General features: G+C 59.9%; 6 protein-coding genes and 2 long non-coding RNA genes across 24 annotated transcripts; 3 read left to right on the top strand and 5 right to left on the bottom strand.

Moving 5' to 3' along the window:
• Positions 1-10,267: 10,267 nt before the first annotated feature.
• On the bottom strand, positions 10,268-14,494 carry HES4 (hes family bHLH transcription factor 4). Its single transcript, XM_047728161.1, has 4 exons — positions 13,896-14,494; positions 13,720-13,815; positions 13,526-13,613; positions 10,268-13,416 (listed from the first exon to the last, which is right to left on the bottom strand). Exons 1-4 carry the CDS (start codon positions 14,001-14,003, stop codon positions 13,031-13,033), a joined length of 678 nt encoding a protein of 225 aa, XP_047584117.1. The 5' UTR covers positions 14,004-14,494; the 3' UTR covers positions 10,268-13,030.
• A 10,790-nt stretch (positions 14,495-25,284) lies between these two features.
• On the top strand, positions 25,285-26,436 carry ISG15 (ISG15 ubiquitin like modifier). Its single transcript, XM_047728129.1, has 2 exons — positions 25,285-25,414; positions 25,875-26,436. The coding sequence occupies exons 1-2, from the start codon at positions 25,412-25,414 to the stop codon at positions 26,397-26,399; spliced, it is 528 nt and encodes a 175-aa protein (XP_047584085.1). The 5' UTR covers positions 25,285-25,411; the 3' UTR covers positions 26,400-26,436.
• Positions 26,437-28,559: 2,123 nt separating this feature from the next.
• AGRN (agrin) lies at positions 28,560-61,693 on the top strand. Of its 8 annotated transcripts, XM_047724706.1 has the most exons (39): positions 28,560-28,874; positions 30,990-31,251; positions 43,302-43,349; positions 46,976-47,191; positions 47,373-47,597; positions 47,675-47,899; positions 48,091-48,297; positions 49,384-49,602; positions 49,684-49,878; positions 49,963-50,163; positions 50,246-50,394; positions 50,478-50,583; positions 51,305-51,421; positions 51,504-51,668; positions 51,846-51,989; positions 52,094-52,218; positions 52,295-52,400; positions 52,498-52,830; positions 52,912-53,049; positions 53,492-53,619; positions 53,754-53,868; positions 53,951-54,070; positions 54,182-54,538; positions 54,749-54,941; positions 55,102-55,317; positions 55,774-56,003; positions 56,090-56,224; positions 56,439-56,535; positions 56,646-56,810; positions 56,929-57,040; positions 57,255-57,266; positions 57,517-57,633; positions 57,804-57,996; positions 58,084-58,171; positions 58,401-58,424; positions 59,010-59,042; positions 59,284-59,508; positions 59,960-60,063; positions 60,426-61,693. In XM_047724706.1, the coding sequence occupies exons 1-39, from the start codon at positions 28,668-28,670 to the stop codon at positions 60,581-60,583; spliced, it is 6,210 nt and encodes a 2,069-aa protein (XP_047580662.1). In that variant the 5' UTR covers positions 28,560-28,667; the 3' UTR covers positions 60,584-61,693. The 8 variants fall into 8 exon arrangements, with proteins under 8 accessions (XP_047580662.1, XP_047580666.1, XP_047580663.1 ...); XM_047724710.1 differs by lacking the exon at positions 51,305-51,421; XM_047724707.1 differs by lacking the exon at positions 57,255-57,266 and having other exon boundaries at positions 28,561-28,874.
• Positions 61,694-68,019: 6,326 nt separating this feature from the next.
• LOC125097434 (tyrosine-protein phosphatase non-receptor type 11-like) lies at positions 68,020-76,688 on the top strand. The gene is given in 18 exon segments (XM_047724963.1): positions 68,020-68,081; positions 69,879-70,318; positions 70,321-70,339; positions 71,609-71,806; positions 72,559-72,745; positions 72,825-72,855; positions 72,858-72,943; positions 73,141-73,254; positions 73,408-73,504; positions 73,759-73,838; positions 74,223-74,381; positions 74,611-74,742; positions 75,467-75,621; positions 75,724-75,791; positions 76,019-76,081; positions 76,084-76,166; positions 76,287-76,384; positions 76,485-76,688. Coding segments are annotated over 18 exon segments (2,127 nt in total). The 3' UTR covers positions 76,540-76,688.
• Positions 76,689-77,960: 1,272 nt separating this feature from the next.
• On the bottom strand, positions 77,961-84,189 carry RNF223 (ring finger protein 223). Its single transcript, XM_047726447.1, has 2 exons — positions 80,678-84,189; positions 77,961-79,187 (listed from the first exon to the last, which is right to left on the bottom strand). The coding sequence occupies exon 2, from the start codon at positions 79,178-79,180 to the stop codon at positions 78,455-78,457; it is 726 nt and encodes a 241-aa protein (XP_047582403.1). The 5' UTR covers positions 79,181-79,187; positions 80,678-84,189; the 3' UTR covers positions 77,961-78,454.
• A 132-nt stretch (positions 84,190-84,321) lies between these two features.
• C4H1orf159 (chromosome 4 C1orf159 homolog) lies at positions 84,322-108,106 on the bottom strand. Of its 10 annotated transcripts, XM_047726445.1 has the most exons (10): positions 107,663-108,103; positions 95,698-95,935; positions 95,513-95,600; positions 93,165-93,240; positions 90,254-90,415; positions 89,892-89,957; positions 88,269-88,403; positions 87,048-87,073; positions 86,920-86,950; positions 85,297-85,537 (listed from the first exon to the last, which is right to left on the bottom strand). In XM_047726445.1, exons 3-10 carry the CDS (start codon positions 95,582-95,584, stop codon positions 85,440-85,442), a joined length of 666 nt encoding a protein of 221 aa, XP_047582401.1. In that variant the 5' UTR covers positions 95,585-95,600; positions 95,698-95,935; positions 107,663-108,103; the 3' UTR covers positions 85,297-85,439. The 10 variants fall into 10 exon arrangements, with proteins under 10 accessions (XP_047582394.1, XP_047582393.1, XP_047582396.1 ...); XM_047726438.1 differs by having other exon boundaries at positions 84,322-85,537; positions 86,920-87,073; positions 95,698-95,777; positions 107,663-108,105; XM_047726437.1 differs by lacking the exon at positions 107,663-108,103 and having other exon boundaries at positions 84,322-85,537; positions 86,920-87,073; positions 95,698-95,777; positions 95,901-95,935.
• Positions 108,107-110,306: 2,200 nt separating this feature from the next.
• Positions 110,307-111,920, bottom strand: LOC125099297 (uncharacterized). Its single transcript, XR_007127089.1, has 3 exons — positions 111,762-111,920; positions 111,459-111,560; positions 110,307-110,659 (listed from the first exon to the last, which is right to left on the bottom strand). It is a non-coding gene; the product is annotated as an uncharacterized LOC125099297 (long non-coding RNA).
• Positions 111,921-111,953: 33 nt separating this feature from the next.
• Positions 111,954-113,131, bottom strand: LOC125099145 (uncharacterized). Its single transcript, XR_007127038.1, has 3 exons — positions 113,046-113,131; positions 112,822-112,919; positions 111,954-112,291 (listed from the first exon to the last, which is right to left on the bottom strand). It is a non-coding gene; the product is annotated as an uncharacterized LOC125099145 (long non-coding RNA).
• Between the last annotated feature and the right edge of the window lie 15,246 nt (positions 113,132-128,377).

The following is a 128,377-nucleotide window of genomic DNA, read 5'->3' as shown; positions in this document are numbered from 1 at the left end:
GGTCCCCAACCCAGGAGCGCTCCGAGCTAGCTGGGACTTCAGGGAGGCTCCCTCACCTACGCAGGGGGGATCCTTACCTCCATTTCCACCTCTCCCCGGTCTGGAAGAGGGGGCTGGGGCTGAAAATTCCAAGCTTCTAATCATGGCTGGTCTTTCTGAGGACCATCCCCAGCCAAGAGCCTCCCAGAGTCACCTCATTAGAACAAGAGATGGAAATAGTACACTGTATGCCAATAAAGATAGATGATAGATGACAGAAATGGTTTAAAAAACAACCACACAAAAGAGGGTCCAGGATTCTTATCACTTGGGAATTTCCAAGGATTTTAAGAGCTCTGCGCCAGGAGTGGGGCGGAAACCATCCTCTCGCTGGCGGCCTCCTTTGAGCCTCAACGTGCACTGGAGTCGGGCACCTCGGGGGCTGCACTGGTCAGCTTCCCGCCGAGTGGTCCCATGTGGGGATGTTCCCATCCCTGAATCATTTATCTGTGGGTGGAAATCTGGGTGGTTTCCACTTGGTAGCTATCACAAATACTGAGGCTGAGGCTGTGAACATTCCAGAACATTTCCTTTGGAAACCTTGTGTCCTTGGTTTCGGTGGGCGCGTTTGTCCAGCGGTCTTGCCGGCGGTCGCGCACTTGCTCAGACTGGTGGACACACTCAGGGGCCTGTGCGCTGCGCGTCCCCACCGGCGGTCAGTGTCACCTTGTCCTGGGGAGGCTGGGGGGCGGGTGCCACGCTACAGCTTTAATTCACGTTTCCTTTGGTGTCGGCCACGGTGTTTCTTTTCCTGTGAAGGTACGTGTCTTCCTGGTGCTTCGCCACTTTTATGCGTCTTTCCCTTATCGATTTATAGGACACATGCATTCTGGGTAAGGATTTTTTACTGACGTCTGTGCGAGCAATATCTTCCCCCTCAGTTTGGTTGTCACTCTCTTCACAGTGCCTTTTGATAAACAGAAATTTTAAATTTTAATATAGTCCGGGTTATCAACAGCCGCCTTTCATTATCACCTTTTCTGCTCTTCGGTTTTTAAAGATTTATTTCAGGGCCGCTGCCTGGCTCAGTCATTAAGCGTCTGCCTTCAGCTCAGGTCGTGATCCCAGGGTCCTGGGATCAAGCCCTGTGTCGGGATCCCTGCTCAGTGGGAACGCTGCTTCTCCCTCTCCCACTCCCCCTGCTTGTGTTCCCTCTCCCTGTCTCTCTCTGTCAAATAAACAAATGAAATCTTTGAAAAAAAAAAAAAAGAGTAAAAGGATTAACCCACTCTTTTTTTTTAAGATTTTATTTATTTATTTGACAGAGAGAGATCACAAGTAGGCTGAGAGGCAGGCAGAGAGAGGAGGAAGCAGGCACCCCGCTGAGCAGAGAGCCCGATGCGGGGCTCGATCCCAGGACCCTGAGATCATGACCTGAGCCGAAGGCAGAGGCTTTAACCCACTGAGCCACCCAGGTGCCCCAGGATTAACCCACTTTTTAAAAAAATATTTATTTTATTTATTTTAAAGACTTATGTATTTACTTGAGAGAGCGAGATAGCACGTGTGAGCAGGGGTATGGGCAGAGGGAGAGAGCCCCAAGCAGACTGTGCTGAGCAAGCCTGATGCAGCGCTCAATCTCACCACCCTGAGGTCATGACCTGAGCCAAAATCAAGAGCCAGAGGCTCAACAACTACACCGTCCCACACCCCTCACCTTCTCTGTTCTAAAGAACTCTTTGCCTGACCCAAAGTCATAAAGATTTCATGAAGATATCCTTGCATATTTGTTGAAAGCTGTGTTTTTTTACCTTTCACATTGGATCTGCGACCCCCCTGGTGTCGACTTTGTGGGACGGTGGGTGATGGGGTCCTGTCATCCTTTCTTGTTTGCATGTGGACACCTAGTGGGCCCAGTGCCACGTCAAGGCTTGGTGGCACACATATGTGGGCCTGTCTGTCTCCAGACTGTGGCTCAGCAGCACAGCCCCACCTGGGGCTGGAGCCCTGCAAGGGGAGACATTCACCAGGCTCGGGGCAAGGGCTTTCCAACAGTTGCCCAGACTGCCCAGGGAGAAGAGAACACAGAGCTTGAAGGGAGGCAGGGAGGCCAGCTCTGAGGCTGTGGGGACGGATCAGGTGGGCTGTGGTGAGGGAGGGAAGTGTCTTACCTCAGGACACCGAGGACTGAGCTCCACCCAGAGGCTCCTCTTCCTCCTCTCCCACCCAGTCACGGAGGACGCCTTGCTGGGGGCAGCAGAGGGATGGATGTCTGCTGTAAGATGAGGAAATCAGGGTCCGAGGATGTTCCCCAGTGGTTGTTAAGTCTTGGTGGGGACCTGGGCCAGGGGAACAAGTGGCTGCACAGATGGGCACACGCATCCTACCAGCGGAGAGCAGAGGCCCAAGCAGGAAGAGGTGCGCTGGGAGAGGGAGCTTAACAGAGAAGGCGGCCTGCTGTACCCCTGGGGGCCACCGGAGGGCACCAGGACTCCACGGGAAGCAGAGCTCAGCCCTCCTTGCCCCGGTCTGGGGGATGGATCCTTCCGGGATGCTGGGCCCGCCTTCCTGAAGCCCTGGAGGCCCCTTTGAGCCTTGACCTTGCCGCATTAAGCGCTCGCAATCAGAGAATAAGAGCCAACTTGTAACGAGTAGTTCTAATATGCCAAGCAGTGTGTTTTACACAGATTACGGGCTTTTAACTTAAAAAAAATTTTTATTGAGGTATAATTTACATACAATAAAGTGCACATTATTTGAATGTGAAATTTGCTAAGTTTGGACATTTGCGATGCCCCGGAAGCCACCACCACAATGCAGACAGTGAGCATGACCGTCTGCAGGCGCCTGCGCCCTTAGTGACGCCTCCTCCCCCCACTCCCAAGCCGGCCATCAGTTTGCATTCGGTCACTACAGCTGGGTGATGAGGTCTAGAACTTTATGTAAATGGGGTTATAAAGGATGTACTCATTTGCAAAAGAGTACAGTATGTCTGAGTTCTGTCGCACAGCATAATTTGAGATTCATCTATTATATTGTATATACCGATAGTTCTTTTTATTTTTTTAAAGATTTTATTTGTTTATTTGACACAGAGAGTGATCACAAGTAGGCAGAGAGGCAGGCAGAGAGAGAGGGGGAAGCAGGCTCCCTGCTGAGCAGAGAGCCCGACTCGACTCGACTCAGGGCTTGATCCCAGGATCCTGGGATCACGACCAGAGCCGAAGGCAGAGGCCCAACCCACTGAGCCACCCAGGCGCCCCCAATAGTTCATTTTTTAGTGAAGATTTTATTTATATTTGAGAGAGAGAGAGAGCACAAGTGGGGAGAGGGGAAGAGGGAGAGAGAGAACCCCACAGGCTCCACGCCCAGCACAGATCCCGATGCAGGGCTTTATCTCACTGAGATCGTGACCTGAGAGGGGACCAGGAGTCAGACGCTCAGCCAACTGAGCCACCCAGGCGCCCCTTATTGTGGTTTTGATTTAAATTTCCATGATGACAGGGGCACCTGGGTGGCTCAGTGGGTTCAAGCCTTTGCCTTCGGCTCAGGTCATGAATCCCAGGGTCCTGGGATCGAGCCCCCGCATTGGGCTCTCTGCTTGGCAGGGAGCCTGCTTCCCCCCACCTCCCCTGCCTGCCTCTCTGCCTACTTGCAATCTCTCTTTCTCTGTCAAATAAATAAATGAAATCTTAAAAAATAAAATAAATTTCCATGATGACTAATGATGTTGAGTTTCTTTTCAGGTGCTTATTGGCCGTCTATATATCTTTGGAGAAATGTCTGTTCTGATTTTTCACCCATGTTTTTTAGTTGGATTATTGTGTTGGGAGTTATTTATGTTAAATATATTATATATTATATAGAGAGAACACTTATCAATATGTATTTCTATAGTATATATATGTTATGCAATGTTTTTCTCCTATGTCTTTCACTTTTTGTGGATAATGTACTTTGAGGCATATTAAAATTTTTATGAAATTCAGTTTACTTGTTTTTTCTTTTGTCACTTATGCTTTTAGGATCATATCTGAAAAGGCTTTGCCTTCATCACCCAAGATCAATTTCTTCTAAAAATTTTATAAAAGTGTTAGCTCTTCCATTTATGTGCATGTATCTTGAGTTAACTCTTGTGTATGTTGTGAGGGAAGATGTGGGTAATCAGATGTCCCAGCAACATTTGCTGAAATGACTGTTCTGTCCCCATTGGACTGTCCTGGCATTTTGTTGAAAATCAATTAACTGTAAATATGAGGGCCTATTTTTGAACTGTCAGTTCTATTCTACCAATCACTATGTCTAACCTCAACCTGAGACTAGTACCACACTGTCTTGATTACTGTAGCTCTGCAATGAATTTTGAAATCAGGAAGTTTAGTCCTCTAGCTTTGCTCTTTTTTTTTTTTAAGAATTTATTTATTTGACAGACAGAGAGTGAGAAGAGAAGGAGCACAAGCAGGGGAAGCAGCAGAGGGAGAGTGGGAAGCAGGCTCCCCACTCAGCAGGGAGCCTGATGCGGGACTTCATCCCAGGACCCGAGATCATGACACCCACCGAAGGCAGAGACTTAACCCACTGAGCCACCCAGGCGCCCCATTTGCTCTTCTTTTTCAAGAGTATTTTGGCTTTTCTGAGTTGCTTGAATTTCCATATGAATTTTAAAGGCAGCTTGTCAGTTTCTGCAGAAATCTTAGCTGGAATTATGGTAGAGATTGCATTGAACCTAAAGGTCAATTTGGGGAGTATTAACATCTTAATGACATTTCATCTTCTGATCCATGAACATGGGATATCTTTTCATTTATTTAGAACTTCTTTAATCTCTTTCAGTAATGCTGTGTTGATTTCAAAGTGTGAGTTTTGCACTTCTTTTATTAAATATATTCCTAAGTATTTTATTCTTTTTGATGTTACTGTAAATGGATTTGGTTTCTTGATTTCATTTTTTTTTTCTTGCAATGAACACTTTTTAAAAAGATTTTATTTATTTGTCAAAGAGAGCACACAGGCAGGGAGGATGGCAGGCAGAGGGAGAAGCAGGCTCCCTACTGAGCAAGGAGCCTGATGTGGGACTCATCCTAGGATCCTGGGATCATGCCCCAAGCTGAAGGCAAACACTTAACCAACTGAGCCACTCAGGAGTCCCACAATGAGCATTTTTAAAAGGCAACACTTTATTTTTTTTATGTACATTCTATTAATCAACATATAGTGTATTATTAGTTTCAGAGGTAGAGGTCAGTGATCCATCGGTCCTATATAACACCCAGTGCTCATTCCACCCTGTGCCCTCTTTAATATCTAACACCCAGTTACCACATCCCCTCACCCTTTAATTTCATTCTCGAATTACTGCCAGTGTGTAGAAATACCACTGATTTTTAAAATATCAATCTTGTACCCTGAATCCTTACTTAACCCATTTATTAGTTTCAAAAGTTTTCTTAGTAGCTTTCTTTTGATTTTTTTTTTTAATATGTAAGGTCATATCATTTGAACATAGACAGTTTTACTTCTTCCTTTCCAATCTGGGTGCCTTTTATTTCGTTTCCTTGCCTAATTGGCCTAGCTAGAACTCGCTACAGTGCTGGATAGAAGTGTCACGGGCAGACACCATTGTTTTAACCCTGTATGGTAGCAATTTGATTATGTGACTCCTTGATGTAGTTTTCTTCAAACTTCTTATGCTTGAGTTGCATTGAGCTTCTCAGATCCCTGGGCTTATAGTTTGCATCAAGATTGGAAAAATTCCAGTCATTATTTCTTTCAGTGTTTTCTAACTCGTGCCCCTCCTTCTGGGACTCCAATTACACACGCTACCCCACTTCAGGTTGTCCCACACCTACCTAATGCTCTCTTCTTGTCTTTCCTTCCTTTCCAGTTTTAAAATCTATTTCAATTTGAATGGTTTTTATTGTTATGTTTGCAGTATTTTAGCTCCTTGAACACATGAAGTGTGACTTTCACAACCGTTTTAATGTCCTTGTCTACTAATCCTATTACCTGTGACATTTCTAGGGTTCCTTTGATTGATTTTTCTCCTATTATGAGTCATATTTTCCTGCTTCTTTGTATTCCTGGTCATTTTTTGCTGGCCGCCAGACAACATGAATTTTAACGTGTCAGGTGCTGGATGTTTCTGTTTCCTATAAATACTTTTGGGCCTCGTTCTGGGGCACAGTTGAGTTACTTGGACGCAATTTGGTCCTTTGGGGATCTGCTCATAAACTTGGTCGGGCAACACCAGCACTCACTGTGAGGCTAATTATCCCTCACCGCTGGGATAAGGTCCCACTGAACACTCTACCATGTGCCCTCTGAATTATGGGCTTTTCCAGTCTGGCTGGAGGTGACCCTGGGTGAACTGATAGGATTTTTCTCTCTAATCTTTTCAGGTGGTTCTTTTCCTGGCCTCGAGGAGTTTCTCCCAGCTTGTTCTAATCAACCTTGAGGGAGACCCTCTACAACGCTCCGTAGTTCTCTCTCTGGCATCTCTTTTCTTGCTGACCCTAGCTGCCCTGGCTCCCCACCCCCACCCACAGAAGTCTGCTCAGCTGTCTGGCTTCCCACTGCCAGCAGTCAAGGCCTGAACACCGGCTTCTAGCAGCCTTGGAGCAACGAGGGCTCCGGTCATTGGTTTCCCGCTTCTCAGGGACCACTGTCTTTCAGGTCTGCTATTTCGTATATTTTGTTCAGTTGTTTAGTTGTTTTAGGCAGGAGGGTAAATCTGGTCCTTGCTACTTCTCTGTGGTAGAAGCAACTCACTATGCAGATTATTTTATTTAACTCCTTCAACCACAGAGCACTGGAGATAAGTAGTATTACAAATCCTATTCTACATTTAAGATTTTGTGACTTGCCCAAGGTCATAAAACTGAGTGACAGCAGAAATAAAATTCAATCCCAGTCTGTGCTAGAAGCCTTCCCTGAACCACTCCTGTGCTGACAAGACCTCGAGGGAGAGCAAACACAGGAGCTCCGCGCGGAGACTCTGGTGCAGGGACACATCTGCGGCCTTCCCAAACTCAGAGCGGACTGAAGGAAGTTCAGAGACGTTCACGAGAAGCGAGAAGGCCTGAGTCTGTCTGTCTTGGTGGGAAAGGCTCTGGCTGTCTCTGAGGGGTTCTCTATCTGTGCCAACTCAATCTCTATCTCTGACCACGGGACTGTGTGTCTCCCGCTCTGCAGGTTTGTCCTCTTCGATTACGGTCCCAGGTGGAGCTGGTTTCCAGGTGGGACAATTCTGGGAAGCCCAGAGGCAGGTGCTGCTCTGGGAGCAGCTGGTAACTGCTTCCCTCCCCATTCCCTTCTCTAAACTTCCACCAGCGCCACATGGCAAGCCCGAGGGGACTGCGTGCCCCAGACTCCAGAGGATGGTGGCCACCAAACCCACAGCCTGGTCTCACACGCACTCACAGTCGCAGCCACGGGCCCTGTTATGGCCGCCAGCTCTAAGTGCTTCCTGGGGCCTGGAACATTCCAGCACTACCTCATTCACTCCACACAACCCTCCCAAGTTCCAGGCTGGGGTGGCCTAGACATTCCCCAGCATTCGTGTAGTTCTCCCCACCCAGGAAGGAGCTGCCTTGCTGCATTTGGGTGAGAGGTCAAATTGAGGCTGAGGCTCACGGGACGGGGGTGGGGGTCATCTGAGGAAGCCCACTGACCCTCAGACTCCATCCTCCCAGCTGTCTGTGCCTTTATGCCAGGGACAGTCCCTGCATGTCCGTCTGGGGAGGCTTTTGCCACCGTGACTTCTGGAAAGTCAACAACAGTGTCCTGCCGCCAACCTCCTGGGTAAAAAGCAGCTCTGGTGTCCTTTGGGGTCAGAATAACAAAATCCCACAGACTGGGTGGCTTACCCACACCGGAAACATACTCCTCGCAGTTCTGGAGGCTGGAAGTCCGAGATCAGGGTGCCAACAGGGACTGATTTAGGTGAGGGCCCCTCCAGCTTGTGGACCGTCACCCTCTCCCTGTCTTGACATGCCTGTGTCTCTAAGGACACCAATCCCATCCCATCATGGAGGGCACTACCCTTGGGACCTGATCACCCCAAAAGGCCCCGTGTCCTAAAGCCATCACCTTGGGGGTAGGTTTCAACATATGCATGGGGCGGGGGGTCTGTCCAGCTAGAGCACCTGCTCTCTGCTCAGGAAAACTTGGACCAAACATTGCTAGCTCTAAGTGAGCAAACTGGTCAGCTCAGATTCTGGGCGGTGACCCTTCCCTCTTAGTTTTGCAAACCAAATCCCTAGGGACACATTCGTGGAGCTCTTTCTCTTTTCCTGAAGCTGACCAGAAGAGAAAGAAGTGGCTTGCTCATACCAGCGGATGACGGCCGGTTCCATGCACCATGTCATTCACAGCCAGTCTCTAAACATAGGGAAAGGAGCTCGGCTATGGCTTACAGAACACTTTCCTGACCCTGGGCTGGAAGGAGAGCTGAGGTCCGTGGCCCTGCAGGGTGTGGGGCCTCGAAGAACAATGAGAGGGGCGGTCAGGAGCCCAGTCAGCCCCCAGGCCTCTGGGTATGAGTGTTTGCTGCAGCCGGGGTCTGCTCCCAAGCTGGGAGGTGAGACAGTGCCGCCTCCCCACCCCCAGGGCCTCTGACCTCTCCCTCACTGTGCTGAACAGGGCAAGGGGTGCTGGGAACACCCTAAGTGAGGGGAGGGGTAGAGCTGGGAAGCCCTCCTCTCCACCAGCCTCTGGTTAGGCCAAACAGGTGCAGGAAGGTTTCCCTCCCTGCACCCACTATGTGGGCAAGGAAGTGGGGGTGGGATGTTCCTGCTGGCTCGGATGCGCACACCCTGCTTACAGTGAGGTTAGGGGTTGGTGAGGGCCAAGCACAGGGCCTCTGCCTTCCAACACGGACCTTCTAGTCGCTGCTGAGCTCCCTTCTCCCCACACAGACGTGGGGAGGAGCTCCCTTCTCCCCACACAGACGTGGGACTCCCCACTCACCGTGGAGGCCCAGGAGGGAGGCCTGAAGCTACCGGTGGGCGTTGGGGTCAGGTGCAGTACATGGAGGAGACACTTGAAGCAGCAGCAGATGGGTACTTTTGGTCACCATGGTTACCAGGCTGCAGACAGGGTCGATGCTCCCCACCGAGGACAGGGCAGTGTGGCCCGGGGAGTCTGACAGGGTCAGCTGAGGCCAGGCCCACCCAGAGTGGGGTACCACAGCTCTCAGCAGAAGGCATCTCTCACCTGTCCTTGTTGCAAACCCGGAGCCTGTGACTCCCCAATCCCGGGCTCTGACCAGGGTGCCCCATCGGTTCCTGACCCAAAAACGACCCCCAGCCCTGCCTGGAGTCCCAGGGGTGGGGGAACCTGGACTGTGGCTGGTCAGCACCACGGCAAGGACCTGGGCCTGTCTCTGCTCCCATCCGTGGGGGCTAGGGAACTGCTTCCAGGTCAAAGTCAGACCAAACCACTCTCTGCTTATGACGACAGCTGCAGGGACTATTTCTGGGGCTCCTCCCACCACGAGTCCCGTCCTCATCCCCACCCCACCCCACCTCTTCCACAATCCCACGGCCAGGAAGGCAGATGGGGGTGACTGCTGGGTTAGGGTACATTAGTTGTTTATTGCTATTGTTACTTAAGTTTTACAACTCACACTGTTACTTTACAACTTACTGTTATTTATTGCGGCATAACAAATTAACCTAGAGTTTAGCAGCTTCAAATGACAAATGTTGATTATCTCACAGTTTCTGAGAGAGAAACCCAGGAGCGGCTCAGCTGGGTGGCTCTGGTTCAGGACCTCTCCTGAAGCTGCTGTCAAGATGGTGGCAGTGCTGGGACCTCATCCGAAGGCTCAAGGACTTGGAGAACCTGCTTCTAAACTCACTCTCCCTCAGGTCCACACTCTTCGGGCCTCTCCAGAGTACAGGACAGCTGGCTTCCCCCAAAGTCATGATGCAACAGAGACACAGCAAGATGTACTTTATTTATTTGACAGAGAGCAAGAGAGCACAAGCCAGGGTAACAGTAGACAGTAGAGGGAGAAGCAGATGCGGGACTCGGTCCCAGGGTCCTGGGATCATGAGCTGAGTGGAAAGCAGACACTTAATGTCTGGCTCAGCTGGTTTAGTGGTTAAGCATCTGACTTCAGCTCAGTTCATTATCTCAGGGTCCTGGGATGGAGCAACCCTCCCAGCCTCCCCCGCGAGCCCCGAGTCAGGAGGCTGCTTGTCCCTCTGCCCCTCCTTCCATGCACACGTGCTCTCAAATAAAATAAAATCTTAAAAAAAAAAAAAAAAAGAATAACACCCTCTCAGCCAGAAAAAAGCATGGAATTTGCCATTTGTAACAACATTGACAGACCTAGAAGATGTTACGCTAAGTTAAACAATTCAGACAGAAAAAGACAAATACCACATGTTTTCACTTATATGTAGAATCTATAAAACAAGACAAATGAACAAACAAAAAGTATGCTCAGGGAGCCTGGCTGACTCAGCTGGTGGAGCACAGGACTCTGTCTCGGGGCTGTGAGTTCAGGCCCCATCCATGCTGGGTGTACAGATGACTTAAAAATAACCTCCTAAAGAAAAAATACTCCTAGATACAGAGAACAAACCGGTGTTTCTCAGAGGGAAGGTGGGTGGGGGATGGGAGAAACGGCGGAGGGGACTAGGAGTACAGCTGCAGGGGTGTGATGAATACCCACAGAGAGGAGAAGAGAGGAGACCGACGGAAGAGGGATGCGAGCACCGATGCTACAGGAATGCTGCTGCCAGACGGTGGCTGCTCTGACGGCAGTGAGCACCACTTACAACGCTGTGACAACTGAACAATTCAGCAACCGTCCACTCGCTCTGCCGGGCACGTGAAGTTAATAGAACACTGTGTGTCAGCCGCACTTCAGAAACCCTTCCCAACCCTCCTGACTCTGTCATTCAGTTCATCAGGTCAGTAGGAATCAAACTGTTCCAAGCAGGTGCTGGGGACAAAGTGAGGCACACAGACATGGTGTTAGCCTCTGGGGCCCACGGAGCCTGGTGTGGCTGCCTCCAGTGGGAAAGTGGGGAGGGGATTCCAGCAGCGAGGCTGAGTTCAAAGGGACAGAGGGCAGGAGGGCTTGCCAGTCGGAGGGACGGCGTGTGGTCCCCACAGAGCCTGAGAGGTCCTCGGTGGGCCCTCACTCCCAAGCTCCCTTTGGCAAACCCTGGAGAAGACAGTACCAGAAACAGGAAGAGGGATGTAGCACGGCAGTGGGGGTGGGAAAGACAGGAAGTGAGGCCGGGAGGGAAGAGGCGGGCGAGGGTCCACTCTGGAGTTATCCCTGCCCTCTCTTGGGAGGAGGGAGAGGTGACGGCCCAAGTCCAGGTCATTTCCCCAGTGGTCCTTCTTCCTTTGGCCACACAGGTAGGGAGGTCCCTCTTTTTCCTACAGGATGTGTGGGCCCCAGCTTTGTACAGACCCTAATCACCCTTACCCACCCCCGAGGCTTCGGATCCCAAAGCGCTCCCCGCACCCCTTCAGCTTCTGCCCTGAGGCCCTGAGCAGCTCCCCTTCCTCAACCAGGTCGAGCTTCCAGCTTCAGCAACAGACCCAGTGCTAGTCTCTGGCCAAGAGAGCTTCCCAGGTGTGACCAACTCTTCCTCCCCACAGTCCTGCCGATGTCCCAAATCTGAAGAAAGAGGGACTACTCTGCAGCTCCCCCAGGACCAGGATCACTGACTGTGTACATGTCCAAGGGCACAGCACCTGGCCCATGTAGCCGCCACCATCTAGGACACAGATCCAGACCCTTGACTCAGGGCGATGGGCGAGGAAACCAGAGGGCAGGGGTGACTGGCTTGGTGGGGATTTGGAGGTCCCTGCAGGGTAAGCGTAGCTGACGGCAGGAGAGCCCAGGTGAATCCCGCCGGTGATACAGCCACAGAAGCCACTAGAGGAAAAGCAAGCTAATCTCTAGCAGTGACTCACCCTCCTTCTCCTTGAGGGGCCCTGGCCAGGCAAGCAGCCGGCCACCATCTGATGAACTCGGCTGCAGCTGGGAAGTGAGTCTTGGCTCCGCATCTAATGGGCTCAGGATGAGACATTCCAGTCTCCACTGGTCCCAGATCACCCCCTCGTTGCAACTGCAGCACAGCCCCCAGCAACAGCTCAGGGAAACCTGGGATCACAGGACAGGGACTCCAGGGCTGATGGCCAATGCTGCCTGCCATTACTGCCAGGGACTGTAGGGCAGCCCCTGGGAGGGGGCTCAGAACAGAGGCAGAGGCAGGGGTAGGCCCACCCTCCAGTTTTCTCACTGGGGGAGACCTCCCCTCCCAGGGCACACAGCAGGACTGGACTCTGGTGGGACAGTTCCCCTCCACCGGATCCTGGCACTAAGTGCTCTTGGTCAGTCTTGCCCCAGTTCCCTGTCCTCAGGACTCAGGCACCCTCTCCTGCTGGCTCTCCTCTCCTGAACGGACGAGGCCTGGAGCAGGCTCAGTCCCGGAAGCTTCATGTTGAACCCTGAGAACAAGGAGGAAGCGGACCAGCCAGAGCAGAAACTTCCGGACATGGTCACCTCTTGCCACCGCTCAGCTGCCCAGGACAAGGGGGTGTCAATGTCTCCACCTTTCGAGGTCCACAGGAGTGGGAGTGGGCTGAAGTACCTTAAAAAACAGACAAGAACCCTTGCCCGGTGGTGCGGCCGGGCTGCTTTCCAGAACTGGGACGGGCTGTGGGAAATGTGCCGCCTGTCACTCCCCTGAGCCGCTTCTCACGTCCCCACACTTCCACGAGGGCCCATATGGCTCGGCCAAGCCCGGGGGGCTAGAGGAAGGGCCGATGCGGGGCACAGAGCCCCTGGAAGGGCCACCCGCAGTCCCGCCGCAGAAGCCAGCACAAAGCAACCAGCAGCCCCCCCCCCCCCCCCCCCCCGAACTAAGGGACTGCAGGAAGGAAGGAAACTGCAGACTAGAGTCTCCGCAAAGACAAAACAGATGAGAACTGTCTGGACGCGGCCTCTGGAAACAAACCCCTGGCTCACTCCGAGGCCCCAGAACCGGGCGCGGCCTCCGCAGCAGTGAGGGTCCAGGCCTCACCGCAGCCACGGCCTCCAGGGCGCGCCCCGGTTCTGCAGCCCCGCCCTGGGGGCGTTGCGGGGCGCCCCAGTCAGGCCTGGCGGGAGCCGCAGCGCGAAGGCGGATCCAGGACGCAGCAAGGGGAAGGGGCGGTCGAACGCCGGGAGCGGCGGGCAACCCGCGAAGACCTCGGGCGCCCGGGCCTCCGCAGCGGGGGGCGGTGGAGCCGGGCGGCGCGAGGGCCCCAGCTGGCCCAGGCAGGCCGCCAGGTGGCCGAGCAGGCGAGAACGCACGTCGGTCGGGACGCCGTCGCAGCCGGCCAAGAAGCGGTTCACCTCCGCGAGACACTCATTGAAGCCGGCGCGGTACTTGCCCAGGACGGCGGGGTCAGCGCTGAGAGCGGCTGCGGGGGCGGCAGGGGACAGGCGGTCGGTTCCCGCCGCGGAGGTCCCGCGCGCCTCCGCGTCACCCCCCGCCCCGCCCCGCCCCCGCCGCTGCTGCCCGCGCCTCACCTGCCGCCTGCACCCGCCGCAGGCTCCGCAGGTGCCGCACGGTCATCTCCAGGATGTCTGCTTTCTCCAGCTTCGAATGGCGGGAGCTCTGGCGGTACGGCAGGCGTGGGAGGCTCGCACCCCAGGAGTGCGCCGAGACTTCCGAGCTCCGCACCTCCTCCCACCCCCGACCTCACCTCCCGACCCCGACCTACATCCTTCCTGAAGGCGTCCAGGATGAGGCTCTTGAGCTGCGCGAGGCTTTCATTGATGCGCGCGCGGCGCCGCTTCTCCATGACCGGCTTGGAGGACTGTGGGTCGGGCTGTGGCTGAGTCCCGCGTCCGTCCGCCCCACCCACGCCCCCCAGCCCACGCCCCGCCAGGTCCCCACCTTCCGGTGCTCCGCCGCGCTTCGGGGCTCATTCGGGGTTCTGTGGGCGCCGGCCGGCGCTCCTGCCAGCGGCGAGGCTCTGGGCTTCCCTGGGGTGTCTGCGGGCATGGTGCGCCCCGGCGCCTCCGGAGCCAGGCGGAGTGCGCCGCCGGGGCGAGCGCGCGGCGAGCCCAGCTCTCCCCGATGGGGCCCCAGGCTGCAGGCCCGCGCGCCGAGCTGCCAGCCGCTCGGCTATTTAAGGCGGCGCGGCCGCGGGCTGTGTGAACCCGGCTCCGCTTTCGTTCCCACACTCTGGCCAGCCAATGAGAGGCTGCGCTCGCCGGGCCCCGCGCGGGGCCGCCCACCCCCGGCCGCCGCACCCGCCGAACGTCAGTCAGGCCCCCGCGCCCGGCCGGCCCGCCCCGCCCGCGACAAAGGCTCGCGGAGCGCTCTGCCCGCGCCCGCCTCTAGCCGCGCCGCTCGGAGCGGGAAAGCCGCGGGGGCCCCTCCTCTGCGGCTGCGTCCCGAGCTGTGCGCCGGGACCCGGCCTCTCCCGGCTGCCCGGGGCGGCGAGTCTCCGGCGCTGGGCGCGGGGCTCCCATTCAGGCCCAGAGGGGCCGGGGATGACGCCCAGAGTCCGCGGCGCGCGGCGCGGGAAATCCGAAAGTAGAGTCACGAGGGGGAAATGGGTCAGGCGCCCGGGAGGAGGAGGCGAGCCTCGGCACACGCGCCTCTTCCGTTTTGCTCCGCCGTTCCGGGTCCCCGTCCGGGGTCGAGGGTCTCTGCACAACCTCTGTCCTGCCGCGTGCTCGGCCTCCCAGGACCCGCCCCTCCGCCCCACACCTACTCCAGGCCTGCGCCACAGTGAACGTGGAACACCAGCCTCTCGGCCGAAAGAGGTCAGCTGGCTGGAGCCTGGCGGCAGGCAGGGCAGCGTCACGGGACAATTAAATTATGGCATAGAACGAAGAGAGTGATACTGCACGACAGGGAGAGTGACGTCACCAATCAGGCAGAAAGGTGTAACGCAACAGAATGGAGGGATGTCACTGGCCAGGCTGGCACTGTCACCAGATAATCAAAGGTGACATCTCAGCGTCAAGGTTGGTGATGATACAAGCCAGAGGAGGGGATGTCATGGGGCTGGTGACATCACACTCTTCTTCTTCTTTTTTTTTTTTTTAAGATTTTATTTATTTATTTGACAGAGAGAGATCACAAGTAGACGGAGAGGCAGGCAGAGAGAGAGAGAGAGAGAGAGGGAAGCAGGCTTCTTGCTGAGCAGAGAGCCCGATGTGGGATTCGATCCCAGGACCCTGAGATCATGACCTGAGCCGAAGGCAGCGGCTTAACCCACTGAGCCACCCAGGCGCCCTACATCACACTCTTCTATATTGCACAACATTGGGCTAAGCACCAGCGAAGTAGGGCTCACAAAAAATGAAGAGCAATTGTTTTGTCTTTTTTAAGATTTTATTTATTTATTCGTCAGGGACACACAGAGAGAGGGAACACAAGCAGGGGGAGTGGGAGAGGGAGGAGCAGGGAGCCTGATGCAGGGCTGGATCCCAGGACCCCAGGATCACAAGCTGAGCAAAAGGCAGACACTTAAGGGCTGAGCCACCCAGGTGCCAAGAGCAATTGTTTAAAATCTATCTCAGGGGCGCCTGGGTGGCTCAGTGGGTGAAGCCTCTGCCTTTGTCTCAGGGTCCTGGGATCGAGTCCCGCATCGGGCTGTCTGCTCATCAGGGAGCCTGCTTCCCCTCCTCTCTCTCTGCCTGCCCCTCTGCCTACTTGTGATCTCTGTCTGTCAAATAAATAAATAAAATCTTTTTTAAAAATCTATTTGAAAGTGGCACAGTGGGAGAAACAGGTCTGTATTATTTTTCGGTTTGATATTGTTTTCATTTTGAATTATGTCACAGGGATGTAGTCTTTTGAATGCTTGGGGTTCCCAGTCCACGTGGCCTGGCAGCAGTGTGGTATCCATGCCACAGATGATTCCCGAGGCCCACTGTGGGCCTGGCCAGACGCTCAGGCTGGGGAAGCCCCTCCTGGGGCTTCTAATCTGGTGCTGGAGGACACGGCAAGCGAAAATAATCATTCCGTTATGAGTGATAGAAATGCGTGGGCTGCTGGGGGAGAGGAAACCCTTCTTTTGATGGGGTGTCTGGAAGTATTCTCCGCAGTGGGATCTTCTAGGGAGGAGGCAGCTCTGCAAGGCCCCAGGGGAGGGAATGGCATCCCCAGGATGGGAAAGGGGCCACAGGGGCCAAGGGAGGAGGGGAAGGGGCAGGCAGAGACATGGACCTGGAGGCTTCTGAACCCGGGAGGGGTCTGGGAGAGCCTTCGGGGGGCTTTTCTGAGCGCTAGAGTGAGCCGAATGGCAGGCCTCGAAGGGTCAGTTCAACTGCTGTGGGTCTACATAGTGGGTGTCCACTGCTGGCCCTTGTCCCACCACCCATTTCCGGTCCCACCCTGCACCCCCATCCAGAGGACTTCTTTCCTTTCTGAGGCTGATTCTAGTCTAGTATCAAACACAGTCCCTGCCTGCCCTCCAGTGGTGCCCCCTGTCTGCCTGGGGCACTGGGGCGGGGCAGGGGGCAGCTCAGATCCTCCCCATCACACAATGGTTTCTGCCCAGGCACCCAGATGAGGCTACCCATTTTCCCCACTCCCGCCTAGAGGAGGGTGTGGGAGTGGAGGGGTGTCGGAAATGCTCCGGGGTCAGGCAGGAATCTGAGGAGGGGCTACTGCTGCCACCAAAAGCCCAAGGAGCACCGACTGCCCCCTGTGCAGTCCTGGCTGGAACCTGGACTTGCTGTTGGGGAGGTCGAGGACTGGGGAGGACGGAAGTCTGCGAGCATCCCCAGTGGCCACTGGAGACTCCTTTTCCTCTTGGGGGTCACAGAGGAGCTGTGGCCACTGGTCTGAACAATGTGGCTGGGCTCTGGGTGGCCCCCAGCCTTCCGTGGAGGCCAGAGAGGCAGGAGTTCAGACTGAGAGGAGGGTCTGAAGAACCACATTCTTTTTTTTTTTTTTTAAGATTTTATTTATTTATTTGACAGAGAGAAAGATCACAAGTAGTCAGAGAGGCAGGTAGAGAGAGAAGGGGAAGCAGGCTCTCTGGAGCCTGATGCGGGGCTCGATCCCAGGACCCTGGGATCATGACCTGAGCCGAAGGCAGAGGCTTAACCCACTGAGCCACCCAGGCGCCCCTGAAGAACCACATTCTTTTTTTTCTTTTTTTTTTTTTTTAAAGATTTTATTTATTTATTTGACAGAGAGAGATCACAAGTAGACGGAGAGGTAGGCAGAGAGAGAGAGAAGCAGGCTTCTCGCTGAGCAGAGAGCCCGATGTGGGATTCGATCCCAGGACCCTGAGATCATGACCTGAGCCGAAGGCAGCGGCTTAACCCCCTGAGCCACCCAGGCGCCCCTGAAGAACCACATTCTTTTCTTTCTTTTTTTTTTTTTTTAAAGATTTTATTTATTTATTTGACAGAGAGAGATCACAAGTAGACGGAGAGGCAGGCAGAGAGAGAGAGAAGCAGGCTTCTCGCTGAGCAGAGAGCCCGATGTGGGATTCGATCCCAGGACCCTGAGATCATGACCTGAGCCGAAGGCAGCGGCTTAACCCCCTGAGCCACCCAGGCGCCCCTGAAGAACCACATTCTTGACCGTTCTTTGCCTCACTAGTTGTTAGGTGGGATGACTTATCTTCCCGTACTTGCCTCCTCATCTGTACAGTGGGTCATCTGTTGATCCCAGGATCAGGGATAGATGATAGATGATAGATAGATGATAGATAGATGATAGATAGATCGATCCCAGAACATGGGAAGATACATGAGACCCTGCTTGAAGGTACCCAGCACGGAGAGAACGGAGTACAGGTCAGCTACCTTGTTACTGCCTCAGGGAAGCAGGTGGGAGAGAACTGAACAGAGGGGAGACTGAGGCAGGGAGGAGATACCTATACTCAGCTTCATCACATGCCCCAGAGTGCTCACCACACTTTGAGCACCCCGGAGGCTTATTCTCAGAGGCCTGCTAGGAAGAGAAGGATAATTCCTACCCAGGGTCTCGGGGGGCCTGTGTCTTGACCTTCCCAGCCTCGGTCCCAGCAAGGAACCCTCTAGGGCCGGAGCAAGGTGAGCTTTCCCCATATTGTCATCACCAACACCCCCACTGTGTCTTTTCCACAGGGCCACACCCCCACTGTCTGCATGGTCGTGTCCCTCTGGGCCCTTGTCCCTCAGACTGTCTCTGTAAGGAAGTACAAGCTGGCCACACAGACAGGCCACGAGGAGCGGCCCCATGCAGAGGCCTTGTGAAGATGTGGTAGCCAGCGGCCCAGGAGGCTCAGCTGCCAGACTCGTGAGGGAAGCACCTCCGAATGACCGTGACCTGAAGCTGCTGTTGCCACTTCCCACATCTTCCCGGCTGCCCCTGAGTGTTCTGTTCTAGCTATTGATTCAGAGGAGGACCGGTGTTTACTACAACGTCTCAGGGTCATTTGTTGCATAGCAGTCGTAACTGGGAGAGCTGGGACAGACCAACCCCTGGACCCAGGGAGAGTGGCCTTTTCCCCCCACCCACCCCTTTTTCCTTATTTTCTCTAGCATTTACAAAGGCTCGGTGGCTTTGAACCCTGGCTTTCCATCCAAGGAGACGCTTCTTGGGAGCCATCAAAGACCTGCCTGTCTTCCCAGATCCAGGCCACGTGGGCCAAGCCCCAGATGGCTGATGGTCCAGGGGACATCTGCAGGGCCCACTGATGGCCATGGGGGAGACAAAGCCGGAAAGCCAGTGGGGAAGTTTGTGAGGAAAGAAGAGGCATCTTCTAGGCTAGATGTGGGGCTCCAGCCTTGTGGGGGTGGGGGTCTCACATCTGGCCACCGGAACAGCATTCCACAGGACAGCATCCAACCGATGTCCCTTGAGGGCTTGGGAAGTGCTGTCTGTGCACACCCTGGTCCCAACCTCTAACATGGTGGGGGCAACAACATCACAGCCCAGCCCTCACGCTCCCCTGGCACACAGATTCCAGAACGTCAGCACCTGCTCCCGCCCCCCCCCCACACGCTCCTTAGAGTCTGCTCCCGCCTCTCCTGCCAGGAGACAGCAGCCCATCGACCCACGCAGCTGGGGCCAGAGCTGTCAAGCGACCGGGTTAGAACTGCTGTAGGTTCTCTCCTGCAAAGTGGGAGCTCGGGGCTGAGTCCTTCATCAGTGTTTGCTGGAATCCAGCAAGTGATAAAGGCGAGGGCTGATGGGACCCAGGGTGCAAGGTAGTGAACGAAATACCCAGGGAATCAAAGGGAAAAGAGGGAATCAAATACCCAGGACCCAGGTAGAGGCCAGGAGCACAGCTCGCTGATGCTGAGCTTTGAGGTTCTGGGGTAGTCATCCTCTGTGGCCAAGGGGGTGTCTTCTAGCCTTCCAGGCTGGGGAGTTGACACACCTTCCCTCAGCTGCCTGAACAGTGGGCGGGGAGAGCACCTCCCCCAACCACAACTCAGGCCTAGTGACAGCATCCTGCCCTGGTCTGGGTGTTGTTAATATCTTTCTCCAAAATCTGGGTGTTGACACCTCTCCACATCTGGGAAGTCATCTCTCTCCAGCCCGGGAAGGCGCAGACTGTACTCCCATCCCTGTCCAGATAGCTCCTGTCGCTGCTGCTGTTCACGTGTCCTGGACCACTGCACCTGGGGACAGGTGAGCTTCCGTGTGCTTCCTCTTTGGGACTTCCAGACCAGTCTCTTCTCTGCCACAGAGTCCCAGCCTTCAGCCTCGTATCATCACACCTTACCTTGCTGAGTTGTCTCTGCGTCTGGGGGTCTTGTCTCACTTCCTACGTGTTTCACTCCTGATTCCGACACTTTCCCTCACCACTCCTGCCATAGCGCCTAGTGAGTTCAAAATCCACAGAGATGATTCTCCAACCCTCGGGACGTCCTCCCCTTCAGCAGTCCTTTCTCCTCACTTGGCCACTCACTTCCTGGGCCAGGGTCCCTCTCACAGCTGCAACCCCTCCAGGCCTAACCTCAAGCCTCACGTTCCCTTACGGCTTCCCGGCCTCGCAGCTCACGTCCTCCTCTCCCCTTCCGCTTTGCTGAGACCGGCAGTCCTCAGATAAGACTGAGGTCGGTGCTTGTCATCCATGGATGCCCTCCCCTCCCTGGATCAAGACCAGCGTAACCGTTGCCCCCGACATGGGCAGACACACTGAGGCCTCAGGCTTTCTGCAGCACCTGTGTCTCTGCCTGGGCCTCTCCAAGACTTACATCCCCCTTTCCTGCTCCTTCTTCTTTGTACTGGCAACACCTGCGTTCTTCTCGTCCTCCTCCTCCTCCTCCTCTTCTTCCTCCTTCTTCTTCTTTTAGATTTTATTTTAAGGAATCTCTACACGGAACATGGGGCTCAAACTTACAACCCGACATTGAGAGTTGCACGCTCTTCCGGCTGAGCCAGCCAGCTACCCTACAACACATGCCTTTTTTACTCACTTATCCCACACAATGTCTGTCCACTGCCCAGGAATGTGAGCTCTGCTTTGTCCCGGAGGACTGCCCGGCATATAGAGTGACCCCAATAAAAACATGCTGACTCAATGAATGAGTAACAGAGATGGTAACAGAGTTAACAGAGTAACAGACCTCCCAACCTCCAGACAATGATACAATCTTTACCCAAAATCAGGGGTGACAGTGTCCCACCAACAGTCAAGTTATGGAGGCATGGTTTCTAATATCTGATATCAAAATGTGATTTTCAAGGCAAAAAAAACATGACTTCCATACAAATACATAGTGAACCCATGTCAGGTGTGTGTTTAGCTTACCAGTGGGGAAACCAGAGGGTTCCAAGAGGCTTTGAGGAAGGAGCACGGGTCAGGTACATAACTGACAGATGCCATATGGGGCAGCAAGGCCATGTTTCTCCAGGATGGAGGTCTCTATGTCCAGTAGGACAGATGTCTACACCACATTAACCTGCAGCTTCAAGAATATCAGCAAAGGCACCTCTAGGGAGACCTTCAAGGATAGCAAGGCTCCTTGTGCCTGATTTCCAAGTTTGGGATAATTTTCTTAACTCTGGGGACTGGTGGCCTCTTCACCTCCGTCTGGCAGTGGAAGCCTCTTCCCCAACCTTCCCACCTGCGACTCCCCCTCCCCACTTTGGCCCCAAGGCCCAGATTCCAGCCCGGTGAGGTGGGAGATTGGGGTGTGGGTCAAGGCAGGGGCTCCGGACTCCATGGGGTGTCAGGGCTTTGTGTCCTGGGGTGAGTCCTGCAGAAAGGAAGATAAGGTAGCTGATCTTTCCTTCTCTTCCCCTCCCCGACCTCTTTTTCTCCCCTCCATGGGTGGGCAGAGCAGGGGGCGCTGCAGATGGATCCCATCTCGTTTTCTCTGTGTTGTGCCCTGCACCATTAGCCTTGGGTGTGTCGGGTGTCTGCAGCGGCACATCCCTCCAGCACAGCTGGCTGTGGGTCTCCACACTGCATACTTACTCTAGGCCTTGTTCTCACATGGGCCTGAACTCAGAAGACTTGTCCCTAACACACAGTGACCACATAGGATTTCGGGGTATGCCTGGCCCTGGAGCCACTGACAGCCCTAGCACAGGGGCCATGTGGGCCAGTGTCCAGCTGAGCTCCTTCCTTGCCCTCACCAGATCCTGTGGGTTGGAACTAAGTTGAGTGCCCCCACCTTGCTCCTCTCCAACTCACTGCCTCCCCCAGTTTAGAATAGCTCTCCACATCTCAGGTCTACCTTCTTCTCTCCCTCCCTACAAGTCATCCCTACAGCAAGGGGAATCTTTCCTATCTGCAGACTACATCCTGACTCCCCTGAGGACCAAGTGCCCCCACCAGCCCAGAGTCTGTTTTGGGGAGAACCAGACATGGAGCCATTTGAGCGGCCCTCTGAGCCTGCAGGTCAGGTCAGTGTGGGGACAGCAGCTTCATTTGCACTTCTGGTCTGCCCTGAGTCCTGCATCCCCTAGACATCCATTAGAAGGGGCTGTGGCTAGGAGAGGGATGCGCCCACCAAGTGGGGGTGAGGCTCTGGCTTGAAGAGGGATGGGGTCGAGGACAGTGAGACTTTGGCCCAGGTCAGGGGGTGTTCAACCTTCCTAGTGCTGGCTGGGAGAACAGAGTGACCCTGCTCCCTCTGAGAACATGGAAAGGAGGGGGACGCCTAACTAATCAGCCCAGCCAGCAGGTACTTACAGCAAATCAGGCTTCAACAACACAACTTCCATAAGAAATTTTGCCCTGCCTCCCAGGGTCTCTGAAGACTGGTCTGGTCAGCCACAGTGACTAACAAGCTCTGTGCTACTTTCTCAGCAAGTAATGGTGCCCCTGTGGCCTCCAACATCTGTCCATCCGGAGGCCTACGGGGGCAGCCCACCCCATCATTCCACAGGGCCTCAGGGTGACCTTCAAGCTGTGACCAAAGGCCTTTAGCTAATCAGATGTCATCTGAGATGATGGTCTCAGGAGCTGTGACTGGCCAGGTGGAAAGGTGGGAGAAAGGAATTAGATTTGAATGAGAGCAGAGATGCCCTTGTGTCTTGTTGAAAGGTGAAAGTGGTAGATTTGCATCTAGTAGAGGGTTGGACTGTGAGACTAGTACCTCTGTGTGGCATAAGTGGTAAGGACTGTGGACATTCTTGGAAAGGTTTTTTTTTGTTTTTTTTTTTTAAAGATTTTATTTATTTATTTGACAGACAGAGATCACATGTAGGCAGAGAGGCAGGCAGAGAGAGAGAGAGGAGGAAGCAGGCTCTCCACTGAGCAGAGAGCCCGATGCGGGGCTCGATCCCAGGACCCCGAGATCATGACCTGAGCCGAAGGCAGAGGCTTTAACCCACTGAGCCACCCAGGTGCCCCCCTTGGAAAGGTTTTTTTGTGGTTGCACTTATTCGATAAGTTGAAGGGTTTAAAAATAAAATCAAGTATATTAAATGTTATAAATGCTATTTTAAAGGATTAAGGAAGTTTAAGTTAGTTAGTAAACGAGATAAAATATTAACCAAAGGTCCCTTTATACATGACTGTTATAATTTCATAAATAGAATATTAATATTTGTGACAAGGACTTATATATTTTGTGGCCATATTATTAGGTGCATACAAGTTTAAAATTATTTTATTTTACCAGTGATCTCAACTTTTTATTGTTACATGACTTTTTGTATCTCTGTAACATTTTACCTATAAAATTTTTGTTGATAGAATTGTTAATATGGCCACATGAGTTTCATTTTCGTTAATAGTCATGTGGTGTGTTTCTTTCCATCCTTCTACTTTCAAATTTCTTATATCCTTGTATTTCAGATGATTCCTGTCTTCTGTAAGCCAGATAAAAATAGATTACTTTTAACCAGCCTGATAATACTGGTCATGTAGTCCCCCTGGATTTCAGACCCCTTGTCAAGGTTTCAAGTCCCCTGTTTGTGGTAATTTGTTATGACAGTCCCAGGAAACTGAGACAGGTTCAATCAGTTTGCTTCCTTAATGTCTTCGCATTTAGTTCTTCCTGTCAAAAGCAGGAAGGCAACTGGTGGTATGGGATGAAATAACTAAAAGAAAATGAAGATTCTAGTACCATATGACAGAATTAAGAAATCAGAACACATGAGTACCTTGTTTAATAATGGCCATCTGGGGGAGATGGGGGGATTTTCACATTCTGTATTCTTTATTTCAATAAATATTTGTGGTTTTCTTTCTATAACGGCAATATTATTTATACAAGGAATGAGTGGAGATATATACTTAAAATATAAAAAGAAGGAAATTTAAACCCCTCTGTTTTTTGTGTGTTCACAATTTTGGAGCCCTATGAAATCTTTCTGGGGGGTGGATAAGTGAAATGGCCAAGATTTATATTGAAAACATTTATTTTTCCATTCTTTAACTTTTTTATTTCAAAAATTATTTACTTACTTTCTTATTTATTTAAATTTTATTTATTTTTAGCTAACGTATGCCTGTTTTGCGGGGCTGGATCCCAGGACCCTGGGATCACAACCTGAGTTGAAGGCAGACACTTAACGACTGAGCCCCCTGGGTGCCTCCAGCCCTTTTTATGGCTCATTAATGTTCCATCATGAGGGTGAACCCTGTTTTGTTTATGCATTCATCTGTTGATGGATTTGGTTTTTCCCACAGTTTCTACCTCTTATCTATTGTAAATTGTGCTGCTATAAATATTTGGGTACAAGTATTCGTTTGAAAACCTGTGTCCAATTCTTTGGGGTCTGTACCTAGGACTAGAATTGCTGGGTCCCATGAAAATCCTGTTTAACTTCTTGAGGAGTAACTACACTGTTTTCCACAGTGGCTGAACATTTACATTTCCATCAGCAATGTACAAGGGTTCCAATTTCTGTACATCCTCAAAACTTGTCACTGCTCTTTTTGAATTATTATCTTACTATTATATTATGCTAACATTATACTTATAGTCATGCTATAATAATGGGTGTGACATGGTATCTCATTGTGATCTTGATTTAAGTTTCCCTGATGACTAATGATGTTGAACATCTTTTCATGTGGTTCTGGCTGTTTCTGTATTTTCTACAACGAAATATCTATTCAAACATTTGCCCAATTTTTAAAAATTATTTATTTATTTATTTATTTATTTGAGAGAGAGAAAGAGAGAACAGAGGAGAGGGAGAAAGAAACCCAAGAAGACTCCAGGCTGAGCACCGAGCCCAACATGGGGCTCGATCTCACAACCTGAGATCACAGCCTGAGCTGACGAGAGTTGACTGGCTGACCGACCGCACCATCCAGGTGTCCCATTCCCCCAAGTTTAAATTGAATCATTTATCTTTTTATGGTTGAGTTCTAAGAGTTCTTTTTGTGGTACAGATGCTAGACCCTTATCTGACATGATTTGCAAGTATTTTCTTCCATTTTGAGAATAGTCTTTCCACTTTCTGGGTAGTGTGTATGAGTCCATTTTTACAGAAAGTAAGAGATACACCTCTTTCATTAAAAAGCAACAACAACAACAAATCTGAACAAACACCCTCCTAAACCACTGGTCATTATTTCCGGGTGGTTTGGGTCGTCACTATCTAGTTCTTTCTGATTTAACTGAGCCAATGTTTTCCAAGCTTACTAATTTTGCAAATCGGTAAATGGAAAGTGAAAGTTTCCAATCATCAGTTCGTGTTGTCACGACTTCCATGCCTCCTGTAAAGAATGGGAAGCACTGGACATTTAGGGAGTTTCTGGGTCAGGGTGCATTCCTGAGATCCGAGACAGGTGGACAGTCCCAGCTCCTACCCTTGTCATTCTGTTTTGTTTCTGCTGCTCACTGGGACGCACCTTGGGAAAAGGAAACTGAAACCGAAGCTAAACCCAGCCACTGGTGAGGCTCTCTCCCCGACACTCCCCCTGACGTGCACAGCTCAGGTTCATAAAAGGAGGGAGCAGGAGAGGAGCTGGAAGCTGAGAGGCTGCAAACTGCTCTGTGTCTGTGGAGGACCAGGTGCCAGAGCCCACGGCCATGGTGAGTGCTATTTGATAGGTGGGGCGGGTGGGCTCTGTACCAGTCAGTTTTCCTGTACCAGTCAGTCGTCCAGGGGTGGAGCCCCCACCATGTGCCAGTCAAGTGGAGTTGCTCCGAGCTCCCCCAGGTCCCTAAGCATGAGGGGAGGGACAGGGTTCCTTCTGATACCGGGTTGGGGTCTGGGTCTTGGAAAGCACGTTCTGCCCAGTGTTTAACCCTGAGATCCCTTGGCATTGGCAAAGAGGGGCATCTTAGTGGGTTAAGGGAGGTGGAGTGATGGTCGTGGCTGGCTGACCTTTCTTCCGGAAACGCTCCCTGCTTGCCTCCAGTGCCTGGGGTTCCTTTCCTGGCGGGTGGGGAGGGGAGAGCGGCATCCCCAGCCTTGTCCTGCGGCCAGTCGTCTGCACATAGTGGCTCCAGGACTGATGCCGAGTTCTAGGAGTCTGTGTGATGTCCACAGGCCGGGAACCTGAAGGTGAAGATGCTGGGGGGTGAGGAGTTCCTGGTCCCCTTGAAGGTCTCCATGCTGGCATCGGAGCTGAAGCAGCAGATAGCCCAGAAAACTGGTGTGCCTGCATTCCAGCAGCGCCTGGCTACCCACCCCGCCGGCCAGGTGCTGAAGGACGGGGTCCCCCTCACCAGCCAGGGCCTGTGTCCTGGCAGTACGGTCCTGCTGGTGGTGCAGAGCTGTGACGAGCCCCTGAGCATCCTGGTGAGAAACGACAAGGGTCGCAGCACCGCCTATGAGGTCCGGCTGACGCAGACGGTGGCCGAGCTCAAGCAGCAGGTGTGCCGGCAGGAGCATGTGCAGGCTGACCTGTTCTGGCTGAGTTTCGAGGGGAAGCCCATGGACAACCCGCACCGGCTGGGGGACTATGGCCTCACACCCCAGTGCACTGTGTTCATGAATTTACGCCTGCGGGGGGGGGGGGGAGTGGGCAGGACCAGGAGGGCAGCACTGAGGGCCACCCACCTGAGTCCCTGACCAAGTGCGAGTAATAAAAGTTGACCGCAATATTAAATGAGTCCTTCCCCAGCACCCCTCGCTTCTGCATCCCTGCTTATGGGGCTGGGGGAGGGACAGAAGAGGAAGTGGGATAAGGAGACCCAGGGTCACTGGGTGATCACTAGGCTGGGGTTGCCAAGGGCAGGGACAAGTCTGGTGAGGTCAAAATGGTGATCCACCCCTTGGACAAACTGAAGATGTCCCCACACCTTTGGGAAATTAACTTCTAAAGAAAGAAAAGAGGCCCCTCTGCTGGAGCCCACCCCTGGCTCCAGATTGAGCCCATCAGCCTCTGCACAGCAGGTTTCCATCCCCCACATCTGGGCCAGCAGACGATACAGGGAGGGGAAGGTGTGGTCAGGTTCCTGCTGGGACCAGCACCCTGGAGAAGCAGGGAGAGGGTGAGGCCCTAGGCCATGACTGGTTGGGCTGTGAGGCAGGCTCCTCCACACCAAACAGGGCCTTGGGGCCTCTTGGCCCTCAGGCCACATCCGCCTGCCCAGTCCTGTCTGCATGGGTCCAGGGAGGGTTGAACACTCGCATCACCATGGGGCTGCTGCTGAATGGGGACCGTTCTCCAATGAACACCCTGGCCTTGAGGCTTCACCTGGTAGAGAGGCCGTGGCCAACAGGACAGGGGCCTCCAGGAATGAGGGGTTCCTCCAGTCCATGTGAAAGAGCTTGTCCTAGATGGGGCACCTAACTTGGCAAAGGCTACACCAGCCTCCACATAGAATGCTTCTCTCTATACCAATTTCCCAAGAGCTCCAGGGGAGCCAGACGGAGTCAGTCCCAGACACAGGCAAGATGGGGGTGGGGGGGACAGCAGGAGACACTGAAAGTACACTTCTTTGGGCTAAAGTCCATGACTCTGGGGACATCCAGACCCCAGCTTTCAGACTGTTCAGGGTAATTTGGCGGGAGACCCAGACTCCCCTTTCTGGTCTGTGGGACTTCATGTCTGGCTTATCTGTGGCCAACAGCTGTGCGTACGCGTGTGGGAGCGGTGCTCCCCCGTTTCCGCTCCCCTTCTCACTTCTTTGCCACGCTACAAACTAGCAAGTGTGAGCCTGCATCCTTGGAGGGGACGTGGGGTCCTCTCCAGAAGGGCCTCTTCTCCCTCTCACCCTCCGTTGCTTCGGACAGCTGTGGCTGGCTTGGAGTGAGGGGGTGTCCCGCAGACCCAGCCCCGGAGGGACAGCAGCGGTCCCCTCTCCCTCCCCCTCGATCTTCAGCGAAGCCAGGCTCTAAGCTGTGCCCTCCGGATCTCAGTTTACCTGGTACCCAGAACCGCGGGCTGGGGAAGCGCCCGCCAGGGCCCTGAGGAGGGGGCGTGGCCGGTCGCCGCCGACCCGACGGCGTCTCGGCTGGACGGCAGAGGGAGCCCTCGGCTCTGCGGCGAGGCCCGAGCTGACCCGGGAGCGCGCGGTGGGCGGGCCTGCGCTCCGTCCAGACCAATCACCGCGGCCCCCAGCCCACATTGGTCCCAGCCAGCCGGGGGCGCGGCCTGCTGGGGCCGCCTCCTCCCCCGAACAGGCTGGGGGTCCCGCGCCGGGGCGAGTTTCCGTCCCCAGTTTCCTAAAAGAGGCGGTGGTTCCCCGTCGTGTTCTTCCCGCCGGGGGAGGGGCGTGGGCCTGCACGGCCCGAGGGGTCGCGGGGTCCCAGGATCTGGCGGCCCCTTCCCGCGGCCAGGAAGCTCCCGCAGCTCCGGCCGCGGCACAGCCTGGAACCTCTTGGAAGTCCCGTCACGTCGCCTCCAGATTATGCATTAACCCGATTGCAGCCGCATTTCCTGGGCGGGGGAGTGATGTCCGCGCGGGCGGGGGGGGCGTCCGTGGGGGTGCGCCGCAGGAGGGCGAGCAACGCCCGCCCCGGGCCCACCCACCCCCCTGCTCCGTCCGCCCCTCCGCCGGGGCGAGTCCCACCAGCCACCTCGGCCGGACCCAGCCCGGCCCCTCCCTCCCACCAGCCCGGCCCCCGCCCGGCGCCGCTGTCCCGACGCTTTGTTCGCGGCCGGCGCGGGTCGCGGGGCGCCGGGCGGGCCGGGGACCGGCGCGGGCCGGGGAGCTGGGGTTGGGGGAGGTGGGGAGGCGGGGAAGGGGCGGGGCTGCCCCGGGTCCCGCCCCCGCGCCGCCCGCGCTCCCACCGCCTCCCAGGAGCTGCGTCCCGTCCTGTCTAGTCCCGTTCCCGGCGCGGCCAGGCCCGCGCGCTTGCTCTGGCCGCCTTCCGCCGTCCTCGGCCCGCGCCATGCCCAGCCTGTGGCCGTCCGGCTGGGCCCCGCTGCAGCCGCTCCTGCTGCTCCTGGTGGTGGCCGCGCGCGCCCTGCCCAGCGCCGACGGGACGTGCCCGGAGCGCGCGCTAGAGCGGCGGGAGGAGGAGGCGAACGTGGTGCTCACCGGCACCGTGGAGGAGATTCTCAACGTGGACCCGGTGCAGCACACGTACTCGTGCAAGGTGGGCCCCCGCCGGGACCCTGAGACCCCCCCCCCCAACAAATACCCCTCCTGGAAGCCTGGGCTGGGGGTCTCTTCCCCCGCCATCCCGGACCCCTGCCCCCGAGGCCTTCCCTTCGAGAAGCTGGCCGCCCCACTGAGACCCCCGCCCCAGGCCGTGGGAACGGGCATCAGACGCTCTGCAGCTCCCGCTCCCGCTCCCTTGGCGACCGCCGAGCCCCCGGGTGGGGCGCCGGGTCCCGGAAAACTCGCGAGTGCCTGCGGGAAAGTTCCTGCGGCACCTCTGCAGTCCCACCTCGCGGCGCCCAGGCCTGGGAGACCCGGTCACGTCTGCCCCCACCCCCACCCCAGGCCCACTACCTTATTGCGGGCAAGTGCGCCGCCCCCCTCCCCAGGGAAACGGGCTACCACACCCCTCCCCATCAGTTAAAGAAAAGGAATGGGGACGAGGGGAACCGACGCCTTCCGCTTGGGGTGAAAGTGGGGATTTGGCCTGTGGTCAGTGCTGGCACCCCTTCCCAGAGGGCGAGAGGGGGTGTTCAGGAGAGAGAGTGGAGTGCACAACTAATCTTCCAACCCCGGGATCCTGGGGTGTGGCGCTGCAGTGGCTAGGTTTGGGGGACAGGAGCAGAGAAGTGGGCGGGACCGTTGCTGAGCCTCAAATGTGGAGGGGTGCAGGGACAGGTGCCCCATCCTGCTCCTAGGAAAACTGGATCCCCCTGGCCAAAGAAGAGGGTCCTTGCCTCAGCTGGACTTGGAGCCCCTGGACTAGGTTTGGTGGTTTTTGTAGTTTTTTTTTCCTCCACAGAACGTTCCTAGGGAGGGCTCAGGGGACCCGGCCTGTCCCGGCTCCCGCCCCTAAAACCACCCCCCTGAGCAGAAATCGGATCATTCCTTCTCCATGGAGATGGGGAGCGGCGGCAGCCTCTTTCAGATTGGCCTGTGCAAGCTACAGCTGGGATCCCCTGCCCAGCCCCCTCCCCTCCACCACACCGGGGCACTTTGCCAAGTCCCTGCAGGATTTTCCCGACTTCCTCCCCGCTGCTCCTGGGTGTGGCTGGGGTGGGGGCAGGCGATGAAAGCAGCCCAGCCCTCTCCTGGCTGGTTCTCTTCCTTCCAGAGCCTACTGTGTGTCTCAGGTTGGGAGGGATAAGGCGGGACACGGCTCACCCCCTGGAAGGAGGAGGGGATCCCTGCAGAAGCTGCAGTCCCAAGGCTCCCAGCAGGGCCCTGGCAGGTGGGCAGGCCACCATTGTCTTTGATCACCCATTCCAGAAGTCTCGGCTTCCCAGAGCTCCTGAAGAAAGGGGTTTCTTCTCAGAGAGTGTGTGGGCTCCAGTCCCCTGTGCCTATGTCTCCGTGGACATGCCAGCACAGCCTGCAGCTCCCGAAACCCTTCTGCACCCCCGCACCCTAGCTGTGGTGTCTCAGGGCTTGGTTTGTCAGAGCAGGTACCCTCAGGGCCCCAGGAGTGAGAGTGTGTAGGGTGGGGCCACCCTGTGCTGCCCAAACTTGATTTTGTGGTTCGAAGTCTGCCTTGCCTATGTTCACTGTAGGAGCCTGGCAGGAGGAGGGGTCTTTCACCTCCTGGGGTGTGGGGGGGTGTCTCAGCCCACCCACAGGGCTGCAAAGAGCCAAGCTGGCTCGGAGCCCATTGCGCTGAAACTCCAGGGTCCGTGTTAGGTGCTCCTGGCTGTCGATGGGTGGGCGGATGGGGAAAGTAGGGCCGTGGAAGGTGGACCCCCTTCCTGTACCCAGCCTGAGTCGAGATGGATGCTATGGGAGGCAGCCGGGTCAGTTAGACCTTGGGGGCGGGAGTGCTGCTTCCTGGGAGAGGGCGTGTGTTCACAGGCTTCCTGTCCTTCTGGGTGACGCTCGCAGGTAGTGGCCTCCCTCGTGTTTGTCTGCTTCCTCTGAGGGGCTGACCCAAAGATCTCTGTCCATCTCTGCCCGGGGTTTGAGCCTACCCTGGACATCCGGCCTGAGCACCTGAGGTGGGATGAGAAGAAAAAGCCCAGGTAGCCAGTCTGTTGCTCATCCCTGGACCCTGCGGCCTCATGTCCCCAGTGGAAAGGGGACACTGACACCTGCCCCCCCCCCGCCATGTCCACCATAGGTTCGAGTCTGGCGGTACTTGAAGGGCAAAGACATGGTGACCCAAGAGAGCCTGCTTGACGGTGGCAGTAAGGTGGTGATCGGTGGCTTTGGCGACCCCCTCATCTGTGACAACCAGGTGTCCACTGGGGACACCAGGATCTTCTTTGTGAACCCTGCACCCCCATACCTGTGGCCCGCCCACAAAAATGAGCTGATGCTCAATTCCAGCCTCATGCGCATCACGCTGCGGAACCTGGAGGAAGTGGAGCACTGTGTGGAAGGTACAGGGGCCTTGCGGGGGATGGGGCGGGTGGCTGAAGGGCAGACTTGGAGGAGCTCTGTCATGCCCTGGGGGCGCAGGAGAGTTCACTGTAGGCCAGAGCACATGTATCTTGTGGTCTGGCCTCCTTCCTGTCCCCCTGACCTCCCAGCTGAGTCCGGCCATCTCGAGGTCAGCCCTGATCTCTGACATTAGTAGGGATTCCCACGGACCAGCCCCCGCCCCACAGTGCCACTGTCTCCTGTCTTGCAGCCAAGTAAGTCCCCCGTCCTGCAAAGGGACAGGCTTCCTTCTCTTCTGCTTCCCCTCCCCCCAAGCTCCTCACCCTCTCCTGGAGGGTCCTTTTCTGAGTGAGAGGCGGGGACCAGGTGAATGAACATCCCCTGTTTGTGTTCCTGCAGAAGCCCAAACATCGGTTTGGATGGGTCCCACATGTGAGCAAACCCCTCAGAGTGGGGCAGAGGGGTCGGAGGAGGGGCCGCCCCGCTCTGTGTTCCAGGAGGCCTGTCATTTCTGGAAAGAGGGAGTTTTGTGGTGTGGATACGTCTAGGGGGTTTGAGTGGATGTGGAATTCCCTGAGTCGTCTGCTGTCCACATAACACACGTCTGCTCTGAGTGGCTCAGCGCACTCCTCCCCCAGCCCAGCCGCTGTGAGGGGAGCTGGAATCCCGCGACCTGGCTTCCAGGCCCCACCCCCCCTTTGCCCCAGGAGAGTCCCAGTTGGGGGCTGAGATCCTTTGCTGGGGAATGTGGCAGGGAGAATATAGGAACTGCCCCTCGCCCCTACATCCTGTCTGTCACCTCATGGCTGCCTGGGAAGGGATGCATTGGAGGGGGGCGGTGGGGGGGAGTGGAAAGAACATTTCCTCCTCAAGCCAGTGGGAAGGGTCTATGACTTCCTTTCCCTGGAAGGCAACTCTGTCTCCCCTGTTGGTTCTTTTGGGAGCAGGGAGGTCCCACCTTCTGTCTAGCTTAGGGTGTGATGTTGGCTTGGTTTCTGTGGGATCCTGTGGTGGTCTGAGAAGGACTGTGCAGGAGTCAGGGCAGAACCTGAAATGGGGAGGCCTTTGGCATTCTGCCCAGCCTCTTGTCATCTGTTTCTGGGGCTGCTCCAGGGCCTGGGGCCTTAGCGTCACACAGAGAAGCCAGCAGGCCCCTTCCCTGCAGTGGCTCAGATGAGGGGTCCCAGACCAGCTCTCACTCAGAGCCAGGACTTGAGACCCTGGTCCTGCTCTGGACAGGTCCAGGGGAAAGATGGGAGGGTGGCCTGGCGATGGCAATCCCTGTGGGATGCTGATGCCAAGTTTGATGGATGTGGGGGGGGGGGGGCTGTGTAAGGAGAAGCTGGAGAAGAGGGGTCAGGGTACAGAGAGTCTCCTCTCCTTGTGAGATAGAGTGAATTATCAACTCTACAGCTGGGCGGGTCCAGCCTGAGGGTCCGTGACTCAGTAACTGTGGCCTTCTGTGGGGTCAGAGGGCGTGTGGCCAGAGGGCCACCCTGGACAGAACAAGGTTTGGTGTCTTGCCAAAGCCTGTTGTACCCACGCCAGCCCCTGGTTCTGGATATGCCAGGCTGGGCATGGGGACAGCTAGAAAGGAGGGTACCCAGGGAGAGCCCCCCAGCCAGGACTGGCTGAGGCCCGACCTACTGTGTGCCCTGGGCAGCCGGTGCTCAGGTATTAGGCTAGGACCTGAGCTCCAGCTGGAGGGAGGGCGGTGCTGGACACACAGGCCAGCGTACAGTCATGGCGTGAGCTCCCAGGATGGGCGGAGACATCGGCTCTCCTGGGTGGGCCTGGGGGGTGAGGACAGTCTTGGGGAGAGGGCATGCAGAGAAGGGCTAACACCAGGACTGGTTTGGGGCCTTCCCGGGGGAGCCAGGTGGAGGGGAGGAGCTCAGTCTCCACTGTGAGGTGGCCAGAGGTTTTGAGGTGGGTGACACAGACCTCTACTTTAAAAGCAAACCAGGTGCCATGGGGAGGGGGCTGGGAGGGCTGGATTCTAGGACAGGGTTGATGTCCCCAGAAGCCCAGGGTGAGGGAGGGTGCCTCCCTGAGGCACGAGATCCCCTGGAGCCAGGCTCAGGCTTGGGGAAGGAATAATTCTGTGCCCCCCTTCCCAGGCTGGGTGGGGGTGGGAGGATGGCCCCTTTCCTGTTCTGCAGGAGGGAAGGACTCAGACCCCACCCCAGGACTCCATCCTTGGCTCTCCATGAGCCAAGGCTTCACCCTCATGAGGGGTTCAGATGGACAGGACGTGGGCTGAGGTGACTCTTCCGCATCTGACTCTGACCTCATTCTGTTCCCAGGGTCTCCATAGTTGTCCCAGCCCCACAGGGCCCAGAGGGAAGCCGGGCAACCCCTCATCTCTGCAGGTCACCCTGAGACCACAAGGTCCCACTGTGAGCAGGAGGTCCTTGTCCATGGCACACTTCCCTCCTCAGGCCTCCCCATTCCTAAAGGCCCAGAGAGGCCAAGGTAGGGGGCATGTCTTCCCAGGCCTACCTCCTGGGGTGCACCCTTGGTCTGCTCCCTTCTCATCCCTGCCTAGCTACTGTCCTGAAGGGACGCCTGCCACTGGGCGGCACACACAGCTGCGCCCCCCCAAGGCCGGCAGGTTCTTCCTGGCTCTGCAGGTCCGGCCCCTTCCCCAGCCTCCAGCCCCCAGGAAGGCTCCTCCTCCCCCATCCTCAAGTCCTCCTCCTCCCCCCCCCCACCCACATTCCTGGCATAACCGAGACAGGTATGTGTCCCTCCCTCTTCGCCACCTTTGGGTGAGGGAGGCCTGACGCTCTGGCAGCGCCTGCCAGGAGACCCCCCCCCACTGCTTTGTCAGGGAAGTAGCCGGGCCCCTTCCCGTGCCAGCTGCCCACGCACTGAGAGCCTGCCCAGGCTGGCCAGCATTTCCTCCAGCCCTCAGCCACCTTGCTCTGGTCTGGACACTGCCCCCAGCCTCCCACCACCCTCCCCACCCTGCCCCATGAAGGCTGGTCCTAGGGCTTCTCCTGCAGCCCCCAGAAAGGACATGGGCCTGGCTGAGGGCCTGGAGCCCTTCCCTCCCCACTGGGAGCCAGAAACAGAGAAAGGAAGTGTTGTCTGCCCTCAGCTGGGGCCTGGCACAGGGACGGGGTCAGATTGAGTCTGGCACGGGCCCAGCCCAGCCCTGCCCAGCCCTGGAGGGGGTCCTGGCAGGCCTGATTCTAGTGAGTTCCCTCCCTTCCTCCCTGCCAGGCCAGCTGTCTAGGACCTGAAGGAGGGCAGTGCCGCGGGTCGGGATGGGGAGCCAGTAGGTCCTGAGCTGCCTGACTCCTTTCAGGCCCTGCAGGCCTTGGAGCCCAGTGTGGGTGACAGACACCCCCAGGCAGGACCAGCTCCCCACCATGCGGGGCAGGGAGATATTCAGGAAGGTATCTGGGCTCTTTCCTGTTTTCTGGCACTTAGCTTCCGTACTCCCCCACCCCATTCCTGCCCTACTGCCCTACTCCCCCCACATTCCTCCCTGCTGAAGTGGGAGGTAGCTTCTCCCTGATCCCTCTTCTGCCCTCTTCTAGACTGTGGGTTCTCACCCCATCCCTTTGCAGACCCCGCCCAGTGTCCTCCTGGGCCCCTCCCCCAGGCAGGTCAGCCAGGAGGGCTGAGGGGAGGCAGGCCCAGACGGGAGGCAGCCTGCCCCACTCTCTCTACTTCCCTTCACTGGGGGAAGGAGTCTGCCCACATGGGGCGTGACCCCCCACTGTGCTGGCCTGTCCCCACCTGGGGCGTCCTTGGCTGGAAGTCAGGTGCTTCCTGGGCACCTGCTGGCTTCGGCTTTGATTTTGATGTGCCTTTGCTGGGGCAGCCCCAGGGGTGGGCTTTGCTAGCTGAAAGCGAAGGGCTCGCTCTCTTGTCACTTCCCTGGGGATGTCTTTCCCTTTGGGCCGGGCTAAGCCAGTAGAAACAGCTCTTAGCTTTTTCCAGACTCCACCCGCCCCTCATCCCAAGCTCCTGCAGACTGGAAATGGAAAAAAATGTTGTTTTGGAACCGTCCTCCCTCTCCCTCTGTCTTCACTGACCATCCCGAGCTGTGTCATGCTATGCCGAGCTGTGTCGAGCTGTGTGGGGCAGAGCGCATCCTGGTGGGGCTGGCTCTGCCCTTGCCACCCCGCCAACCCGCACAGGCTGGGGGAGCAAGGATGGCAGAGGAAGGGATGGAGCTGCCCCAGGGCAGTTAGTGGAACAGGGGCCCTGGCCTCAGGGCCAAGGGTCCAGCACAGCCTCCTCCAGCACAGTGGCCGGGTGGCCACCTTGCTTCCTTCCTGAAGGGTTAATCACCCACAGCCCCATGAGAATCAAAGCCTACCGCCCAGCACCACAGGAGAGTGGAGAACAGGCCTCCTTCCCACCCCCACCCTTTGCCTCTGCCTAGGGGACCCAGGACAGTCACCCCTGTCTCCCCCTCACCCAGCAATTTCCTCCTGGGTGTAGGGTAGAGAAGGGACCCCCTTTTCTGCTGTGCCCTCCCGGCCCTAGCACTCCCCTTGCCCCTGGGACAGGGGCGTCAAGGCTCCCCACTCTGGCCACTGAGGCCTGGTGGGGGCTGGGCTGGGGGCTCTGAGTGCAGTCCCCACAGTAGCCCACATAGTGCTCTACACCCGCAGAGTCCCAGGAAGTGCCCACTGAAAAGAGAGACGGGCAGCACCCCAGTGACAGTTACGCTAATGATAGTGACCCAGGTCAGCGAAGGAGGGTAATGTGCCCAGCTTAGTTCTGTACTGGGGCTTAGGAGGGGGTCATGTTCAAGCCCTAGGCTGTGTTCAGAGTCTGGAGGGGGTGACCTAGGCCTCTGGTGGAGCATCCAGTGGGGAGAGAAGCTTCCCTCCAAGGGGCCTCTCTCCCCGCAGAGCAGATCCGAGCAGATCCCCGAGAACTTCCTCTGAGGAAGACCCCCCGCCAGGGGCTGCTTCCCGCTGGACCTGGGAAGGGGAAGATGGCCCCTCCCCGTCCCTCCTCCTCCTCCCCCTCCCCCTCCCCCATGGAGTGGAGGCTCAGGAGAGGGGAGCTTTCTGTCCTCCCAAGCAGCCAGCTGCTTCCAGCTGCGGGGCCCGCACATGTGTGTGTGCACGTGTCTGTGTACATGTGTGCATGGGTGCCTGTAACCTCAGATGTCCTCCTCTGTGCACAGGAGGATGGTGGTCAGAGCCCAGCTGGTGGCCTGTGGTTTCTGCCGCCCTTGTGTCCCTGGGCTTGGCCTGGGGCGGGAGCCCCTCGGGTGCTCTCACAATGGGCTCCTGGCCTCTGCTTGCCGTGGGCTCTCCTGTTCCTGCCCGCTGCCCACCCTGAGCCTGGCAGAGGGCTGGGCACCTCCTCCTGCCAGCTCTGCTTCTGGGAGTGACCACGGCGGTTTCCCAACACTGAGACGAAAATGCTGTGCTGACAGGACAGAGTCCCTGGGGCCACTCCGGTACACGATCTCAGCATGCACCTGTGGGACCCTGAGTACGGCGCAGGGCTCTGGGGGTGGCAGCGGTCAGGGAGTTGAGTGGGGCCAGGCGGAGAGCCGGGTCTGTGCTGGCCGAAGGCGGGTCTGAGGCGTTCCTGCTCCTCACAAGTCACCGCACTGCGGCCCTGGGAGAAGCAGGCTGCGCCCTGTGGCTGCAGAGGCAGCTGCGCGTCTGTCCTCGGACGGCACAGACCCCTGCCCCAGCCGACTCCTCTTCCGGGGTGGGAGGCTGTGGGGCCAGGTCCCGGCGTCGCTCATCCGGCGGCTCCTGCCTCAGCCACATCCACCTGCTGCCCAGCGCAGGGTCCACCCGAGAAACAGGCTCACCGGAAGGGGCCGCTGCTGTCCCCTGCTCAGACCCCCGCTGGGGCCCGATGGGCTTCTCGTGGAAGCCACGTGTGCGCTCGGTGCCGAGGGGTGTAGGCAAAGGGGGAGGGGTGTTCTGGGCAGACAGACAGACAGCACGAGGTCTAGTGGCTGCAGGGAGCAGCAGGTGTCCGGAGCCTGGGCGAGCGGTGGGGGGAGACCGAGCTGGAAAACCAGAGGCGAGGGCTGAGACCTGCTGGCTGAAGGAGCAGGCTGGCCCTCACCCTTGGCGCCTGTGCCTTCCCACCGACGACAGCACCCTCTGTGCCTGGCTCTCCCCCTGGGGGACACTCCGCCCGCAGACACCTGCCTGTTTTCTGTCCGCACCTCCCTCCTCTGTGGGTGTCTCTGTCTCTCTGCCCCTTTGTCTTCTGAACCTCTCTGCCTCTCCGAGCCCCAGCAAGTGTCTGCCAGGCATCACGCTCATCGGCCCCGTTCAGACCCCAGTGCCGGGTGGGTGCGCCCCTCCTGGCCTCCGCCGGGGCCCCGCTCAGCGCAGCCAGGCCTCCTGATTCTCCGGGCCCTGCCCACACCTCGGTGCCTCCTGGCTCCCCCAGCTCTCTCTTCCTCCCGGAGACAGGCTGGATGGAGAAGGAGGCCGACTGGGGGTGTCCCTGAGAAGAGGGACGGAGGGCGTGGATGAGCACCCGCCCCACTCCATCCCTTCTTTTGCTGCCGGCAACGACTCGCCGCTGTTCCCGTGGCGCCCCCTGGTGGCGACCGCCTGTGTCCTGGCCGGGTCCAGGCCCTGATGGGGCTCCCTCCCCGGCGCTCCGGGCCTCAGAAGCTCCTTACTCTTGCTTCTTGGCCCCGCTGGCACCGCCTCCCCTGGCAGGCCCCTGGGACTTCGCCGCTGTGTCCATCTGGAAGTTCTCCGCATGCACCTGTGCAACCCTTTCTCCTTATCACCCAGGTCTCTGCCCTCAGGTGACCTCCCTGAGGGCAGACCATCCCTCTGACTCAGCACCCGCTTAGCCTGCACGATGCAGGAGCTCAGGCTAGCGAGACAGGGCTGGAGGGACCCTGGACACCAAGGAGCAACACCCAAGGACTTAGGGACAAGTGTAGAGGCCTGTGGTCAGGCCGCTGGCATCCAAGCATGTGGACTTGCCGAGCTGCTCCTCAAAACTGCCGCGTAATGCCACCACCCTGCCGCGTGGACTCACGGCCGGAGGGTGGGCCTTGCCTGCTGTCCAGAGGGGTGGGCACTCAGCCACCAGAGTCAAACATGGCTACCTGCCGGCCTCACCTGAGCTGAGAACGGGAGGCTTGGGCCTGACATGGCCTCCTTCCCAGTGGCTGGCCCTGGCCCAGCAGCAGCATCCCACTGTGAAGTACCCATTGTCCGCCAAGGCCCAGACGGAGGGAATGGCTGCAGCTTGAGGGCAGACACCAGGAGACGGGGGACCGGAGGTGAGGGGCTGCTCTGTCTGACCAGGGCAGCCAGATCCCTGTGACCCTGGACAAGCTGGGTCGCCTACACCTGAGCGACCCATGGCAGCCACGTTCTCTGTCCTCGTGACGCGCACCTCGAGATCCCCAGGGAACGTGGGACAGACAGACGGGGTGGCTCCGGCCAGGGGAGGCTCCAGCATTAGAGGTGTGTGTGGGCGTGTGCCCTGGGACCCTGCCGAGGGGAAGGTGGGGCCACCCCACCCTGCCCTTTCCTGGGTAGCTGGGACCAGGTCCCTCCAGAGTGAGGAAGGGGTCCTCTGCATGAGAAACGGGCCATCAGGTTGCTGGTGGGCTGGACACCCCGTCTTCTCCAGACCCCACCCCTCAGCTTCCTTCTCGTGTCCAGAGAAGTACCTGGAGAGCCTTCACGTGTGCACATGCACGTGCTTGGGGGCAAACCCGACGTGTGTTGTGTGGTGAGGGACAAGGCTCCTGCTACCTGAAGGCGAGAGCGTGTGTGCGAGCTGCCCGGGGTGCATTCGTGCCAGTGAGTGAGGAAGGAGTGTGTACCACCCAGTGCCGGCGCAAACCTGGGTGTCCCTGTTGTAACTTCTGGAACGCTGAACGTGCGTGTGCTGTCCCACATGGCTGAGTGGGAGCCCAGAGACCAAAGGGGCTCGTTTCTGGCCGGGAACATCCTCTGTTCCTTCCAAGGGTATGTGCTGGTGTAGGCTGGTCAGAGCTGAATGATTTTGAGTCTGAAGATCCCAAAATAGCTCTTGGTAGCTGTGTTCCCCTCCCCCTGCTGGGTCTGGGGCCTCAATGGCCCTTTGTCTCTCTGAAGGCGTGGAGTGTGGAGCCCCTGTCGGGGGCTCAGACTCTGACTGAGGCCAGGAAGGACAGGCTGCCTGCTGGCTCCCCTTCCCCCACGTGAGCCTCTGAAAGCGAGACAGTCCTTTGTCAGCCCCCACCGCACCCCAGACTCACACGGGTCCCTAGGCTGACCCCTCCCACAGCCTGGTGGCTTTATCCCCTTCGTCCTGCAGAGTCTTCCCGTGTTGCTGTGGCCATAGCAGACGGTGCCCGTGTGCTTGGGCATGTGAGCATTGCCTGGCGTTTGACCCCTGGCACTGTCCCGGGGCCCTTGCCGAGCCAAGGGATGCGGATCCTGGGGGACCGCAGTGACAAGTAAATGGGAAAATGTGTGAACCGCCCGGCTCACCACACCAGGTGTTTGGGCTCTGAGCCAAGCCCTGCCCCAAGAAGATAAAAAGTCAGACCCTGCCCCGGGTGCTCCCGTTCCAGGGCGGTGCCCTGGGGAGCTGCCGGCACTCCGCGTGGTGTGGGCAGTGCCAAGGTCCAGTGAGGTGAGGTAGGGGATGGGAGGCACCCCTGAGAAGGTGAGGCTGACCTGGGGCCAGGGTCTCCTGATGGGTCCTGCTGCTCTGGGTCCACTGCAGTGTGAGGTGAGGGAACCTTGCCATTTATTGGCTTTTCCTGCAAAGTTTGATGAGGTTTCCTTAGGCTCTAGGAGGTTTGAAGACCTCCACTGTGGGTGGTGGGGGACCCTGGCAAGATGGTAACCCCGTGTGGGATATGGCACTAGTGTGCCTGGCCACAGGATGGAAAGGAGTCAAAGCAGATGGGCCTCATGGGACGAGACCCTGGCTGGTGGCAGGCGGCTGCTGGGGCTGAGGAGGTGGGAGGGGGGCAGGAGGTTGGGGGGAGTGTGGAGGAACCTCCTGACCAGGAACTGGGGGGAGCTCTAGGGATGTGTTTGTGACACAACTGAGTGCAGCATAGGATGGAGGGACCCGCTGGAGGCTTGGTGGGAGTGGAGCACCAAGGTGTCCATTTGTGCCCTGGGGTGGTGTCGCTGCAGACCAGCGGAGAGCCAGCACTAGAAGGGCCGGGGAGAGCGGCTGTGCTCAGTGCTTGTCTCCAGACGGCACTGGGACGCAACCTCCAAGTGACCAGGGTGGCACGGGGGGCTATCTGGCTGAAAGGGGGAGCTGCTGACCACATGTGCCAACACCCCTCCGGAGGCCTGAGCGCAGCGTGTGAGTAAGTCTGAACAAGTGGGCAGCCGTGTGTCTGTTGCGTGTGGGCCTGTGGGTAGATGAGTGTGACTGAGCATGGATGGCGTGGGGGGCAGTGGTGCAATTAAGGTCTTTCAGCAGGGCTGGGGAGTTGGTCAGCAGCCCTTGGAAGGAACTGACCAGAAGGGGTCCTGGGCTGGGGTGGGTGGGTCCTGACCCCAAGGAGAAGAGGGATCCTCTGTACCTTGGAGTCCAAGCTTCCTCTTCCTGTCTCTCCAGAAAGGGCTGGCCGACTCAGAGAGGGACACGCAGAGGTCACTGCAGGGCCTCGAAGGCCTGTGACCAGGTCCAGGCTAGTCCAGGAGGCCAGACCTGGTGGGGGTGGCGGTAGCGCTTAGGGGGTCCCTCCCAAAGGACTGTGGGCCGTGGCGGGATGGGGGTGCGGGGGAATGAAGGGTTAGTCCTAGACATGGCCACCTATCGGATTCCGGCTGCGGAGAGTGGGGTGTGACCGGTGTGGATGACGGGGACGGTGCACGACCGTCGCCTTACCCCCAGGCCGGCAGGAGCTAGGAAAGGGGCGTCCTCAGGCGGCAGACGCGGAGAGGCCTGACTCCGGGGGGCCCACCCCCGCGCCCCGGCCCGGCTGTGACGTCACGGCCCGGCCGCTCGCTGGTGGCCTCCGGGGGGCGCTCCAGGCCCACGGGACCCGGCCCGAGGCCCGCGACTATTTACATAATGATGTTGGACCAGGAGCTCATTTGCATGTTCCGCTCTCCGTCCCCGAGGGGAGGCGGGCAGGCCGCGGGCGGCTTGAGGTGTGGCGGGCAGTTCCCAGGCGCGGGTGGGCCTGTCTCGCCACCCCCTCCTCCTCCTTTTCCGCCCTCGGTGCTGGACCCGGCGCGCTCACCACCTGTGTGCGCACCTGGGGCCCCTCCCCCACAGGCCACCTCCAGGGCGGGGCCGGCGCGCGCACGCGAGCGCGCGCACACCGCAGCCGCCCATGGAGTTCTGCACGCGGGCGCGAGCCCCCCTGCGGGGAGTCGGCGTGACCCTCCCGCCCCGCGCCGAGGCCTCGGCCGCTGACCCGCTCCCGCCCGCCGGGCTCCGCAGGGGGGGCGCCGCAGGGAACCCGCCCCGCCCCTGACCCCGCCCCGCCCCTTCTCCCTCCGCCCACCCCGCCCCGGCACCTGCCTCCAACCCCCCACCTCCCTCCGCACCACCCTCCCCGCGACCCCTGCTCCTTCCCCGGCCCCGGCTCCCACCTCGCCCCCCACCCCCCACCCCTGCTGCTGCCCCCGCCTGCGCCCGCGTCCCCTTTTGTGCCGCCGCCCTGCCGTCCCCTTCCGCCCGGTCCGCTGCGCCGCGAGCCCCGACTCCCCGCGGACAGCGGGGTCCCCGGGGGCGGCTTCCTTTGTCTCGGCTCCCGCCCTCCTTCCGCGGCGCCCCTCGCCCCTCGCTCACCGCCTCAGCCCCGGCGAGGGCGACGCGAGCTGGCGCTGCTCGGCCGGAGGCGGGAGCCGAGGCGCGGCCCTCCGAGGCCCTTTATTCTCCGCTCGCCGACGCGCGCCTCCTGCTCGCTGCCTTCGCCGCTCCCGCCTCGGCCGGGACTGGAGACCCTCGCGCCCGGCACCGCGCCGCCGGGGCCCCTCGGGCCGGCGCCTCCCGGGAAGCCGGCCGGGCGGGGACGCGGGCTCCGGGAAGACCGAGCGCGGCCGGAGCCCTGCGGACAGCTGCCGGCTCCCGCGGCTACTGGCTCGTGGACGCAAGGGCTGGCCGCTGGCCGGTCCAAGCTTCTCTTCCTCCTGAAAACCCTGCCCACCGCCCGTGATGAGCCTCGAGGGCCACGGCGGGGTCCTGCGGCTCTCCGGGCAGGGACCGCACTGAACTTTGAGCGCACAGCTGCTGTCAGCTGCCCCGGGGGTCCCAGCATGGGGGGAGTTGCCCCGAAGAGGCCCAAGGGCGCCCCTTGAGGAGCCCCCACACCCTGAGCGTGGGGACTGAGAACCCAGGGCCATGCCTCCGCTGCCTCTGGAGCGGGACCCGCGGCAGCAGCGCGGGGTCTCCCTGCTGGTGCGCTATTTCATGATCCCCTGCAACGTCTGCCTGATCCTGCTGGCCACTTCCACGCTGGGCTTCGCTGTCCTGCTTTTCCTCAACAACTGTACGTGGTTGCGGGCATGGCCATCCTGGGCCAGGCTCGTGTGAGCCTCCTGCTGGCTGAGGTCGCTTGCCTCAGCCACCGGGCCGACTGGGGGACAGGCAGGGTCACACCGAGGCTACTGGCTGAGATGGGACTCACAGGGACCACCTGCATCTTCTAAGAACAGGATGGGCCGTTCTTGGGATCCCTTGGCCCCATGAAGCTTATCCGTGGGCTTGTGGGGGCCTGAGCTGCAGAGACAACCTGCTCTGGGAGGCAGGAGCCGCAGACCCCACTGCAGTGGGAGCTCTGGCAGGGCCTGGGGCTGGGCTCAGCTAGGGAGGGCGTGGCTGCCCACACCCCTGTTGTTCTGGGCCTACAGGTGTCGGGCCACGACCCTACAGCTGGAAGGGCAGAGAAGAGCAAAGACCTCTGCTTTGACCCCCCCACAGGCTTTGGCTAGTCCTCGGGGCTCAGAATGGGGCCAGGGAAGGGATGGGGTGGGCGCTAGTACAGAGGGGAGGTCTGGGAGGGCAGAGGTGGCCCCTCTGCCCAGACTGGGCAAAGGGACAGGCTATGGAAAGGCCTGCTCAGAGAGAACTAACTCAGATATTTGGGTTTTTTTTCCAGACAAACCTGGGACCCACTTCACACCAGCGCCCCCAATGCCTCTGGATGGTGAGTTGGTGGGGGCCTCAGTTGGTGACAGGCTGTACTTGGGAGACTGTGCCTGGGATGGGGCCATGGCACTCTTTGGTGTCAGGGACCATTGTTGGGGTAGGCACACCAGACATATTAGGTGTATTTGGAACAGAGAGGAGGCTGGATAATGGACCCTGGGTCCTTCCTGGGATGTCCACAGTGGTGGGCAAGCGGAGGGCGTGTGGGGTCCCTGGGCCTGGGCCTGGCCCTGTGTCGGCCATGGACCATCACACACAAGCATGGCTCCAACTTCTTTGGGCCTTGGCCTTCTTGGCCAAAAAACTGGGACTAAATCCAGGGGTCTGCGAGTTGTAAGATGGGTCAGACAATATGTGTGAGGAGTGGGGGGTCATGAAGGACCAACGACCGAGGAGGGTCTGGAGAGCCTGTCCCTGGACTGAACAGCCTGGGGTTAGCTTTCTTGACCCTCCCTGAGGGGCCTGCTAGTCTGTGGGCCACTGTAATTAAGCTAATGTGAGGCGGGAGGGGGTGAAGCCATTAGGGCCACAGGAAAGGGCAGCTTGGGGTTCTCTGTTGGGTGGGGACAGTGAGAGCTTCCAAGTTTGTGCTCAGTACCTGGCCCCCTGCTGGGTGGGTACCTGCCCAAGTTCACTGAAGTCACTTAGAGAAGGCAGTCCGTATATGGGATAGGGGCTCTAGTGGGCTGGGAGCTGGTGACCAGACTGAGTCTCCCACAGGCTGCAGGTGAGAGGCATGGGGCTGTCTGGATTTAAACACTGTCCTCAGGCTCCTCTCCAGAAGCCTAAAAGCCTGGTGCATCTCCTTTGCTTGACACACACCCCGGTCTTCCCTACAGAGGCTTGCGCGGGCCCCCATACCCACCTCCTGATCCTGCAGCACTCTTGGGGACAGCTCCACGCCATGGCCGTCATCATCCCTCGTAGGCATACACACTGTGTACTTGTGGCCATGGGCAGGGCTCAGGACACCCATTCCATCCCCCAGCTCACCCGAGACCAGGAGGGGAGGTAAACATACCCACTCCACCCGTGGAGTATAAAAAGCCACTGCCGCCTCCAGCCTGGTGCAGGGCATGGGCCCCGGTCGTGCAGGGAGCAAGACTGCACAGGGGAGCCTAGTGGCCAGAGAGCCTCCGTGGGAGTTGGAGCTGGGCAGGTGTGGCAGAGCGCAGGGCTCACGGGCACGTGGGTGCTCTCCGTGCATCTGTGAGGGGCAGCTTGCATGATGAGGAAGGGCTTGGACAGGTGTGGGGCTAGTGTTTCTGGTCTCCTGCCCCCAGTCCCTCCCCTTGCAGTCCACCTTCCATACACCCGACCCAGTGCTCTAGACTCACTTATCATAGGTTAGCTGTTGTCATCATCATCACCGTCCTCCCCTAGTTACTGCTTTGCAGGGGACAGAGCAGAACCCTGGGCTGCGAAGGGGGGGTGCAGGTCTCCGTGGGCAAGGAATGTGCTAGTCATCCAGGAGTAGACGTCTTTGTCCGAGGGGCTGGGGTCTGGGGAGGGGTCTGGCTGGACCGAGGTGAGAAGAGGGGGAGACAGGTCTGAACCCAAGGGCACAGACACTCTGCAGCCAGCTCAGGAGCCTAAAGTTTAATGAGAGAAGGACCAAGTTTTTGGCCATGGGCTCAGAACTCTGGGGAGACCTTGGTCAGCAGGTCCCACTGAAGCCAGTCAGAGAAGTCAGCCGGACATCAGCAAGTGCCTGTGAGCTCGGCCTGGGGGTCCTGAGGGCCTTGGTGAGGAGAAGGAGCAGGAGAAAGTGCTAAGGGGAGAGTGGAGGGAGACCTCGGGAAGAGGCCTCACAGAACGCAGCCTTTGAGCTGGGTTTGAGCCAGGAGGGGAGGCCAGTGAAGTAATGGTTCTCATTCCTGCCGTTACTGGGGCAGCTGGTGTCGCGCGCTGGGCACCCTGCAGGTCCCGGCACAGTGAGCCTCACAATAACCCTGGGAAGTAGGTCCCACTGTCCCCATTTGCAGCAAGAGGTGCGCAGGTGTGATAACTTGCCCACAGTCACGGGGCCGGTGACTCAGTGGCGGTAGTCGGGCTCTGAGGCCTGCAGGGTGGGGCACACAGGTGCGACTGAGGGGTCACCGTGGCAACCGCTAGCTCCAGCTCCTTTTGGGGCCCTGGCCTCCCCAGAAGCGAGGTGCTTTCTCCCTCCTGCCCTACTTCCTGAGCCTGCTGGGGGGTGACGGTGGGGGCACCGCACCCTCTCCACCATAACTCAGTAATGATCGTTAGGCTCAATGAAACATTGTAGACGTGGACGGCGGCACCTGTAACAGGCCCGCACACCTGGGGTCGCCATGCTGGTAGGGGTTCTGAGGACTGTAGTTAGCCTGCCTCTCTTCAGGAGGGGCTGTCCTGACAGCTCGGGTTTCAATGGCCCAGAGCCTTCTGCATTCCTCCAGTCTGCACTACTGAGGTCCCTCACCGGTGGCGGTCAGGGGCAGCCACTTCCTTGGGATGTGCTGGCAGTTTGTAACCAGAGAGTCAGAAACTAAAATGTTGAAAGAGGAAAAGGACAGGTCAGCAGAGGCCCTGTACTCAGCCTCCTGGAGGAGGTCGCTGGGGAGTGTGAGGTGAGGCAGCAGGCCTGGGGGGAGGGGTGGGGGGTGAGGACATTTACTGAGGTGGGGATGGTAGATGGGGAGGTGTAGGCATGTGCGTGCCTGAGGGGCCTCAGAGAGAGAGGCCCCACCAGCTTTCATCTGGGAAGACCTGGGAGGGCTGGAGGACCAGGAACCATCCAGAAGGCCACATCAAGAAAGCCACAGCTGAGGGACCTGGGGAGACGCAGAAGTGTGTGGGCCGGGCAGAGAAAGGCCCAAGAGGCCCGGCCCACACAGAAGAGTTGTGGGAAGAAAAGAGGAACATGGAGGGAGGCCTGGGGTTAGGGTGCTGAGGAGGGCGCAGAGCCAGAGGTGGAGCGTGTGGCCTGACTCTGAGACTTCCCACCTGTCTGCTCTACAGCCATCTGACCTCAGAGCAGAGGTGGTGGGGCTGGGGCTGGTGTTGGGGCCGAGCAGCTCCCGGGAGGGGCCAGGGCTGTGAAGGTATAGGTCAGGAGTCGGCCGAGGGCCTTTGATTCTGGTGTGAGGAGAGGGTGGGCTCCTGAGCAAGGTGGGGCCGAGTCCCCGCCATGGAGCTGGTCTGGGGGTTTGTTTCTCACGCTGCCACATGGGGGCTCCCGGCGATGGGGTCATTAACTCCCTGGTGCTGCTGGAAGGTCTGGGAGGTGCCCCCCTCCACAGCTGAGAAGCTTCTACCCCAGGGAAAAGCTCTGGGGTGGGTGGGGTTTGAGAGGAGAAGGGCCGGGCCCCGTCAGGGTACGTGGGAGTGTGGGGATGTGGGGGGGTGTGTTCCGGTCAGCACCCAGCCGAGAACGTGTGGACACGCATGGCATGAGCAGAGGTGTCTGTGGGGGTTCTGAACAAACACACTGAGTGCATCTTGGGGTCTCCACAGGCATGTGGACACTGCAGGTGCGCATAGGTGCCCGGGACCAGGGCAGAAGGTGTGCTCGGGTACCCCGGGCCAGGGCAGAAGGTGTGCACAGGGCAGCAGGCCTGGGGGGCAGGGCTCTGACCTTCCCTTCTCCTGCCCTACCCCCAGTGTGCCGAGGAATGTTGTGCGGCTTCGGTGCCGTGTGCGAGCCCAGTGCAGAGGGCTCAGGCCGAGCGTCCTGCGTGTGCAGGAGGAGCGCCTGTCCCGCCGTGGTAGCGCCTGTGTGCGGCTCCGACGCCTCCACCTACAGCAACGAGTGTGAGCTGCAGCGGGCCCAGTGCAGTCAGCAGCGCCGCATCCGCCTGCTCAGCCACGGGCCCTGTGGTGAGTGTGCGTCCCAGGCGGGCTCCCTGGAGGTGGCAGGGACGTCTTTGGGACACCCACCCCCTCCCGCTTAGCCACAGGCCCTGCGGTGAGTGCCCATCTCGGGTGGGCTCCCTGGAGGCGGTCGCGATGGCCTCGTGACCCCACCCCGCACCTCCCCCCACGCTCCCCACCCCCGCAGGGTCCCGGGACCCCTGCTCCAACGTGACCTGCAGCTTCGGTAGCACCTGTGTGCGCGCAGCAGATGGGCGGACAGCCTCGTGCCTGTGCCCCGCTGCCTGCCAGGGGCCCCCCGACGGCCCAGTGTGTGGCAGCGATGGTGCCGACTACCCCAGCGAGTGCCGGCTCCTGCGCCACGCGTGCGCCCGCCAGGAGAACATCTTCAAGAAGTTTGACGGTCCTTGCGGTGAGCCCCGCCCCTGCGCGCGTGGCGTGACTCTGCGTGCGCGCCCACACTCTGACCTGTGCCTTCCCGCCTTCTAGACCCCTGCCAGGGCGCCCGCAGTGACCTGAGCCGCGTCTGCCGCGTTAACCCACGCACGCGGCGCCCGGAGATGCTCCTGCGGCCGGAGAGCTGTCCTCCCCGGCGAGCACCCGTGTGCGGGGATGACGGGGTCACCTATGACAATGACTGCGTCATGGGCCGCACGGGAGCTGCCCGTGGTCTCCTCCTCCAGAAAGTGCGCTCTGGCCAGTGCCAGCCTCAAGGTGGGGAGTCCTGGGAGAGGGCCAGCCTTGCCCCTCTGTGTGCCCTCTGGCCCTGCCTGTCCTCACCCTCTGCTGCACCCCTCCCTGGTGCCCACTCACCACCCCCTACACCCATGGATGCCTTGCCCCTCCCAAGGTGGGGGTTGACATGGCCCCCCAGGCTGTCTGATCTCCTCGCTTCACCCTCCCAGACCGGTGCCCAGATGTGTGCAGGTTCGGTGCTGTGTGCTTGTCCCGCCGAGGCCGCCCCCGCTGCTCCTGCGACCGTGTCGTCTGTGACGGGGCTTACAGACCTGTGTGTGCGCGCGACGGGCACACGTATGACAGCGACTGCTGGCGCCAGCAAGCTGAGTGTCAGCAGCAACGCGCCATCCCTGCCAAGCACCAGGGCCCGTGTGGTGAGCAGCAGGGGTGGGGCCCACACTGAGAGCCGGCGGGTCCCGTGTTGGTCCCCGTGGCCTGTCATCACGTACCATCTCCATCCTGAGTCATGCTCCTCCTGGGGTCCTGGGGGAGGCCCGGCAGGGCTGGTGTCTGTCAGTAGGCTCTGGGTCAGGGGGTTCTGTCGGGGGATGCCTGGAGCCCCCGGGGTGGGGGGGGTTAGTGGGCAGAGGCAGGCCTCTTTGGTCAGGCTCCCCTGTGCCCCATCCCCCTCCAGGCCCCATCCCCCTCCAGGCCCCTGGGCCCCACACTGTGGGGACACCAATGCTCCCGCAGAGGCAGAGTCTCTGGCTCGGTGCGGGGGGTGGGGGCGAGCAGCAGGTGGTGGAGACGGCGTTATCCTGCATTGGCGGGGGCTGCCGTGGCTCTGCCAACCCCCCACTGTGTCCGTCGGTCGGTCTGTCTGTCCACTCTCTCTCTCTGCCTCTGTAGTTTCTTCTCTGTCCTCCCTTCCCTCTCTGCTCCGCCTCTTGTGTCTTCCAGCCTGACCTGTGGCAGGATGACGTACCGTGCCTGCCGCCGGGAGCCCACGGCCCGAGGTCTGCCCCCGGCTCAGCGGGGGGGGGTGGCTTGCTGCTGCCTGGCCTTGTGGTTCTCAGAGCAAGTGGACAGACACCTCCTCCCCTTTGTGGCCCTGGGTGTGACTGTGGGCTGCAGACTCCTCCCCCGACAGAGGGGAGAGCCCCCCCGCACAGACGAGTGTCCCCAGGCTGCTGGTGGCTAGCAGTCAGTGGCTCAGGAGTCCGCATAAGCCTGGCCCTCCCCCCACCCACTGTGGGCAGTCAGGGAGCTCCTGTGTCTTGGGGGCAGCCCCTCCCCATACTCAGGCAGGGGGCTGAGGCTGTTTGGGTCTGCGTCCCTGTCTGCATCTGTCGTGTGTCTGTCCCTTTCTCTGCTGTGTCCTGAGCGTCCGGCTCTTCTCCCAGTGCACTCTCCCTCTACTGTCCCCACCCTGGGAGCAGGTCTGCTGCGTGGAGCTGGGGGCTTTGTGCGGAAGCCCGGGGGAGCAGGAAGACCTCACCGACTGCCCGTGCTCTCCCCAGATCAACCCCTGTCCCCATGCCTTGGGGTGCACTGCCCATTTGGGGCGTCATGTGCTGTGAAGAACGGTGAAGCGGAGTGTGTGTGCCAGCAGGCATGTCTGGGCATCTACGATCCCGTGTGTGGCACTGATGGTGTCACGTATGGCAGCACGTGTGAGCTGGAAGCCACAGCCTGTGCCCTTGGACGGGAGATCCGTGTGGCTCGCCGAGGACCCTGTGGTCAGTGTTGGGCAGGTGAGGCTGGCTGGGAGTGGGGGGCGGGGAGTCCCGGTTGCCGTGGTGATGGGGCCTCTTCCTCAGACCGCTGTGGGCAGTGCCGCTTCGGAGCTCTGTGCGAGGCTGAGACCGGGCGCTGCGTGTGCCCCTCCGAGTGCGTGGCCTTGGCTCAGCCCGTGTGCGGTTCCGATGGGCACACGTACGCGAGCGAGTGTGAGCTGCACGTCCACGCCTGCACACACCAGATCAGCCTGCACGTGGTCTCAGCGGGACACTGCCGTGAGTGGGGCTGTGGGGGTGGGCAGGCTGGGGGCCTGGGTACCCCTCCGCCGGGCTGACCCCTGCCCGGTCCCACCTCTGCAGAGACGTGCGGAGACGCGGTGTGTGCTTTCGGGGCAGTGTGCTTGGCGGGGCGATGTGTGTGCCCCCGGTGCGAGCAGCCCCCACCCGGTCCCGTGTGTGGCAGCGACGGTGTCACCTACGACAGCGCGTGTCATCTCCGAGAGGCGGCCTGCCAGCAGCAGACCCAGATCGAGGAGGCCCGGGCGGGGCCCTGTGAGCAGGGTAGGCTCGGGGGAGGACTGGCCTGGGCCGCCCCGCATCGGCCTCGAACAGACCGTGCGGGTGACCCGGCCCCTCCCCGCAGCGGAGTGCGGCTCTGGAGGCTCTGGCTCTGGAGAGGACGGCGAGTGTGAGCAGGAGCTTTGCCGGCAGCACGGCGGTGTCTGGGACGAGGACTCGGAAGACGGGCCCTGCGTCTGTGACTTCAGCTGCCACAGCGTCCTGAGGAGCCCGGTGAGGCCCCCCACCCCCACCCCGGCTCTGGGCCACCAGCAAGCGGCTGGCTGTGGCCACCCACGCTGACACTGTCCCTCCAGGTCTGCGGCTCAGATGGGGTCACTTACGGCACCGAGTGTGAGCTGAAGAAGGCCAGGTGCGAGTCGCAGCGAGAACTGTATGTCACGGCTCAGGGCGCCTGCCGCGGTGAGTGGACCTGCAGGGCCGGGCAGGTGTGTGTGCGTCTGTGCCGTTGCCTTTGTGTTCCCGCGTGTGTGTCCACAGCTGTGTGTGCGCACAGGTGTGCCGTGTGTGTCTGCGTGGGTACTGCGTGGGGGGCACGGAGGCACAGAGGGTTCAGGGGTGCAACGTTGGTGAGCATTCGTGTTTGTGCGCGTGTGGGTGTCAGTGCCCCGTAGTCCGCGGTCCTGCACTGAGTACCCGCCGTCTGCGCCGCGGACGGGGCTCCAGGAGGGGAGGCCTCACCCGCCGCAGGGGAGACGGGCGGTGACCCGATAAATATGTTTGCTATGATCTCACGTGTGCACGAGCGCCTGTGTGTGTTTGTAGACTTATGTACGCACAGGTGTGAGGTTTGGGAGGGACGTGGCCACGTGCGTGTGCGTGTGCGTGTGCATTGTGAAAAGATACGAGCCTAAGCAGGCTCGGTTCTGGCTGTGTGTCTGCGCGGCGGCACCTTCCTGACCTTCGGGTGGCCTGCGAGTTTTCGGTGCTGTGTGTACAGGTGGGTTTTTGTAAGCGGCGCGGCTTCCTCACCTGTGACCCGAGCCCCGGGCACCCGGGTCCCGGTGGCAGGTGGCTTCAGGAGGGCTGAGTGGTCACGGCCGAGGAGGCTGAGGTGCTGTGGCCAGGCCCACAGTGCACACGTGGCCATGTCTGTCATCTGAACCCTCTGCCCTCCCTGCAGGCCCCACCTTGGCCCCGCTGCCCCCCGCGGCCCCCCCACACTGCACCCAGACTCCCTATGGCTGCTGCCAGGACAACACCACGGCGGCCCGGGGTGTGGGCCTGGCTGGCTGCCCCAGTGAGTACTCCCGCCCGGCCCCACCCCAGAGCTGCGCAGGGCCACGGAGCCACGGTGACCACAGCCTGCCCTGGCCTTGCAGGTTCCTGCCACTGCAACCCACATGGCTCCTACGGTGGCACCTGTGACCCAGCCACGGGTCAGTGCTCCTGCCGCCCAGGTGTTGGGGGCCTCAAGTGTGACCGCTGTGAGCCTGGCTTCTGGAACTTCCGTGGCATCGTCACTGATAGCCGGAGCGGCTGCACCCGTGAGTGACAGGGGCAGCGGTCAGTCCCCAGCCAAGCGCTCCCACCTGTCCATCTTGTCACTGTGCTCCTTGTCTCACCTGCTCAGACCCTGGCCTGACCCACACCAGGCAGGCACTGGGCCAGGCTCTGGAGCCAGTGAGGGGAGCAGGCGCAGACCTCGGGTTCTTGCCCTCCAGCCTGCAGCTGCGACCCCCGGGGTGCCGTGCGGGATGACTGTGAGCAGATGACCGGGCTGTGCTCATGTAAGCCTGGGGTGGCCGGACCCAAGTGCGGGCAGTGTCCAGATGGCCACGCCCTGGGCCCCGGCGGCTGCGAATCAGGTGAGAGCCAAGCCTGGCACTGCCCTTGTCTCCCCGTGCCAGGGGTGGGGCCATCGTAGGGGCAAGGCCTCCTGAGCCGGCAGGGTCTCCCGTGTCTGCCTCAGACTCCTTGGCACCCGAGACGTGTGCTGAGATGCGCTGTGAGTTTGGGGCGTCCTGTGTGGAGGAAGCTGGCTCCGCCCGCTGTGTGTGCCCAACATCCACCTGTCCAGAGGCCAGTGCTACCAAGGTGAGGGCTGGGGCACGTAGAGGCATGGGGGGCGGGGAGGGGCCTTCCACTGCAGCATCCTTGCCCTGTGCCCCAGGTCTGCGGGTCAGATGGAGTGACCTACGGCAACGAATGCCAGCTGAGGACCATTGCCTGCCGTCAGGGCGTGGACATCTCCATCCAGAGCCTTGGCCCGTGTCAGGGTAAGGCCCTGCTCTCCGCCTCGAATGGACCGAGAAGGCCTGGCTCGGGGCTGACTGCCTGCCCTGGGCGTCCACTCAGACTCTGTTCCTCCCGCAGAGTCTGTCGCTCTTGGTGGCCGCCCAACACCTGTACCCGTGGCTGTGTCAGGGCCCAACCTGAGCACGGCACTGCCTTTCCCCCCGAGCGCCCCACCCCTGGCGCCCACCAGGACCCCTCACAGCCAGCCCACTCCTCAGCCCTCGCCAGGACCTCGGACCACGGCCAACGCGCCCAGGACTACCACGAGGCCCATGCCGACCGTGCCCCCCACAGCCCCTGCCCCAGCAGCCAAGCTCGCCACGTCTGCCTTTGGCGAATCTGGCAGTGCTGACGGGAGCGGCGATGAGGGACTGAGTGGTGACCTGGAGGCCAGTGGGGCTGGCTCAGGGGGTGAGCGCGGGCTCAAGGACGCAGGGGAACGGGGCCCGGAAGGGCTACCTCCAGGGCCAGGCTTAGACTATACCTCCCCAGGACTCGAGCCCCCCGAAGGTGGCAGCACTGTGACCCCTGGGCCACCCATGGAGAGGGCTTCTTGCTACAACTCCCCTTTGGGCTGCTGCTCGGATGGCAAGACACCCTCACTGGACGCAGAGGGTTCCAACTGTCCCGGTGAGTGGGTAGCCGGGGGCTGGGTGGAGCGTGACCTGTGGCCTGGACACGGCCAGGAATGCTGTCTCCCCTCCCAGGCAGGAGGCCTGCCCCACAGGTGGGCACTCGGGGTATACGGTCTTCTGATTTGGGCACACACGTGTGCGTGGTCTTGGGGACGCAGCACAGGCACGTACACGTGTGGTCTCGGCCCACATACACACGTGGGTGCCCAGGACCCTGCAGCTAACGTGTCTTTCCTGTTGCAAGCTGGCCTGGAGCACTGCTCCAAGAAGTCCGCCCGGTAACTGGTGCCAGCCCTGCCCCCAAGACCCCACTAACCTCATGACCATCTGACTAACCTGCCCGCACCCCATGTGGCTTGCTGCTGGGGCCTGTGCCCCTGGCCCACCCAGCGGCCAGGCCGGTGCCCAGCAGGGTCTCACTGCCACCTCCCCCACAGCCACCAGGGCCTTCCAGGGTGTACTGGAACTTGAGGGGGTCGAGGGACAGGAGCTGTTCTACACACCAGAGATGGCTGACCCCAAGTCAGAGCTCTTCGGGGAGACCGCTAGGAGCATCGAGAGCGCAGTACGTGCAGGGGCGCGGCCTTGCCCCGCCTCTAGCTTCCCTCCCAGGACACACCCAGAGAGGTGCTGGAATGGGCGGCCGGACAGTCCGGCCTGGGCAGCTCCCCAGAGCCCTCCCCCACTGCCCACCCACAGCTGGACGACCTCTTCCGGAACTCCGACGTGAAGAAGGACTTCCGAAGTGTCCGCCTGCGGGACCTGGGGCCCGGCAGCTCCGTCCGAGCCGTTGTGGACGTGTACTTTGACCCTGGTAAGGCCCCGCCCCGGGCCCTCCCAGGAGGCAGGCGGGTGTGTGTAGGGCTCTCCCATGTTCCTTGTCCCCTCCTTCTCAGCCACGACCTTTAGGGCGTCCGACGTGGCCCAGGCCCTGCTCCGGCAGATACAGGCGTCCCGGCGCCGGTCCCTGGGGGTGAGGCGGCCGCTTCAGGAACACGTGCGCTTCCTGGACTTCGGTGAGGGGTGCCTCCCACCCAGCCCCTCCCCCACTTCCCTGGGACCCTCACCCCTGCCGGCCCTCCCAGGGCTCTGCTCTCCGGGGGTCCTGACGGTCCCTCTGCCCTCAGACTGGTTTCCTGCATTCTTCCTGGGAGCCACCACAGGAGCCACAGTGGCCACAGCCACGGCCAGAGCCACCACCATGGTCCACCTGCCTTCTGCTGTGACCCAGCGGGCCCTGTCCCCCAGTCGCACCAGCCAGCCTACTGACAGGACCACAGCCCTGCCCACCACACGCCAGCCGCCCACCACGGCCCCCCGTCGCGTGCCTGGACGCCGGCCCTTGCCCTCAGGCACCCCGCAGCCACTGAAGCCCTGTGACTCCCAGCCCTGCCTCCACGGGGGAACCTGCCAGGACCAGGACCCTGGTGGCGGCTTCACCTGCAGCTGCCCCGTGGGCAGGAAGGGCACCGTCTGTGAGCAGGGTAAAGGTCATCCGTGCTGGAGAGAGGCGGGAGGCAGATGGAAGGTTGGCCAGGGTTGGGGCCGGGCCAAGCCACAGTTGGGGGTTGGGGGCCAGGCCGAGGGGGCCCAGGGTGGGGTGATGGGGCTGGAGCTTTCAGGCTGGAGGACAGCGGCGAGGGGGCAGCGGTCCTCTGCGCCCCTCCAGTGGGTCCCTCCTTGTCTGCTGGTAGCACTGCACCCCTCTGCGCCAGCCTTCGGGGGCCACTCCTTCCTGGCCTTCCCCACCCTCCGTGCCTACCACACTCTGCGCATGGTACTGGAGTTCCGGGCACTAGAGCCCCAGGGTTTGCTGCTGTACAACGGCAATGCCCAGGGCAAGGACTTCCTGGCGCTGACGTTGCTGGGAGGCCGGGTGCAGCTCCGGTGAGTGGACAGGGCAGCCCAGGTGGCCGGCGGGAGAGGGGCTGCTGGCGGAGTGGTCAGGAGGGGAGCTGAGGCGGGGGAGGGGGAGGGCGGGAGGCTGAGGTGGAGCCGTGGTCCTGGCCTGAGGTCGCTGTCCTGAGTCCCTGCTCCCATCCCCCAGGTTTGACACTGGCTCGGGGCCCGCGGTCCTGACCAGCTCAGTGCCTGTGGAGCCCGGCCGCTGGCACCGCTTAGAGCTGTCCCGGCACTGGCGCCGGGGTACGCTCTCAGTGGACGGTGAGACCCCTGTTCTGGGCCATAGCCCCAGTGGTACTGATGGTCTCAACCTGGACACAGACCTCTTTGTGGGCGGCGTCCCGGCGGACCAGGCTTCCGTGTGAGCATCAGGGAGCGGGGGACACCCCTGACCCCAGACCCCTGAGCTTGGTCCAGACCCCTGACTCTTATGGTTGGCATCTAAGAGGCCCAAACAACTTGCAAATAGCACAGTGGGTGGGAGGACGAGTGTGGATGACGGCAATGACCCTGATTTGATCCTGATCCCGATTCTGTCCCCTGGTGGCATCCCTGAGCCCCAGGCCATTGTGTTACCACCAAGGAGGGGCTGGGCTGCTCCGACCTTTAGTCCTGAGCCGTGACCCTCAACCCACTTCTTTATTCAGTCCCGTTTGTGGGACTGGGCATCCTGAGAGCCCCAGAAGCATGGACGGGGAGAGGGAGCAGCCCTCATCCCGGCTGGCAGGGGTGCCAGCGGTGCAGCTGGCTGGGAGAGAGGGTGTCTTTGGTCTCTTTGGTCTCTGCCCTCTGACGCCTACCCTCCTCCTGACGGCAGGGTGCTCGAAAGGACCTCCGTCCATGTTGGCCTCAGGGGCTGCATCCGCCTCCTGGATGTGAACAACCAGCGGCTGGAGCTCAGCAGCTGGCAGGGGGCCGTGACCCGGAGCTCCGGTGTGGGCGAATGTGGGGACCACCCATGCCTGCCCAACCCCTGCCTCGGTGGGGCCCCGTGCCGAGCCCTGGAGGCTGGCATGTTCCACTGTCTGTGCCCCCCTGGCCGCTTTGGTGAGGCTGGAGCCTGGGCTGGGCGTGGGGTTGGGGGGCACGCCCACATATCTGTCGGCGTGGGACCCCATCGTGTCTCCTTGCAGGTCCAACCTGTAGTGATGACAAGAACCCCTGTGAGCCAAACCCCTGCCATGGGGCAGCCCCCTGCCGCGTGCTGCCTGACGGGGAGGCCCAGTGCGAATGCCCCCAGGGGCGAGGGGGCACCACCTGCCAGACAGGTGGGGGGCATTGAGCCATCGGTGCAGGGAGGGGGGTGGGAATGAGGATGGCAGGATTCAGCATTAGGGTGTGGGTTCTGGGTGGGGTTAGGATCGGGGTTCTGGCTAATGTTAGGGCTTGAGTTAGGCCTGGGGCTCACAGACCAGTGGAGGTCCAGGGAACCCCAGGGGTCAAGGCCCGGCCCCTGTGTGACTGCTCTCTTGTCCTCCACAGTTTCTGAGCGGGATTATTCCCAGCCCTTCCTGGCTGACTTCAACGGCTTCTCCTACCTGGAGCTGAAAGGCTTGCATACCTTCGAGCGGGACCTGGGGTCAGTAGGACAGAAGGGGTGGATGAGGGGAAGAACTCCCCCCAGCCCCTGTCTGGCCTGCAGGGTGAAGGGCCATTGAGATGCCCTCACCTGTCACTACCTGACCCCAGGGAGAAGATGGCTCTGGAGGTGGTGTTCCTGGCGCGTGGCCCCAGCGGTCTGCTCTTCTACAACGGGCAGAAGACAGACGGCAAGGGGGACTTTGTGTCCCTGGCGTTGCAGGACCGCTTCCTGGAGTTCCGCTATGACCTGGGCAAGGGGGCTGCAGTCATCAGGTGCGCTCTCGCATGTGGGCCTGGGACTGAGGCCGGGGACACCTGGCAGTGTCCCGCAGGTCCCTGGGTGGAGGGGCTGGCAGGGCCCAGAGCCTGCTCATGGTACCCCCCTCACCAGGAGCAAGGAGCCAGTGGCCCTGGACACCTGGACCAGGGTCTCACTGGAGCGCAATGGCCGCAAGGGGGCCATGCGTGTCAGCGATGGGCCCCGCGTGCTGGGGGAGTCCCCGGTGAGTGTCCCCAAGGCCATGGGCCTCCCACCAGCTCCCCCACCACCTCCCTGCTCCCTCCCCTCCTGGGAGGCACAGCAGTCCCTGCCCCACAGCTGGCTCTCACAGAACTGTTTTCTCCCCCGTCTGTCCTGTGCCTCTGTCTGTCTGCTCTCTGCCCCCACTGCTCTCTGGCTCTTGCTCTGCAACCCCCACCCTGCTCTTCGGACGCCAGAAATCCCGCAAGGTACTGGTCTCTGCTCTCACCCTGCTCGTTCGTCTTCTAGAGTAGCTCCCGCCCCACTGAGTCTGCACACGGGCCATGTCTGTGTGATTAACTCTGTGTCCCGGATACGCTGGCGGGTGACAGGGTGGGCCACTGCAGGCGGGGGGTGGGGGGGTGGGGGGGCGTTGATCTGGGCCCCAGTGTCCTTGTCTCTGCCCCATGAGCAGGCCCCGCAGCCCCCTCACGCCCCTCACGCAGAACCTTCCCCCAGGTACCGCACACTGTCCTCAATCTGAAGGAGCCACTCTATGTTGGGGGGGCCCCTGACTTCAGCAAGCTGGCCCGCGCAGCCGCCGTGTCCTCCGGCTTCGATGGCGTCATCCAGCTGGTACATGGGGCAGGGGAGGGGCCCATCCCAGCGGGGGCTCTCTGTGGTGGTAGGGGTGGTCGAGTCTTGAGGAAGGGCCCAACCCAGAGGGGTCTCTGTCCTGGGGTGAGGGCTGCTGTCGAAGGGAGGAGAGCAGGCCAGACAAAGGTGTTCTCCCTCTTATCCCCCAGGTCTCCTTGAAAGGCCACCAGCTGCTGAACCAGGAGCACGTGGTGCGGTCCGTGGATGTCTCCTCTTTTGCCCACCACCCTTGTACCCAGGCCTCAGGCCACCCGTGCCTGCACGGGGCCTCCTGCCTCCCTCGGGAGGCCTCCTATGAGTGCCTGTGCCCTGGGGGCTTCTCGGGGCCTCACTGCGAGCAGGGTGAGATGGGTGGGCACTGCCTGGCCCCTCTCCGTGCCTGGGTGGGGGGCCCCACCCGAGGCAGCCCTCACCCCAGCTGTCTCTCAGGGCTGACTGAGAAGTCGGCAGGGGATGTGGACGCGCTGGCCTTCGACGGACAGACCTACGTTGAGTACCTCAATGCTGTGACTGAGAGGTAACGTGCCACCTGGGCGCTGGGTGCCCCTGCCCTCTGCCATCTGTCTGGTCCTGTCTGAGCCTGCTGTGCGGGGTGAGACGCGGGCCCTGCCACAGCCACCGACCGCTCTGCGGCCAGGAGGGGAAGGCCTGGCATCATCGGCCCCCGCAGCCCCGCCGCCCTCTGCCCTCCTCCGCCCACCTCCACCTTCCGTCCTTCTCACCACCTCTGTCTCTTTGTTTCCAAGCGAACTGACCAATGAGATCCCCGTGTAAGTAGCACCTGGGCCCCCACCACACCATCCTGCTCACCCATTCTCAGCGCCTCACCCGCAGTAGCCGACCCCCACCCCCACGGAGGGCCAGGCTTCTCATCCCGGGGCAGGAGACTGAGCTTAGGAAGAGGGGTGGGTCACCCCTGCACACGCTGCAGCTCCCGCCCCTGCCGTGAAGCACCACCATGGCGTGCCCACGCGCGCGTGTGTGTGTGCACGTGTGTGCATCAGAGCCCACAGGGGTCTGGGTGTGTGCATGCAGGTGTGTCTGTGTGCGTGTGTATGTGTACATGCACATGCGTGTTCAGACATCCGGGGGCCTCTCCCAGGAGGGGAGCCCTGAGCCCCGCCTCTTGACCTCTGCCCTTGACCTGGGTCGTGCCCACCAGCCCTGTGTGTCCACATGACATCGCCCCGGCTCTGCGTGGCCTGTGTATCTTCTGTGGGTGCTTGCTCACACTCTCCATTGCCAAAAAGGGGACGGGGGTGGGGCAGGGCTGCCAGGAACCCCCACCCACCCACCCTATACCACAGCCTGTCTGTCCCCTGCTCACCTGCTTCCCCTCTCTTCTGGCTTCTAAGTCCTGATGCTCCGGATTCTGGGGCCCTTCCCAGGTGAGCCGTGGCACCCAACCCCCGCTCTCTGTCTGCCTCCTTCCTCTGCGTGTATGTCTGCCTGTCCGGTCCACCTCCTGCCGTCCGTCTCTCGACCTGTCTGTCCCATGCGGGTGTGCGCCCGCCTGCCCATCCAGGCTCTCCGGGCTTCCTTGCAGCTGCCATCATGGCCCTTGCCCTCCCACCCCCTGCGCCCCATCCCCAGCCGCCCTCGGAGGCCCTGACAGTCTCTCCCCTGCAGCGAGAAGGCCTTGCAGACCAGCCACTTCGAGCTGAGCTTGCGCACGGAGGCCACACAGGGGCTGGTGCTGTGGAGCGGCAAGGCCACAGAGCGGGCCGACTACATCGCACTGGCCATCGTGGACGGGCGCCTGCAGCTGGCCTACGACCTGGGCTCCCAGCCCGTGGTGCTGCGCTCTACCGTCCCAGTCAACACCGACCGCTGGTTGCGGGTCAGGGCGCACAGGTCAGCGGGAAGCCGGGGCCATGCCAAGAACGGCGGCGGGTGGCGCCTAGACTTGCCCGGCCCGGGCACGCCCCGTCACTCGTAGCCAGGGCCCCGGTTTGAGGTGGGGGCAGGGCTAAGTGCCCGACTTGAGGCCACTCCCAGGGCTGGGGAGGGACAAGAGGACAAAGGAGAAGCACTTGTGTCCAGGGACTCCCTGATCTGGAAAGGGAGTGCTTGGTCTGCCCAGATGCTGTCCATTGGGTCTGAGCCTGGTCACCCCTACAGCAAAGTGTAACCCATGTGAGGACCCTGCTGCCCTAGCCAGGCACTCTCCTGGGGATCAGTGCCCCCCCATTCTGGCCCCCAGATGGGACTTCCAGGAGAGAGGGATGTGGGGCTGAGGATCTGGGGGTGGCAGGTGTGCCCTCTGGAACCAGCTGATGATGGCCTCACCCCACCACACCCCCAGGGAACAGAGGGAAGGTTCCCTTCAGGTGGGCAACGAGGCCCCTGTGACTGGCTCTTCCCCACTGGGTGCCACGCAGCTAGACACAGATGGAGCCCTGTGGCTGGGTAAGTGTTCTGAGGGGAGGCCAGGGGAGGGGTACTCAAGACTCTCAGAATCAGGGACGTACCTCATCCCCTGGGGCTGCAAACTGAGTGCTACCTGAGTCAGCTCGTCCGGGTCCGCAGACCAACTGGCCAGGTTAGGGCCCTGTCCTCTCCTGTCTTAGGCCTTGCAGTTCCCTGGGCGACCGTGGGGCCAGGAGGCTGGAGCGTGTCTCCTGGTCACGGGGTCCCCCTCCCCCCAGGGTGGTGACAGTCCTTGGGTAACTCATGGTCTCTTGAGTACCCGTGGGTCTCTCTGCTGGCTGGTGCCCAGACTGCCCATCCTGAAGTCACAACTGGGTGGCCTGCCTTCCGTCTTCCTGCAGGTGGCCTGGAGAAGCTGCCCACGGGCCAGGTCCTGCCCAAGGCCTACAGCACAGGCTTTGTGGGCTGCCTCCGGGACGTGGTGGTGGGTCGGCGCCCGCTGCAGCTGCTGGAGGACGCTGTCACCAAGCCGGGGCTTCGGCCCTGTGCCGCCCCATGAGACACACCGCAGCCCACCACGCACCCTGTTGTCGTTATTTTCTATTTTTGTAAACTCATCGATTTTTTGATATGGTTTTCTTGCCTATGTGTTGGCCAGAGGGACTGCCAGGCCAGCTTCCCTACCGTCCAAGCAGAGAACTACAGATAAACTCTGTGTCACGGGACTTGCAGGGGGAGATGGCACGGGCAGCATGGAGGCCTTGTGCCCCTCCAACTTGGACCACTGCATCTCACCCCTCTTGCTCTGCCTCCTCCATGTGTCCACCTGGGCTGGGCCTGTGTCCCCAGAGCAGGCAAGCAAGCTGGGGCTTGAGGGGGCCTTTCCTCCCCGCAAGCCCTAGGAGGCCTTCCTGGGTCCCCACTTGAGGTGTCCCTCCTGCATGTGCCGTAGGCCAGGGCAAACCTCGAGCCCGGCCCGGCCCCTCCCAGGCCTCCCGTGCCAATACTGTGACTTAGAACCAATGTTACATTACTGTTGGGGCTACTGTACCCCTCTCTTCAATCATGTCCACTAAGCCCAGAGTGCTGGAGAACAGAGGCCAGGCCCAGACCTGGTCAGGGCACCTGGGCGCTTAGCTAGCCCTGCCTGTGTCCCCAGCCAGCTTGGACCTAGCTGTGTCCCCTCCCTGACACCGCAGGTCTCATGAGGCGTTCTGAGAGGGAGCAGGGCTGCTATATGGTGTGGTCGATGTCCGCTGCCTGCTTGCTTGGGGAGCTGGCATCCCCCTCTCAAGGATGGATGTCTGGGCCTGACCACCAACCTTTATGCATTGATTTTGGTTGACACCTGGGGTGACAGGGCCATCATCCTTCCTGTCCTGGCCCAAGGGCAACTGAGCCCTCTCCCTCTGGCTCTGGTGCGAGGGGTGTCGTCCAAGGCCAAGGCCAAGGCCAAGGGGTGGGTGTAGAGGCAGCAGAGAAAACTGCAATATTATGCCCCATTCCACCTTCCCCTCCCCCCCCACACCCTGCCGTCCTGTGGGGTGGCACCCCTCACCCTCCCACAGGGAGGGAGCCCAGAGGCTGGAGGGAGCCCCATATGTCATGTCACTAACTCCAGTCTGTGTCTGTGTTTGTGTCCGTCACCGTAAATAAAGTCTAAACACTTTACAAGAGGTGCAGGTGTCTGTCCACACCAAACGCTATCCCTGGGCTCTGCCCAGCTCAGGGACCACCCACCTGGCTGGCTCCCCTCCCGCAGCTCCTTGTTCAGGTTTGTGACACAGTACAGGCGCCGAGCTCCCTTAGGGTGCTCTGGATAAGAAAGGGCCTTGCCCTGAGGTGTGTAGGGCCACTTTTTACAGCATGCACCCAGTTAGGCATGGGGTGGGGCCGTGGAGGCCAACACACCAGGTGGCCTTGGAGGTGACCGGCCTTGCAGTCCACAGGCCCCATGCACGCATGCGCTTGTTTGCACATCATCTCCTCCATCTGTACATGAGTGCAGGATAGGAAGGGGACTGTGAAGAGTGGGCAGATTGTACTGACTGAGGTCAGAGGGCTTGGGGAGCAGGGTAGGTGGAGGGTAGGAGGGCTGGGGGTCCAGCCAGGGTGCATGGGGGCCGGGCAGGCAGCCTTTCTCATTGCCCAGGTGGAAGGGCAACTGTTGGCTCTGCTGGGAGACCCAAAGCAGGAAGCCCTGAGATGGGTTGGCCCCTGGTAGCTGCGACCAACCAGCCCCACAGCAGCTGTGAGCCTCTAACAAGGAACAGGGGAAGAAGGGAGAGTTGAGTGGCTTCCTTTCTGGAACTCCTGGCTTTTATAAAGGGTAACTCTGTTCTTTTTTTTATGTTTTTTTTTGTTAACAGAAAAAAAGCAGAAAATGAATATAAGAAAACAAATACCCACCCCCTGCAGGGTGGGGTGGGGGGATGACCTGTTAGACCCTGGGCTTGCACATTTTCATCCATTCTTCTTTAACTTGTTTGTTGGAGATGTGTGTGGAATGGATGCCCTGTGCCAGTCAGCTGTTGGGTCCTGGGGCTGGGGGATGGGGCCTAAACCCCAAGGGGCTGAGGAGGGACAAACAGGTGGTGATGCAGGGCACAAGGGGCAGGCCCAGCCCGAGGCTCCAGGATACCCTAGCGCTCAGATCCAGACCTGAGGGTAAGCAAGTTGCTGGAGCCAGGGTATGAAGGCCTGAGGTGGGCAGGAGGGTATCCTTACATCCTTACATCAGTGCAAGGACCCTGCCGCTGAACGGAAGGCGCCCTGCGTGGAAAGGAAGGCAGGCCTGGCCCAGACAGCTGGAGGCCCCGGGTGCAGGACAGGCCATCAGGGTGGTAGGACCAGGCGAAGACAGGCAGCTGCTGGAGGACACTGTCACCAGCTAGAGGAGGGCAGGTCTCGGCGCTACCCGTCGGTGCCTGTCGGGCCAGAAGCCCATCTCCAGGGGTCGCCGAGTCCAGCCCTGCGGGATCTGTCTGAAGAGCTGGAGGGATTTGAGCCAGAGTGGGTCAGACTTCCTGAGAAGGGTTCCTGCTGTGTCGGACAGAGTGCTGGAGCCCAAGCCTGCTAAAGAGAAGAGGGATTTCGGAGCAGAGGGGCCTGGGCTGGGCTGGGCTGGGCTGGGCTGGGGGGTAGGACAGTGATGAAGGCTCTGGAGCATCTGGGTGGGTACAACCCTAATGCACCTGGAGGGGCTGGGCTTGAGGAGCTGAGAGCCGACTGGACAGAGACCAGGAGGCCTGTCGCACCAGATGGAGGAGATGCTGAACATAAGGGAGCAGGTGGGCTGTTCTGGGATCCTTGAGCAGGGAGGAGGCTCTCACACTGTGAGGTCAAGGGGAAGGTGGGGTGGGGGGCCAGAAGTGTCTGGGAGTTGACGCTTCCAGAGGGAGGGGATCTCAGGACAATCACTGCTGAGCCTCAGCACCCACGGGTGGCTAGGTGAGGTGGCCCCGCTGAGCAGTAGGGGAAGCCCTGACCCGCTCTCCGCAGCGCTGGGTGGGGATCTGGGCTCCAGGCTGGGAAGCTGCAGGCTTGGAGAAGCTTCCCTGCCTTGATGCAGCTGAACAGGAGAGGGCCCTGAAGCCCCTACCAGGGCATCTCAAGGTTGGGAGCCCAGATGAATTAGGTGCTGCTCCCCAGCAAGGAGCTTGTGAAAGGTGGTTTGGCCCCCGCGGGACAGGAACCGAGCAGATGAGGGGCAGCTGGAGCTGGAGCAAAGCATCACTTAGGAAGGGAGGAGACTGTCTAGTATGGGTGGCAGAGGTGGGGAGGAAAGGCGGGAAACCCCCCAAGGCCGAAAGAGTAAGAGGTGGTCCACTGGTCATCACATTGGAACAGCCACCCATCCTCCCAGCTCCATCCTTCAGGGGTCTCCTCTTCTAGTTCAGACTACCCCCACCTCCCCGGGAAGGGAGCGCAGCCCCTCCCCTCCCCGCCCCCTCCCGTGGAGGAGGCGATGCGCGGGGGGAGGCGGGGGAGCCTGCGGGCTCTGGGACTCAGGGGCTGTGGGACTGATGCGTTTATCACGGTTAAGCGCCGCTGAGCGCAGGCAGCTGGCCAGGCTGGGGCTCACCGGGTCCCGGCCGCCCCGCGCCATCGCCCTGCGAGCCCGGGACGCCCGCGTGGATCCCCTGGTTCTCAAGTTTGGCGCGCCCTCGAACACTGTCCACTCCATCCCAACTTCTACGCGGAGACGTATGGACACTGCGCCTTTAAGGGAGCCCGGGACGGGGCTCTGGGTGGGCGGGGCCCTAGGGGCGGGGCCTTCTCGAAGTGGCCCGAGGGCGCGGCCGCCTGGACCCGCCGGGCGCCCAGCGCGGAGCAGACAGGACCTAGTGCAGGTGAGCCAGGGCCGCTAGGTGGCTGGACTCCGCGACCCCTGGAGATGGGCTTCGGGCCCGACGGGCACCGACGGGTAGCGCCGAGACCTGCCCCCGGGCCTGACCTCCTGGCACAGAGCTCTCTCCACGGCCAGGGCAGGAGGCCAGGGTCCCAGGCCCACGAGGGCGGGCCTCACCCAAGCAGTTGAAAGGGACCCTTTCTAATGGGGGTGGAGGATGGCCTGGGTGAAGGTCAGATGTACCCTGATCCCAGGGAACAGAATTAGCCCTGCAGGTGGTGGGTGGCAGTGGTTGGAGCCTAGCATGGGCAGCTGGTGTCAAGAGAAAGTCAGACCTTCCCACTCTCCCTCCCCTGGACTCTTTGCTCTGCTCCAGGCTCCCTTCTGGCCACTGGATTCGGGTTCTGCCAGGTGCAGGTAACCCTTGCTTCCCTAGGACTCCTCAGGGCAGGAGCTCTGAGGGGTCCTGCAGGGTCTAGTCTCCTCTGCTCTAGTCTTGGTCCCCTGACCATACCTAATGACAAAGACCAGCCCTCTCTAGATGGCCTCATCTTTCCTCCAGACCCTCTTAAGAGCCAGGTTTAGGGGACAAGCTCCCTGGTAGGGACCTGAGAGCCCAGGCAGCTTCAGGTCAAGTCAGCTTCCTGCCTCCATGCAGAGGGAAAGTGGGAAGCGTGACAGGAACTGGGCCCTGAGCCAGGGCCTGGGAACTGGGCCTTCGTGCCCTTTCTGCTGGATCCCTGCTCTGTGGGTATGTGTGCACACGCGTGTGAGCTCAGACTCAACCATGCATGGGTTTCTATGGGGGCTCATATACAGGTGTGGGACACATCACTGGGGGCTTGGTGAGGCAGGAGGTCACAGGAGGGGTCATGCTATGACCCTGAGCGACTTCCTAGATAGGCGAGGGGCTGGACAAGGTCTGATTTTCAGGGTCCCCAGGGTGTCTCTGGACCTAAGGGGCAAGTTCCTTAGCCCCAGGCAGAGACCCCTGCCTCCCCCCATATCCCACCAGCAGCACCTCGGTGATGAGGGTCCCAGGATCCCTAGGAAGAATGTCGTGAGGAAGCAACTAGGCACAGTGGCCTCCGTCAAGGTCATGGGCCTTCTTAGCTCAGAAATAGTGGAAATCAGTTGGATCTCAGGAACTTGTCTGTGATAATAGCCCAAATTCAGGGAGGAGCGGGTTTTGAGGTCTGGTTGGAATGACCTTCAGACTCCCTTCAGCATCACTCTTAATTTTCCCCCAGGCAAGTTCTGGTGCTCAGAGAAGGCCCTTTCCTGTGCATGTGACCGTGCTCCAGCCTGGGAAAGCCCCGGGTGGGGCTCTGACCGCTCTTGCCGACCCCTCTCTGCCTCACCCTGTGCTGACCATCTGGACTGTCACTGCTCTGGCCCACATCCCTCTGAGGTCTGGACAGTGAGGTCTGTCCCCCATGTCCACCCCCACCTCATGTCCCCTTCCTGTGGCCCTGTGGTTGGTGGGTCAATGGGCATGTCCATCGGCACTGCTCACCCAGGGGCCTCCAGCACTGTGGGGCAGGGCCAGATGCAGACGCCTGATACTGATGCCTGGGAGGGGGCTGGGCCCCATGGTGGGGTGGTGGGCATGCAGAGCCCCCTTGGGCTCACCCGCCATTCTAAGGTCGGAGAGGAAGGTATATCTCTGCTTAAATTGGTTCTGTATAGACAGGGTGGAGCTTGGTTTGGTTTCCTCTTGTACCAGAAGGGTCAGGGCCTGCGGCCTGGGGGCAGGGAGATGGAGAAGGACACTGTCTGCGCTCCGGGGTCCTCAGGCCTGGAACCCTTCCCCACTGGACTGCGGATTCCTCATCACGACAGTGTCTGCCCTGCAGGAGTGTCCAGCCCCAGTATCACCGGTGTAGGCGGTGACAGGCCATTCCTATGTCTCCCACGGTCCCAGGGTTGGGGCAAGGCCACACAGGGAGCTAGGCCAGCCAGTGGCCAGTACAGGTTCAGGCTGGTTTGGTTAGGTAGCCTGGGCTGTTCCTGGGCTCCTGAACACGGCCCGGGTTTAGTTGGGCCTTGAAGGGCCCAGGCCTCGAGCCCTGCCGGGAACCCAGTATGCCCCGTTCACCCTACCTGCCTTCCTTCCTTCTGCAAGACCAGGTCGCCAAAGCTGAGCTGAGTCTCGGACCCAGCACAGAGCCGGGAGCTCTCTGGCACAGAGGTGACGCTGGGCCCTGGCACAGAGGGGGTCGGGGATCGGAGATGAGGACCTATAGCCTCCCTATCTCCTCCCACCCCCTCGGCCAGGGGCAGCAAGCCTCACTGGTCTGCCGGGCACTCAGCTTCACGTCAGGCCTGGCTGGGGGATGTGAGGCCCTGCGTCAGTCTGGGAGTCAGGAGGGCAGTGGTGCGAGTGGCGGCAGCCTCACGGGGGCCCCACCCGTGGAGATTTCCACCTGATAGACCCAGTGGCAGTTTGTGGGGAGGAGAGGGGGACAGGAAGTACGACTGAGAGTCCCTGAAAGGACAGCCAGGTGCCTTCACCCTTCTCTGTGGCTCTGGTTCTGGGCCTCCACCCTCTACCGCTGCCCAGTGCTCTGGGCATTGCCCATCTCGAGCGGGAATCTGCGGCTACTGGGGCTGGGCGGGGGAGGGCCCCTGGGTGGAGGACGTGCTGCAGCAGAGTAGGGGGCCTGTGGTGGAGGGGGTTGGAAGGGTCCTGGTTCCACTCCCCCCGCCCCACACGGTCCTGTCGTTGGTCCAAGGACAGCATGAAGCCATCGCCCTTTTCCTGGTGGCCCCGCCTATTCTCCTGTGGCTGGCTCTGGAGGTCACCCTGCGGCATCCCCTGCTCTAGGAGGCCTTCCCGGGCAGCCTTACCCGCTGGGCTGTTCGACCAAAAGTTGCCCCCGGGTCTGGCTCCCCAACAAGCCAGCGCGGGAGAGAGCTCAGACACTAGGCTCAGAACATGCCTAGGAAGGTCCTGGAGGGCGGTCACCCGATTCCCCGGGAGGAAAGTGTGTGCAGGCATGTTGCTCAGGCTGGGTGGCCCTGGGGCAGGCTGTCTGAGCTTCCAGACTTCTCTGAACTAACCCTTGGACCCTGGGGAGCCATCAAGGTCAGAGCTGAGCCTGGCTTCAGTGAAGACACAGGGCGACAAACACAGAAGCGTGTACGTGTCTCTGGGCTGTTCGTTCACAAGGCGGGGGCCGCAGTGGGCTTCAGGGAAACGCGGGCAGGGTGAGCCATGCCCAGCAAAAGGGCTGGGTTCTGGGTACATTTGGAAGGGAGGCCACGAGGTTGCTGGAAAAGAGAGCGCCGAGGGGCTGCAAGCTCCTGACTGCAGCCACGTGTGAGCAGTGGGGACTGGGGAGAAGAGCAGGGCTTTCCGAGCATGGCCAGGAGTTTTACACTTTGCAAATGTTAGGACAGAAATGTTGTTACCTTCCCTAATGGAGGGGCCAAGAAGAGAAGTATCTGTGAGTGTGAAGCTCAGATCCCAGGTGAGGCTAGAGGCGTAGGAGGCCCGTGGACGTGTAGTAGACACACGCCAGCACAGGTGAGCAGCTCTGGCGCTGAGAGGTCAAAAACAGGAGGCCCCGGCAGAGGACCCTGGCCAGGTGAAGCAGGGTGCCAGGTGAGCGTGGAATTCTGGGGAACAGCGGAGTGGGGGCATGGCCCTGGGTCAGTCAGATGCTGCTGAGGACCGAGGCCTGGCCACAGGCCCCGAAGACAGGTGAGCACCCTGAGACTAGAGGTCTCTGCGGGGCTGGAGGGAGGAGAGAAACAGACCTGTGGGGATTCAGGCAAGGATACGCAGTGCAGGCCGGCACAGGCCAGAACTTTCCGTGGTGATGGGAATGTTTCCTCCCTGTCCCGTCAGCAGGCTGCCAGCCACAGGTGGCTCTGGCAGTAGAGTATGGCAGTGTGACCCAGGAACTGGGCTCTGATTTTGTAGAATTTTAATTCATTTACATTCCCACGTCACGCATGCTCTGGGCTGCTGTGTTGGACACACGGGTATAGCCTGTGGGCACGGATGCCTCCTCGGGGGACAAAGGACAGGCACCGAAGGCCTGGGGCACAGAGAGGGCTGAAGGAGGAGAAGGACCTGGAGAGCGTCCTGGCTGGCGCTAGACACGGATCTGATTTCCACTCTAGAAAGTTCTCTGTGGGGCAGGATCACCCTTGCTCCTGTCTCTTGGATCCAATTTAAACCTGGGCCAGAAATTCCTGCCCTAATAGGGGAACGAAAGTTGCTGGGGTCCAGAAGGAGGTAGTAAGGATCTTGGACTCCGGCTCAGGCACAGCCCTGAGTGTGGGCCGTCCAGGCCAGTCCCTCTGGGATCCTGGGGCTGTCCCCCACTTCACGGGGGAGGCTGTGACGGAGGACCAGCCCAGGCAGGCAGGGCTGGGGGCAGACGCAGGGCTGCCGTCCCTCTTAGCAGCCCGCCTCTTCGGTCCTTCAGCCATAGGACTCAGCCTGTGTGCAGCTCCCGGCCGTCCTCTCAGGGGTGCCCCATCCATCCACCTGTGCACCCCCAGCCATTTACTTAGTCATTCACCACCACCACTACTACTACTGCTACTACTATTACTACTTCTTCTAAAGATTTTATTTATTTATGTGACAGAGAGAGACACAGCAAGAGGGAACACAAACAGGGGGAGAGGGAGAAGGGAGAAGCCGGCTTCCCACTGAGCAGGGAGCCCAATGTGGGGCTCGATCCCGCGGGACCCTGGAATCGTAACCTGAGCCAAAGTCAGACATTTAATGATTGAGCCACCCAGGCGCCCCACTTCTTCTTTTTAAGATTTTATCTGTTTTCGAGAGCATGAGCACAAGGTGGGGGATGGGCAGCGGGAGGGAGAGAATCCCAAGCTGACTCTACGCTGAGCACACAGCCCAACATGGGGCTCGATCCCACAAACCTGAGATCATGACCTGAGCCGAAACCCAGAGTCGGAGGCTTAACCAACTGAGCCGCCCAGGTGCCCCCCTTGTTCATTCACGGCTTAATTCAGGTACATTCGTTAATACCCAGGCACTGCTTTTGTCCCCGGGACACTGGACCACTCGGAACAGTTTCTGCCCGTCGGAGCTGAAACCCTCCGGTGGGCGACGGACACTAAGCCGGTGACGCTTCCTACACGCCAAGGAGGCGACAGACACTGTGAAGACAAATAAAGCCGGAGAGGGGATGAAGGAGGAGGGAGGGTCTCCCAGCTGTGGGAGTGTGCGTCAGGGGCGGACAGCAGCTCCCACAGGGTGGACCCGGGGCGGGGAGACTGGTCGGGGCGGATGGCAGACCGAGCCTGCGGACGGCGCTCTTGTTCTGGGAGGGCTAAGTGACGAACGCCGGGGTTGGGGGCGTCCCTGGGCTTGCAGCACGTGCCCCGAGAGGGCAGGCGGTGGCCAACACCACACCAGGAGGGGTGGAACTGACAGGGTCTGCTGCCAGGGCCCTGAGGGCAGGAAGGAGGCCCTGGGTGACACAGGGGCGCCCTGAGTACCTTTGGCCAAGCTGTGATGCCCTGGCAGGGCCAGAGGCACCAGGCACAGACTTCGAGCCGAGGTTCCTAATGGTGGCTGTGTGGGGGGTGCTGGGTGGCATCTGTCCCACTCACCCCCACCCCCTCACCAGCCGCAGGGATGTTTCTGCTCATCTTTGTCCCTGGGACCCCGTGGCCCCACTCCTTGCCCACAGCCCTCAGAGCCAGCCGGTGGCCATTGCCCATGGCAGGCTATAAGCACTGGCCCACGACAGGCCCCATGGGGCAGGGTGCGTGTGGGCCAGGACTTTGGGAGCCCAGAGGGCACTCAGTTGTCATCCCAGCTCTGCAGCGTGGCCACTTGTGGTGCTCGTTCCACATGGTTTCACCCTAACATCAGTGCAGTTGAGGCAGAGAAGCTGCTCCTGTCCGGGGACCAGCACAGGAGCTTCCTGGTGAGACCCAGCAAGAGCTCCCCCGGGGCTTCACACTGTCCGGCAGGTGGGTGACGGTGCTGGGAGCGGTAGCCACGTGTGTTCGGGTCTGAGGCTCCGCCCTCAGTGGGGGGACAGAGGATCAGTCTTCCCTGTCCTCCCAGAAGGATGCTGGGCATTTCCCTGGAAGTGAGGGCACCCGCTCAGGACGAGACACCCAAGAATCTGTGTTTTGTGTGGGGTGGGGAGCCAACAGCTTGGCAAGGGTGGGTGGAAATCTGGCCTTCCAGACCAGGTGGCTTCTGGACAGGAGGGGATCACTTAGAAGGGCTTGGGAAGGGCTCAGAGAGGTAAGGAGTGAGCAGGACCTCCCTCCCACCCTCTGAGGGGTCTGCTGTTGTGGACGGGGTGGGGGGGGCCTCTATGGCTGTCCTTACGACCCCATCTCCTGGGGATGCTGCCCACCAGGGGTCAGGCCGGAAGCCCTGAAAGGCCCTTGTGTGGGGAGGAGGAACGGGGAGGGGCCCCAGCAGCCGGACCGGTGTGGGCCCTGGACGGGTCGGCGTCGGTCGGTGAGGAGAGGCCATCTGGGGATGGGGCTTCCCATAGGTCTCTAGATCTTTCCAGTCTCTCTGCCACACCTGAGGCAGCAGGTGTGACTGACGTTAGCTCTCACGCTGCAGGGACTGCCGTCCTTCCCTGGGGCTTTCCTGGTAGCTTCCCGGGCCGTGAGGCCTGGTCATCAGGAGCCCCCAGGCAGGCCGCCTGGGGTGAGGCAGAGCCCATGGCAGAGGGCTGCTCCGGCGTCTGCCTCCAGGCCAAGGGAGAGCAGGCCTTGGGCTGCGAGCCCAGTCCTGACTTCGCTGGGGAGCAGGTGGGATGCCTGCCACCCCGGGAGGGACTCCCACACTGGCTGGATGGGGAAGGGCCTGGCCCTGGCTGTTCCTGGTAGGGGAGCAGCAGAGGCAGAGACATCAGCACAGGAAAGCTCAGGGACTGTTCTGGAAGCTGCGGGTGGTGATGGGAAGAAGGGATTGGTGGGAGCAGCACCCCTACACAGGGCAGTGATTAGTGCACCTGCCCCCCCCACGGCAGTGACTAGTGCACCTGCCCCCCCACGGCAATAACTAGTGCACCTGCCCCCCCACAACAGTGACTAGTGCACCTGCCCCCCCCCACGGCAGTGACTAGTGCACCTGCCCCCCCCACAACAGTGACTAGTGCACCTGCCCCCCCCACGGCAGTGACTAGTGCACCTGCCCCCCCCACGGCAGTGACTAGTGCACCTGCCCCCCCCACGGCAGTGACTAGTGCACCTGCCCCCCCACGGCAGTAGGCGCCACAATGAGGTAGCCTACATCAATGTCCAGAACACGGGCGACTACTACGATCTCTACGGAGGGGAGAAGTTCGCCACGCTGGGCGAGGTGGTGCACCACTACACAGGCCAGCGTGGGGGGCTGCTCCGTGAGCGCAGCGGGGCCCCCGTAGAGCTCCGGCAGCCACTGGGCTACCAGGACCCTGTCTCTGATCGGTGAGCGGCAGCTCCACGTGTGCGACTGTCCATGCGAGTGGGCATGTGAGTGTCTGTGTCTGTAGGGCATGGCCTCCGGGTTTCCTTTGCCCTCCGTGGCCAGGGTCAGGCTTGGGCACAGCTGCGGCCAAGCTGAGGGAGCGTCCTGCAGGCCCCCCTCCCCAGGGTCTCTAGGTCCGGGGCACTTCCTCTAGGTTCTTCTAGGTCCTCTAGGTCTGCGGCACTGGCCACAGGGGTGAAATTGTGCCGCTGGAGCCCTGCAGCCAGTGTGATGCCCGCCCTCCTGCCTGGTGACTCCGACGAGCAGTGCCCTCCAGCCTCACCCTTCCTAGTGCACTGCTGAGACCTGAAGAAGCCGCATCTGCCAGAGTGGGGTCATGGAGCTGGTCTGAGGTGGCCCTGTCCCTCCTTGCTGGGGACCAGACTGCCACCTGGTGGCCACCCTCGGCCCTGCCGGGCTCACCTGGCTTGCCTCTGGCCTGCCTGCTCCTGGGTAGGGGGAGAGTCAGAGAGCTGGGCAGGGCTCGCTGAGGCTGGCCTGAGTGAGGGTATGGCCTGGGCCCTTGAGATCTGGGTGGGTCCGTCTGTCTCCCTCTGTGTCTGTGTCTGTGTCTGTGTCTGTGTCTGTGTCTGTGTCTGTGTCTTGTCTTGGAGGCTTCTGGCTGCATGTGGATCTGTGTCCCCTCACCTAGCCCGGCCACAGCCCCCAGTCTCACCAGGGCTCCCCCACAACCCCCACCACCCTGGGCCAGGTGGTACCATGGACACCTGTCTGGCAAGGAGGCCGAGCCGCTGCTGATGGAAAAAGGACGTCTGGGCACCTTCCTGGTGCGGGAAAGTCAGAGCAAGCCTGGGGGCTTCGTGCTGTCCGTGCTCACACCGAGGCCTGAGAGGGCCGACCTCCAGCCGCAGGTCACACACATCACGATCCACTTCCAGGTGAGGCGTGGCAGCAGGGACAGGGTGTGGCTGGGGGAGGGGTGGGCAGTGGCCAGGCCCCACACTGCGGTCCCCACAGCCAGATGGGAAGTACGACGTGGGAGGAGGGAAGAGTTCGACTCCCTCGCTGACCTGGTGGAGCGCTACAGGAAGAACCCGATGCTGGAGAAGTCGGGGACCGTGATGCAGCTCAAGCAGGGACGCCCGGAGGCACGTGACCCTCGGGATCCAGAGTGAACTTTGTCCCTGGGGTTGGGGACAGCCCAAGGGACAACAGGACCAGGGAAGAGGGCGCTAGGCAGTGCTGGGGCAGGGTGGCCTCAGGGAAACTGTGGGGTCTGCCCCTCGGGTCTGCCAGACCCTGCTAAGTGTGGACGCAGCGCTCTCCCGGCCAGCCCCTCAAAGCAGCGAGGATCAACGCCGCGAGCATTGAGAGCCGAGTGCGAGGGCTCAGCGGGCCCACTGGTGCCCGCGGGAAGGCCAAGCAGGGCTTCTGGGAAGAATTTGAGGTGCCCGCCCCCCACGCCATAGACTCCCATCCTTTGGGGCTTGGGCAAGGGCCAGCAGAGGGGTGAGGCTTAGGGGAGGAAGGATGGTCCCCAAAGGCTCTGGGGAAGGGTGGGACAACAGGCCAACGCTTCCGTGCCACCTCCCCCAACCAGATGCTGCAGCAGCAGGAATGTTGGCTCCTGTACCCCCGGGAGGAGGGGCAGCGGCTGGAGAACAAGCCCAAGAATCGCTACAAGAACATCCTTCCCTGTGAGGGCCAGGCAGGGGGCCGTGCTGGGGAGCCAGGGCTCTGTCCCGTGTGGGGCCCATCTGGCAAGCAGGGGCCCCAGGGAGGTGGAGGCAGGGGGTTGTGCCCCTCCACTGGTGTGACTTTTCCTTTTCGCATTCAGGGCCCCTTCCTCCCTCATCTTGCTCACCCCGGGGTCCACAGGCAAAGAGGTGGGTGAGGTCCCTTCTTCCCTCCATCTCCCCTGGAGACCTGAGCAGCAGCTTTCCCTTCCCAGTTGATACCACCCGTGTCACTCTGCGTGATGTGGACGACACCGTGCCTGGAGCCGACTACATCAACGCCAACTACATCAGGGTGGGTGTGCGAGAGGCCAGCTGCACGCATGGCCTAGCCTGGCTCCGATAGGACAACTTGAGCTGTGTCCGGCCACACACCGGTCACTCTCTCCCCCTCTTACGAACCTGGCGCTCCCAATGGCAGGCCCAAGAAGATCCAGGTGCCCATGATCCGTGGACCCAGGCAGGACACTAGACGGTGTTGGGAGAGAGGGGCTGTGTCGGTTTCCAGTGTGTCCTCAGAGTGGGCTGGACTAAATCCTGGTCCCCGGCTCCCCCTAGCCTAGGGCAGGAGGGGCCACGTGTGAGCCAGTTGGTGCTGCTTTGCACGTCGTTTGCATAAACGTGCACTGTCCTCTGGCACTTTAAATCCTGGAAACTGTGGGCACACCCACCCTTACAGAGCGATCCGGAGAAGCCAGGTCACGGACCGGGCAAGGTGTACATCGCCACCCAGGGCTGTCTGCAAAGCACAGTGGCTGCCTTCTGGGCAATGGTGCACCAGGAGAACACGTGGGTCATTGTCATGGCCACGAGGGAGGTGGAGCGAGGCCGGATAGGAGCTCGGGCTTGACAGCCCCCTCCCCACCATGTGCTCATGTGGACCTGTGCTGGTGGCTGGCCCAGCCTCGCTTCTCCTTCAGCCTTTGGGATGCTGGGGGGAGTATGTGGGCATGTGTGTTGTGAGGGGGACTCTGGAAAGCCTCTGTGTGTGCATGTGCAGCACCGGGGCACCAGGCACGGGTGCTGGCGGTCCTGCAGCACAGCTGATGTAATGCACCCCCCCACAGAACAAATGCTTCCGGTACTGGCCCGAGCTGCAGGGCAGCCAAGAATATGGCCGTGTGCGTATTTTCAACTTGGCAGAGTACCAAGCCCAGGGCTACTGCATGCGGGAACTACAGGTGTGGCGGCCAGATCAGGTGAGCCCAGAAAGCCACAAGACATGAGGGGCCAGAGTCACAGTAGTCAGAAGTCTCCAGGTCTGAGCTGCAGACCCCCCTCCCCGCCCCAACGTTGCTCCACCCAATCCCCCTGGCCAACTGCATTCATGTCCCTGAACCCAGTGGGCACAGGCCCTACCAGGGCTCTGCTGGGCAGTGCTCACAGGCAGGTCCCATTCTCAACCCTAGGTCCCCGGTCCCAGTTGCCTGGCCCCAGGGTGGCCTCACACCCACATGGTCCCTCCCTCCCTGGTCTCTCCCTGAGCCACCTCAGTACAGTCAAGGGGCTGGTGGTACCTGTCTCTGTGGCAGCAACAGATTCCTTCCCGACCCCCACACCCACCCTGTCCCTCATGTCTAACCACCTGGGGGCCCTGCAGGCCCCTCACACTTGGCTCTTCTCAAATAGAGGTCATGGTCTGCTCCTTCACCCACTGCTCCCCCTTCCTTTTCCCAGGGGCCTGAGCCTGGGGCTGTCCTAGAGCCCCCAACCTCAGAATCCCACATTTCTCTCCCATCCCCTCTGCTCGGCCTTGACCCTGCTGGTCACTCCTGGCAAACCCTGCCTGCCTCCTTCCCGGTCCTGCCCTGTGCCCCTCTCACCCTGGGGCTCACAGCGGCTCCACTCTGGCCCTGCGGCCTGGCCCCACCTGGGAACTGCCCAGACTGGCCCGGGGGAAGCTCACCCGCCCTCCCCGCCCAGGAGGAGCCGCGGCGCACAGTGAAGCACTACCAGTACTTCAGCTGGCCAGACCACGGGGTCCCGGCCGAGCCCTCCGGCGTCCTCGGCTTCCTGGATGAGGTGAACAGGGCCCAGAGCAGCATGCCGGGGGCTGGACCCATGGTGGTGCACTGCAGGTGCGACCGGAGACGGGGTAGGCGGGCAGGGCAGGTGCAACCCGGGGCAGGCCACGGCCTCCTCCCGTAAACTAGCCACAGGCCCCCCGTCGGTCCCCACAGCGCCGGCATCGGACGCACTGGCCCCGTCATCGTGATTGACATCCTGGTGGACCTCATCCGCAGGCAGGGTGAGCCGGCCCCGCCCCTCGCGCCTAGCCCCACCCCGTGCCCCGGCCCCGCCCCGCCCCTCGCGCCTAGCCCCGGCCCCGCCCTAAGCGTCTGGTCCCGCCCCTCGCACCTGGCCCCTCCCCGTGCCTCGGCCCCGCCCCTCGCGCCTGGCACCGGCCCGTGCCCCGGCCCCCCGCCCGCGCTAGCCCCGCCCCGTGCTCCCGGCCCTGAGCGCGCCCTTGCCCAGGTCTGCACTGCGACACCGACGTGCCCAGGACCATCCGGCTGGCGCGGCGGCAGCGCTCGGGGATGTGCAGACCGAGGCGCAGTACGAGTTCGGGCACCTGGCGCTGCGGCGGCACATCCCGGCCGAGCGGCTGCGCCTGCGCGAGCAGGTGGGGGCGGGGCCGACGGCGAAGTGGAGCGGGCGGGGCCGGGCGGGGCGGACGGCGAAGTGGAGCGGGCGTGGGGGGCTGCGGCGACACCCCCGGGTGACCGACGGCCCCTCGTCCCAGCGCCGGCCGCCGGAGGAGCCCTACTACCTGAACGTGGGCCTCGGGTCGGCGGACCCCGGCCGCAGCGCTGCCCCCGTGTCGTCTCGGGCGCCGGCGGCGTGAGTGGGGTCATCGGGGAGCGGGGCCGGGCCGGGGGCGAGGGGGCACGCGGGACGGGATCCCGCGAGGGCGCCGACCGAGCCCCGTCTCCGCCCGCAGGATCCCAGAGGCGACCGGCGGCGAGTACGAGAACCTGCGGAGCCCCGCGCGGTGAGGGTGCCCGCCTGCGCGTGCCCTGGTGGGGGCCAGAGCCGCGCGGGATGGGGGGGCCCGCCGGGCCGGGGCGCTCCTCGGAAGGACTGTGTTTAGGGCAGCTTCTCCCCGCGTCTCCCCCAGCCCTCAGACCCTCCCGAACGTGGCCTGGACGCCTAGAAATGGGGAGGGGCAGTGGGGAGACCCGGGCGCCTTGCCCTTTCCGGGGCAGCCAGGTGAGGGAGGAGCGGGAGGGCCTCAGGGCTGTGGTGTGTCTCTCGGTGTGGGAGGCCACCAGTCACCGCCTGCACCGCACGGTGACCACGTGTGACCCCGTGTGTGCCACATGTTTGTTATGAGTGGCCAGTCTGTACTTGACCTGACTGGGGCCATCATCAGGGTTTGCCTGCCCCTACCCTCCCCTCAGCACTCACCTCCGCTTCAGAGCTGCCACTGCGCGGGTGCACGTGAGATGCTCCTGTGAGCACGTGTGCGACCTCGTGTGCCCGGGTGAGGCTCACATGCGTGCATGACTGGTTTGTGACCGCTGGGGCGTCTCTGGCGTGTTGTCTGTGCTCCTCCCATCACGGATGGCCGTGTGGCTTTTTGGTACCCTCAGTAAAATGACTTGGTCTCAGTTCTGTGTCTTTGTTAGGGTCTGGGACCCAGCTTCCCCGGGGGGGGGGGGGGGGGTCTCCCTGGGCAGCCTCCCCAGCCCAGCCTAGCCAGAGGCCCAGCTGGTTGGAGCAGGAAGTACTGGGCTTCCCGGTCAGGGGAAAGGAGGCTGTGGCCTGGGGAGCCAGAACCAGCCTGGCCTCCCTTCGCCATGCTGATTGGTGGTGCAGGAGTGGGGGCGGGGGGCAGTGAGAGTAGAAGCCAGCAGGGATGGCAGTGGGGGTTGACAGGGACTCCTGCCCATCCCTCGAGCCCCTGTACTTGGCCCCTGGAGGGTCTGCTGGAGGACACCCTGGTGGTCACCGCTTCTGCTTCTGTGCATCCTTAGGCCTTGGTTCGCAGGCAGTGGGTCCCGGGGTTCCGTGGCCCTCTTGTCAGGACTCTCGGCAGGTCTGAGGAGTCCTGACTTCTTGGGGTGGGGTGACCAGCTGGGGAGTGTTGGAGGAGGGGTCTGGACCGTGCCGAGGCCCTGTCCCTTCCCGCCCATCCCACCCTGCCCCAGGTGCCCATCTTCCGGGGGGGCCTCGGAGTTCTGGGGGAGGGGGCAGGACTGCTCCAGCCTATCCACAGCCCACAGGGGACAGGAGTTGGACACCCTAGGACCTGGGGGCTCTCTGCCCGAGGGGCTGCCGGGATTTCAAACCAGTGGGCGTGTCCTCTACATTACAGCTCTCTGAGACAGGGGCAGACCGTGCTTTTCTGGAGGGAGAGGCTCAGTGGCATGGGGAGGAGGGCACACAGAGTGAGGACCCCTTACCAAATGTGGATACAAAATAATTTATTTAAAAATGTACAGTTCTGGATGGGCCCTGGAGGACTGGGTCCCCTGGTCAGAGGGCAGGGTTAGCTCCGTCACCCAATGGAAGGGGCCAGCCCTGCCTGGGGAAGGGGTCTGGGGAAGGAGCTGGGGGTGAAATGTGAAAACAACAGAAACGGTGAGCACCTCCCTCAGCAAAGGGCCGCAAGTGCCGGTGATTCACAGTGTGTGAGGAGCCGTCATTAAGGCCGGCTGTCTGGGTTGGGGTAGGAAGGGGGTCTCTGGCGCCCAGCGGGGCCTATGATTCCTGGGAGCTTCGGAGACCCCTTTGTCGGTCCATCCGGATCGAGCCACACAGCATAGGGGGGCGGTGAGCCGAATGGGTACGGGGTCCTCGGAGACCTTGGGGCCTCTCTGGGGCACTGGCTCCCAACAGCTGCCGCACCTGGGACCACAGCCGAGGACGGGGGACCCACAGCCGGAGCTGGGGCCAGGGCGGCCGAGCCTAGTTGTCGGCCAGGGGTCCAGGAGAGAAGGCGGCGGTGGCGGTGGCGGCAGGCGGCCCGGGGAGGCAGCGCAAGTTCCCAGTCTTGAGCGCGCACTGCACGGGCCAGAGCACCACACAGAAGAGCACCAGCAGCAGGGCAGTGACCAGTGCCACCCGCCTCCAGTCCCTGCAGCGCGCCCAGCAGCGGGCCAGCCGGCCCCGGGGGCGGGCAGGGCGCGGGGCGGGCGAGGGCGCAGCAGGTTCCGCGGGCTTGCTCAGGCCCACGTCCACGCACACGAAGCCGGGCGCCGGGCGGCCGGGGGTGGGGGGTGGCGGGTGGCAGCAGAGCTTAGTGCCCTCCAGCCACACGGGCTCCTCCCGCCGCAGGTGTGCCGCCATCCTGGCCTGCAGCTGGCGGCTGGTGCGCAGCGCGGGGGCCCCGGCCGCCGGCATAGCCGTGGGCTGCCGGCAGAAGGGGCAGGGCACAGCCTCGCCGCCGGGCCGGCCTGTGGGCTGGGCGGCCGCCAGCCGTGCCAGGCACTCCAGGCAGAAGACGTGTGTACAGGAGAGCTCCTTGGGCGTCTTAAAGATGTTGTCATAGCCCGAGAAGCAGATGGAGCACTCCAGCGGGGAGGCCGCCTTCTCCGAGCCAGGGGTGCTGGGGGACCCGGGCACAGGGGCCATGGGGCTGGTCCGACCAAGGGCGGGCACGGCTGTATGCCACACTTGCTGGCCCGATGACATGACTGAGCTGGGGGACAGACGGAGAGCACCGTGAGTGACCGCAGGCCGCCCGTTTGCCGCACAGTCGGCTCTCGCTCTGTGTCTCTCTTGTGCAGCACCAGCCACAGAGCTCTCTAGGACACTGCCCACCTGTGGGCACCTCCAGAAAGTCCTCCCTGTACCAGCTTCTGGGTCTTTCTGCTCAAGTTGTAACCCTGCCCTTCCTCACCTCCTCTCATGCCAAGACAGGGGTGAGCGTCCCGGGGCGAGGGGAGGCTCCAAGCCTGGCCAAGGGTCTTAGACTGGAGGCCACGTGCACAAGGGTGTCGTGCTGACCACTCAGTGGACACCTCCTGCTGAGCCTGTCCTACCTAGCAGTGCCACCCGGGCATACATACAGTGGATGGCATGGCCCACGATAGTTGCTGCTGACCTCTGGGCTCTGCCAGCTGTGCCAGTCACGGGATACACAACAGCCACAGTACAAAAACGGCAGCTCGGAGAGTGGGACGGCTCAGCCAGGGTCACCTTGCCAAGGGGTCAGCGGGACCTGGAGGAGGGTGGCTCTGGGTTGGATGAAGTGGGTTTGAACTCGGATCCCAGCACAGGCACCTGACATGGTTGATACACACCCAGTTCTCGGGCCACTGTAGGAGGGTGGGGTGCCACGGCTGGCTGGCTGAGGGTCAGGACTCTGTCTGGGGGCCAGGGTGAGCTGGCCGGCTGCAGGAAGTCGAGGAGGGCCTGGACAGGGGTGGGGGCCGGTGTCCCAAGGAGGGTTTGTTTCCCAGCCTTGCCCGAACCTGTAGGGCCAGCTTGTCTGGCTGGTGATGACGGCTTTCTGCTGGCCCTCAGGACCCAGAATACACCTCAGCCCGAGAGCCAGAGATGGAGGAGCCGAGCCATCCTCTGGGATGACCCACCACCCTGCAGGGTCCCACAGGGACACGGCTGCCGTCCTCCTGACGCGCTTTCCGTTTCCACGGGGGACCCTGCCTCTGTCTCCCTGGCAAGGCTCAGGTGACCTGCCTGCTGACCAGGGCCCTGTCCAGCCCTGCCTCTTGGCCTGCCACATGGGTCTTGCCCGGAGGAGGACAGGTAAGGAGGACAGTGGACAGACCCCATGAAGCCCAGAAGGACCCCCCCAGAGGTGACCCTGACCCTGTCTTGCTGATCAGTCCAGGTGGGTGATGACTTGTGGTGATGTGTTGTATAGGTTCGGGTGTTGCTGTGTGATGACTCTGACCACCATGAGTCACAGTGACATCGCTGTGATGTCACGAGTGCTCCCAGCATTGCAACACAACATGTCACCCCATTTGGGAACAGTGGTGGCCGCAGGCTAGGCAGCAACCTCAACATAGTCAGCAGCGGGGACCACAGGCTAACTCCCTCCAGGCCCGTGTGCCCCACACAACCAGCCCCTTGGCACTGAGGTCTCAGCCCTCCTCAGAGGCAAGCCCCCCCCTCCCTGAGCCTGTACAAGTGAGAGGCGAGTGCTGGCTGAGCTGGCCTTACCTGGTGGCTGGGGGTCGTCAGCAAGGCCTGAGCATGGTCCTCGAGGCTGGGCACCACCAGGCTGTGAGGCTCTGAGCGCTCCTGTCCCGCGGGAGCTGCTTTGCCCCCTCTCCTCCCGGCTGGCCGCCAGCCGCTGTCCTTCCTGGTGGCACTGGTCTGGCAGGTGTGCCCTCTGCTCCGTCCCAGGCAAGCGGGGCTCAGGGGGCTGTGTGCTCGCTTCCAGAGGCCGAGAACTGTCCGGAGCAGGTGTGAATTCTCTGGGTGCCGGCAGGTGTATTTATACACTCAGGGTCATACCAGCCAGGGGTGTGGCCTGGGGCCTCTGGGATTGGCTGGCCTGCTGTCCTCGCCCCGGCAGGCTGGGCAGCGGAGGGTGGGAAGTCAGAGGTGAGAGATCCGAGCCTGGGGTGAGGCTGGGGCAGGTCTGGGGGTGCTGGGTGCCCAGGTAAACCCTTCCTCTGGCAGCCCCTGGGATGCTGGAGCAGCCATTCCACAAACAGATCCACTCGCGAACCCTGTTCAAGGTCCTGGTGGCACCTGAGCGCTTACGGGGGCTCCCAGAAGGGCCCGTCCGAGCAGCACCCCCACTTCACCCACACAGCCTGCTTCTGGCCTGTGCCAGCGCAGTGCTCACCGCATGAGGGAACTCCCCGCTCTGGGTCCCAGGAGGCGGGTGAGAGGTCAGGGCTGGGCACCCCCAAGGGGCGGAGTCGGGGTGAGCATGAGTCAGGGATGAGACTGGCCACAGGACTAGCTTTGGGTGAACATCTCCTGGGGGTGCCCTCAGTCACACACATGAATTCAGCCCAAGGAAGCCCCCAGCACGGCCAGGGAGGCCAGACATCTTCCTTCCAGTCAGTGTGGGACCCCTGCAGACCCCAGGCCTAGCACATGCAAAGGCCTGGGGCTAAGGCGGGGTCTGGGTGGAGGCTGTGGGGCTGGGGCTGGGGCTGGGGTCTAGCTGGTAGTGGGTTTGTGTCCCTCGCAGCAAGCGTGCACTGTTCCAACAGCGCCGAGCCCACCAGGGGATCCAGCGCCTGCAATGAGGTGTGTTGGCTGGCCAGGGGAGAGGAGCGAGGGACCCAAGGAGGGGGCTGGGGACTCGGTGTGGGGAGCGGCTGTGTGGCCTAGGCCTGGCTTGTGCATGACGGGGTTCTGGTTCCCGAGGGAATCATGACTCGGGGTCACATGCGGCCTCCAGGAAGTGTCCTCGGTGCCTTCGCTCTGAGAACACCCTTGAGGGCTCCTGGGAATGTTCAAGTTCTGAGGTCACTTGAGCTCCTCGGTGGACAAGTCAGCGCCCAGAGGCAAAGGGAAGACCTGAGGAATGTGCCATCTGGGGCGGTGGCCAGGCCTCCCCGCTCGGGAGCAGAACCCAGCCCTGGGCACTGGGGTCTTGGCAGCTCAGGACCTGGTGACCCATCTGGTCCCCAGACACCTGCTCATCCCCCATCCCGGCGGGTGGGCAGCTGTGCCGTGTGGGTGCAAGTGCTGCACATGTCCTCCGTGTTAGTGGACCCCCGGGCTAACCTGGCTAATCTCGAGTGTGTCCGCTCAGATGCAGACAGACCTGTGAGGGGAGCGTAGCTTCCACTGTGCGTGTGGCCCCACCGCCCTGGGACTCGGCTGGGGAGAACACAAGGTTCCCAGTGAGCCACCCACCCCTGTCCTGTGGCTCTGAGATGTGGGGTCCTGAGTCCCCAAGGGCTGGACGCAGAGGTTGTGCTTGGCCAGGTGAGAGGACTGTAGCCCCAAGGCCCACTCTGGCTGTGGTCCCCCCACCCCAGGACTGGGACAGAATGGGCTTCAACCCCCAAGTGCTGTCCAGGACACACAGAATGGCCACTGCACAAAGAAGCCCTTCCGGGCTCATCTGGGACCCAGGTGGCCTGGGGGTGTGAGGGCGGATTCCCCCCACCGAGCTTGCCCAGTGCTGGGTCATGTCTGCTGCTCTGCTGCCCCACCCCCGTCAGCTGGGGACTGTGATGCTGGAGAGACTGTGACACGTGCAGGCTGCGATTCCCACATGGGCAGAAACTGGGCCCCGGGCTCCGGACGGGCTCAGCATTGCCCTGGGGGGACATCAGTGGACTCAGCCAGTCCTGCCCTGCCACGCCCAGGGCTGAAGGCCACGTCCCCTGAGGTCAACTGGGGGCCCCTCCCCATCTCTCTGCAGCCAGCACCTTCTGGGGTCTCGTGCCCAGGTTCCTGGCCAGGACCTCTGCCCTCACATCACCTCCCAGGCCCCATGCAGTCCTCCTCTGTGCACCCACCTACTAAGGCAGCTCTGGGTCTTCCTCTTGCTAACGTCCGACCTGGCCAGCTCTCGGGGCTTCTCCTAGCGCTGAGCGAATGAATGAACGGCCTGCAGGCCGTGAGCCCAGGACTGTGCCAACTGCCCATCCCCCATACATGCGCCTCTCCTCGGGTGTGGGGGAGCCCCACAGCAGTTAACCTGGTGGGGGCTCAGAAGGGGACAGATGCCCCACCGGCCTGTTTCAGCCAAAGCCAGTGGTCCCTGAAATGGGCCTCACATTGGCCTCCTACGTGAATGCTGGAGTCCAGGTAAGGGCAGGAGCCCTAGTGTAGGTGCCTGACCCTACCAGCTGCCCGCTCCCGGCTCGGATGCCCTGCACCCCACTGCACCCGCTCACATGCTTTCTAGCCCATCTGTGCCCATCTGGGAGGCTGGGCTTGGGAGCCAGGGGAGAACGTGCAGGACCCATCAGGGTGATGGGGCTTGGAATCCCAGTGACCCTACTCCCCACTGTTTGGGGGCCTAAAGGACAGTGGCACCCAGGCCCAGGGGATGCCCAGTGGCAGGGGGGACGCTGGCGGACCAAGGGCCCCAAAGACCAGGCCCACAGGCCTTGAAGGTCAGGGGAACACATCCTGAGTGTGAAGCTGAAGGGGGCTGTAGGGTCAAACTCAGAGTTGTCTTTGCTGCCAAAGGTGGGGCAAAGCTGAGGCTGGGGGCTGGGGGGGGGGGTCCTCTGGGGAAGGGACAGGGAGATGTTGGAATAACCCCGGGTTTCCAGGCTGTACCTCAGGGTGGCAGGAGATGGAGAAGACCTGGGGTGGGAGACCCCCATCTGTGCCTGGCCTGGGCCTCCAGGGCCTGATGGGCTGGACCTGCTTTCCTGGTCAGACAAGGCTCTGCATTTCCTGTTTTGTCCCCCATATTAGCAGCCATGCTTGGTGCAAAGGTGGGAAAAGGGACAAGGGAATCTCTTCCCATGTCTGTTTCCCACCCCACAAGGATCCATAGCATGGGACAGGCTAGCCTGACCTCAAGGGGCTACAGAACACGAGGGAATCTGAAGGGACCTGCCCATTCTCCCCTGGCTCCCAAGCCCAGCCCCCCAGATGGGCACAGATCGGCGGTGGAGTGTCCTCGGCCTTCCCCGTGGTCCCTGAAGCTGATGGGGACCATTAGCTGGCCTCCCCACCTCCTTCTGGGTCCCCTTCTCTTCAGACTGAGGGGACTGAGGAACGAGAGGCAGTCCCCAGGACAGCACGTCTCTGCTCCTGGGGAAGCGAAGTCCACGTCGGCCTGGCTGACCCCAAGGGCAGTCCCCCGCAACGGTAGTGCAGGTGGGGCTTCATGCTTGCTGAGGAGCAGATGAACTCGGGAGCAGGAAGAATGGGGGAAGAAAGCCCTGAATAGTTTATTGACACTGATTGGAAGCTGGCGCGCCCTCTCAGCCGCTGGACCAGTGGTTCAAGTAAACGCTTGGGACAGGCGTCACGGTGCGGAAGGGACACAGGAGCTGAGCGTGCAGGCCCTGCCTTGGGCCCCTGGGACACGGCCCAGGCGTCGAAGGACAGAGATCAGTCCCGAATGAGAATGTGGGAAGATCAGTGCCGAGCCCAGTGTGTGAGAGATGGCCACAAACGCTCCTTTCTCTTGGGGACCCCGGTCTATGTGTAACCAGCCGGGGCCAGAAATGCATCTCCAGGCCTGGGGCAATTGGGGCAGGACCACTGGCCAGCATGGCCCTCCACAGGTCCTTTGAGACCAGGCTACCCAGGCAGAAGTCACAGGTGAATGTCACCCTGGGTGGACATGGCCTTGATCTCCAGCAGTTCAGGCCAGAGCCCGTTCCTGGGCCCAACATGGAGAGCGGATCATGGGCAGGAGACAGAGGAGGAAAGCAGTCTCTCTGCCTTTTCTGCTTAAAACTGACCCAAGTCAGTAAGAAACCAGGAAGCTCGCCTCTGCAGCTCCCGGAAGTGTGTGGTGGGCTTGGGCTTGGGGGTCGGGGGGTGGGGCCTTGGCTATAGGACAGCCCGGTGGGCGCCTCAGCCTTGGAGGGGCCAGTGCTCAAATCACACCTCCCCATGCCTGGACACCATCCGAGAGGGGATGCCAGGAGGCCAACCGGCCTGGTGGTGTGGGGATGTCTGCCCATGGTGGGCTTGGAAAGGCTGAGGGGCCGAGCCCCCAGCGTTGCCAGGCATGGAGCAGCCCAGCAGGCCTCATAGGCTCTTGACCGCTGGGAGCAGTCTCTCCCGAGGGACCCAGACCCCCGACCCCCGCCGCAGTCTCCAGCCTGGCTCAAGGACGCGGCTCCCAGGCCATTACACTGAGCAGCCGTTGGGGGGGTGGAAGCACTTGTGGCCACATCTACTGCTGGGAGGTGGCCACGCTGAGTCAGGGGCTGTGTCCAGACCTGACCCGAGGCCTCGCCAGGCAGCACCTGCCCTTCGTGTGCTGGCTTCTCTCCAAGGCGGTGTGCGGAGCTGTGGGTGGGTCCCCGCGTCAGACATTGCTGACCCGGGCCTCCACCGAGGAGATGGCCGTGGAGCCTGTGTCCCCGTCCAAGGGCCGCTCGCGCCTGACATAACGCGGCTTCCGCACTGAAACAGGGTCAGAGACAGGCAGGGTCAGAGTGGGGCCGGGACGGGAAGGATGGCCCTGGGTACTGGCCCTCCCTGGAGCTCCTAGGGGTGGGGTGCGGAGCAGTCAAGGGGAGGAGGTCCCACTGAGCCCCAGCCCGTGAGCGGAGTTGCTGCTGCTTCAGGGAGTGTCTGATGAAGGCCTCACTCATCACAGACACCAGTGCCCCGCGCCCCAAGCACCTCGGCCTGGGTGAGGGCCTTGCTCTCACAAGACACAGAGGCAACGGGTCCCATGATGCACACAGGGTGGCCCCCAAATGAACCCATGTCTGAAGCCCCAGAAGCTGCAGGTGCGACCTTACTTGGAAAAGGGAATTTGCAGATGTGATTAAGGATCTTGAGATGAGATCCTCCTGGATTATCTGGGGGGGGGCCCCTAAATCCAGCGACCAGCGTCCTCCCAAGAGGGAGCAGAGGGAGGAGACCCGGGAGAAGCCCCATGAAGACAGGGCCAAGTGGTGTGGTCACCAGCCCAGGGACGCCTAGAGCCACTGGGGGCTGCAAGTTCCCTCCCCTAGAGACTCAGGAGGGAGTGCCCCCCCAGCCCCCACCTTGACTTCTGCCTTCTGGCCTCCTGGACCGTGAGAGAGTACATTTCTGTCGTTTCAAGCCCCCGCCTGTGACCACCGTTACGGGGGCCCTGGGGGACTGACACAGGGAAGTTCGAGATGCTTCTAGATGGTACTGGGTTAGAGAAATCAGAAACAAGTATTCTCTAGAACAGAGCAGATGTAGCCTTGTCCCCACAGAAGAGGGACATCCTCCCCTGTCCCCACTCCAGACTTGCGCACAGCAGCAACAACACAGACTGTGGAGGCCAGGAGACTCCTGCTCCATGGCCTGTAGCTGGCGACCACGGGCCAGTCCCCCAACCTCTCTGTGCTCATGGGGCCGTCTGGAACAGGGCTGACCAGTGCACCTACTCCTGGAATCATCTGAGGTGGGGCACGTCTGACCCAGTCATCTGAAGTACCAGCCGCTCTGGAGGGACCGCAGGAAGGCCCTACGCCCAGGCCAGCCTGCTCCCCACACCCGCCACCCAGGCAGAGCTGGGACTTGGTGAGGGCCACGCGCAGGCTGCGGGGTGGCCTCAGACTCTGTGCTGGGGGTTCTCGTTCTCTCCCAAGACTCAACATGTCAGGAGTAAAATGTCAGGAATCAAAAGGAACAGAAGGGAAAGGTAGGACAGCTGTGGTTGGTTGGGGGGGACCTGGCCCGTGTCCTGAGAGCCGCAGGGCCAGGCGCCCGTGGAACCCAGCCCTGCAGCATCCCTGAAGAGTGGCCGACCCCAAGGGCAGGAGAATTTTGAAATTTTCCCCTTGAGATGAGGGCTGACATACCTGAAGGGTGCGGCGGGGGGATCATGGCAGCCTTGAAAAGGAGAAAAGGCACAGTGAGAAGAGCGGGCGGCCCCCAGCCCTGGGGCCCACGACACGGGGCGCTCGGCCCATCCTTGCAGGTTACTTACAGCTTCGCCAGGCTGCAGGGCAGGGGCTGCGGGCAAACACGGGGGTCACCTGGGGCAGGGGTCCCGCGCCTGGGGTCCCAGGGCCTGCAGAGGCTCTTTCCCCCACTCCAGGCTCGGCCCAGTCCCTCCTCCACACGACCACCCAGCAGGGCCCGGGGCCTGGCTGTCTGTCCGGCCACACTGCCCACCTGCTCTTGGGGTGGGGGCCCCCAAGCACCCCAGGGAGAGCCGCCCTTCCCGGCCTCTTGGCAGAGCGACAAGCCAGCCCTCAGAAGGCACACTGCCATTGGTCTCCGGCACCACCAGGAACACAGGCACGAGGACGCCTTCAGCCCCAGGGGAGGCCCAGGGCTGGGGCCATGCCTCAGAGAGACCCCCGCAGGGCCCTCCTCTCACCTCCACTGGGGAGGTTGCTATGCGTCCCTGTGCTCTTGGTGGCCGCCTAGGCTGACCAAGCCCAGCTCTGGGGGTGTTCAGGAGCAGAGGCCCCAAGCGGGTCTACCGCAGCCACCACGCTGGCACACCAGGACCCCCATGGCCACTCCCGTGCGGCAGCCTCCCTGGGCTGACCCAGGAGGACCCGTCCCGACCGGCCCGGGTCAGGTCCTGGGCGCTCCAAGGCCCCAGGGGGCACCCAGCGCTGGCTCTGCATGGGCAGACGGGGTCTCCCGGAGGCCAGACGAGGAGGCTCTGGCTTCTCACCCACTAGCACTGTCTACGGAAGAGTCCGTGCGGGTGGCCGGACCACCTGCCTGGCACCCCGAGGGCACAGCAGGAGTGACGCCCACCTCTTCCAGAGGGAGGCAGGTCCGGCATCCAAGCCCAGAGCCAGCTAGGGTGGCAGGGACCCCAGGGTCCCCCACTCCCGGTGGGGGGCAGGATGGGGGGAGGACGCCGCAGGCAGGTGGCCCCAAGATGTCACCTCCCCCCACCCCCACTCAGCAGCCCCGCCGTGACGGCCCCCAGTGGAGTCACACCGACACCTTCACCCTGAGAGCCCACGGGGCCTACACGGGAGCCTCCCTAAGCCAGGCCACCCCTCTTACTCAGACACAAGGACCACGGACAAGCCGGTCCCCTTTCTGTTTTGTGAGGAGTTTCTCCGGCTGGACAGTGGCGTCTGGAGCCCCAGCCCCTGCTTCTCTGTGTCCCCTAGGCAGGCCCCGGGGCCCCACCGGGGGTGTGCACTGCCCAGCACCCTTCCGGCACCCTCCCGCGTACCTTTGCCTCTTCCGTAGAACACTTTGGGGAGTGTACTGGTGCGCTTCAGGTAGAAGCAGCCGGCCACAGAGAGGATGAGGCCGGAGCTGACCAACAGTGTCCCCAGGAAGAGGGAGGCCGCCACCTGAGGGCTCCCTGCAAGCAAAGTGAGTGGCTGCCTGGGTGGGCCTCAGAGGGCCTCCCCAGACCCCCGTCCCCGGAACACGCCTGTGCCCTCACAGGTTCCGCACCCAGGGGCTTGGGTCCCTTGCAGGCCCAGACGCCTGGCTGTGGGGTCTGAGGGGCTCAGGCTCCCTAGGCCTCAGGCTTGTCACAGGGAGGTGGGGTGCTGAGGGCTAGGGTGCCAGGCCCTGGGGTCCCCATCTCCCCCGGCGCAGACTATGGGGCCCCACACCCCGGCCCGGTCACAGCCTTTCACTCACAGGCAGGGGCTCCCTGTCCCTAGGCGGCCTTCCTGGTGCCGTGACGCCTGCCCTTCTCCACAACACGGGGTCAGGATGGGTGGGCGGGCCCACGGCTGGGGGCTCTGGAGGGTAACTGTGGGGCAAGTGCTCTTAGACGCCCGTGGAGGGGCAGCTCTCCGACCCGGAGACACAGGCATGAGGTGCGGCCACTGCTGTGTTGAAATCTAGGGGCATGAGTCCTGGTAGATTTGGCGTGTCCTGCCCCGAATTTGCTGCACTGGAAAAGGGCTCTGGAACCAGACTTGCCAGCCTTCCTCCAATGGTACCCCCACTGCCAGACCCAGCACGGTGTTACAGGAGGTCGGGGCCATCTGCGCCGACCCCACCCTAAAACTCGGCTGTCCTGGAGGCGGCCTCGGTGGCCTAGGTCAGCGCAAGGCCACTTGCGTCTGGTCCTGAAACCCGTGCAGAAAGCCGGAGCCCTCAGGCCAGGTCCAACATGCACACCCTCCGCTGAAGGCACCGTGACTGGGGGACACACAGCCCCCATTACGACCTGGTCACCTGAGAAGAGGAGGTAACCACTCTTGGGGCAGGTCCTGCTCCCTGACTGCTGTGGCCCCTGCAGCACGGCCGAGCCTCCACGGCTGGTGGGCCACACATCAGATAGGACGGGATACGAGCTGAGGACAGAGCGAGCAGGAGGTGGGCACTGTGTCTTCCCCATGAGGCCCAGGCTGTGGTGGGCGCTCTTGCCTGACATGCGGTGTTTGCAGTCTGAGCCCTATACCCTCAGGAGAGCCTCAGGGGATGGGGGTGAGGGGGCCTCAGGGCGCCGTTCCATCGCCAGCCAACTGAGCGTCCTAAGCTCCCATGGACTGGGGTGCTGGGTGGGCCAGGCCCGGGGCAAAGGGTGAGGTGCGCAGCTGTCAGGGTTTCCACTCACAAGACTTGCTCAGGGGCATGTGTGAGGGCCTCCTGCCTGTGCCCAGTGACCCCAGCCCCAGGGGCTGCTGGCTCCACCAGCCCTGCTCTGTGGTCAGGCGGGTCCCTAACCACAGATCTCCTGCCTGGGCTGCAGTAGGACCTTGGCCATGGTGGTGGCCCTGCTGAGGCTAGCGTAAGTGGTCATGTGCACTGGGAATAGCAGACGGCGACCCCCTCCTCCACCAGGACCTGGGCAGAGGCCCTGCCCTCACCTGGTGAGCCAGAGACTTACCGAGATTTGGCTGCCCGGGCGTCCCTGTGCTCCGGTTCACCGGGAACTGGGCGCCCCAGCCAGCGACTGTGGGGAAGCAGAGCCATCAGTGCAGCTGGCTCCCGGGGCAGGTCCAGACCACACACAGGGACGCTGCTGAAGATTCCCAGGGAGCCAGCGACACCGCGCAGTGGGGAATCACGGGTCGGAAACCAGAAAGGGAGGAGGCCGTGGGGACAGAGCAGCCCTCACCCCACGGCTGTCCTGCACAGACAAGAGGACTTGGGGAGAGAGGGGACCGGGTGGGGGGGTCCCCTCAATGGACGGTGGTCCAGGGAAAGTGGGCCACCTGTGGCTGTGGGGACAAGAAGGGCAAGTCCCACCTGTTCCTCCAGAACTTGGAGACGCAGCCCCTCGGTGGGACGTAGGCCAGGTGGGCCCGGCAGGGGGAGCCACGGGGCGGCCACTGCACTCAGAGCTGTAGGTACCATTCCTGCAGCGGACGCAGTGGACACTGCCGTCCTCATTCTGGTGCCTGTAGCAGCCTGTGCAGGAGACAGTGCGTCAGCCCCTGCCTTTGGGCTTTGTCCATATTCTGAGATTGTGAAACTCAGAATTCATCCAAGAATGCTCACTAGCTCGTTCTGGAAGCCTGGGTGGAATGGCGCATTCAATTTCAGAAAAAGACCCACTTGACAGGAGCCGTACAGAGCTCTCACCCCCGGGGCTCCTGTGGGCTCCTTTCCTGCACATCTTGTAAAATACCCCGGACAGCCCGGGAACCCAAGACAGGCAAGTGCCGTGCGCGGCCTGTGCTCTGGAGAGGACTGCGGCAGCCTGGCCACTGGGCCCTCCCCTGCCTCCACAGGAGCCGTAGGGGACCAGGCCCACGCCCTTGGTGGCACTGTCTCCAGTCCAGGTGTGTCCCTTGCCCCTCTGTTGCCCCCATCCCTGGGGAGGTCCCAGAGAGATGCCACTACAAGCAGCTCAGCCTTGCCTGGCGCTAGGAGCAGCCCGGCTCCCACTGGCCAGCGGTTTACAGACCATCCGTTTTGCTGACCAGTCAGGGCACCCCTTAAGGGGAGGAACTGTGTCTTACACCTTGATTTTTCCTTCATATCTCCCACGTTGAGCCCAGCGGCTGGGCAGATACATGCTGGATCAACGCTGAGTGCGGGCCCTGAGCTGGACCTGATCCTAGAGCTGCGCTGGGGGCAGCGTCCGGAGGCAACCCACAGGCCACACGTCCTTCATGGTGAATTTTACTGATGTTTAATCCACACACAGTGTGTCACTGTGAGATGAAGGCCTTTCTGCAGGGACACCAAGTGGATGGCAGGGCTGAAGCCTGACCACAGCAGGGCCTGTGGTGCTGTGGGCCCAGAGACCTGGGAACAGCGGGGTGCGGGGTTGGTAACTGGGCAAAAGCTGCCCAGGGCTGCCGGCCTCCTGGAGGCCCCGGGCTGGGCTGTTGTGTGCAGGGACAAGGGACAGCTAGAGAGCCAGCACCGGTGACCAGAAAGACCAAGGAGCTTGTTATGAAGCCAAGAAGCCCCTTTGAAAAACTACGGATTCCGGGCTTACTGGCTTTTCAGCCTCGCAGGTGAACCAGGTCACTTCCAGGCAAGTCCAGGAAACTGAGGATATCGGGACCTTGAGAAGAGAGGAATTCACCAGAATCTAGAGGTATTGCAGGTGAGGTCTGATGGCCAGTCCTTGGCTTGGCTTCCCGGCCTCGGGAGTCCAATCTAGGGTCCCTTGTGGAAAGGTCCAGCAAGGTGGACTCAGAGAGCCTAAGTGGTCAGTCACTGTCCTCGCTGCACGTACGTGGCCGCGTGTGTGAGGCCGGACTTATTCTAAGAGCAAACCCATGTCTCGCCGTGACGGTCTTTGGTAGGAGTCGGGGTGACGTGTCTGCGAGGCACCTGCGTGGGCGTCAGACCCCGCTGCTGTTCATCGTGTCTGAGGATCTGTTCACCCGTGCGCTGGGGGCTCCTGAAACCTCCCAGTCTCCTCCAACACGTGGCTACGACTCTCCAAACGAACATTTCCGCTTTCCTCCCGCCCTCCTGACTTGGAATCAGTAAGAACTGAAAGTGCCCTTTTCCCAGCGCCTGCAGGCTGCGGCCAGATGTGAGGACGCACGCTCCGGAGAAACCCCTCGCTGCCTCCCATGCGGCCCCCGAGAAAGTCCGCGAGAGCCCCACGGCCTCCGCGGCGACACGCACGGCGCCAGCCCGAACCCGTCAGACCCTGCGTCTGTGTCCTCCCTCCCCGACTCGGCCTCGACTCCAACGTCTAGCGCGCACTTAGCCGACTGCCCTGCAGGAAAACTAGACTTCAAGTTGGCTCCAACCGTCAACATTTTTCTTTTGTTTCCCAAGAAATGCCCCTTACTCAACACCCGACTGCTCGCACCACGCGGCGGCCCCGCTCGGGGAGGCCTGCCTGCCCGCGGGCTCCGGACACCGGCGCGCCCGCCGCGGGGGACTGACCGCCGCCCGGCCGAGAGGCCCCTCTGGCGAGGCGCGGGACGGTGACTCACACTCGCGCTTTTCTTCCGGTTCCATCGACACCTTTTCTCCCCCTTTGCCAGGCTCTTATCTCACAACTTCCAAACTTCCAATCCAACTCTCTCTGCAGTTTGGCTTTTTTGGGTTTAAGATTTTATTTATTTGACAGAGACACAGCGAAAGAAGGAACACAGGCAGGGGAGTGGGACAGGGAAAAGCAGTCTTCCCGCCGAGCAGGGAGCCCGATGCGGGCTCCCTCCAAGGACCCAGGGATCATGACCTGAGCCGAAAGCAGCCGCTTAACAACTGAGCCCCCCAGGCGCCCCAGCTTGGCTTTAATATGTGAAACATTCTGGGAATAAAGTTCCCAACGGGGGACTGAGGGAAACCATAATATGCCTCTTGCACACAAGACATATTTCCAGCTGAAGACCCTTAAAAGAAGCAGGAGCAAGAGGGGCCCTGGCCTCCCTTCCTGTCCCCGAGAAGCAGGAGACAGAGGCCCCACGTGGAGGTCGCCCATGCCATAGGAGGAAACACAGTCCCCACCAGAGACCAAGAGCCAGCCGGGAAGGAGGCTCGGCTGGGGTCCTGTCTCTTCCCCGCTGCTTCTGCCCACGCTCCTGGCCCCTCGCCTACATCCCGGGCACCCCCAGTGTCCTTCCTGAGGGGACTGTGTGCCCGCCTGCTCCCACCAGCCAAGGGGACCTCCACAGCATTCGCGCGAGCACTGGCCTGGTCACCAAGGCCGGTCAAGGTCGGCTGGTGCAAAGCAGCTTACCTGGACCACACAGGTTTGTGCCCCCGCAGGTGGTGTTGACGTCCAGCACGTCCACACAACACTCAGGCTGCTGGCCCTAGAGGGGAGAGAGCGGTGAGCTCCCAGAGCCCATGGCTGGGGGCTCGGGGGAGACAAGTAGGCCAGGCTGAAAACGGCACCCACAGAGGTTACCGCATGAGCCAGGTCCAGTGCCCACAGCTCTGGCCTCTTCTAAATTCTGAATCGGGTGACCATCCCTTGTTAGCCAGAGCGAGGGGAGCACACGTAGCCACCCCACATGGACACTTCCTGGGACAGAACTTGAGGTCCCCAGTGAGTGTCTGAAACGGAATAAACAAGCACGTTCCTAAGCAGCAGATTCCCAGAAGCCAGGAAGGGGGTCCCTTGGGGGCCCACTCAGAGAGGCCGACCAGAGGCCCGGGCTGGGGCAACCTGGTGGGGCAGGGAGTGGTCCTAAGGGTACTGCTTGGGCTGTGGGTGCGCTCTGGTCTATGCAGTCACTGTCCTCCACTGCCCGCCTGGCTGACCACTCAGGCCTTGCCTAGGACGTGCTGGGTGCTTGTGGCCCTTTCTGCAGGCAGGTCTCTGGGGTCTGGAGCACAGCTACCGCCACTCAGCCCCACGGACCACAAGTAGGTAGAGGGTGGGGCACTTCAACCCAAAACATTATTTATAGGCAAACCTCTGTGATACTGTGGATTCCGTTCCAGAACACAATAAAGTGAATCAAGTGAATTTTTTGTTTTCTAGTGTACGTAAGTTACATTTATACTATACTGAGGTCTCTGAAGTGCGCAACTGCATTGTGTCTAGAACACAAGGTACGCGGCTTAACTTAAAATACTTTACCGATACAAAATGCTGACCATCACCGAGATTTTAGCAGGTCATAATCACTGATCACAGGTCACCATAACAAACAGGACAGTCATGAAGAAGCCTGAACCGCTGCAAGGATTCCCCACACATGGCACAGAGGCATGCTGTGAGTACCTGCTGTGACACCTGCTGTGACACCTGCTCTCAGCACCTGCTCTGAGCAGCTGCTGACACCTGCTGTGAGCCCTGCTCTGAGCACCTGCTGTGAGCCCTGCCGTGAGCACATGCCGCAGAAACAGGGCACCCACGGGGTACGCAACAGCAGATGGCCCCAGGCCCTCCATCTGTAAAAAGCGTACAGTCTGCAAAGTGCGACAGAACAAGGTGTGCCTGCGTTACCCACCACCTGCCAAATGGCGGCTTTGAAAATTAAACAATTAGAGGTGCTAAACCCCTCACTCCAGCTCCACATGTGGGCTCCTTCCCAGGAAAAGGAAACATATGTTTTTCTAGACTGTAATAAAATATGAAGATAAACCCATGCACCCATGGCCTCCCCGGTAAGGCAAGTCTGCCCTTTGCTGCCCAGAAAGGAGTCACCCCACAGGTCCTGGCCGTGCTATTCTCAGCCCCCTGTAGCTGCCCTCCAGCAGGGGTTCCCGGGGGGGGGTCCCCAAAGAGGAAGTGCTCAGACCAGGGCAGCCTGTGGGTCAGGAACTCATGCCTGCTGCGTGTACCAAGGAGGCTCCAAGTGGGGAACAGACGTGCTGAGCTCTGGCATTTACAGGACCAGACTTGAGGGGTTCCCAGCGGAAGCTTGGCTCAGTGTGTATCTATCACAGCTGAACTTTTGTTTCTTATGACGAACACAGGGAGCAGTGAGGGGTGTCTAAGGAATGGTGTGGAGTTCCCACACCACCACAGGAGGGGTCCAAGGCCAGTTCATGGCTGAGGTCAAGCCCACGAGGGACACTCCAGCCATCCCACTGCCCCGCCCCTGGCAGAGGTAGAGTGGCTGGAAGTCCCCATCCTCTGGAAGGCCTGGATGATGTGTGGCTGGGTGGACGCGGACACGGCCGGGCACAGCATACCCGTGTCACCGGCCCGGGAGAGCAAGGACACCTGGCCGCAAGAGGCCTGGGGCAGACCTTGCCTGATGGTGCCGTCGCTTGCCCAGAGCACACAGTCTCCCCCCACCCCGAGCTGGGCAGGCAGCCTGCAGGCTGCATTCAGTGCCAGAGGCCCTTTTCTAGCTCCAGCAACAAGATCCATTTGGCAAAGAGAACAAAAAGGTTCTGGGGGCAGAACAGAGTGGGTGGCAGGTGGGGAACATGTGTTTGCTGCTCTCCAGGAGGCACGGGCTTCTCTGACCCCGAGAGTGGCCACAGTCAGTTGTCCCCAGGGCCAGAGCAACAGTGACCCCCAAAGGTTGAAGGGTGAGTTCCCTCTGGGTGCAGGGCGCACTGCCTCCAGAAAGGACTCCAACGTCACTTCCCGGCACTCACGCCCCTGGGTGATGGGACACCTACCGCACTTTCCGAGGATTTGCTGGCAACTTCCACCAGGAGGCCCACCAGGAGAACGGCACGCTGGAGTGCCATGTTCCAGAACACCGGTCTGCAACAGACGGGGGCACCGTGCAGACGGGGCACCATGCACATGCGGCTGCCTCCTCCCAGGGCACCAGGCGGGGGCCGAGGTGCAGGACCCTTACCTGGCCCTCCGAGATGGGAGCTGCAGACATCCAGAGGCAGGGCGGGATCGCTAAGAAGCCGCAGACCCCTGGTCCCAGGCCTGCGAATCAAGATAGACGGTGAGGCCCGTTGTTGGTAGGCTCGCCCGACTTACTGAAAGGACGCCCCGGAGCTGAGGACTGCAGGGGCTGTCCTCAACCCCTCTGGATCTGGACGGACTCACTCCTTGCTCCAAAGCTCTCAGCCATTCACGGCCTCCTGAAAGGACGAAGCAGAAGGGCGTTCGACTCATGAGCTTGGGGAGGACGTGTCCACCTGCCATCTCGCTCTGTCCTAGGGAAACGCCCATTCAAGCATCTCACCAAGAGGCAGAGCACCTTGGCAATGAGACAACCCTGGGGCCAACACAGACCCATCGGGGAGCCTCGGCCTCCTCGTCATTTTCTACTGCTTGCCCTGCCCTTGTCCTGGAAACTGCAGGCGCGATGTCATCTTGGGTGATGGAAGCGCCATCTAGAGCCGCGACTGAGGACGGCTCCGGAGTGAGAGCAGCGGGAGCGGCAGAACAGCCCATGCACTACAGGCGCCTCTCGTGACACCAGCAAACTCCAACCCCGAAGCCCGTGTGGTCTGGGACTGAAGCTGTCACATTCCCAATGCGGCCAGAGAAAACTAATCTGCACAGACCCTGCAGTAAATGAAGTTTTCGACAAATCCCTGTTGGCCCGCAACACAGTGACCGTGATCCTAATCCCTCGGCGACACAGCTGGCTAAATACTTGGACATTTAAAAGCCACCTCTAAAAAGACTTCTTACTCGACAAAAAGAGCTGTTACTCAGGGCACCTGTTCAGGTTCCTGGAGACAAAGCTTCCACGGCAGCAACTGGGTCAGCAAGGAACACACGGTGGGCCAGGGAACGAGAAGCCCCTCCCTCATCGGCCTCAGGACCAGGCGGCGGCGGGTGAGTTCCAGCCTGGGGGGCCCTGGGCAAGAGCCCCATCGCCACAGGTGTCGGACAGCCTCCTTGCACTGTGGGCCCAGGCTTCTGAGCATGGGGAAGGTGACGCATGCGTGACAGCAATATTGGGGCAGGGGCTGTGGCTCTGTCCTAGCCCTGCAGAAGCAGGAGCGACCTATCAGGCCTTGCTAAGAGCCCCCTCCCTGCCCCTTATTCATGCCATCCCATTTAAAATGCATCCAAAATGCACCTTCTCTTTTCTTGGACAATTGCTGACATCATAGATGCACTGACCCTCACCCACAGGCTGTGATCAAATCTCTTCCTTTTTGTCTGTTTCATGTGTGCTCCGCAGAGACCATCTCTCTCTGCCTTGTGGAAACCCTAACAGTCATGGACCCTTCAGTTCACTCTGTGGTAAGAAGCATCTCCAGGGTCATACTAAGTCATAAAACACCCTTTCAATTCAGGAAATCAGAAGTCCAAGATTTATTTTTTTAAAGATTTTATTTGAGGCAGAGGGAGGGAGAGGGAGAGAGTATGAGCGCAAGCAGTGGGGAGGGGCTGAGGGAGGTGGGGAGACTCCCTACGGAGCACGGAGCCCAACCTGAGGCTCCATCCCAGGACCCTGAGGTCATGACCCGAGCTGAAGACAGACGCTTAACACACTGAGCCCCCCAGGCGCCCTCAGAAGTCCCAGATTTTACTCAACGCTTTCATCTGCCAGTTAGTCGATGTTCCTGGGTGTAAACTGCCCAAAACCGGCCGCGGCCATCTAAAGCACACCACCGGTGCGCTCAGACACACGGAGCGGAATGTCCCTGCCACTGCGGGGGGAGCCTGAGCCCCTCTGCCGTCCCTCCCTCCAGCCTGGCCTCAGGCATCCACAGGCCTCCGTCCCGGAGGACCAGCTTGCGCGGTCTCAAATCCGACGTCAACGAGCCACACGGCGTGCCCACTTCTGCGCCCGGCTCCTTCCACCGAGCCAGTCGTCTCCAGAGTCAGCAGCACGTCATTCCCCTCATGGCTGAACGGTAACTCCGTGGTGACAGTGACAGCGTGGCCTTCGCCCTCCACCTGCTGACGGACGCCAGGGCTGTTTCTGGACTGCAGAGGCTATCAATAAAGCTCTGTGGACATTTTTGTACGTGTCTCTGTGTGGACATTGTCTTCATTCCTCTTGGGAGATACTTAGGACTGGAACGACGGGGTCAAGGCAAGTGTTTATTTACCTTTCTAAGCGGCTGCCCTGTCTCCCACGGGGAGTATTTCAAGAATTCCCTTCAGTGTATCTTCTGGCTCTTTGGTTATGCTTCTTTGCATACTTTTATAACTGCTGCTCCAGGGACTGCCACATGCACCCTCTCCCCCACCGACGGAGAGTGCGGCACGGCTGCCTCTAAGCAGAGAAGCCTTGAAACCCCACAGGCTCTCGTGCCCTTCACCATTCTCGGGGCCACAACTGTATACATTCCATACACGAGAAATGTCTGAATTTTTTAAGACGCACGTACTTAAAACACTTCCCCTAACATTCACTGTGCCTGATGCCCAACCTCGTTCATGAGATCCGAGTTTCTCTCTGCTACTGACCTTCAGGCTACAAAAACTTCTTCAGCATTTTTAGCAGTGCACGCTTGACAGCAACAAATTTTATCAGTTTCCCTTTCTCCGAAAATACTTCTATTTAACATTCACTCTTGGAGGATATAGAATTCTTCTAATATTTTAGGTGCAGTCCCACTCACCTCCTGCCTCTGTGGCTCCTGATTCAGTCTTTACAATGCTATACTGTATGTGATCTGTTGCTTTTCTCTGCTTTCAAGATTTTCAAAGTTAATCTTAAATTTTCAATAATTTGCAAATGATGTGTCTAAGTGTGACTTTATTCCATTTTTCCTATATGTCTTTCACCAAGTCTGGAAAGGTTTTAGTCATTGTTCCTAAACGTATCTCTTCTGCCCCACTGTGCGTCTCCCCTTTCCTCTGGAGCCTGTGATTACCCGTGTCCTAGACACTTACCCTAATCAGTCCCCCTTTTTCCTTCAGACGAGATGACTTCTAGCAATCTCTGATGTCACCAACTATTTCCTGTCACTCTCATTCTACTATGACCACTCAGTAAAGTTTTCATTTCAGACGCTCTATTTTTCAGTTCTTAAATTTCCATTTGGCTCATTAAAAATGTGTGTGTGTGTGTGTGTGTGTGTGTGTGTACATATCCTATTTCCTTACAGGGATTTCCTATATTTTTGTTCAAGAGGAGTGTATCCTTTACCTCACTGAATATAGTTATTAAACCTACTTTAAAGTGTTTGTTTGAGGGGCGCCTGGGGGGCTCAACTGTTAAGCCTCTGCCTTCGGCGCAGGTCATGATCCCAGGGTCCTGGGATCGAGCCCCGTGTTGGGCTCCCCGCTTGGTGGGGAGCGTGCTTCTCCCTCTGCCTGCTGCTCCCCCATTTGTGCTCTCTCCCTGTCAAATAATACATAATCTTTAAAAAATAAAATAAAGTGTTTGTTTGACCACAATCTGTAAGGAACTTACCAAGCTCAACATCCCCAAAACAAATAATCCAGTTAAGAAATGGGCAGAAGAGGGGCGCCTGGGTGGCTCAGTGGGTTGAGCCGCTGCCTTCGGCTCAGGTCATGATCTCAGGGTCCTGGGATCGAGCCCCGCATCGGGCTCTCTGCTCAGCGGGGAGCCTGCTTCCTCCTCTCTCTCTGCCTGCCTCTCTGCCTACTTGTGATCTCTGTCAAATAAATAAAAAAATAAAATCTTAAAAAAAAAAAAAGAAATGGGCAGAAGACATGAATACACATTTTTCCAAAGACGACATCCAGACGATTAAAGACACAAGAAAAGATGCGCAGCATCGCTCGACGTCAGGGAAACACAAATCAAAACCACAGTGAGGCGTCCTCACACCAGTCAGAACGGCCGAAATCAACAGCACAAGAAGCAACAGGCCTTGGCGAGGCTGTGGAGAAAGGGGAGCCTCATGCACTGTTGCTGGGAACCCAAGCTGGTGCAGCCACTCTGGAAAACAGCGTGGAAGGTCCTGAAAAAGTTAAAAATAGGGGCACCTGGGTGGCTCAGTGGGTTAAGCTTCCGCCTTCAGCTCGGATCATGATCTCAGGGTCCCGGGATCAAGCCCCATGTTGGGCTTCAGGCTCAGAGCGGGGTGGCGGGGTGGTGGTGTCTGCTTGAGATTCTCTTTCTCCCTCTGCCCCTCCCCCCATGAATAAAGAAATAAATCTTTTTGAAGAGAGTTAAAAACAGAATCGCCCTATGACCCAGCAACTGCACTACTATTCACTCACAGATACACAAGTGCAGCTCCGAAGGGCCACATGCACCCTGATATTTCTAGTAGCGTCGTGAACAGCAGACAGTCTACGAGCAGCGCCCAAACGCGACTGATGAACGGACAGAGCAGATGTGGTGTGTGTACAACAGGACAGTACTCGGCCACCAAAGACAAGGAAATCTTGCCACTTGCAGGGACATGGACGGAGCTGGTACGTATCACGCTGAGCACAGTCAGTCAGTCAGGGAGAAGACAAATACCAAATTACTTCACCCATGTGGAACTTAAGAAACAAAACACGGAAACATATGGGAGAGCGGGAAACAGAGGGGAACACACCATAAGACACTGAGAGACAGAACAAACCGAGGCCTGATGAAGGGAGGTGGGGGGGGTGGGCAAGGCGGGGGAGGGGCACTCGGGCGGGCACCCGCCGCGAGCACTGGGTGTTCTGTGTAAGTGAGGAGCCGCCAAATTCTACCCTGAAACCAATCCTGTGCTAACTAACTAGAATGTAAGTAAAAATTGGGAGGGAAGTGTTTGTGTGATCATCCAGCACCTGGGTCACAACATAATTAGCATCTATGGATTGTCCCGTCCCTCGAGAGCGACTCCTCTTGCTGCGGCTGTTCGAGGCTCAGTCACTCCAGATGGGACCCAGTACACGGCCAATGCTATGTGGAGACTAGACTTGATTAAATTCCTCTGAAGAAAGTTAATGTTAAAAACCCTCAGCAAAAAAAAAAAAAAAAAAAAACCTCTCAGCAAACTAAAACTAGAAGGAAATACACCAAACCTGATAAAAGACATCTCTAAAAAACCTGCAGCTAACACCATACTAACAATGAAATATAGGGCATTTCCCCCGAAGACTGAAGACATCATGGGTATCCAATCTTAGCATTTCTCTTCAATGCTGTCCTGTAGATGCCAACGCAGCAAGGAGAGAGCCAATACAGGGTCTCTGTGCAGATGGAACGACTACTTACATGGAGAACCCTAACAAATGTACAGAAAAAGCTAGTGTAACTGATGAGTGAACTTAGCAATGTTCCAAGAATATAAAGTCAATACACAAATCTACTGTTGTTTCTATGTACCAGCAACAACTAATTGGAAAATGAAACCTAGATATTCACAACGGCATGTAAAAAGAAACCGCTGGTTCCTGCGGATAAATTTACTCTAAGATATGTAAGACCTAGATACTGAGAACTAGAAAACACTGCTGAAATTCAACATCTAACAGGGGAAGGACGTGCCGTTATGGCGTATATTATATGCGCCATTTGTATGTAATGGAAATGTCCATTAACCCATGTCAGTGGGTTAGAGAATTCAATATTATTAAGATGTAAGCTGCCCTACATATTTTATACTTGACAAAGTGCCGATCAAAATTACAGAAGCTTTTGGGGCGCCTGGGTGGCTCAGCGGGTTAAGCCGCTGCCTTCGGCTCGGGTCATGATCGCAGGGTCCTGGGATCGAGCCCCGCATCGGGCTCTCTGCTCGGCGGAGAGCCTGCTTCCTCCTCTCTCTGTGCCTGCCTCTCTGCCTGCTTGTGATCTCTCTCTGTCAAATAAATAAATAAAAAATCTTTAAAAAAAATAAATAAAAAAAAATTAAAAAAAAATTACAGAAGCTTTTATTTTGAGGAATTCACAAGCTGATTCTTTTTTTCCACAAGCCGATGCTAAAATTTACAAGAAAATGCTTAGGGGCGCCTGGGTGGCTCAGTGGATTAAGCCTCTGCCTTCGGCTCAGGTCGTCATCCCAGAGATCAAGCCCTGCCTCGGGCTCTCTGCTCAGCGGGGAGTCTGCTTCCTCCTCTCTCTGTCTACGTGTGATCTCTCTCTGTCAAATAAATAAATAAAATCTTTTTTTAAAAAAATGCTTAGGGGCGCCTGGGTGGCTCGGTGGGTTAAAGCCTCTGCCTTCGGCTCAGGTCGTGATCCCGGGGTCCAGGGATCGAGCCCCGCATCAGGCTCTCTGCTCGGCGGGGAGCCTGCTTCCTCCTCTCTCTCTGCCTGCCTCTCTGCTTACTTGTGGTCTCTGTCTGTCAAATAAATTTAAAAAAAAAATGCTTAGAACCTAGAAGAGCCAAAGCAGCTCTTTTTTGTTTTGTTTTTTCAAAGATTTGTAATTTATTTGACAGAGACACACAGCGAGAGAGGGAACACAAGCAGGGGCAGCGGGAGAGGGAGAAGCAGGCTTCCCGCCGAGCAGAGAGCCTGATGTGGGGCTCGGTCCGGGACTCTGGAATCATGACCTGAGCCAAAGGCAGCCGCTTAACGACTGAGCCACCCATGCGCAAAGCAGTTTTTAAAAAGAAGATAGCGGATTTACACGCCCTCACCTGAAGACTTATAAAGGCACAAGACAGTTGGATTGATTAAAGTACAAACAGATCGATGTAACCAATCAGAATCCAGAAATAACACAGATGATTTTTGACAAGATGCCAAAGTAATTCAATGGAGAAAAATAGTTTTGCAACAAATGGTGCCAGACAACCGGCTACACACAGGGAATAAAAACTAGACGCACACTCAGATCAGATGAGGAAATTAGAGATGGATCGTGAAGCTAAACACACACACACACACAAAAATCTACAAAGCTTCTAGAAGAAAAAGCAGGAGACCATCTTGGTGACTTGCTTAGGCAAAGACTTTTAGAAAGGACACTGAAAGCATGAACTGAAAAAGAAAACCAAGCCATAAATTAAACTTATCAATATCAAAAACATCTCATCAAAATACACCATTATGGTGGATACAAGTCTATGCATTTTTCAAAACCCATAAAAGCATATGTCACAGAGAACAAAGTTTAATGTATACAAAAAAAAATTAAAGAGAATGTCAGGGATCTCAAGGCGGAACACAGACTGTGACCACTGATTTTAACGGCCAGAAGTCTGTGACATCAACATGCTGAAGGGGTTGGGAAACAAGGAGCTGACCCCAGCACGTCTGGAACATGATGTTGGCCTGGGAGGCTACAGATAAAAAGGACCACACACGAACACTGTCCTCTCGTCAGGAAACTCGCTTCTTGTGGGTATGGAATGCGGGTGAACAATTCTGAAACTGCTTTATGTGCACACGGAGGCCGGGCTGGGCTGGACAGATACGAAAATGGATGGTGGGGGACGGGGTGCCTTGGTGGCGCAGCTGGTTAAGCAGCTGACTCTTGATGTCGGCTCAGGTCGTGACCTCACGGTCCTGGGATCGAGCCCCGGGTGGGGTATGGAGCCTACGTGGGATTCTCTCTCTCCCTCTGCCTCCTACCCCCCGCCTCAGGTAGAAAGAAAGACAGAAGCAAAGAAAGGAAGGAGGGAGGGAGGAAATGGAAGGTGGATGGTGGGAGCCAGGGTCGGACAGGAAGGCTGCAAGCAAGCGTGTTCCGGGCTACAGTCACAGACACACACACAGAACAGCCCCGCCCGCCGGGACGCCCGCCGGCAGGGACCCCAGGGCCCAGATCCTGGCTTCTACACACCGTCCTCCAGTAAGAGAAACAGGGCTCCTTGGAGAACTGGCTGACTCGGGCTGAGCCAGGCAGGCACGACGAGCCCGGAGCATCCGGCAGCGCCAGCGGGGAGGGAAGTACCCCGGCCCCAACCGAGAAGGCGCCCCTGCGGCCCAGGCCGGAACGACGTGCGCGGGGAAACCAGCGCTGGAGCGTCCCCACACGCGACAAACACCCAGGAGCCCCCGCTGACGGAAGGAGGGGGCCAGAGAAAGCCTCCTTCCTGAAGTCCTCCCTGCCGCCACCCCACCGCGGGGGTCTCGGCTCATTCCCACCCGGTGCAGGGCGACTGCCTCACTGGGCGGCCGCCAGAGAAGACAGGAGGGAGACCAGACGCCCGGCAGGCACCACCCGGACCAGGTGGCCAGGCCAACGTACCCCAGGCTGTCCGCCAGACGCCAGCCACCCCCCGACAGCCTGGGACGACAGGGCCACCTCACCACCAGGGTGTTCTCTCCCAAACCCACGACCCCCCTCTACCCACTGCGAAACACAGCAGACAAACCCAGAATGAGGGACGTCCGACCCAACACCTGTGCAGTCCTCCTCAAACCTGTCACCGTCATGAGAACACCAGAGAGTCCAAGACACCAGCCCACCCCAGAAAGGACAAAGGAGCTGGGACACTCAACGCACTGCGGGACCTGGACAGGGTCACCAAGGAACCGAGTGAAATCTTAAGTCTGCAGTGTAGACAACAGGGTCATAGCACTGCGGCTTCTCAGCTTCTACAAAGGCTCTGCGCAGTCCTAAGTGCGGATATTAGAGGAAACTGGCCATCCTGCCACTTTTCTGCCAATCTAGAACTACTCCAAAGTTTCTTAAGTGTATTTTTAAAATAAGCCACTAATAAAATGAATAAGCAAGTCAAAGAACGGGAGATCGTATTTGCAATATGGTCCGACAAGCTGTTACCCAGAAGATAAAAAAGCACTTTTACAACTTGATAGTTTTTTAAAAAGGACAAAACACTCGATCGGACATTTCGGAAAAGAGGTGCGAATGGCGACAAGTGGTGGAAAAGTGCTCAGCATCACTGAGCTCTAGGAAACGCAGATTAAGGCCCCCAGGACACTCTGTTCAGCAGGCCCTTTGGGCAGGGTCGCACGCAGGGATTTTCCCAAGAGAAAGAAAAACACACCATAGAAAATGTGCACAAGGACCCCTTAGTCATACAAGCCAAAGCCCAGAAACCCCACCAATTGCCTCATAGGACTGATAAGGGCACCTGGGTGCGTCCCAGGTGTGCCAACCCAGCAACACCCCGGGGCTGAGGCCCAGGTGCCCAGGGCCGAGATTCCAGAGACCCGGCGGCTGGCGCGGGCCCTTCCCGGGTGCGGGTGGGGCCTGCTTGCCGTGTCCCCTGGCCTCCCCTGGGCCTGCGAGCAGATTTCTCTCTCTTCTCATAAAGGCACTAATCCCACCACGCGGCGCACCCGCACGACTTCGTCTAACCACCACCACCTCCTGAAGGTCCCTCCAAACACCAAAGCACTGGGAGGCTCCAAACGTGGATCCGGGGGACATGACCATTCAGCCCACAACACGAGGGACCTGTCACGGATGACAGAATCGTCTCCTATCTCGGCAGGTGTGCAGGTCACACAGCTGGATGCGGCTGTCAAAACTGGGCAAACTGGGCCTATGTGTCTCACTGTGCGGGCGTCACCCAGTAACTAACTGAAGAGATGCCATTCATTTTAAAAATCGTCCTGGAGCCCGAAAGTTAGAGAACTGGGTAAAAACATGTCTACGTGGTAGTGGAAGAATTGGTGAGAATTTAATTGTACAAAACTGTCTCGCAGCTCACTTTCCTTACAAGAATCAGTCTGAGTGAAGACACAGAGCCTCCAGGTCGCTGTGATTCTGAACAAGTAACGCATCGGGGTTAAGTGGGTGGGGTTGCGTGTGGTCCGCAAACAAGGGAAGGTGCTGACGGGACCACCTCGTAAACCCGCCCTCCAGCCAGGAGCCTCGCCTGAGTGACCACACAAATATCCACCGCAGCTCCGACCCCCGCCTTCGGCAGCCGTGGCTGGACGGCGGAGTAGGGGAGGCGGGGGAGGGGGGTCTTCAGCTCTGGGTCTCCTGCACTGATGGGGGCACAAGGCCGGCCCACCGGACCTCCCCCCATCAGAGAACTTACTGTTGGTTATTCTCTCGGCAAGCAGAGGAAGCAAGCATGGAGTCTGACGCTCAGGAAAAAGTAAGAACTTGCTGCGCTAAACATCCCATCTCGGGGTGCATGGGGGGCTCAGTGGGTTAAAGCTCTGCCTCGGCTCAGGTCATGGTCTCAGGGTCCTGGGATCCAGTCCTGCATCGGGCTCTCTGCTTGGCAGGGAGTCTGCTTCCCCCTCTCTCTGCCTGCCTCTCTGCCTGCTTGTGATCTCTGTCAAATAAATAAAATTTTTTTTTAAAGATTTTATTTATTTATTTGACAGAGAGAAATCACAAGTAGGCAGAGAGGCAGGCAGAGAGAGAGGAGGCAGCAGGCTCCCCGCTGAGCAGAAAGCCCGATGCAGGGCTTGAACCCAGGACCTGGGATCATGACCTGAGCCGAAGGCAGCGGCTTAACCCACTGAGCCACCCAGGCGCCCCTAAATAAAATATTTTTAATAAAAAAAAAAAAAAACATCCCATCTCACGCTGTGATAGAAAGTAAATGCTCAGTGGGTTAAGCCTCTGCCTTCGGCTCAGGTCATGGTCTCAGGGTCCTGGGATCGAGCCCCGCATCGGGCTCTCTGCTCGGCCGGGAGCCTGCTTCTCCCACTCTCTCTGCCGTCTGTCAAGTAAATAAATAAAATCTTAAAATTAAAAAAAAAGTAAGTAAACGCTGCCAACGACCTCACGGGACGTAAGGGAACATTCCAGCCCGCTGACATGTATGGCAGATGCCAGGAATGGCATGTGGACACCCAGTGCCCAGCATTACGTGGGCTCCACACACCTGAGGGGTCTGCACCCCCTGGAGCTGGCGGGGGGCGGGGGGGGGTCTGCATGCTGGAAAACCACTCCCGCATCCTTGGCCTTGGGGATGCGGAATTCCCAGGGCTTCAGTGCTACAGTCCCTCTTCCGATGAGCTAGATGACAAATCGCAGCTCACCTTGGATATGAGAGTAAGTGAAGGGTTGGGAGGTGCCTCTGGGGTCCTGGGGTGCTGCCTGTGGACCAGTCCACTCAGGAGATCACCCACCAAGACATCCATTTGCTCTGCTTTGGGGAGGAACATGCTAGGGCAGGGGTCGGGGGGTGCATGTGCTAGGAAAACCAACTTTCTGGATAATTCAGGTTTTACTTCCTTCTAGGAATTTCTAAAAACAATGTGGCCATTAAGATTCTGGCTGAACACAGACTACTGACCAGCGGCGCTTCCCCGGGAGTGGGAATGGGAGCAATCCGGGTGGGCCATCCCCAGCCCAGGCCGCCTCCACCAGGCCTCCCCGGGGCTAAAACCCACGAGAAAGACAAGACCCAAGTCCGCCCCCTCCGCAGAGCGCAGCCACACCAAGAAAACCACAAAGACGGGGCCAAGTGTGACAGCTCCGAGTTTCACAGACGAAGCGGTTAAGAAGGCTCAGAAAACAGTTTTTGCGGGGAGAAGCTGCGTTTGCCAAAACGCTCTTCCGTGAAGGCCCGAAAAGCCGCATCCCGACGTATCCGAACGACCTGGTCTTAACACACACTTGAACGAACTCCTCAGTGTCGCGGCGCCAACGCACTCCTCGAACGCCCACCGTCCGACGCAACCCGGACTGCTTCGGGCCACACACCGGCCAAGAGCCCGGCTACCGGGGAGAGCGCCAGCCTGGCGACGGCTTCCCGGGCACCCGGGGCCTCCCTCTGCCGCCTGGGCTCGCTCCCGAGGGCGCGGCCTCCTGGGGCTCCCCCGACTTCGGGGACGTGGGGGGGGGCCTAAGTCCGGCCACCGACGAGCTCCCTTAGCGGACTGCACCTGCGGGACACTCGGTAGCCCGAGGGGGACCGGGTCCCCGCGGCCCTTTGTCCCGGCTCTGCGCCCCGCGCCGCCTGCGAGACCGCCCGGCCCGGGCGTCCGCGCCCCAAGGCCGCCCCCCTGCGCCCCTGCCCCTGCCCCTGCTCCCGCCCCCGGCCCGCCCCCGCCCGCCCCCGGTCCGCCCCCCGGGCCCCACCGTCCGCGCTCCCGCCCCCGGCCCCTCACTCACCCCCGCGCCCTTAGCGTTCCTCTTTCGTACCCCCCGCCCTCCGGGCGGTCGGGCCACGCTCCCTGGGATTTGTAGTCTTTCTGCCGCCTCCACCCCAGTACCAGGCAGCGCGACTCCCAGCTTCAAACTACAGCTCCCGGCAGTCCCCGCGAGAACTCCCTCTCCCCGGATGGGTTCTGGCCCAGAGCTCTCGCGAGGCCATGGGAGGCGCGCGGAGCAACCTAGGAAGTGTAGGCTAGGGCGCCCGGGTCCTAATGGCCCGGCCCCAGACCGAGCTGGGAAGGAAAAGAACTACACTCCCCAGGAGTCCACGCGCGCCGGCCATCTTTGGCGTTGCTAGGAGACGCGAGGATGCGAACCAGCGCGTGGCTGCGCCGCAGCCGCGGTGCTCCCTCTGCGCCGCGCCAGCTGGGATCCGTGCGGGGCGGCGGCGGTGGCGCGCTGCGGCGGCGGCAGTGAGCGCAGGTGTGACCTCCCGCCCGCGACTAGCTTACGTGACCGGACAAGGCCCGGACAAGGCAAAGCAAAAGCTCCTCCGGGAGGCGAGAACGTGTCCCCCGATGAGCAGGGGGCGGAATCTGCACTTCCCGCCTCAGGCCCGGGGCGTCCCCCCCGCGGCCTTTCGGAGCCCTGTGTCCTGGCTGGTGGCAAGAGGCCGGCGCTTGGCCCCAGCGGGGAGCCGCGGAGGGACCCAGCCTCCGAAAGGTTCCTGTTGGTGCCGTTCTCGGTGCGGAGCCCGCGGAGGGAACCTCTGTTGCTCCCCTTGCGGACCCGCTGGGCCGCTGCGGAGACCCTGGGCAGCTTTCCCGACGGGGCGCGGTCAGCACGAAGTAGGGTATCGCGGTGCCTGGCCCACAGCAGGGCTGGCCTTTCGACACCCCCTGCGTATGTAGGATGGGGGACGCGGGGAAGGGGAAGGGGGTGTGCCGAGGAGCCCCCCGGAGGAAGGACAGTAAGGCTGAGTGAGCTCTCCGCTTTGCATGTCCTCAGGGCTCTGCCCTCCCGGCGATGGGTTCCGCAGAGCTCACAGACGGGGCGAGGACGCGGGCTGCGCCTAAAGGGGGTGTCATCCTGAATAAAGAGGGCCTGCAGGTGAACAGAGGGGTCCGTGACCTTGGCCTGAACCAGGAAGGGCACCCGGAGCCCAGCGCAGTCGCGAGAAGGGCCTGGGCTCCCACACAGGCTTTTCAGGTCTCTCCCGCACTTGGCACTTCTGGATCAACAGAGAGATGGGAAAAAGACAAGTGTGACCTGGGGTTTCTCTGAGCTGGTGGGGCCGGTCCAACAGGTTACTCTTCCCACTAAACGACCCCTGCAGCCCTGAGGCCTCGTGGATGGGGAGGGGGCTGGGAATGCTCCCCACAGTTAGTTCCGAAGTCCATGGGGTCCCTGTGGATGACTGTCCTGTAACCCTTCTAGGCCGACGGTGTCCCAGCAGGACGACTCGGAGGCTAGTGGGATTCCCACAAGTGTGGTCTGAGCTGCCCCTGACGCAGAGAACTGTCATGAGCAGCCGTCAGTTTCTCATTTATTAGACTCTCTTGGGTGTTAGTAAAAGGGTTTGGAGCTTGTCAGCCTCCTTGGGGGCATCTGAGTGAGAGGTGAGTGTGAGTCAGGGTTAGGGGTTGCAAGTGTGCTGGGGCATGGGGGCCCCTGAACTCTGGGATGTCCCTGTGGCCTCCCTCCCAGCTGGCCTTTGTGCCTGAGTCCTGGGGGTTCTCGTCCCTCTGGCAGGCACCTGAGGACATCCCTCCCAAGTCTGAGCGTCCGGAGTCTCCAGTGGAAATAGACTGCCAGCCTTGCAGCATAAGGGTGTTTCCAAGAAGAGTGTCGGGAACAGGAGGGAGAGTAACCGTCTTGTTTGTTTCTTGGAGGACAGTACTCACTGGGCTTCTTTAAAGGAGGTGGCAGTGCTGCCCAGGGTGTCCCTCGGGGGCCTCTGTGGCAGCAGTAGGCATGTCACGGGCCTGTCTGTCAGCTGGGCAGGCCAGTGTTCAGGGAGACTGAGGGGCACAGGCTTGCTGCGAGAACCCGCGGGGCTGACAGAGCTGGCCGGGGAGGCTGCCCTGGGAAAGTAACTGCAGGCTGTTCCTGCTAAGCCTGGGGTGGGCTTCCACCTTCCAGGCTTGGTGGGCAAGATCAGGCCCAGAGAGGGCCTAAACCCTTTTAGGCTCACACCTCCAGGAAGCTGCTGCAAGTGTCAGGGAGGGATCCCATGCAGGAGCCATACCCAGGATCCACCTAAGGCTTAGGGCTTGGAGGGCAGGATCTGGAGGCCAGGGGCTGTGCTGTAAGCCAGGCTGACTCCCAGCCAGCCAGCTGGGTCCTGACCTGCAGGAGCCCCCATCACCCAGTCACCCCCACCCCCATTGCTGCTGGTCCCCACAGGTGCTCCCTTGGCTCACGTGTTCCCGAGAGTGGCAGGACAGAGCTCAGGGCTGAGTGCTTCTCTGCCACCACCCCCTCAGTTCATCTCCTAAATTCAGAGCCCACCTCCCAATCGAGCCTCCTCCCCGGCCTTCCTGGGCATCCCTTGGAAGCCTCACCCCCAGGAGGGTTCAGCTTACATCTGCCCTCACCCCTTGCCCTCTGGCTGTGGTCCTAGATGACTGTCTCTTGTCCCCCACGTGTCCTGTCATGGCCTAGCCCTTGCTGTACAAGTGTCACCTGCCTCCTCCCTCATTCAGGGAGGTCTTCTCCCCAGTATCAGGGCTGCGGTGCCCCAGGCTGGTGTCCCCTTTGCCAAGCAACTGCCTGGCGGTGCACGCCTGGCCCCCCAGCCCCTTCCAGTGCCACTTCCTCCTGTGCACTCGTGTAAGGCGGGTGGGGGAGCCTGGCAAGACCTTCGAGGCTATTGTCAGCGAGGGCGCCCAGCAGACACTGAGGCAAAGTCTGCATCAGGTAAATGTTCTGATGGTCAGTGGCCTCCTGTGGCCCAGAAAAGCCTGAGAGAGATGTTCTTGGAACAGTATAAGTGACCCCGTGAGCTAGAGGGTGCTGAGAAGATGAAAGAATGCAGGATTTTATGAGGTTAACTATATAATGTAAGGACATCTCTTAAGGAGCCCAAAGTCTCTAGACTAAAAAAATAGGTCCTGGGATCGAGCCCCGCATTGGGCTCTCTGCTCAGCAGGGAGCCTGCTTCCTCCTCTCTCTCTGTGATCACTGTCAAATAAATAAATAAATAAAATCTTTTTTTTTTTTTTTAATAAAAAGTACATTTACTTGACTATCTTAAGGGCCACAAAAATGCAAAATCCCATTCAGCACTCCTGTGGGGGACACTCCCTGCAGGGCACAGGGAGCAACGCAATGTGGGACGTGGGCTGGTGCCCGCAGAAACCCGCCAAGGTCAGGGAGGGGATCCCGCCAGCATCCCGCAGGGACCTCAGGGACAGGAGCACCACCTTGGCCTGCTGGGCTGGCTACGTCCCTGCATGGACACCCTTCCACCCTGCAGAGATTTCGGATTCAGTATGGGGAAGGCTGGGAGAGTCAGCAAGCCCGCACGACTGTTTGTGGCACTGACATGGAATCAGGGCCCGTTTACGTTTGTGATGCAGAGGGGAACTCAGCCAGTGAGAGGGTCAGCTTGGCCACTGAATCACTGTTCCCAAGAGGAAACTTCTTACACTTGGTGTTACAAAGTGAAACCCGACTAGACTTATGTAGTATTGGAAACGTTAAGAGACACTTTGGAATAACGTATATTAAGTTGAATACAGCTTGGGTGGGTCTCATGGGGAAAAAAATCCCATCTCGAAAATCCAGTTCAATATGCTGTGATTCCACTTACCTCATAATCTTCAAATGACAGAATTATGGAGGTGGAGAACCACCGAGTGGTACGCAGCGGTGAGGGATGGTGGGGGGGACGAGAAGGGGCAGCAAGACGGGTCTCTGGGGTGGAGCAGCCCGTATCCTGATGGCAGGATGGTCACAGGAACCACACGTGGGATAAAACGGCGGAATAATCAAGTGCCCGTGTCCCTCCCCAGTGGTGATGGTCGTCCTCCCTGCAGAAATCTGAAACCGGCCCCAAATGTGGAGGGCAGGACGCTCCAGGTTGGTGGGTGGCAGGTTTAATAAACAAGGGAACTTACAGGAGGCTGGCCTTGGGCAGTACCGAGGCGAATGGACACCCCACACCCCGGCACTGAACCTTGCAAGTCCCCGTAGAGTCCTCAGCGGGCTAGTCATGCCCACCCTGCGGGTGTCGTCTCTAAGCTGTGTCCTGGAGCCACCTCCAGGGACTGGGCGGGGTGGGTGGGGGAGGCTTGGCCTCGGGGCCTCCACAGCACGCAGCAGCAGGGCTTCAGGAAGATGGGACTGTTGTGGGAACCTGAGTGGCTGGCACGCGGGACTCCGTATCTACCCTCCGGGTCTTTGCTTTCTGTCCTGTCCCCTGACACCAAGGGACATCGCACAGGCTTAGCTTTTTCCTGTAACGGGGCTGTTCAGACAAAGGGGTCCTGGAGCTTCTGAAAGAGGGGAGACCCTCGGTGAGCTGCTGACAGAGCCCCAGCCTTGCCACACTCTCTAGGGCCAGGGTTGTCTCAAGCCCAGCAGCCAGCTTCCCACCCAAGGCCCTTCTGATGCCGCTTCAGGAAGGCAGCTTCCTGGGCCATCCTGCGGAAGGAGGGGTGCCTGAGCTCACTGCTCCTGCTCCTGGCAGGCGGGAGCGGGCCTGCCCCCCCCATCTGCCTCCCCACCCCCACACTCCTCGGCTTCCCTGAGAGTGTCCTGTGCGGTTCCTGGGAAGGGGGAAGGTGCTCTAGCTTCCACACATCTTCTCAGGGATGTGTGCGGATGGGGCAGGCTCGAGACCCTCAGCCTGCCTGGTGTCCCCACGCCCACCTGCCGGACTGCCTGCACGGCACAGGGAGCAGGTGAAGGTCGTTAGCTCTTCCCAAACAGCCTAATGCTGGGGGAGGCTCAATTACCAACTAATTAATTGCCTGCAATTAGAAGGAGGCCTTAATTGCCATGTTTGCAACTCCCCCCACCCTGTCCTCCTCAACCAGGCCCGTCTCCCTAGGCTGTGGGGTGTGGCAGACATCTGTGCAGAGACCCGGGGAGCCAAGCTGGATGCTCCAGGCTACCCTACCCTATCCTTGCTTTTCAGGTGTGTAAGGGGAGGCTTACCCCTGTGTGCTCACCTGTGACCACCAGCAGGCCTGGCACCTGCCGGGGGAAGCCAGCACACAGCACCCCTGGGAGCCAGGGACTACAAGGACACAGAGTGAACACCTGTCACCTGACAAAGTACAAAAAAAGGCCTTGAGTCAGCCACAGGCCTAGGTGGGGCTGCGGCCTGAGGGCGCTACTTCACGGGCACGGCCTGCCGGGCTGAGCCTGTGGGCCCCAAACGCTCCCTGCTCACCGCTGAAAGTCAAAGAGCATTTCAGCCTTGCTGGAATGTTCTAGGAACTCCAAGAAACCAGCCTTGCAGGGAAGCAAGTAATCCTGTTTGTTATTAGCAAACCTCTAGCACATGTCCTACCTCCGCGATGGACTATGACCAAGGTCTCGCTTCCTTCAGGGCTAGGCCACCCCCCTGCTGGGGCCTGGGCACGGTGCAGGAGACTGCCCCAGTGACCTCAACCCTCGGTCTGCGAGGCCCCGCCTGGTCACCTGCTGCGGGACTGAAATGGGACCCCTACCTCCTTGTGGGCTGGCCAGCTTCACACTTGGGCCATGGGATGGCCTAGGGGGACCTGACCACCCCCACCTCGGTGGCGGGCACATTCTCAAGCCGGCCTGCAGGTGGCGTCCCTGTCTGGTGGGCAGCCAGCCGGAACCACTGCCCCAGGCCATTCTGACGTGCAGCAGAGAACCTGGGCCCTTTCTCAGTGAGGTGCCAAAATGTGGGTTCTCAGGGCCTGAACGTAGGCCCCTCCGCATGGAAGGATGGCGGAATGCTCCTGACATCGGTGCTGAAGCAGCCCCTCCCCTGGCGGAGAGGAAGGGACCCCACCTGCAGCCTCCCCATGCCTCCCGTCCCAGGCATCCGAAAACACTAAATCATGGGTCCCCTGCCCACTCCCAAAATCCTCACTGGCACCACGGAGGAGACCTGGCAAGCTCGGGGCCATCACACCTCCCCCCACCGCTCGTTTCCGTATTATCAACAAAGGCAGCTCCTTCTCCAGGGCGGCTGTCTTTCTGCTCTGGAAAGCCTGCCGAGGGTCCTCTCATGACCTCGGGACCCCACTCTTCTGAGTCACAAGGTGCCCCTCGCCCCCCAGAGGGTCCCTCGTCGGCTTCCGGGCCTGTCTGTGAAGCTGATGCACGAGTGTGCGGCAGCCCACACGCCTGTGCCCCGGGGCCGGCATGAGCGGGGAGACCCCCTGCGCCCCTGCAGTGGGAAAGCCCTCCGCTCCGTCAGAGGAGCTTGATGCGACCCAGAGTCCCCCGGTCACCAAGAAACTATCGGTCGGGGCCTCCAGAGGAACAGAACTGGTAGGTCGTACACAGAGAAATGTCGTAAAGAATTTGCCCACCATATGGTGGAGGCCGAGAAGTCCTGAGATCTGCACTTGGTGAGGCGCAGACCCAGAAAGCTGCAGTGCGGCTCCAGGCCAGGGGCAGAGGCAGGAGACCAGTGGAGGCCGCCGCCGCCGGAAAGACCACCTGCTTTACCCCAGTTTTCTCGTTCGTCTCACCCAGAATCACCCTCGCAGAAACACCGGGAATAATGTTTGACCACGCATCTGAGGCCCCTTGTGGCACAGCCAAGTTGACACAAAGTCAGCGCAGACGCTGACTTGTGTTGGAGACTCATGGCCAAGTCCAAGGTGCCGCAGAGCGACCTGAGTGACTGACCACAGAAACAGAGCTGTTCTTATGAAAATTAGGTTTGCTGCTTGAAAAGGCCAGCTAAGGACAGCACGTGGCAACATTTCCGTAGAACAGGACGCTGTCGGACCTCGGGGACCAGGGATGTCAGCAGGCGGGTTCGTTCCTGGGGTCTCTGGAGAGAAGGCCTGTCCCCATGAAGGTCATGTGCACCCAAGCATTTGTATGAATTAAATGTGCATCTTCTCCAAACTCCTCCCACTTTATGCTCTTCAGCAACCAGCTACAGTCCATCAGTCCACACGAACAAGCAAACCCGTAAATGGGCTGAAAGCTTCCGGGGAAAAAGCGAAACCAAACAAAACCAATTGGGCAGCGACCCTGACCAGTGGCTGGTTGAAATCGAAGCCCCTGTGGCCGGCCAACTCTGAGAGCCGCAGGCATCCCACTGTGAGGTACTTGTCCCCTGGGCCCCTTCCCTCCCTGTCCCTGGACTCGCCTCCTGGTACACACAATGCAACAGAACTCAGAGAGCAGCACTTTCCAAACTGGTTTTAAAAAGGCCACAGCTGGTCACGGGGCTCCGTCCAGGGCTGCCCGCCCGGGGGGACGCCAGCCCTCGTGGGCAGCCCCGTGGGGGCCTCCGGCCAAGCTCTGGGCCGGCCAAGCTCAGCCCCGTCCCGTACGGCAGGGACAGCCTTCTGCTCCGTCAGCGGCTCTGAGTCCCTGGGCCACCGAAGGAGAGGACAAATGCCTGGCGTTCCCACCCACAGAAGTGGGGTCCCTGGCCCTGGAGCAGTGGATAACCGATACAGCCACTGTGGGAAACTCCGTGGGAGCTCAGGGGCAAGTGGCTGCCGTGGGAGCCCCTCGCCCTGCACTCTGCTTGCCTCCAGGACCCCTGCCACATTCTGGCCAATCTCTGCTAAGGACATTCCATGCACCTCGCATTCCCCAGGGCTCCTACCGCCTCGTTCTGCCCAGCCCTTTGCTGGCCTTTGCCTGATGCAGAGGCGGCCGACCAGGGAGCTCTGCCTTCCCGTCTGGGTAGGGAGGCTCAGAATGAGGCACAACAATGAGCCTGTCATCCCCGTGCTCCCCTGGCCACCCAGTCCCTTATAGGGCCACCACCAGATCTTCTGACTTTAGGCCCATTTCATACATAACCCTGAGCACCACCCTGCGCAAATATTTATTTGGCTGTTAAGGGCTCAGCAGAACAGAGGCCAGAGAAGCGTCTCGGAGCCACAGTGCAGGTGCGAGAGCAAACCGCAGCAGAAAGGTGGTCAGCAAGGGACAGAGGAGGGGTGGGGAGCCACAGGCCCCTGGAGAGCAGCTGGGCTGTGTCTGGAGGATTCGGGGCTTCGTGGAGTGTAAAGCTAAAGCTGTCAGGAGGCTACGGTGAGGAGCGCTTGGACACCTTCCTCCTGTGCGGGACACGCGGGGGCACCATGGTGCCGGGAGCTGGCCGGCGGCCCGTAGGGCCCGGGACGTGTCCTGGTGCTGAGTCTCCGTGTGCCGATGAGATGATAGTGGAGGCAAAGGGGACTAAGAGGACCCAGAGCCCCGAACGCCTTCACGGCACGGGGTTTGTGGTCCGGAGAGTCACCTGAGGCCTGCACACGGTGAAGGGACGGCTGCCCCCTCCCCAAAGCTCAGGAATGGCATGAAGGGGCTGGTAGGCTTATCTGGTCTGAGCCCCTGGGGATGGTGCCAACCTCCCCTGGTGGCACCACCCCCAGGCCTTGCTCCTCTTGGGAGGGGCTGTTGTGGCTGAGGCATGTCCTCTAGGAACCGGGCCACGAGGATGCAGAACAGCCCCTGTGCTCTCCCTGACCCCCTGGGGACCTCCTGGGGCTCGTTCCCCTCTGCTGTGTGGGCACACAGGTGACACAGCACTTAGAAGCCTGACTCGAACTCTTCTAGGGAGCTGGGCCATCCAGGGACTGAGAAGCCTGGTCCCAGCTGAGGGCCACGCCCCTGCTGACAGTCCCCAAGTTCCCTGGTGCAAACATGAGGCCACAGCCACCTTTAAATTAGCAAAAGCCCACTGCAGACCCCATAGCATCCCTTACGTCCCAAGGCACCCTTACAGCTGTCCGGTTAGTGAGAAGGGTGTGGCACTACCTCTCGCTAGGGAGGCGGACGAAGGGCCAAGGGAGGCCCCACAACTCTGCCTAAGAGCAGGGGCCCTCAGCCACCCCTGAGTGTTGGCCTGCGGGGTGGTCCCAGTGTCCCCAAGGAGCAGCGCCAAGAGAGGTGTGTGGCCTGCCCCTCGGTGGGGATCCCAGGACGTGGCTGACCTGAAGATTGTGGGGCCGGGTTCTCAGTCCCTGCTCCTGGCCGGACCCTGGGTGAGCGACTCAGCTTCCCCATGTCTCCTCTACAAACCAGCACACTGGCCGCCCTGGGCACGGGCCATCTGGGTGGCTCCTGAGAATTCTCAGCAGAAACGAGAGACGAGGTGCTCGCCTGACCCCGCAGAAACCATCGTGTGCAAACCCCATCGTGGGCAGGTAATGTCATGACCTGCGGCCACTAAGCCGTGTCCGGTGAGTGTGTGATAACGAAAGGGGAGAAAAGACAGTGTGACCTTGAATGGGAAAAGCAGAATTGGTTTTTAGCCATATATTTGCATCACTGTGTAAAAAAGATTATAAGGGGGAAAAAATGATTATAAGGAAATGCCCCCAGATGGCAGTGAGGGCACCTGTTGGGCGCTGACCCGTGCCGGCGTCCTCCTTCGAACAGTTCTATGTGTTTTCCTGAGCAGCGACTCCGTCATCAGGGCAGAGCCGCCCGTGGGCTGGCGTGGGGCGGCGGGCACTTCCGGCACATGCGCCCGCACTGAGGCTTCCAGCTCTGCGTGCTAGTGGGAGACCCGTGGGTGGCCCGCGATCGCCCCCACCGCCCAGCTCACACCCCCAGGGCCCCTTTGGTAACCATGGGACTCGCCAGTCCCCTCCTGCAGGGCCGGCTGCGGTCAGGGGTCCGGGCTGCACAGGCTCCGAGGAGGCTCACGGCGAACCTCTCGTGTCGTGCCATCTGTCTGGCTCCGGAGGCGGCTAACGGCTGGGAGCAGCTTGTTCCCTTCCGGGCTCCCACGGCCAACCACCCTGTTGCTGAGGCCTCCAGGATGTGCCCCGGGGGCCCAAGGGCGGCAAGCGTCACACTCACCTGAGTCTCCCGCGTGGGCCATGGGCCTCAGGCGCCTTCTTATTTCTTCAGTGGAGTCTGGCCAGATGAGGGCCGTTCCAGCACCCCGGCTCCCGGAAGCCACACTTCATCCAGAGCGAAAGGCTCCTTCATTGGCTCCCAGCGCATCACAGACGTCCCTCCCATCCCAGGGAGCGTAGATGGCCATCTGCTGTGAGCCTTTGGCCTTTCGAGGGTGCAGAAACCCGGCACACCCAAGCTCGGCGGGGAAGGCCTTCTTCAGCACCAGAGTCAGGAGCTGCTCTGCCCAGACCCCCAGGTTCCGCCTGGCTGCTCTGGGCCCTGCAGCTGCCCCCAGCCTGTGGGTTCTCACAGTTCTGACCCTGTGTCCAAGCCCAGGCTCCCCAGACTCCAGACTCCCTGGACCTGGGCAGACTTCCCAGCCAAGGGTTGGACCCTGTCCTCCCCGCCCCCGCCCTGACAATGTGTGTGTGGGGGACACACATGTACACACACACGCAGAACTCTCCAGGCTGCGTCTCCACCACATATGTGCTGGTGGATGTTGGCAGGTCTAGCCCCCAAGTGTCCCTGAACATCACCCACCCTCACAGCTGCCCTGCCCTGCCCTGCTCTGGACATTCGAGAGGTCCTCGTAGCAGAGGGGATGGTCCCAGAGGCGCAGGACAGAAAGCTGGCGTGGGCCACAAGGTGGAGACTCATGTCAGCGCTGGCTCCGACACCAGATCCTGTTCCCAGGCCTCAGGGCAGGCCCAGTGCCCCCCGCTTTGGTGCTTAGGGCACACACAACCTCTTGGGCCTCTCGGCTGTCTGCGGACATGCGGGGTTCCAGCACAACTTCTCTCTGACCCTCTTAACTGGGCCTGCTGGTCACCCTCATTGTCAGACCTGCTCCCAGGAAAGCATGGTTGCCCCTGGCCTGTTTGCTGTCCACACTCGTCACTCCTGCCAGGGCTGGGGATATCTCGTCCCTTGCCAACCCTGTACATTTGTGTTTTCCCCACAGACCCAACCACTAACCCTAGCGAGTCAGCTAGGACCCACCCTGGCAACACCTGTCCCCCGGACATACCCAGCTGTTTCCCCCAGCTGTGCCTGCCCCTTGGCCACACTTGCCTTCCCTGGCAATAACCCTCCCCCCAAAGCTGCACCTGTGCCCCTGGGTTGCACCTGCCTGCATTCTTCCCTCACCCTGTCCACTCTGTCCACTTTCCCTCCCAGGCCATTTCCCTTGCTGGGAACCCTTCCCGAGACCCTCACCCCCTGCCTCCTTTCCTCTGCTCAGTCTACAGGTTGCCCCGTGACTAAAACCCCCAGTCTCCCAAGACCTGGTTCGTGTCCCTCACTGACACAGCCTCAGTGCCTAGGACCCACCTGCTCGTGGGCACCGTCCAGGTGGTGGCTGGAGTGTCCCTCTCCCCACCTCTGTCGCCTGGGAGGTATCCCTGCTGCAGCACTGCTGGGCTTCCCACAGACACAGGCATGAGGCTCCCGGGTTTGGTAGCAGCAAGCACGCACCCCAGGCTTCGCCCCATCTGGCTCGTGCTTTTCTCTGGTCCCTTAGGCTGCCCTGGCGCCCGTCGCGATTTTCGTCTTCGAACAAACTTGGCTCAGGGGTGCTTGATGGTCCCATGTTCCTGCAACTCTCGGGGCCGGTTATTTTCCCAAGTGCAGCCCCCCACAGGCACTTCCCTTGTGAAAAGGACTTATCCTGAGAGCCCAAGGAGTCTGACTTGTCGGTTCCTTAAATGGCTTGTGCATTGGACACAAAACTCTTTCTGTTGTGTCTTCCCTTGGAAAGGGTGAGATATGTTCCGTCATGTGACCGTCTGTTTTCTGAAATGTTGTCTCTGTTCCTTTGCTGGACTCTCTGAGACCTACAGAAAGAGCCAGCTGTTGTTAGAATCCACATCTTACAACACCCTAACACGGCACCTGAGGTCGCCATCCGCCCTGGATGCCTCGGATGGTCCCCCAGTTCCCGGGGGCCTCGTGATGTCCCCAGGATGGGAGGGGAGGGACCTTCCACTCTGCTCACTCCCCAGCACCCAGCACGGGGTACACAGGCAGCAGGGAGCCTGCTGGGAGGCCCCCCGATGTGTCTGGAAGCCTGGCGCTCAGTGTCTCCTGTCGGGAGCCTGCCCTGATTCCAGGGGCATCGTCGCTCCTCCCAGGACAAGGACTGGCCCAGGGAAGGCTGGGGCAGAGGAGTCGGGTACACTGTGGGGAGGGGGGCCCTGCTGGCCTATGGGCATGGGGATGGGGGTTTGGGCTCTCAACACGGAGATCGTCTCTGTAACCGTGCCCATGGGGTGGTGCATTAAAAATAACACACGATGACCGAAAGTTTCCTCACAAAATGCAAGCGTGGTTTGCTAGAGTAACACAAGGAGAAGAGTGTGATCACCTCACCTGATGCAGGAAAGGTTTTTGATAAATCTTAGAACCGACCCAACTGTGATTTTTTTTTAAAGATTTTATTTATTTATTTGACAGACAGAGATCACAGGGAGGCAGAGAGGCAGAGAGAGAGAGGGGGAAGCAGGCTCCCCGCTGAGCAGAGAGCCCGATGCGGGGCTGGATCCCAGGACCCTGAGATCACGACCTGAGCCGAAGGCAGAGGATTAACCCACTGAGCCACCCAGGCACCCCTAATCTAATTGTGATTTTAAAGATACCTCTTAGGGAAGTGTTCCTAGAAGCTCAGGAACATGAGGAGACCCACACCCTGAAACCTCACCCCAGGCATCACGGGCCCCCGGCAGGCCTCCCACCCATTCTCTTTAAGACCTGGGTCAGGTCAGGGTGCCCCATGGCACGGCCCCAGCTCCACATGGTTCTGGAGACCTGCTCAACGGGACAAGGAAGGAAAATCCGCGAGAGGCTTAGCACCCAGGTATAAGAGAAGAGGTAACAATGGATGTTATTTGCAGAAGATATGATCACCCATCTGGAAAAACTAACAGAACTGATGGATAAACTATTAGAATAAGAGCCCAGTAAGAGACTGACCTACAGAAACCATTATCTCAAGGACATTGTGCTGAGTGGGATCAGCCAGTCACGAAAGGACAAACACTGTATGGCTTCACTTCGCCAGGAAACTGGACTGATTGAGTTCATACAGGCAGCAGATGGTGGCACCAGGGGCTGGGTGGGGAGTGTGTCTCATGGGACAGAGTGTCAGCTTGGGAACATGGAAAGTTCTGGAGATGGACAGTGGGGATGGTGGTCCCACAGTGTGAGTGTGTCCATGTCCCCAAGTGTGTACCCAGAAAAGGTTAAAATGGTAAATTTTATGTGAAGTATATTTCATCACAATAAAAAGATCAACATCACAATAAAGAATAGTAAAGAAGCCAGACACAGAGTGTCACGTGTTGCATGATTCTTTTACTACGAAATGCCCAGGACAGGCAAGTCCAGGGACAGAGCAGGACGGTGGTGCGGTAGCCGACAGTCTCTCTGGGACAACGAGAGTGCCCTGGAGGTGGGCAGACTCGGCCATGGCTCTGCTTCACGGAAACAGTCTCAGTGCCGCTGGAATACACGCTTCCAAGCGGCAAATTTTAGGGGTGCCTGGCTGGCTCGGCCAGTAGAGCATCTGACTCTTGATACTGGGGTTGTGAGTTCAAGACCCATGTTGGGTGTAGAGCTTACTTTAGGGAAAAATAAAAAAAGAGGTGTATTTTACATAACATAAAAATTTTTTAGGTAGGCTCCTTGCCCAGCGTGGAGCCCAAAGTTGGGCCTGAACTCAGAAGCTTCGGTCAAGGCCAGAGCTGAAATGAGTCAGGCACGCAGCCTGCGGAGCCGCCCCGGCACCCCTCACCTCATTTTCAGTGATGAAAACCACCCATCGTATGGTATACACCAGCACTAACCACCAGCAAGAAAAGGTGGTTCACAATCTCGAGGAAATGATAGCGTGTCTGGGAGCTGACCGAGTACACACAGCATCTGTGGGAGGAACCGCCAGCCTCAGGCAGGCGCGCGGGTGCGGCGGAGGCGCCGAGAGGGCCCCGAGCTCCTGGGTGGACTGAGCTTCACCCACAGCCCGTCCCTCCACACACACCTGCAAAGCCCGTGCAGTCCTGCTCCAAATGACAGCGGGAGATTTTTCGAGAACCAGATACATTTACCCTAAAATTTGTGAGAGGAAAGGGCATGAATAACTCAGTAGATATCACAAACAGAGAGTGGAGGGGGCCAGCTCTTCCGGGCTGTGGGCACAGAGCAAAGGGACAGTTTTACAAACCAGCTGGTTCAGGCAAAGTGAGACATGGACTGGGGAGAGCTGCAGAGCCCAGGGATGGACGAGCAGGGGCTGGAAGGTAGGGAGACAGGATCACGATATGGAGCAAAATAGGGCTGGATCCCCCCACAGCAGGGGCAGGAGAGGCTGGAGAACCTGCTGCTGCCTGGCGCCCGGGGTCAGGGAGGGAGACCCGACCCAACACCTCGGGCTTGCCAGCCATCAGGCCGCCAGCAGGCACATCTGGTTCCATCCAAGTCGGGGATTCAGACCAGATAGACCCTGAGCTCGCTGAGCAAATCCATAGAGACCATTATCAAGGTTACAAAAGGAATTGGGCAATTTAGCAGGGAAAAGATAGAAATCCCACCCAAAAACGTGAGAAAAGGAGCAAAGGCTATGAACGAGCCTATTCCAGAGGACAAGTTTGCGAGTCTGAAGACCTCGCACAGAAACGCGGTCAAGCACATGGGCCGTTGCAGACACACCAATGAATCACAAGAATTCGCCCTGGGACAGTCCGACACGGGGCGCCAGTGTGCGCACGGATGTGGCTGAGAGTCCAGACGGGGCGGCCAGGTGTGCACAAGGCAGCCTGGCTGGATGTGGCCAGCGGGTGGGGTGCCCCACAGAGCCGTCGGGAAGCCCCAGGCATCCAGCGTGCGGGCCGGTGGCTGCAGAGCACAAACCCAGCGCTGGGAGCGCTTCTGGAGCGAACCCATGCATCCCGAGACCCGACACAGGGTAAACAAACGGAGGGGGACTGGACCGGGTGCCAGCCGGCTCCGTGCACAGGAGGGCTGCCACGCCCACCCCAGAGCAACGGCCTGGCCTGCGGGGAGGGGCGCGGCGGTGAGCACGTGACCTGCTCCCCTTACCCAGATGCTTCTCATCTCCAAGGAGCCCCGGCTCCCTGCAGCCCAGGCCCGTGTCCCAGCAGGTGGCCCCGTGGCTACCAGGGGCCCTGGCCTGCGGCCCTGCCTTGGCTTGCTTTGTCCCCTCTTCCCGACAGCTCGGCATCCGCCGTGTCACAGGGTGGGTCCTGAGGGAGCCCCTGGCCCCCACACGGGTTCTTGAGATTTATTCCCAGCCCTGGCCTATAGTGGTACACGCCCTGCTTGGACAGAGGGCCTGCTATCAGACAGCTCCTCTGTCCCTGGCCGAGCCTGGGCTGCTCAGGGATCACGCGATGCTTTATGCTTCATGAGGAGGCTGGGGACCCTGGGTGGGAGCCTGGTGGAAGCCCCTCCTGAGCCACCCACCCAGGACCCTGGACGAAAGTGCTGCACAAAAGCCCCTCCCCAGCTCAGTCCCTCCACGCACAAGATTCCCCAGGGCGATTCTCGGGGACCCGAGCCCATGATGGAGCTGGGCTGCCTGGGCCCCTGTCCTCTGCAGCGGATGGAGACGCCCCTCCCAGCCCACACCAGGCTGCAGGCGAGTGTCGGTGGGGCCTGTCCCAGAGCCGGAGAAAGTTGAGGTCAAGGGGAACTTCGGTTTCAGGCTGTGAGCTTCCTGGCTCACTGTGTAATGGTTCTTCCGCGCAGGGCCTGCTGGGCGGTCCCCTCTCCTGTCGTCCACAGGCTCCCAAGAACTCCGTGTGGCCTCTGTCTAGTCCAGCCAGGTGACAGGCCCGAGCCTCGGCTGAGGACAGGAATGATGGCCAGGAGAATGGCACACAGGGTCTGCGGGCCGTAGAGGTCTCCAGTGTGAGGCTGTTGAGAAAAACCGCAGTCCTGGGCATGGGGTTCCAGGGCTGGGGGGTTGGGGGACTGGTAGGTGGGGGAGGGGTGGCCAGCCAGCTTTACACCCAGAGGAGTGTCAAGAAGGGTTCCAGCCCGCACCCCAGGCCCAGCGGGATGCCCACCCCCCGCTTCACTGCAGTGGGGGTGGCCAGACCTGGCCTGCAGCCCGGCGTGACGGCCAGCGAGGCCCCTAACTCCCCCGACCGCTCTCTTTCTCGATTCTTTTTCCTGTTCTTTTCTCTCTTTTCCCCCAAAGCAGGTTTCCTTGTGATTATTGAGGTATTTATTTTTAAGTGAAAGCCCTTGGCATTCCTATGTAGACAGACACTATATACAACCCTGGTTTTCTCTCAGCAGAAGTTAAAATTATTCAACGCAAAATTCCTGGGCTGTGTTGCAGAGGCCGGCTGTACCAGGCAAAGGTTTCCACCGCATTCCGCCCAGCCAGGCCACGATAAGGCCGCCCCGGGAAGCCGTGCCTGCCAACGATTCTCCGCCACCCCGCCGTCCTCCCAGGGACCAGGTAGGACTGCGGCTTCCGGGAAAGCACCAGGGAGGAGTTGGCCTTGTGGGGTCTGTGCTGACCACCTCTGCCTCTGACCAGGGCTGGCTGGAAAGCTCCCACCAACGCTGCCACCTTTCTTGCCCAGCTGTGGTCCAGCCCACGGTCTCCGGGATGTCCTGGTGTTGCCAGGGACGCTGAGGCCTTAGGGGCCGTGGGGAGGTCCCCAGGCCATGACCCTGTGAGAGAGAGTGGGGGTCTTTGGAAGGGGCTGCGTCAGCTGAAGGGTCTTACAGAAAGCCGGTGGTGCTTCTGCTGTTTGTTGGGGGTGGGGAGGGATTGTGGCCCAGGCACACCTTTGGGAGTGTCGGAAAATATCTGGGAAAGCTGGAGGGGGCCCGTGGGCTAGTGCCGGCCAGGCAGGAGGCCTGAGGCCCCACAGCATGGTGACCTGTTGGAAATCCAGCCCCAGTGGCTGCACAAAAAGGCCACAGGATGACCCACGGGCTTCCTGGCAGAATGGGGGTCTTGGACCTCTATAATGGGTGTGGGGCTTTGAGCGTCCTCTGGAGAAGGGTGACTGTTAAGTCCCTAGACCGTTCGTTATGATCCAGCGATCTCCGAAGGTGACAGCCAGAATCCTGGGGGCCCAGGGAGGGAGGGAGCAAGACTGAACTCCTTCACATTCCTAGACATGACGATGGCAGAAAGCACTCGCAAGGGAGCCGAATTTACTCCATTTCACGAGCCAGACATATACCGTGCCCTGCCCTAAAGGTACAGAATCCGCGAGTGGCTGGAGTAGGGCCGCTTCCTCCATCAAAGCTGAACTTGAACCCGCCGAGATTTGGAGCCCAGGGTGTCCCTGCAGCGCGTTTTGTTGGCAACACGCGGCCTAAAACACAGGGCGGCTCCACCGTGGGGCTGGGCCGCGAGTGGTCCCACGGCAGAACGTCAGCATATGGTGGAGACCAGGCCTGCCCAAGAGGGTGGGCTCGGGGTTGGGGTGTCAGACCAAGTGTGTCCTGGGCACAGGAGATGGATGTTGTCCCTGCTGTCTGTCAGAGGAGGAGCTGGAGAGCAGGATAGTCGAGGTAGGGGAGCAGGTAAATTCGCAGCCAGGGTTAGCGAACAGTCATCACAGTCATCACGAGTCACTCAGACGCTGCTGAAGCAACTCCCGGGCTTCACGGGGTGGAGGGTATCCCACTGAATTTTTATTTCATTTCTTTATCATAGCTATATTTGTATGTAGTGTAAGTATGCAGCATTCCTATAGGACAAACACAGGTCCGAGTCACCCTATGCCATCCCGGGAGACAACCCCTTCCATATTCCAGATGGTTCTTGCGCTGTTTGCCTGCATCTGTGCAACAGCATCATTAAACGGCTTCCTGGTGTCTCAGTTTTAGGTATTACCTGCTGAATTCATCCTGCGGAAGACAGCACTTGCTTCCCACCTCTCCCTGCCCCCCACACTCGCATCCCCATGTTCCCAGTGGGGCTACGTCATAATCCAGGGTTAGATGTGTGTTCCCTCCGGGCCAAGGGCAGGCCATGGCTATCGTCCCAGCCCACACATGTGTTGTTTTCCCTGGAGTTAATAATCGTCTTTCTTCCTTCGCACTTGCTGTTTTCTCTGAACTCATTACTGATTCATCCTCAGATTCTTGTGGCTTAAATTCGAACACATGGGGTATGTCGGAGGCAAGTGCCCTGCTCCAGTCCTGGTCAGTCCTCCTGGGTCGGTCCTCCTGGGTCGGTGGCAGGGCTGGCACCTCAAAATCTCCCTTGTTTTCAGCCTGAAGATTCCCTTTGCTTCTCCCTTGGTTGGATTTCCTGGATCTCATGTCTTCCTCTCTCTCAGTTAGTCCTTGTTCTGGTGGAACACGTCCTTCAGCCGCTCCTTGTAAAAGGGCACGTGGCAGACCCGTGGCTTTAAAATGACTTTAATCCACTGTTGCTTGCTTACGTGATAGTCTGGCTGTGTACGCGACTCTGTTTTTCCTCTAAACTGTGAGTCTGTTATCCCAGTGCCTCCCAGTTTCTGATGCTGCTGTGGGCAAATGTGATGTCGTTTAACTCCTGATCTGTGGTATGAAAACCACTTTTTTTTCTTGCTGGAAGTGTTTTAGGCCTCCTTTTTGTCCCCAGTGTTCTGACAGTTCATGAAAATGATCTTTGTGTGGATTCATTTCCATCTCTTTTCCTAAATGCCCAGTGACTCTTTTGGTCTGGGAATTCCTGTCCTTCAGTTCTAAGAAATTTTCTTGAATTAGTAATTTTTAATTCTTCCTTCCCTCTGCTTTCTCTGTTCCCTCTTTCTGTGGTAAATATTGGGATCCCGGACCTCTTATACTGGTCTCTAATGACCTTTCTTAATTCCTTTTCCTGGTCTTCTGGCTTTACTTTCAAGGAAATTCTTTAATTCTGTGTTCCAACTCCCTTAGTGAGCTTTTCACTTATTCTGAAATATTAATTTCCAAGAATTCATTTGGTTCTCTGCACATTTATTTCTACAACTCTCTGATCTTTTACTGTGGTCAGAATATTTTATCTCTTTGAGGATATTAATGATTTTTTTTTTAATTTTCCTCTCATACAGACTCTGGAGAAACACAGTAAATGTATTTTTCCCCATATCTCCTTACAGTCACACTTAAATAGTATCAAAGTTAAATCAGAGTTGAATCAGAGTTGAATCAGAGTTAAGAACTCATAAATTGTCAAGAAAAACACAAGGAGCTCTACAGAAGGTGGGTATGGGCTCTGCCCTGGTGAGCCAACGACCAGACCCGTGAGCAATTAGGCTGGAGAAAGGTTCAGATTCACTGCTTGTCAGGAAGGCAAGAATCAGACACAGGCCCATTTTCTGGGAGCAGAGCCCAGGGCAGGGGACCCTGTGTAAGGAGCACTGGGGTAAGGGGGACCTCAGGGAACAAGGAAGCAAGATCCGGTAGGGAAGGAGCTTCTGGCCTTGGAGATTAGGTCAAGCTTCCCTACTGAGTATCAGTCGTGATTTTGAGGGTAACCATCCCCAGGAGACGGACAAGAGCGCTGGGCAGTGGGGGCTGTGCACCTGCTGGCAGGGGTCTGGGTGGGCACCTGGCTTCACTGGAGGTGAGGTGTCACTTGGAGTGGGGGACACCTTTGCAAACCTGAAAAGCGAAACCCTCACAGCTGTAGGGGTGGGTGGCTCTCGTGTCGTGGGAGGTGCAGGCACTTGGGTCTTCGGAGACAGCGGTCTGTTCAGGTCACCAGAATCAGGAACATCCTCCCCTCGAGCCCAGGACCTCAGCAGCCCCCAGTTGCCAAGCTGAGCGCTCCTGGCACGAACTCCTGTGTTGGATTCAAAGTCTCTACTCCCGGGCAGCCAGTGGGGACAACCGGCCTTGGACTAGAATGTCTCACGTCCTACCCCACCTGATTAACCCTGGGTGGGCCTTTAACTGTTTCTGCAGAAACCTGCCTCCTGGGCCCCCCAGGGACCGAACAATGGCCTTTCCCTCTAGCCCGTCAGGTTTGTGCCAGTGTCAGCAGAAGGAACTTTGGGGACGCCCACAATGTCTGTCTATCCGTGACACGGGTTGACAGGCTAGGCCGGGGTTCCCGGGACTGTGTGGACAAGCACAGAGTTTTCTGGAGTTTGGTCCAGTAGGTCATTGGTCTGGGGAGAAGGAAATGTCCTGGAATATAGATTCTGTGTTTGGTTTCCCCGAAAAAGAACGGTTTGATTAATTCACACATCTTTGCTGTGAGTCGCCTTACTTGGTGCCTAGGAAAGCTAGTGCTTGGGAAGACACTTAGGGCTCTCTCTCCTAAGAAACAGATGCCTAATGTAATAGCGCAGTTGAACATCAGCTCACTGGGAAATCCCAAGTCCGGACTCGCCCTCTCCCTGCACAGATCTTTCTCCGGCCCTCTCCACACCTCCCCATCCCACTCAGAACCAGAACGGATCAGTCACTTCCCTCCATAAACCCATTCCTCACATCCTGCTAACACCAAAAACAACATCCGAGATGGGCTGTCCTTGCCTCCCAGGACGTCACCATGTGCCACTTCAGCTAATGAGGTGGCCTCAAGGGAGCAAAGGTCCCTGCGCAGGCCAGCCTGAAGGTCCTGGGGTCCTGGAGCTGTCATCACACCCTGGACATCTCTGAGAGCTTCTCATGGCCTTGGGAGCAGGTGGCGTCTGCAGGGCTTCCTAGACCCCTGAGAGGATGGGTGCCAACTCT

This window comes from Lutra lutra, chromosome 4 (genome assembly GCF_902655055.1).
Source record: "Lutra lutra chromosome 4, mLutLut1.2, whole genome shotgun sequence".
NCBI classification, from domain to species: domain Eukaryota; kingdom Metazoa; phylum Chordata; class Mammalia; order Carnivora; family Mustelidae; genus Lutra; species Lutra lutra.
Note: the sequence above shows the minus strand (reverse complement) of the source record. Positions and strands in the feature narration are given on the sequence as shown.

Bases quoted from the DNA above. Each gene is read 5' to 3' on its own strand.
- HES4 (XM_047728161.1), bottom strand. From the start codon at position 14,003: ATGCCCGCAGACACCCCAGGGAAGCCCAGAGCCTCGCCGCTGGCAGGA. The intron at 13,816-13,895 runs GTGGGGACCTGG...CCCGACCCACAG, and splicing joins GCGCGGCGGAGCACCGGAAG to TCCTCCAAGCCGGTCATGGA. The intron at 13,614-13,719 runs GTAGGTCGGGGT...CCGTACCGCCAG, and splicing joins TGGACGCCTTCAGGAAGGAT to AGCTCCCGCCATTCGAAGCT.
- AGRN (XM_047724706.1), top strand. From the start codon at position 28,668: ATGCCCAGCCTGTGGCCGTCCGGCTGGGCCCCGCTGCAGCCGCTCCTG. The intron at 50,395-50,477 runs GTGAGGCCCCCC...CTGTCCCTCCAG, and splicing joins ACAGCGTCCTGAGGAGCCCG to GTCTGCGGCTCAGATGGGGT. The intron at 51,422-51,503 runs GTGAGTACTCCC...CTGGCCTTGCAG, and splicing joins GGGCCTGGCTGGCTGCCCCA to GTTCCTGCCACTGCAACCCA.
- RNF223 (XM_047726447.1), bottom strand. From the start codon at position 79,180: ATGTCATCGGGCCAGCAAGTGTGGCATACAGCCGTGCCCGCCCTTGGT.
- C4H1orf159 (XM_047726435.1), bottom strand. From the start codon at position 95,925: ATGGCTGAGAGCTTTGGAGCAAGGA. The intron at 95,778-95,900 runs GTGAGTCCGTCC...CTTGATTCGCAG, and splicing joins TGAGAGCTTTGGAGCAAGGA to GCCTGGGACCAGGGGTCTGC. The intron at 93,241-95,697 runs GTAAGGGTCCTG...TCTCCCCTCTAG, and splicing joins CTCCCATCTCGGAGGGCCAG to GGCCAGCAGCCTGAGTGTTG.